Below are 121,896 nucleotides of genomic sequence, written 5' to 3' on the forward strand. Positions count from 1 at the left end.
ACCAGACCTGGGTATGTTGGCAATTGTTTTGAAAGCCCTCCACTTGTTGACTATTTTCCAGACAGTGGAATGACTGATTTAAAAATCTTTTTAAACTCCCTTACCAGACTCATAAGCTGCTACAATTTTCTTTCTGAAGGCCTCAGACTGCTCATTTGCTCTCACCATAGTGCTCACTCTCACTTCAACAGTCAGGAGCACCCAAACTAAATATCTGAGGTTTAAATAGAGCAAGCCTCATGCAAAATGCTGAGTAACAATCTTCTAATCATGTGCACCTGGTGTGATACACCTGTGTGATTTGAGCCATTTTAAGTGGGAATAAATGTGGGGGTGTCCTAACTTTTTCCTCAGTTAGAATATACATTTTTGTAGAATTACATTTACAGAAGATTTTGATGTTTCACAAATACACAGGCTTTCATAGGATGTCCTAACTTTTTCACATGACTGTATAGTATACGATATGCACATATACACCAGTCCAAAACCAGTTAGTAATAGACAACTCTGTTGTATCATGTGACTGTCAAGTTTTTAACTCAAAGAGAGAAGAAATAAGTTACTTAGTTAGCCACCATGGCTTATCACATCACTTGTTGCAGTTATTAAATAGAAAACAAGACCATTCACTGCCAGTCAGTAGTGGAACTCTTAAGAAAGCCAAAGAAATATATATGAATTTCTGTAAATGTATTATTCACATAATAGAAGGATATTATTGAATCATCATAGTATAATGTCTTTATTTCTTAGTGTTTTTGCAAAAATATTTGCAATTCATTTGATTTTCACCATATTTAACAAATGAGAAATTGGTTTTATTATCTTTTCTCAAATACAACTGGTTTGTAGATCTGAGTTTCCATGTTTCACATCCTGTTACTGCTCAGAAGAAATTGTGCACCACACTATAGGCTTTGAGTAAACTATAAAAGTGATGGTTAAATCTCACATTTCAATCTGATAAGAATTGGCAGAGAGTTGTGTTGACTAGCTGCCTTCCATCCAGTTTATCATTTTAAAATTAGTGACTTTGATATCACAAATAGCCATACGAATCATTGTTATTAATACAACAACAAACATTTTGTTTTCTGTAAGTATATGTTACACATGTTTTATCTGAACTAAAGCTTTGTTTTTCTGCTAGTGTTTTGATATCTATTGTTTCTCCATGACATATATTTTGCTCTACAACATGTTTTTTCTTTCTCAATTGTCTAAAAGTGAGGAATGCTTAAATTTTCATCATCTTGACATAAGCAAACCAGCTTTCACCTATTTGAACTTTTAACACTTCCAAAGTGTAATGTGATAGAAGTATACAACAATAAGTGTAAAGCTTTTGTATTAGGTTTTTGAAATACATATACAAAGTTTGGCCCTATATATTTACACTCTCACAGTTCAAAGCTTCACTGTAGTATTTCAAGTTTCACTTGACCAATAGATAAACATATAAGAGAAGTTTAATAAAATATTGTCTGTTGAAAAAAAGAGATTAACATAATATGTACAGAAAAAAACACGTATTTAACCAGCAAAGTGCATTTTTTTCCTAATGTGCATAATGCTACCAGTTTTATTGAAGAAACTATTCCCTAGCTTGTGAATAGTAGACAATGATTTATATGAGAAGTTCTAGATGCTATAGTCATTTTATTCAGTGTCATGAACAGGAGTGAGTGAATTTGCTGTACTTGAAAAACATATCCTTTCTGTAAATCAAAAATCTGTCAAACTATAACACTTGATCTACACAAGCACATACACACATAGTGTGTCTTGCTTATTGGATGATATGCCAGAACCATTGACTGTACATCCCAACTACTGAAACAGTAGGTTAGAAACATGAATATAATAAATCCCTGAAAATTATGATACCATTACATTGTCACCCATTGACAAAGAAGAAAATATCCTCTGAGAACGTGATTAAACATTTTGGGAAATACTCTGCTATATCCGTTATGACAAAAGAGCCATCTCTATTGTATCTTGTCAATAAGTACAAAGACCTATAACAGTAATAACTGGGTTTTAATACATTTCAATGTAGGTGTCACCAAGTTCATAATACTTAGAGAAAGTATTAAAAATATGTATTTATAAGCTTAAAAAATGTTATTACACCATTATCATCTGTCAAGTTTCAAACTTATTTTGCTGATGTTATACTTATGCTTGATGACATCCTATTTGGCTTGTAAATTTAGTGATGTCCAACCCATTAGTTCATCTTGTTAGTATATTGGGCAATCAGGCCCTATGCAGACATACCACTTGCACCACATTGGTACATTTCTCTGCATTTCTGTTATAATTAGGTAGAAATCAAGCAACTGAACTTTTAATTGTGTGGCAACATATAAGAAAACAACTAAAAGAACTATAAGAAAAATATCTTATTCTAAACACTTTTGACCATATTGTGGAAAAAAAAAGTGATCTTGAATTTTTTTCAATTTAATAAATTAATTGAAATGTATTAGACTGAATAATGATTCCTTAGAGCAGGTCATACCATCTTGCTACTTGTAGGTTTGTCTCATATTTCATAGTGTGGTAGTTGTTAAAAAAAGTGATGTTAGGCTAAGCAAAAATATCTTATTTTTTACAGCAGATTTATTACAACTAGTTTTCAGGATGGCCCTAAACTTAACATAGTTTGTGATATACACTGACAAGTGTTACAGAAGTAGAATTAGATTATCAAGTGTCAGTGATAAATAGTTTACATATCAATTCATTGTGCCTCCTCATTAGTGATGAATAGTTATTAGCCACCTTTTTACCACTGGAAATTCAAAAGATCCTAGAAGAACTACTCAAGTGTTTTGATTTTTATAGACCATGTTTGTTAAACATTTTTAAAGAAAAAAACTTGAATTTCATCAGTTGATTACTTTTTTCAGGAAATTACTGAATGTTGTACAAATAAATGTTTTATTTTTAAAAAGAAAAGGTGAAATTTTTTGCTACTGAAGAATTAGTGTCAGATCGTGAAGAAAAGATTAGTAAACATTGGCCATTTCCAAAACTTAAAATGGCCATACAACTATAAATTATGGAAAGATATTTAAAGAACGTCTGTATGAAAGCACAAAACAACTTATAAAGCTCTGGTAAAACTACACATTCTGTGATGTATTATTATAGGAGACTTTCATTGAGCTACTTAATACAACCACCCCAAAAATACTTTAAGTATTCTGTCTCAGTGATGCAAAATCATTCTGATACTTTAGTAATACAGTAATTTTCATATTTAATGGCATATCATGAATAATTCATTTGAACTGTGAGAGATTATTAGACTGAAAATAAAGAATGTACTTTGAATGAAAGAAGGGATGGCACTAAGTTGTTTTTATGAATGTCCATTTGTATAGTCTTGTAATGAATAGAGCAAGGTTTCACAAACTAGTTTGTGAAAAACAAAGTTGTTCTAGTTCTTATTTTAATGGCTACTACTAGAATAATAAACATGTAGAAACTGCTATCATGTAAGCATTATTTAAAGTTATCTTTCTACCTAATTCAAATTAATTGATTACAATTTGATATATATATATATCAAATTTATATTTAAGAGCATTTTAAAAATAGCTAATAATGAATAAATAAAGTGGGAAAATCAACATAACAGTAATTCAAAAGTTATATTCCACAAGAGTTGTGTCATTTTAGCATCATGAAAAAGAATGTTTAATACAACAGAATCTCTCTATCTTGGATGATACTCAAAAGCATTACACACACCAAGGCCAAAAAAAGTATCATAATGGTCAAACTGTCAAAACTAGGACACAAATTTTAGAACCTAATAAAAGTAAATGAGGAGTAATAAGAGAAGTTGGGTGGGAATACATCATGATCTTATTTAATCTTTATATGAAAATTTTGTTTACACACAAACACAATAATTAATTATTAGAGGCAAATATGGTGTTCACTCAAACCCACAATGTTCATAACATTTTAAAGAATGTTAGTAGTTGCCATTAGGAAGGCTGTTGCTCATTTTACAGAAATGCAAGGAAGAAAATTTAGAAGGAAGATGAAAGGGGTGAATAATTTGGACCATTACACATTCCAGCTCCCATACAATAGTTACAAAATTGTATGAAGAGCATAGTAAAGCACACTGTAAGCCTATAATTAGTATTGTTAGAAATAGCTTGAAAAATATAATTTATCCTCTAAACCTGTAAAAAGAACTTTATATATCTATAACTTATACTGTTGCATCTTTTTGTTTTTTGTAAACTGTTGAAGATCAGCTTTATACTACAGGAGTATGATCAACTACATATAATCCATTAAATAAAATACAAGTTGGTACCAACAGTCAATTTTTATATATGTACAAATTAAGTTTTAGGCATTTATCTTCTCCTTTAAGTTTCTCTTTAGATGCACTGTCAACTTTCAACTAGTGCTCAATCAGTAATTGGTTGTTTTTGTAATATGAAATTTGACTAGAAAATCATGAAAGTTTATAATGTATATAATACTGTTATTGGAAAATGTAACTTATGGAGTTTATGTAGTTTTGAGAAAGGTGTACTTGTGTTATTGTCAGGCTAAAAAATTCTGTTGTCCCTGTTTCTAGGGTAATAAAACATAGTCTAATTACTTATCCCTTAAACTTCTAAGTTTTTTTAAGCCTTTCCTTAATTACTGTTTACTTTTCTCTGGAAAAAATGAATAACATTTATTTGTTGAATAACTATGAAATGTTTTTTGTTTTTTTTACCATCTCTAGAATGTGTATTGGGTGAAGATGTCACAGTTATAATTAGTTTTTAGATTAGTAATGCCATCAATAAGTTCATACTGTATATTTAAGGAAAACATAGGTAAATATGTATAAATGCTGTCTTTTGCATCACAAGTTCACTTTTATTGTACTGTCAGCTTTCTCCTACTTTTTGTCATGAAAAATATATGATTAATTTAAAAGAACACCCATTTACTGTTTTTTAGCTGGATGAATTCTGGGATGACTTTAGTAACTTGGGAACTGGAGATACTGGAGGTGACATTAACCCTCTTGAACTTGAGCCAACTCTCAATCTTCCATCAATGGTTGGTATCTAAATGTTAAGATGAAGCTATAATTAAACATCTCTGAAATGTTAGATGTTATTTTGTAAGCATTTAAAGGACAGGTAACAGTTCTAGAAAAATTCATATTTAACATTCTTGACAAAAGTTGGTTTAATCTAGGGTTTGCTGCCAAATTCTTCACAAGTTTTGGTAAACATTTATCATTTTTTTTCAATTAGGAAGTGATGAAAAAAAATGCAAATTCTTAAAATGTGAAAAGTCTTGTTCAGTATTCATTTTTTTTTTTAAAAAAAGGGCTAAAAGCACCATAAAGTAGTTTATTTTAATCAAACTTAAGAAATTTAGTTGAAATATTTCAATAGAATGAAGATATTCATATTTTAAGAAAACATTTTCAGCTTGTTTTGTGTTAATTTATTTACTGCATAAATAATTCAGTCACATTATCATTATTGTGACATTTATTTGTGTACATTTAATTTATCAACAAGTTTTAAGGTCAAATTGTTTAGTTACATTTTTATAAACTTTGATTGCTAGAAAAAAAATGAATTTTTTTGATGTATTTTACACAATTTCTATGTATTATTTATAAAGAAAACATTCATAAGATTGGCACTCAACTTCGAAATGCTTTTTTTAGGATTATTTGAGGGTGATTCACAGAAATATTTGTGTGGTTGAGATCTAAGAAGTAACTTGGGTATCTAGAGTAAGATCTGATGGCAAGGATGAGGTGTAATATTTCAGGTTCTTAAAAATATTTTCTCACTTTACACTTCAAACAAAATAAAGTAATATTTCTTTTGGAGTTTACTGCTTGCTCTTTGATAAAGGCTCCTAAATGAGAATTTACTTAGTTTCTGTCTCTGTTAGTTTGACAATAAATAAAATCTCATCCTTATTTGAAAGATTTTCTGCATTTATTCTAGAACTTAACTATGAAATGACTTTTTGTGAAATGTGTGTTTTTCAAACATGTATAATTCACAAAATATTAGAATAAGTTAACCACAGCTACCTGTTAAGTCACACTTAAACACAAAAGTAATAAACAATTAAATTTTATTTGTAAGATTTTGCATTAAAATTTCTATATTGTGTTTCCTGGTTCTGTATGTATCACAAAGACCTTAAAACTTATTTTTGACATAAATAAAAATTAGAAATATTGCTGTAATGATTTTTAGGGCTAAATATACATACACAAACATTTTTTAAACATTAGAAAGAAAAGCTAATCATACTTCCAAACATTGAATGCTTAGGACTCAATATAAAAGTTTGATATAACTGTAATTTTTTTTTTCTGCTTTTTAGAAGAAAAAAAAATCAAAACCAGTAATATAGTAGTATTAGAACTGGAATTAGCCAATCAGTGTATAATTTATAGATGCCTGGAGCTGCAAATCTTCTTGATATATTTTCTATGGGACAAGTGGAATCATCAGAATCATGCCCACCTGACTTTACATGTGTGAAAGAAGAGCCATTGTCTGTATGTGATGATCAGATCCATGCAGTGGCAAAGGATAGACAAAAGAAAGATAACCACAATATGAGTTAGTAATGTATATGTATAATAATAATCTTGCCACTTGTTTTTAATTAAAAAAAATAGAATATTCATAATGTAATAAAATTCTCTTTTGCATAATTTTTTTACATCTGCTCATGTTTCTGTGTAATTTTGAAATGGTATTTTTGCTTTTACCATTCCTTTGTTGTCAACATCAAACATATTTAATTAAAATCACTTTTTTGTGTATATAAATTTAATCATAATTTCAGGTTGAAAAGTCCAAATATGTGTGATTTTATATCAACCTTTTTTAAAATTTTATCATATTTGTACCTATTATCATTAAAAAGAAAACTATTCTTCCATAAGTTTTTTCTTCAGTAGAGATGCTTTATTTCTATCTCTACACTTTTTGTATTTTTGTACCTTTTATTTATTAAAGTTCTGTTGGGAAGGTGGTTTGAAGTATTTACTTACATACAAATTGTATCCAAATATTCAAATGAGTAAAATAATTATTCTCCAGTTTTATGTTTTGAATAAATTTAAATTATGAAGTGGTTCTCTAATATAATTTTTTCCCTCTAAAAATAATAAATGTTTCTATTTTTATGTTTGATTGATCTGAGATGTTCCAGTTTAATTTATAAAAATAATTGTTTGTGTCACTTTTATCAAGTTTGCCTTGTTTTTAAATTTTTAACTTTTGCATTTATTATGACACTAAAAATTTTGGGTTTTGTTTTCATGCACCATTGAAGGTGTTTGCATTATTTGTCTATGGAATAACAATACTAGTGTCAGTCTGTTTATTAGTGATAGTTTAATCTTGAGTGAATGTGAATAGATTTTTTTTAGCAAATACAATACAGCTATATAACTTTAAACTGGATCTTAAAGAACTGACTAGTATAATGTTGTGTTGTCACTGAACAACGAAATGTGAATATTATTTTTTAATATTTGAATCTACAGACAAGGATACCTTGTGAATCCCTTTTAGAAAAAAAAAAATCATTTTATTTTTATATGCTTGAGAGAAAAGGTTTTTAGTTTCTTAGCCAATATGATATTCTTTCTTAATATTTTTGTTGAATAGTTGAAAGACGACGAAGATTCAATATCAATGACCGGATAAAAGAACTGGGGAATCTCCTGCCAAAGAACAATGACCCGTGAGTAATCAATACTGAACTGATGTTGTATTAGTTTCTGATATGTATATAATCATACTTCTGTGGTTAGGTGAGTTTAAAACCAGGCATGTTTACTGATATGGCAGTAAGTCAGCCTCATAAGATACTCATAGTGTCAGTTTACACTGAATAAGGTTGCCTTCAGGAAGAGCATGACTGATTGTGTTACAGTTTAGTTGAAAAGCTTTCTTGTGTGTTTGTTTTTTGTGGGAAGACAAAAGCTCCTGAGATTATTTTGTAAAACTTGTAAATTGATAGCAGTGGAGGAAAACAAAACAATTTAGTGTTGTCAGGCTGTCCTGTTCTTTGCCACTCTTCAACACCGTTCACGTCTTGTAGCTCTTTCCTGTTGGCTGTGTTACACGATACTTGGGATTAAGCAGTGACAAAAACAAACATGACAGCTAAACTTCACTGAAGTTTCTTCACATTCATGAAACATTATGCTGCTCCTTCATGTGAGTTGCCAGATTCAGAAAGTGTCTCTATTACAGTAAATCAGATCAGCTTTCATATCGTTTGTAGCCTGTCAGTTCTAAATAGAATGCTTTTTTAAAGCCTATAGGTATGCTAGAAGAACATATTTGGTTCTGATTTTTTTTTAGTTTTTATCTGATAAATGCTCATTACTGAAAAAAAGCTTGTTTTTGTCTGCAATTACATTTTCTGTTGCTCATACACCACCTTCAATAAGTTAGTAAAAAAAACAACAAATGAGATTAGTGATATCGTTAACTAATATCATATCTTTACAGTATCAAATAAGCATATCAAATTATTTTATACAAAGTTATACACTAAGGGAGATTTTTCAAGAAGTAAGAAGTACCAAGCTACTTGCCATTTTAGTTTAAGCCATGTCACATTTAACACTAAACGAATAGGAGAAAACAATGTTGGACTTAGTGTTATAGCATTCATGGAAGCTTGTGACTAAGTGAATTTTATAAATTAATATTGAAGAATAACAAACTTGTAAGAGAGTGTAGTGAATAATTTGTAGGATATTGCAGTGCAAGTCTGTGATAATTGAAGTGTGAATTCTTTCATGTATGTGTATGTTGAATCATGTTCTATAGTTCTTATAAGTTAAGTATGAATTTAATATAAAATGTTAAATATATTTATGCCTTTTAAAATCATCATATGGTTTCATTATTTCAGCATGAACATTATTTTTTTAATTTTACAAGGGTTACAAAAATGATCATTTAAAGTGCTCAGTTCATTAAAGTATAAAGTCAATTTTTGAGTCATGCCAATGTGAGATAAGTGTTACCTAAAACTGGAATTACCAACATAGGTAACTATTTATGAAACTCCTATGAAAGAAACTTTTGGATTCCTTTTGTAAAATTTAAAATAATAATTTAAGTGCCAAAATTCATACTTTTATTAAGAGGTTTATAGTATTTATTGTACTGTTGTGTTTTTAAACCAATGTGTTGAATAATGACTTGAGAATTTTGTTCAATAAGATCTTTATAAATAATTGTCTTAAGATATGAAATAATTGTACAGGAACCTGCTGAGGAAGGTAACAGCAAATAACAAAAATATGTCATTATTTTTCATCAAATTACAAGATAAGTTATAGTTACGTAGTATCTTCATTTCCCTAATAGCTAATTTGGTTTGGCTTATGTGTGAATATACACATGTATTATGCTGCTTGCACTGTTTGAGTGTTTAAAGAATATTTGAGAGTTAAATAATTTAAAAGTTATTGCTTATGTCATAAAGAAAACAATAAGTAATCATTAAGAGCAGCTGAATTTGTTGCCTCAAAAAAGGCATGCTCACTGTTTATTGTTTTGAAAATTACTAACATAGGATAACATCCTTCAAAACTGGTTTCTTTTTAGAGGAGTTTTTGTTTTATTTATTGAATTTTGTACAAAGCTCTGTATGGCTTTCTACACTAGTCATCCCTAGTTTGGAATGATAGACTAGAGGAAATTCAGCTAGTTAGTACCGTATATCAATCCTTGGTGTAGTCTAATCAAATAGTGAAATTTTGCTGTCACTTTTATAATGCATCCATGGTGCTAAAGGACAGAACATTATTGTTATTTTTTGGTTGTAAAAGAGCCTTAACTACAGAAGGTAAGATCCACAGTCCACCATGCTAATCACTGGGCTTGCTCAACATCTAGAGGAGTGTACTAAGCAAAAAGAAAAGCATTTCTTTTACTACAACTTTCTGAAAAATATTAAGTTTCACAGACAACAGTTTTGTGTTGAGAGCATGCATTGAATAATTGATTTGTATTACTTTTGCTTCTACTCTCAGAACCTTTACAATATATTAAGACATTCTACATTGAAAAGAAAAGTATGCAAATAATACAACCAAGTGAAAATCTCTAATAAAGTAATAGAAATCCAAAGTAAACAAACAAAGATTTTATATTTAGTAACTCATATGTTTGACATAACAGTGGTGATGATTATTTGTTGATCCATTTTTTTTTTTTGTATTACCTTGTTATATTTTCACTTACTTGTAGCAAAATTGAACCTTTTAAACATGGAAAACCCCTTTGCAGCTATTTTGACCTAGTCCGTGACCTCCGACAAAATAAGGGAACAATACTTAAGGCCTCAGTGGACTATGTACGCTGTTTGAAAAAAGATGTTGTTAAAATCTCTCATATGGAAGAAAGACAGAGACAGTTAGAGCACCAGAACAGAAAGTTACTTCTTAGAATACAGGTGTGTTTGTAAAAAATTCTGTATAATGAATGGATTTCGCTTCTTTGTTTTCTAAGCAGTTGGCTGTAGATTTTTGAAACTTTTAGTTGAATTATTTTCTATGAAACTGAGTTATCATAGGTCTCTAATTAAACACTCATTATACTTAAAAATTCACAAAAACATTTTTCAAAGTGTGAAATACAATAATTTAGTTAAAGTAGATCCACAGACTTGTATTTTTGTTAATTCACTTAATGCTTTACCAGAATCTAGAATGCAGTCAGTTAGAAATAGTATGTAGATTCAAATAATTGTTTAAGGGAAATTTAAATCAATATGTAATTAAGTGTTTGTGCATACTGTTGTCACTTAAAGTGAACCACCAAATTGTAAGTTATATTAAAAGCCACTCTTTGTACTGTTTTCTGAAATAAAGTAAGATAAACTGTTTGTAATTTTAACATTTAAATTACAGCAATTGAATTGAATAAATGTATGTAATCTGGTAGTTTTGCTTATCTAAAATGTTGAAGCTTTACAAACATTTTTAAACAGTATTACAGATGTCCTAATAATTCGTCATTTTTCTTTCATTCATCTTGAAGGAGCTGAAGCTTCAGCTACGTTCACATGGCATTCCAGTCACTGACCATTCATGGCAATCATCACAAGAAAGTGACCCAAACAACTTTGTTAAGCAGGAACCTAACCCTTCAAATATGTTTTTAAACATTCCTAGTACAAGCAACACTTATATCAGTGGTAATACTCACTTGTCTACACTGGATTTGAACATGATTGGTTTGAAGGTAAATCAGGAGCCCCAGCCAAGTCCTTCTCTAAGCTCTAGATCTGGACTAAGCTCTACACAGAGTGAAAGCCCTGCTCGTCCTCTTGGCCAGTATGATGAAACAATGATGGAAGATGACATGCTTCCAGTTACTAGTGATCCTCTGTTGTCTTCTCACCATATAGGAGAAGAGGTACTTTCATCTGATCACATGGAGTTTCTACAGTAAATCATGAAGTAAAAAAGTTTTAGCCTGAAATATGTTATATCTGTTTCACTATTAGCCATGATGGTAACTTGGACTTCAGATTATGTGCTGTTTAATGTTTTGCACCATTTGTGTCCAGAAACTTATTTGTTATTGGTTTACCATTTGAAAATCATCATCCTCATGTGTCAGTGCCAACATAATAATAACTGAATACATTTAGTTAAGTGTACATTTTTATCAATTTACAGTAAACATCAAGGTTAATTCTTGTGGCTGTAATTTATTGTCTATAGCACTGTAGCAAGATCTCTAATGAAGAATAGTATTAGCAATGTGAAAATACTGAATCCAGTGCCTTTTCTGAATTCCCTAGAGTAACAAATTATTATAATTAACTGAAAGAAACATCAGAAAATATTGCTGATGTAAAAATGACAGTAGATCAAGGTTATAGACATTTGTATTAATACTAGAAATATTGAGGAGAATATAAGTTGCCTAGTCTAGAAGACTGAATATTGATCAAATGATCATTAGGTTTAAACTAGTATATTGCCTTATATTTTTTGTACAGGTTTCCCATAAGATGCAATGATTATTTTAATGTTTGTTATAATCATGTATATATATATATTTTTTTAGATACTTTGGAGTTCTACTATTATAAGTATTTTTGACCAGAGGTGATTGAAAATTACAGTTTTATATAGCCTTAAGTTTATTGAATGTGGTGAAAGACTGCTGAAAGATCATGTTATCTTTATTACTTTGTCATACATTTCCTTTTGCATTATCTTGTTTGTGGAAATGATAAAATGGTGTACTATTTGCTCTACAGTTATTTTGTGATCAGTGTTAAGTGTATTAGTTATAGAAATACCTGAGATTCCATACAAGAACTTTTAAAATTGTGGACTGCTGTAACTATTAGTATTTTGGTTTGACTAGATTTTCTATAACAAATGTTTTATACTTTTCAGGTGTGATGTTTTTAGTTCTGATTTTATAGTTCCTGTAGATTATATCTTTGTTAAAAACTCAGTGCAGATAAACTAAATTTATTTCTACTGATTTTGATTTTTAAATTTATGTGAAATCATGTGGGGGCAGTGACTACATTAATGTTTAATTATACTTATATTCATAACTGGTTGGTAAATTGCTTGTTATAACTGGATCACTAACAGGTGTTTATTGTTTGAAAAAAAATCATCATAATGAGAGGATACTGCACACTTACCTAAATTCTTTATGTAGAAAACTAATAAACATTTACTGTGAGGTATAATGGTTCTTGCCATTGATTTTGAAAAGAAAAAGTATCTTGTTGTAAAGCTTTGGATGGGAGAATCTGGTGTTCAAGATGTAATGCTTATGAACAAGCTCCAAACTTTCAGCTGCAGGCACATAATCAAAATGACAACTAATTATACCATTTGGTTCAGAGAGCCAAGCCACTTGTAGTGATGGGTGTTGTTGACTTCTCTCTCATAAGGAATCTGTTTAGCCATTGAGCACAAAGGTGTATATGGTGTTATACAAGCTTAAAATTACAGTTCTTAATCTAAAATATAAAAAAAAGAAGCCATAATCCCTAGTGGGTGTATTACCTACACTGCCCTATAACTAGCTGCTTGGAATTTAATGGACAAAATTATTGAACTAAGAATCTTAATTATTGGAACTATCTAAAAGTGTCACCCAAAACATTTTACTTTTATTAAAACTTTAAATATGATCTAGGTTCTGGCTCTTCTAGAGTGTTTATTTATGAGCAAAGCTGCAAACAATAAAGTTGAAATAAAACTGAACAATGTTTATATTAATGAGACAAAAACTAGGGTTAGCAATGAGTGTCATCATAAAACAATAAGAATTTTAACAATTTTTTTTTAATTCCTAGCTTGGAAATTATTATCATCATTCAAGTTTCAGAAATCAGTAATAGTTTTTTGGGTCCATTACTGTAGACTGTTTGCTACTAACAAAGTATATTTCTTTATGTGATGTTTTAATATTTCTCTTTACCAGTTTTGTTGTTATACACTCTATTTTGACTTCAACATAAAGAGAAAGTATGTATTTTACAAAGGGTTGAATAATAGGTCTCAGATGAGAAATTAGGCATTGGCATATTTGTTAGAACATTTTTCAAGTAGTTACTACCAGTTATTATCATGTCAAGAAAGAAATCTATTGTAAATGACTTCACATAATAAAAATAAATAAACTTCATAAGCTGCATATATGTATTGCCACTGTTCAACTCTACTTCATCACAAAAAAGGTTTTTTTTCAGAGTTTATTTGAAAGTGCATTTTCATCAGAAAAGTCTATTGAAGAAACATGAACAAAACATTGGGACTCAAAGCATCATCACTCTGTGTTGGTAGAATTGTAACATTTATGCTGAGAAAGATATGGATTGTTAAGTGATTAAGACTTGAAAAGGATGACAAATCACAAGTTATTTATACTAAACTTTCACACAAATCCATATATTGGCAGTATCTTAGAGGAGATACCTGATTTTAAACTTTTTTTTTTAAATCAGGGTTTATCATAAATGAATTTTGTGTTGGAAAAGTAACTGGAAGGCTGTAAAGATGGCTTTAGTAAATATAACCTCATATAAGTAGATGATATTATTATTAGTTATGTAATTTTTTTACCTAATAGCTCATTGTTTTCCTTTTTTGATTTTAACAAAAGACTGAATCTAAGATGTTGCATTAATCATTAGGAACTCTTTGATCATATTTTCTAAAAAATCAATCACATAGATCCATCACAATGTATTATTTAAAGTTTAGGCTCTTACCTTACATATAAATTTGTCAAAGAAAAAGCATTATTATACTTTGTTATAGTATCAATGGCAGAACTGGATACCTTAATGTATTATTTTACATTATATACTATTATTTTTAAGATATTTTTCCTACGTATATAAAATTAAATCCCATATTGTATATATATTTATATGTTTTTCATTTTCAATTCATATACTTTTGATTCATTATGTTCCTTAAAGAAAATACTGGTTTTTATTAGGAAATGCTACTAAATATTATTCTTAGAAGAAATTATTTGACATTAATATTTTATAGTTCTGTATATGTTGTTAAAGCTTTTGTTGAAGTAATAATGACTATTGAGATTTTTATGTTTAGTTCTTTTATGGAAGTATTATGTATTCATAATTACAAGTATTATTATTTTGTATATTGTATTTCCACATACAGGTTATGTCAAAAAGAATGCTCCATCTCTGAAAAATTACAGCATTCGTTCATTATTGAAAACTTCAAACTTAAAGTCGTTCCATGCATTTCCATTTAGCTCCTTTTCATAGTTTGGAATGTTTGTATGTTTCATGGTGTTTCATATATAGTCCATTTTGAACTTCATCCAACAAAAACTAACATACATACAACAGTATAGTTGCTTCTGTTGTAACATCTTGTACGTTTTATGTGATGAGTGACTGAATGAACTTAGTTTGTAGTATGTGAATAAAGTCAAGTGAATAACCTCGCTATAAAATCATGACCTTTTTCAAGAAATTAAAAAAATTGGCTATTAGTCTTCTCTGTGAAAACTTTGACACTAAAATGAACAAATAATATTTAACCCTAAAGAAAATTGGTAACATTACATTAACTGTTTTGTTGATTTTTTTTCTTAAGATACGTGTAATGTTTTGTTGCATAAACACAATACACGGAGATTTATTTTTGCTACAATTGTAAATTCATCAGCTTCGAGATATAGGTATAATAATTTAACTTTTGTTCATTTATGGTGGAAATGTATCAGCACAATTTTCTTGTAAATATTGAAAATATAACTTGTTTATTGTGAGTAAATTGGAAGATCCTATTATTATTATTTGGAAGAACAAAGTGAGCTACTTGACTTAATGAAATATGTTTTTGTGATACTGTTTTTTAAGCATTTTGTCATGTTTCAGTATTATTCTGAAAGTTACTCTTACAACTTTTGGAATGTAAAAAAAATTAAACATTAAAAAATCTTAAACATTTTTAAAACTTGATTTCATGTTAAAAATTTAAGAAGATATTACAATGGAATTTTTTAATTAATCCATGGCATTTTACTCATTCTAGTTTATTAAAGTTCAGACTTTCATTCTTCATGACTGGTAATGTCCAAAAATATAATTGTTATTTTTTTATGGAGAATATTACTAGAGGATAAACTGTAAGTTAACATATAATTTTTATTTACTCAAAATGTGTATTATTATTTTCATTCTGTCACAGTGGTAAGTAAGTTTGAAAGAACTGAAAATGATTTTATAGTTTTGCATTACATATGAAACCATTTCATTACATTATATTTTTTTCTCTGTTAATTAATTTGAAAAAAAAACCAATGTAAATTGTAATCATTTAATCTATTTAAATTCAACTATGTCTCATAAATAATTTTTTATCAATCCTTTTTGGCCAGGAAGCCAAGCATAGCCTTAGTGGTTAGTGTGGTGGACTGAGTTTCAGAAGCTTAATCCATGGTTTACATGCTGTCACCACCAAAAATCATGCAACACAGTGTGGGGTCATGGGTGCATTATAAGAGTGGTGGTCAAATCCCACTATTGAATTAGAATTGTGCAAGAGCTGGTGGTGGGTAGTATGGACTAGTTGTCTTCTCTCTAATGAAGTACTTCAAGATCAAAGATGGCTACTGCAGATAGTCCTTGCAAAAAGTGCACAGTTTGTATGAACTTTTACATTCTTTGGCACTAATCATGTTTTTTTTTTTTTTTTGTTTTGTTTTTGCATTTACACCACAATTATAAGATTGTATATATAAACAAACAGAGAGAGAGAGAAGGCAATTAAAGTATCAGAACATTTGAACCACAGCAGAGGTATTAGTAGGTGTTCAAATGATTCAGGGCTCAGGCACATAGGAGCAAGAATTTTTGACATTTCAGTATGATATTAGTTATAGTTTTCTGTTCTGATTTTTCAAGACACCAGTTAGGGGTTTGGGTGCCAGCACCTAGTGATACCTCTGAACTAAAATATAGTCGTCAGAAATAATTTGAGGTTTGATTCAGTGATACTCCCAGCTCAAGCTCATATTTTTTGTGTGTTACTGGAACTACTAAATTTTTCACAAATTCACATATTTTCTGCTGTGTTAGGTAATATATTTACATTAGTGGACAATGTAGGTGCCTTTCAAAGGATGCATGTTAATGTTAAAAAAACAATCGGAGTCGGTGATTGTTTATTATTTGGCTTATGAGGCATTTACTTTTAGTTGAAACTGCATAGGGTTTTATCTTGCTCTGTATGAATATGTTATATAATGGCCATTCATGAAAGTTATATTTTTTGAATGAAAAATGTTGTTGCTCAAGTGTTTTTGACTTAGTTAATCTGATACCTATTTTTGTTACGTTTTTCAGATAGTAAACACATTTTAAAATGTGTTCATTGTATGTTGTTGGTTGTTTTTTGTAAAGAATGTTGTCATGCCATGAGTTAGTTGCCTGAATATTATAGTTAACAAAAAACTTGTTTATTCTATATATTAGTGCCACATTCGTTTTTTTTTCTTTGTCATATACCTACTGGTACTTATATGTTTAAAATAATCAGTGATAAAGTACAATAAAAAAATCGAAGTTAAACAGTTGTAAAACAATGCTTTTAGATTTCGAGAATTTTTAACCATGTCAAAATAATTTAAAATGAAATTTTAAGAAGCAGAATGATAGATTTTACTAGATTCTATAGAAGAAATTGCTTAACTTTTCACAATATTTTTACTTTCACACGAATAAAGCTGAAAGGTTTTTAAGGACGAAATGAATAGATTTACAAATGTCAAATCTTGCTTATTTCTTATTGTGTCATTTTATAATTTTGTATCTCCTATATACAAATAACTACACTTTAGAAATATTACAAAAGACTATTGTCCATTAAAAATCTTACGTGAATAAACTAACGACGAGAATAACTGGTTAAAGTTTACTTCCAATCTGTAAAAGTAAACGTCGGTGTGTGTATGTCGTCCTTTATACATTTCTTGATCAATCACCGCCAAACTTCATACAAGATGACATGAGAAAGGTCGTGAAGGTTAGGAGTTGGACCCCCCCCCCTTCTAATATCAACAAAACTACCAATGCTGTATCTCCTTCACCATTAGGATGAATCTTGTTACAATGAAATGTAACCATTGTTGTAAGAATTCTTGGAAACAATGTTTTTCTTTTCGGTATTAGTACCGTTACGTATTTGCATCTATATAAATAAACGTCAATATATGTGTGGGTATATATTTGTTCATTATACGTTCCCACATTTCTTGATCAATCAGCACTAAAATTGATACAGGATTAGATGAGGAAGTTCATTGGGGTGGAGGTAGATCCTTTATTTAATTTCATATCTATATTTGGAAATACTACCAATGTTGTATATCTCTCAATATTAGAATAAACTATGTAACTACTATTGTTAGAATTCTTGGAAACAGCACGTCTTTCTATTCAGTACTGTTACTTGTATGTAATTTTATTATACTTTTAATGTTTATTATCTTAAGAAAAATAATAGAAGCACAATTTCCTCCCCTTTCTTACCAGTGGTGACGCCAGGATATTTTCGTTGGGGGGCTGAGGTAAACTATGGAATGCTTCCCAAAATGCCATCAATATGAAGTAGAGATGGTAAATTATAATAATGTAAATACCAAGGTACATTTCAGAAAAGTGTGCTATTTTGAACTGTTTTCTCAATCCAGTTTTCATTGGAAACTCATACTCTGATTAGTAATTCATTATTACAAATTAGAAATAATCTGTTTATGAAAATATGCGTGTATGTAAAAGAGGAAGCTCACCCAAGTTCCACCCAAGGTAATACATAATAATAATAAAAAAATCAAGATTAGCTCAGATTGAACATTTAATATACCATTAAGAGTAAAGCTACAAATCAAAAGAAATATAACATAAAAACATAGTTTACATAGCAGAAACGAATTATCCCCTGTGAAGTTAATGTACTAAGAGGAAAAGTAAGGTCACTATCAGACTAACTATCTTTCATCTTAATGAAGAAGTTGAGTTCTATAGATCTATGTCTCTCTGATGTTAATTGTTAAGCAACAACGAAGATTGTATTTTCCATATTTTATGAATATATGTAGGTAACAATATTGGGGGGGCTTAAGCCCCCCAAGCCCTTCCCTTGGCGCCACCACTGTTTCTTTCAAACAAATATTTATTTCACGCGTCCAATGGACAGGTACTCCAACTAGTATTCTATAAAGCTTTCAGCTCCGTTCTTAGATTTGTCTTCAAGTGCTAGATTAAAGGAAAAGAGGCAATTGTGTTGGTTCTTTTCAGTGTTTTACAACGTGGTAATAAATATAACATGTTTTGTGCCATGACAACAACTTGACGGTTATTATACTAGCCCAAGGATGACATTTGATATTCTGCTAGAACTGATACTAAGCATAAGTCAGACAAGACTGGAAATTGAGAGTTGTTTTTTAATTATTCGCATCTTCTGAAAGATTTATCACTATATAATGCAGTTTCCGAGGTTCATTAAAGGGTTTTGATTGATATTTTGCTTTTGTAAACGTAAATTATAAATAATTTACAAAGCGATGTAGATTGTGTAAAGTAGTTTTCCTCTTAAGTTCCACAATTTTTGATGTTCACTGGATCGTCAGGGTAAATACTTAGTTGATAACGTTCAATTAAAAACGTCAAAGAAGTTAACTGGGTGTAAAACAAGGCTTTCAGATTTCTAGAATTGTTAACCATTTCTGAGAGATAATACTATTTAACCACTGTAAAATACCCCCTGGCACTTGTGTGTTTAAAGTAATCAGTGATTAATACAAATTCTTAGTTGATAAAGTTTAATTTAAAAAAAAATCAAAGAAGTTAACTGGGCGTAAAACAAAGCTTTTATATCTTGAGAATTTTTAACTATATGAAAGTGATTTAAAATGAAACTTTTAAGAAACAGAATGATACCTGATACAGAAATACACACACTCATACCACTGCTACAATCACTAACTATGATGTTAGGTTTTATTGGGAGATCAGGGAAGTTTTATATACATTACAGTATATAACTTGAGTTGAAGTTGTGTACGTGTGATGTAATGTAGTTGTAATTAACAGTTTTAAAGTAATTGTACATAATGTTAGGGCCCGGCATGGCCAGGTGGTTAAGGCACTCGACTCGTTATCCGAGGGTCGCGGGTTCCAATCCTCGTCACACCAAACATGCTGGTCTTTTCAGCCGTGGGGGCGTTTATAATGCGACGGTCAATCCCACTATTCGTTGGTAAAAGAGTTGGCGGTGGGTGGTGATGACTAGCTGCCTTCCTTCTAGTCTTACACTACTAAATTAGGGACGGCTAGCCCAGATAGCCCTTGTGTAGCTTTGTGCGAAATTCCAAACAAACAAATCTTTAAAGTCGCTAATGAGTGGTTGAGTGTTGTTATTTGGCAATCATGTGATAATGTTTAGCATCATAATAAATTTTTACCACTAAGTTAATGTTACTCATTGTTTATGACTTGATTGTGGCTATCATTTGTGCGTTTCTGTAATTATTTCCATTAATGTGTATACATCTTTGTTCTCTCTTATTCCAAAGAGAGTTTAAGGCTATTCAATTTTCACAGTAGACTTAAAACTCAAATTTCTTTCCCCCTAGAGTTGTTATTCCAGATAACAAAACTGTACAACTCGTCTGTAAGCAATGCCAGCGCTTTCATCAGCTATATAAATTTCCACCGTGTAAGTTTGTATCATGGACTTGCATTATTAACATCAGATTTGTCACAATTATAACATCTTCAAGTGAACATTACGTATCCGGGGTTACTTGTTGTTACAATATAACATTGGTAAACTAAGTACCAAATTTTAATTTTGTAAACAAATGCAGTGGGCGTAAACAGAAATAAGCATTCCCACCCACATACAGCTAACGAGGAGTTTCCTCCTCCCCAAATTTCGTTGTTTCCTTCTTCAAATTATCCAACACCATTTAGAATAATTGGAATAAATTTAAATATCATGTAGACTATAAATACAAGCGAGGTTTTACGGGTTCACATCTATCAAAATTGTATTAACGTATAACATTGTAGCATTGCATTAAAATGATTCAGAAAATACGAAAAGGTTGCACACCTCTATCCAACAACTACGTTCTTTTGTACATTTGTGGTATTACTGAGGGAACCAAATTGAGCCAGCATATTTAACTTTTCCTTTCCACCAATTCTCTCACCTTTCCCAAAATTTTTACTAAGATTACTCATCATAAACATCTTCTGGAGATGCAACTGGGTCTAATGTATTAATATATCTTACAATATATCAGATTTAAGAATAAATGTCATATTTCAATGATAAGTTCTGTGAGTATCTTTCAAAAATTCAAATAGACATTTTACTCGAATTTTATAGTATCTACGTATTCAGCATTCAATTAGGGAAGGAACAAAATAAAAGCAATTTAATCAGAATTGTTTTCAAGTTACGAACTTTAGAAAAATTAACGCTTGACGACATTTTGCAGTGACACTAATAATCGTTCCCTGCTGATACAGCGATAAGTCCATAGATTTATAATGCAAAAATCAACGGTTCGGTTCGTCTCGGTAAACACAGCAGGTAACCCGCTGTGGCTTTACTATAAGAAAAACACATACCCACTAAAAGTAACATTTTTACTTTTAGAAATCTATTTTCGTAACTATACTACTTTTTATCCGAGAAAAGTAAATAAATGTGCTGTACGTACTGTAGTAACAAAGGTAAGCTTCTGTTTTAAGGCTGGGACGTGAATGGACTTTACTAGCTAATTGTTTGACTTGTGTAGTAGTATTATAGTAGTTGCCTATAAACCCTGAAAATGAGGCTTGTTTGTCAAATCTCTAGTGTGCAAAGATTACGTCAGAAATATAAAATATTCTAAAAATAAAATATAATAATGCTCACTATATATTTTAACTGCTTCATTAAAAAATAAACATTATTTGAAAATCATTTTCTATCCTTATTCGCTGGAACAAACTAAACTGTATTCATCAGCTGGCATATCTTGTATCTTTGTTTTGTTAAGAATTAAGATGTTTGCAATCCGAGATGCCCCCCGCTAGTACAGCGGTATGTCTCCGGATTTACAACGCTAAAATCAGGGGTTCGATTCCCCTCGGTGGGCTGAGCAGATAGCTCTTTGTGGCTTTGTTATAAGAAAAACACACAAAACACACGCAATCCAAGAAATATTAATTGTGTTTTATATAATAAAGTAAGACTTTTGCTTTCGTACGGGAATTTTATGGCTGAATTTATTCGGTTGAAAATACAATGGTCAAGCATATAATATTTATTCAAGGTCTACAAAGGTAGACTGAAAAAATATGACAAAAATAAAAAGGAAAAAAAATTGTTAGTGAAAATTAAACAAAAAATTACAAAGTAATAATGCGTATTTGTGCGAAAAGTTTTATTTTATATTAGAAACTATCAATCTTAGAATTTTATAATATCTGCAAGACTTATGACATTTGCAAAAAAATTTATTCTCATATAATAAAAAAACATATGGGCATTCTATAGTTAAAATTACTATTAAGCTGAAGACATAAAGAATAAAACAATAACGACAGTTACAAAAAGTACATTTACGGTAATTCTCATTTTTTCTCCATAATCATTGCAATGAGATCCGTCCATGAAAGCATCAAACACTTTGTCTAGGGCTCGTAAAGTTGAATCTTGTTCTCGACAGGATTCTGTTGAGGCGTCTTGGGTACACTCTTTGAATGTTTCATTTAAATTTCTATCACAAGAAAAAGACAATTAAAAAGTTAGCAAAAGTCATTTAGAAAATGCATCTATGCATTTGAATTTTTTTTCTTATTGGCGTTATTATATGAGAAGTTTGTGTAAAAACCTATTTCGTATTTAAAATTTAGTTTTAATAATATTTAGGAAAACAGTTACTGTCATATAAGAATTTCGAGAAGTAAGTCGAAAACCATTGTTTAACAGAATGGAAAGTTCACGTGATAATATCGCGTACAAGTATACTATTAACTCTGTGGTATCGTCAGTTTATCTCAGGAGATCTAACGAAAACTATATCATGGATTATTAGTTTGTTTCTTCCTGACTCTGACTAAGTTCCATGCAAAGAAAGAGGTGGTATAAATATACGTATATCATATTTTTTATTTAAATTCAAAGTTAAAAAACAATAAAAGCGACAAATTCTAAGTTATTAAAAGTCGAGTGTTTATTAAAGCTCCATAATCATAATGAAATTTCTTTTATTTCCTGTTGAATAAATTTTAATCTTAAATCTTTACCAAGTTATTCGAAATTTCTAGAAATGTGTATAAAAACTTTCATACAATCTTAATTATTGCAAAATCTGCCTAAAACAAAGAAAATCTAGCCAATTCACTAAAGCAAATAAGGTCGCTCTAAAATAAGAGTGTTCCAAAACAAAGCAAACTTAGTCATACATACAACACTATGTCTTTCACTATTACAGCCCCCAGTGCCACAGCGGTACGTCTGCGGTCTTATACTGCTAGAGCCTGAGTTTCGATATCCCTGGTGAGCAGAGCACAGATAGTCGATTGTGTATTTTTGTGCTTATTAACAAAAAACAATTGTAAGTACACACGCTAGCAACGTGGATGAAGGTCACTCAACAAATTGTATCAAATCTTTCAAAACTTCAACTTGTTTACAAGAGAAACGATCAGTCACTACCTGTCATTATGATGTATCACATGTTATAGTGATAGTTTCTAACGAGAAACACTTGTCTTTGGTGATTCAATCATGGAAATAACTAAAGACGAGATTCTTGGTGGCTATCTCTTGACTGACATTCTAGATTAATACTAATTAAATTATATAGAAATCTTACAAAACCAAAAATATTAAGTATTAGCTAAGGAAGCAGAAAACAAATAGTAAGTTGCTGTACCGAATTTCTTCTCCCTTTATATTCAGGCCAACCAATTAAAATTAACTTGCGCATCAACCAAGAAATTGTTTTAACTTTGTTACAACTTGCTCTCGTTTCTATAAGAACACTTGTCTAACAATAGAACTAGTCACATAATGAAACCAGCATTACATTAGCACGAAAGTTTAAAAAAAAATCCCATTTTTATGGATAATCTACCCTTCCTTAATAAGACATGAGCAAACAACAATATATCACAACATTAAATCCATTAACAATAAATGAACATGTGAAGAACAAAAATTAGACTTTTTTACATGCATATGTAAAGCATAAAGAAAAATTCTCATCGATATATATACTATAGGACAATACCCTTAATAGGGTTTAACAATAATCAAACACAACATACAAAGGCTTTTCTGAGGGTTGCGGGTTCGAATTCCAGTCACACCAAGTATGCCGTGGGGGCATTATAATCTGCGGCCAATCCCACTATTCGTTGGTAAAAGAGTAGCCCAAGAGTTGGCGGTGGGTGGTGATGACTAGCTGTCTTCCATCTAGTCTTATACTGCAAAATTATGGACGGCTAACGCAGATAGCCCTCGTGTAACTTTGCGCGAAATTCAAAAACAAACAAACAAACAACAAAAAACACGTAAAAATATGTTATAAAGATACAAGACATACTCGCCTCATAATACAAAAATAATACTAAATACAAAATAATAATAAACACCGATTGCATAACAAAATCTATTATCAACAAAAACACGGAACATTTTTACATGAATTTATTCACAACCTAAATTCAAAATTCGAAGAAAACAGATTGAAAACAAAAATCAAAACATAAAATGAAGTTCCCTTTTATTACACCCAAGCAAAACAACTCCTTTGAAATTCATAGTAATATACTGTAAAAGATTTAAATAACCTTTCATATAAAAGTACGCACAAAATTTAATTAGAGCAGATACAGAGAAAACTGTACGTGCAATAGAGAATATTTTAAACACTTATCTTAATCAAAATAAAATACAAAAAGGGAATGAGACTGATTACTGGGAGCAACTTTAAAACTCCTGGATCAGGAAGGAAGTTCTGTGGATTGATGAAACATCAGTGAATGTAGGGTAAACTGTGAAACAGCTTAGAGGCGTAACTTAACAAACTGATAATAGTATAGTTCGTTGAGACTTGTCGTAATGCCTTGTTATGATACTATACGTCATTTCAAGGATAAGTTCCATCATAAAATTGCAGGCTCGTACATAGAATGTTTGAAAGAGAGATTCTAGTCTGCATGCTAATGCTAAGGGGTGTGAGGACATGCGACTATTTCAAGTCAAAAATGCTCACGCTTCAAAAGAAGAATGTATGCTACGTAGATAACGTTAAGTATCGTAAAGGCTAAACGGTTGACAAAGTTTGAACGTGGCAGAATTGTCGAGCTGCAAAAGCAAAGTCTCTCTCAACGTGCTATCACTGGTGAGATTGGGCGTAGTAAAACTGCTATTGCAAATTTCTTAAAAGACCCTGAGGGATACGGAACGAGAATTTCAAGTGGTTGGCCTAAGAAAATTTCGCCGGCGTTGAGCAGAAGGATTCGACTGGTTGTCCGGCAAGACACCAGCCGATCGTCGAACCAGATTAGAGCCCTTACAGACGCAAAATGCAGCTCAAGAACAATAAGACGGCATCTACGAGAAAAAAAGGTTTTAAAAACCGTAAATGTCTTCAAAGGCCACGCCTCCTTCCACACCACGAAACAGTTCGGTTAAACTTTGCTGAGAAGCAACAAATATGGGACGTAGAAAAGTGAACAAAGGTTTTGTTCTCTAATGAGAAAAAATTTAATCTAGATGGTCCAGATATCCCACCGGAGACATTTTCTACACGACACAGTGGTGGAGGTACTATCATGATCTGGAGTGCTTTCTCTTTCCATGAAACAATGGAACTGCAGGTTATATAGGGGCGTCAAACAGCAGCTGACTACATTGGCATGTTGGAGAGAGCATCCTTATTAACTGAATGCCTTCGCTTGTGTGAAAATGACTGGATCTTTCAGCAGGACAACGTTGCAATCCACAATGCTTGCAGGACAAAGGACTTTTTTCATGGCGAATAACGTGATTCTTTTGGACCACCCAGCATGTTCGCTCAAACTGAACCCCATTGAAAATGTTTGGGGTGGATGGCAAGAGAAGTCTATAGAAATGGACGTTAATTCCAAACAGTGCATGATCGTCCTGGAGGTATATTCACCACTTGGAATAACATTCCAGCCAGCGTTCTGCAAGCGCTTATACCGACCATGCCAAAGCGAATGTTTGAAGTTATTTGCAATGATGGCCTGCAATTCACTTAATTCACATTAAATGCTAAAAGGTTTTTTATTTTTATTTTCCCTTTTCTTATTTTCATCTTTCGAAGCTCTATTCAAATAAGTGGTTGAGTCTAACAAAGCAAAATGCATATTTTTTCTTTATGCTCATTGGCCTTAAGATTTTGACCAGTAGTGTATCTCAGCCATTTTTTTCTTGGATATCGCATAAATAGGAGGTCAGGTCAAACCTCTTCTGCATATCTGCATGAATTGAATTTTTTTTCTTTTTTCTCACCACTTGAGTAGAAAAAATCTACTTCAATCTAACTATGATGATGATTGAATCAGGTCACAGCCTGCAAGTCTCTGTTCCTGAATCTCTTGTCTTTCAAACCTTTCTTGCTTGCAACCAGCTTTCTATCACCTAGAAGTCCAGTTCAGCAAAACATGTAAGTGTTTTTTTATTTATCTGTCAGGTTATTAGCCTGAATCGCTTAAGCTCTAGTCATATTTCCTCCATAGTTTCACTTAACATGACTTCCTGTAGTTCTTAGAGTGATTTACAACACTAATAAAACTATTCACAATTGAATATTTGAAAACAACATAGCCGATAGGATAAGAATTTAACGTCGCTTACATAGTTTATAAAAAGATCGAGGCCTCAGCAAAGAAAGTATAAACATAGGCGACCAAACGAGCGGAAATCAAGTAGAGAAAATAAACTTAATTCAATAAAACTTCGGTCAGAAAAAAAGTTAAAAACGTTAAATTAGCCAGTGTGTGAGTAATTAGTCATAATGGGTGATATTTTAAAAGAATTTTACAGTTTAATAGAGATAATGAGAATAATTTGTCTCGTGAAAAGGTGTTCTGAAGTAATTGTACTCGTTTATGTGGACTTTGACGAAAAGGAGACAATTATTTAATATTCGAGATATACCTGTGGTAATCCACAAGAGTAATGTAAGTGAATTTATCGCAGAATGTGCAGGGAGAAACAAATTAGAGACAAAATAGTGTGTCTTGTCAATTAGATTATAAAGTAATTGAATAAACCTGAGGGGGGTTTTAACAAGAAAAGGGAACTATTTAAAAATTTAGATAAAACTGTGACTTCCTATTGTGCAAAGAATTTTTTTACGTACGTTTTAAGAAACAAGTGGATTATGTACTGTCCGTTTTTCGCTGGAATTCATCACTAACAAGTCACAGACACTTACTGTATAAGCATCCTCAGCCCAAATGTACATAAAATTCTGATATTCTGCAAAGTTGGTAGACATATGTTCACAGACTAGGGATAAAAAAACTTTAGCAAACCACTGGTAATTTTACAAACAATGCCATTAAGTTTGTATATTGTTTCGAATATCTTGAATTAGCTCTGAGATTTGAAATCAATATTTTTCTTGCAAATTCTTTAGCCTCTTTCAGATTGTAATGTTGTTGCGCATTTAAAGAAACTACTTAATTAAACTGTCTTCTAATTAAATATAAGCTGGTGCTTGATATAGTTTTCGCTTTGTGCCACTATTCCTGTTGTAATAAATTAAAATTGTGCTTAAAGTTGACTATACATTCTTTAACATCGGAATTCACTGTTTTAATAAGTACAACTTTGGTTTCAAAAATAAGTGTTTTGCGTTTCTTTGTGTCACTTTTATAACGATGTGCGTTATAAATGTGAAAATATAATATGATCCATACTGGCGACCAACTGTTTTCTTGTAAAATATATGTTGTAGCCGTAATGTCTGTGTTTGTTGTCGACCTTGGGACAGTTTGGAACCAGGGCTTACCCCTAGTCATCATTGTTCTTCATTGGTTGAATTGAGAGTATTTGTGTGTGGATGTGACTGAATTAAATATAATGTTACATATTGAAATTGGAGTTCTGAAATAAGCGTATGTTACTCGAAACAAGCTTGGTTTTAAAACATAAACATTACAGTCTTAGCGAGTTCTTTAATTTTCGACAGTAAAGAAAACTATAGAAAAGTGAAATATATGGTCGTTAAAATGTAGAAATTTGTTTTGGGTTCAAGCTGAACGGCTAATAGAAAGTACGTCTAGAAGGAATAGCCAATGAAAGGCTGAAGCTCTCTTCCTCTCTTCTGAGCAAGTTCTTTCCTTTAAACGGAGAGATTATCTAAGTTCAGTATAGTTAAGCATGGGAAGCTGGTAAAACTAAGTATGAGAATATAAGAAGAGATAGAAATACTAGCTCGACCAGAAAGACTGGTCTACGAATTAAATAAGTGTCGTTCTTTGTTCAAGATATTTTTGCAGTTGATGAATAATTTAAGACATGTTCTTGTAAAAATGCTAATTCCACTGTTGGGAGTTCTGATGATCGAAGCGAAACTGGAGAAGTATAAGGTTCTTAACTGTTCATTCTCCATATCTAGTGAGATAGTTTATAAGGTCCTGTACGAAGGAGAGAAGTCTTCGTTTTAAGTTAGTATTAAAGGTATGATTATCATAAGAATTGTCTGGTTAACTTTGCTTTTGAACATCTACAGGTTCTTTCTAGAATAAATAGGAAATTATCTCAAAACAACTGTTATTCCTAACCTTGTCAAAAACTTAAACTTTTTTCTTAGATAGCATTTAAATACATCGTGTTCAGGGATGAATTGGTTTTGATAACATCTTGTTACGTTTTTTTGTAAGCAATCTTCCAGTAGCACAGCGATGTGTCTGTGGACCTACACCACCACCAACTGGATTTTGATACCCATGGTGGGCAAAGCACAGATAACTCACTGTGTAGCTTTCTGCTTAAATACAAATAAATCTACTTTTTGCATCATATATTTATTGTATTTAATTAGAAATATATGTATAAACAAATAACTATGTAAATCCAAAATGTATTTAGACTTAGATATAGGCCAGCTTACTGCTGTATAGAGGGTAAGGATATCACAAATGGAAGACGAGCAAATAACAAAATGTCTCCAGTGATATACTCTCTAACAACTGGGTTTTGTTAATTTAACTTTAGCTACACGTACCAGCGGTTACATTAACTGGCAAAACAAAGATTTCGAGGAGAAATAAGACACGCAATTTGAATATTAGTCGAAAAGAAATTATAATAAAATCCAAGATATTTTTTTCTTAATTTAAAATCTGTTATTACACTACTTACATTGAATAAGACGTTTAGTTTTTCATTTTACCTTTAATTATTAACCTACTATTGACTACATTAAATTAACGTTTTTATGATTATAACACATTTCATCAACCTAGCTTGTTAAAAAACCCATAACACTTTGAATCCTACTGTTTGATCGCTCCTTTCCTAGAGGCCCGGCATGGCCAAGCGCGTTAAGGCGTGCGACTCGTAATCTGAGGGTCGCGGGTTCGCATCCCCGTCGCGCCAAACATGTTCACCCTTTCAGCCGTGGGGGCGTTATAATGTGACGGTCAATCCCACTATTCGTTGGTAAAAGAGTAGCCCAAGAGTTGGCGGTGGGTGGTGATGACTAGCTGCCTTCCCTCTAGCCTCACACTACTAAATTAGGGACAGCTAGCACAGATAGCTCTCGAGTAGCTTTGTGCGAAATTCAAAAACTAACAAACAAACCTTTCCTAGAATCTAACCACACAACTTCGTACCCTGCCATTACAAATAAACATACATTTAAGAAGCTAAATAAACATTTAAAGTAGGTAATAAACATGCTTACCTGCATTCAGCTTTGTCTAAAGGAGTATGCAGTAGATTTCGGATATGACTCAAATTAACTTTTTCAGTGGTGCAAGCAATAAATGTATTCACATTCCAACACTGAATATTAGAAAGTAAATCTATGGAAGAAATAATACACTGCTTATTCTACCAAGGTATAAACAACATTAATTATAACATTTGTATTCTAAAGACAGCTGCTATGGGTATTAAAACCTAAACATGACCTAAGAACTGTTTTTCTTCTAATTTCGCGCAAAGCTACTCGAGGGCTATCTGCACTAGCCGTCCCTAATTTAGTAGTGTAAGACTAGAGAGAAGGCAGCTAGTCATCATCACCCACCGCCAACTCTTGGGCTACTATTTTACCAAAGAATAGTGGAATTGACCGTAACATTATAACGCCCCCACGGCTGAAAGGACTAGCATGTTTGGTGTGATTGGGATTCGAACCCGCGACCCTCGGATTATGAGTCGAACACCTTAACACACTTGGCTATGCCGGGCATGACCTAAGAAGGCCGAAACGTTATTTTGCACTTTATATTAATTAAAGTTTTAATACCCATACCAGCCGTTTTGAAAATACATTTTGACTTTAAATGGGTTTATCCTCATCATAATTATAACATTTGTTTGCAATAATATGCCACTTACTGAGCTGTAGTGTAAAAAATAAATAAATATGAAATTGAACTATTTATTCTTAATTCCCTACTGATAAAATATTATAACATCAGTTGCTTTTGTTTTAGAAAACGTGAAAAACTTTTCATTTCGTGTAAGTAAAATAATAACATAAATTGAGGAGAGACTGCTAACCTCTCAATCTGTCATTACTTCCTACGCACACAGAATCGTAGGCAGAACGCAGCGCCCTCGTCCAAGAGTCAAATACTTCTCGTCCATCTGCTAGAGAACAGTCAGTATCAATTATATCAGTAGTACATAACAGGCTGTCGTCTAGCGATCTGTGTATGAAATGAAAAATCAATTGTTATAGTACAGGAATAGAAACTGTAAAAACTGCAACATTTTCTTTCATTGTACAGGTTACATCAAGAGGCAAAATGTTCTTTCATGATAACATCTTACACTACCTTTCCACCTTCCTTACGATTAGTGTGGGGTATAGCAGTAACATTACTTCGACAATTATGACAATGATAAATCAGAATCATAGTCGAAACCAAACACGAAAAGAAAGCACATAGTTTGTTTTTATGATCAAAACCCATGACTGAAATTTATTCTACAATTACTATAGATTATTTCAACTTGCTATTAATACCTGCATAGTCACAGAAGTGAATAATGTCAGAAAGAAATCTGAATATATTCGACATGAGAAATAATTGCAAACAGGCTTAAAAATATAAATAAATTACCAAACATAAGACCTTTTGAGGCTTGCATCTTCCTGATAAGAACCGTGAGTTGGGATCTCACTGGGTCCCAGTTTTGACTTCTTCAGGCTAATGTGCCTATGTATATATTAATTATCTTTCTGGAACAACAAACATGCTTGCTCAGTAGCAAGTCCGCCATACCCCCTGAAATAGTGCTTGATATATGTAGGTATTTACATTAATATATACTTTACAAATAGTCTCATGCTAAAAATGAATTATTCAGCATCATACCTTCATCACAAGGTCTTACAGTTGGAACAATTACGGTCGAATTATGCACTTACCTTTCTTTAGACGAAATAATCTAAGACAACGCAAAGCAACTCTCATTACTCTATAAAAGTTGTAATCAGTTTTCAAGATCCTAGTCCTTATGAGTTTTACAGCATGCAAAACAAAGTTGTAACTAGTATTAAAGATCCTTGTATTTATAAGTTTTAAAGAAGCAAAATAATTACAAGTAATTTGAGGCTTGACTTATACGTATTCCAGTCATTCCAGATAACTCACATTCAGAGAGCTCGAATTACGAGAAATTTGCGAACTATTTTATTAATCGATTTTATACATTTTCTACCTCATATAAGCTGTGCTTTATGAAATTCACGTACTTTTTGTAATTTTGTGTCCATTTGAAAACCACAAATCTTCTTAAGTACTGTACAAGTTTATTTATATATATAGAGTTACTTTTGTGGGGTATGCTGGATGGGTTTTGTGTGTCTTCGATTCAAAGAGCATCAAAATAATGTTCGATACCTCACTGTATAATAGCACGATTGAAAAGAACTCATGAAATAGTAAATGACCATCAGGTTTGATACTGCTAACCTCATGACATTAACATATGAACATAAAACTGGCACGAACAATTTCTGTTATGTGTTCTTATTATATTCTGCATTATAGGTCAATTTATATTTACATCTTTAACCTAAAAAGGGGTCTTGTTTCCATACGTTTATAGATCAAGTTCTATATAATAATCTGAAAGCTAAGATCTGTTTTGTGTTTCATATAAAGGTTGTAATAATAAAATAAATGTCAAAATGTCAGCACTTTCCTTTTGATTTGCTCTACGACCTGTATTTTTTAATATCTAAACTTCTATAACATAAACTGGAATTTCTGACATTTTCAAACTTTAGAACATTAAGCTGTATTTGAGAAAAAACAATGTTCAAAGGCTTCTGATAGTGAGTTTTAATAGCTTATTTGGTATATTTCTATCTTCTGAGAGTTAGTATTGTTTAGTATACGGTACATTTTATTAATAAAGAAAACTTTGCCTCATAAACTACATTATAAATGGGCAAACACTACTAAAAATCATTTAATTGTTTATTAGTAGCTACGAGAGTTTTAGAAAAAAATCTTAACACCTAGTGTAGAGCCAGGGAGACACTTTTGTGGATATTTCTGAACAACACTTTCCGGTGCTCTCTGACTTAAAATTCTGAATACAGATTGGAACTCTACGATATCTGAAATCTGAATTGTCCACTAGTTTCTAGACTCTAAGGGAGTAAAACCGCTACCTAATATAAATTCTTACACGAAATGTGGTATTGGTCACAGATGTTGGACTATACAATATCTGGTTCTTCAACAATATGAAGCTGTTATTCCAGCAGTGTTCGCGAGTTCTGTCGATAGTGACAGCCGACAAAGGCTTAACGAAGCTTACTTGCTGCTGTAAGGTAGCTAAGCGCTGTACGTGTCTGAACAAACATTTATATTCAGTGATGTCGAGGAAACCCACTTGTAGAGAAATATATAAGCAAAAACAGGTCGTTTTTGCATATATAAACACTTATATTATTTTGTGCATAATTTTTTGGGCAGACACTATCGAGAGAGGAGTGTATTTTATTGGAGTACATTTCTTTGGTTCTAGCTTGAATATCAGAAATCATTGTGCTGTTCTGTAATCTCCCCAGTTCTCCCAAATTCAAACTGTACGTTAATAATACTATTCACTTTTGTAACAAGCCATCTACAGTGTTTAAAGACATAAGATTACACGTACTTCTGATAACATATAGAACTCCTGTATACATTGATAGTCACTGGTCGTCAAGGAGTGCAATTTTGTGCACAAGTATAGTTGGTGATCTTAAGCGCATTATAAGCACTAGTAAATCATGATCATAAAGCGTGCAGTTTCAATGCATAAAATTCATCACAAAATTATAGGGTTCTGTATAAAACTACGTTTAGTTGGAGTAACAGTTTTTAAATAATTTTATAATCATATTATTGCACCCTACTTTTTGGAAATGTTATTTTATTTTAAATTGTGTTTAATTAAAATAGAAATTTATTATATGGGTGACACCTAAAATCTGATTTCAGTATTACTGAGGCTGTGATCCAGAAAAACATTAGGCGATAGTTTCATTATTAAACGAATCTTATTCTATTAATAATTTATCAACATCATGATACTTTACATCATTCAAGAAGCCTCGTGTTTTTCCATGATTTTATCAATGCAATGAATGGCCAGTTTACTATGCCGCACAAGAATGTTTCTGAAAATCTCCATAACTACTAGATAAAGATTAATATATACTTACAAACAAAGGTCTTCGAGAGCAGCATCTGAAGTGTTACGGAAATTACTATTAGTCACATCTAAGATGATGTCTAGGTCATGCTGGACTGCCGTGAAGCACGTGTCAGCAAACCCAGGTTCACACTGCCCCCATACTTCTGAAAGCAAAGTTTTATATTCAATTAATTACTGTAATATATTTAGAAGACAACACTGACTACCGGTGCGTCTTATTTCTGTCATTCTCTCACCTGGTGGGCCTGGCATGGCCAAGCGCGTAAGGCGTGCGACTCGTAATCCGAGGGTCGCGGGTTCGCGCCCGCGTCGCGCTAAACATGCTCGCCCTCCCAGCCGTGGAGGTGTATAATGTTACGGTCAATCCCACTATTCGTTGGTAAAAGAGTAGCCCAAGAGTTGGCGGTGGGTGGTAATGACTAGCTGCCTTCCCTCTAGTCTTACACTGCTAAATTAGGGACGGCTAGTACAGATAGCCCTCGAGTAGCTTTGTGCGAAATTCCAAAACAAACAAACAAACTCTCACCTGGTTCTAATAACAATAAAAAATCCACATCATTAACGCATCAAAATAAGAATAACTTTTAAACATATTTATATCATTATTGATGTAATAAACAATTAAATAAACAGTCAGTAAAATCATGATTATAAAATTTTAGTTTTACGAATCTTGCACTTACTCATATGAAATTCATTTTAATCTAACAGTCTTCATTTCTCTAGACTTTAATAAGTTTGTGGTGTTATTAGACTGAAAAGATAGGATACCCAAAGCATAATAATAGGAGGTTCTAATACGAAATATATATTATAAAGTTAATCTGAGTTCTCTGAACCTAACTGAGTTCGAGGAAGAAAGATATTAAACTCACGAATGCAATAAGGTGCATATGTTTGGATAGTGGGCAGTGCCTTTTAGCGAAGAGCACTATATAAATGAAGTTGTTTTTTTTGTGAAAAACTTTTATCTCAAGACATCTTTATCTATGTTCCAATCTGTGAAAACATAAAATTACATGCAATAACAAATAATGCTATATTATTCCAGGGTAAAATCCTTTCGCTAAGGAAGACAAAGCTGATACCATCGGTGAATGATACAAAGCAATAGGTAACTAGAGCGAAACGAAATTATATGATTAACATTTTATGTTAAAATAATATACAATTGAATAAATGGAAATGATTGAAACATTCTGCACGAAAAGAAGGAAGTAGCAAAGTCATTGTATCATGCATACCTTAAGGTTATACACTTTTACTATTTTCCAACACAGAGGAACCCTCTTCCATTTTGCAACAACTAGCAAACATTATCTACTTTTTTAAATTTTAAGATGATTCAAGTAATTTGTATTTAATGTTTTGGAACTCATTACAATGTTGGCCTGTTTATAGATAAACCTACACTTTTATTCACACTATCTTAACTCATACAAGTTATTGCTATTCGGTTTTTTGTATTGTATTAACTATGCAAATTGAAACTGCTCCAAAATTGTGAATATCTTTACCTTTGAAATTTAACTCTGTATAACGTACAATCATGTACAATATGACAAAGGGCCAAAAGGTAAATTCCACGAAGGAAGAAGTACAGAATAAAAACTCTCAGTATTTCATATTCTGTGGTATGAAAAATGGCGACTCTTCTTACAAAATCAAACTATACTTTTGTACTCTACTTCATCGCTGCAGTCAGGGTGCAAACAGAGGTATCTGCTCTTCCTACAGAGGTTATCTCTAACTATATCAGTGTTCCATTCCTATCTGCAGTCAAATAGTTAAATAAATCAATTAACATCAAACCCTGTTTCTGTCTCTAACAGCGACACTACTGAGCTATCAGGATCAATTCCTTTGGCACCAAATTGTAAAACTACCTGTCTTACCTTTTCTCAAAGGAATTGAAGACATCTAGGGAAGACTCCATTGAGGTTTAAAGGTTTGTCATAGAGAAAGTAAAGAGAGGCAATTGTAATGTAAATCCACGTGAAGATCTCTTATTAAATCTTCATATTTTTCTAATGAAAATGGTTAAACTGTCAAGGTTCTTGCGCTAATGTAGATGAAATAAATATTTTAATTGATTCTTATCACCAACGTTCTTTAACTTTTTTTTACAAAATACATTTTTGTGTGTGTTTTCTTACAGCAAAGCCACAAAGCGCTATCTGCTCAGCCCACCGAGGGGATCGAACCCCTGATTTTAGCGTTGTAAATCCGGAGACATACCGCTGTACTAGGGGAGCATACATTTTTGAATCTTTCAAATGTCATTACCATTAAACAGTTTTCTTAATAAGAAAGGACGGGTTAGGAGACAAACGTGTTGATGATGGACATGAGATTTGAACATGTACTTCCTACATGTATATTTCACTCAATATGCCAACGAATGCTGTTTTCACACATATTTTCTTTAGATGTATGCCATACTATGCTCTCTTTACATTTCTCCAGGATAAGAAATAAATGAAACAGACCTAGATGATCTTAAGCAGCTCCCATTCCTCTTAATAATTTTCAAAGACCTGGGAGGTAGCATTATAGGTGGAGGGGTAGACCTATAAAATATTTGCTCTCTGATTAACACTAGATATCTTAAATATTTAAGTGCACCAACTCAGGTTTCCACTAACACTGACGTGTTTCTTTTATGTCTTGTTTCTTCCCCTCTTAAAAGGTGGCTAGTGGATCTAATAATATTAATAATTTTCCCATTGTTCTGACAACTGATACCATCAAATTCTCTGTGCCACAGTGAAGCATGAGATGGGTAAGCTTACTCGCAATGATCTCTCAAACTTTATTCTGACCTTGTTATATATCATCTATTAATAACTATGTAAAAACAATGAAAGATCATATAGCCCATACAGCTTTTCTTATCTCTAAAACATTTATAATGTTTTTTTTTTTTTTTTTTTAGAATCCTCGTCTATGGTGGATCTAAAACAGCTATAAATGAAACAGGCTGTGAAAAAATCTGAGGACTTCTTTCACAGTAAGGGCCTGGCATGGCCTAGCGCGTTAAGGCGTGCGCTTCGTAATCTGAGGGTCGCGGGTTCGCGCCCGAGTCGCGCCAAACATGCTCGCCCTCCCAGCCGTGGGGGCGTTATATGACGGTCATATAATGTGACGGTAAATCCCACTATTCGTTGGTAAAAGAGTAGCCCAAGAGTTGGCGGTGGTTGGTGATGACTAGCTGCCTTCCCTCTAGTCTTACACTGCTAAATTAGGGACGGCTAGCACAGATAGCCCTCGAGTAGCTTTGTGCGAAATTCCAAAAACCAAACCAAACCAATCTTTCACAGTTAACGTACTCTTGTTTATCTCATAACATTTTTGGATGATTCTAAACATGATCCAGCAGATCAAATGTCAAAGCTAAAAGAATTTTGAATCAGGTTTAGTTCCAAAATTTCCTCCACCACCGTTTCAGAAGTTTGTGTGGAATGAAAGGTAAATGGAAAATATTCATCTCTTCCCATTTCAATCTTTCTACCCATGGCCAAGAAGTGTCTGATTTACAGGAAAATACTAATGCCCTTGAAGAATGCTTTTCTCATTATTCTAACATTTCTACCTGCTGACTGCACAAATTCAATATGAGAAAGCTGTTTACATAAACGAGCTCGCAAGCAAATTTATGAACGGCAAACGAATCAAGTTTACTGAAACAAGCGCTAGGTGAGTATGTTGTAGTCATCTATTTATATCACTTTCAGATCTTAACAGGGGTGAATTACGACCCTCATAAAAAGGAGCATATTAATTAACAAACTGAGATTTAAAGTCAACAAATTCATTGCAGTTTCTAAACTGATGCTGGCCTTATAACTTAAGGTATTTCCGTCTTTTCATGACTATTCTTCTGTATCATTGGCTATCAATACAAGACCAAAAAGTACTATTTTATTTTGGTTAGAAATTATAACACACTGTCTATTCTGGTATAACTCAAGGTCTGACAATACATCCATCAAATCAGATGATGCATATCATCAGATACTGCTCCATCTTTCTCAGATAGAAGTATACAGCTTTGGGTTGTTATAAAGACAATATATTAAGAAATACAAGACATACAAAATATCTAATTTTGATTGAATCTCTTCCGATTTTTTCTTCACACTGAAAGTACTGAAACGTTATTTGATATAAAAACATACTTAGCTCTTGTGGAGTTTTTTTTTTCAAAATTCAGTAGACTGATATATCTTTATAACTTTCAATTAAATATCATATTTGGTCTACATATAAGCCATAAGTACAAAGTTATTTAACAAAAATCGCTCAAAAAGTCACGTGATATAAAAACTATCATAATATATTTTAAAGAATCTGGTTGGTTCTGCAAAGTAAAGGTCTGTTCTGAATAATAGGGTTGCGATCCTGAAGCTAATGTAAGTTACTATTGAGTGTCATTTTCTTGCTTGCTATTATTTGTTGGTGTGTGTTTACAACAACCAAATTGTGATATCTGATCAAAAACAAGTTGGTGTGAAAATAAAGGTTCAACTGAAGAAAGATTGAGCATGGGATGAAATCAAAATTGGCTGCCATATTGGCAGCTACACTTATAGTACTGGTAAGAATTTCACAGAGTTTTTGTTCCACTTGGGACATGATAGTTGGTAAAACAAAATATTTGGCCTTGCTAATTAATTAATGAATATTTGCTGTGAAATTCACTTTGATCACCAATTTTGATTTCGTTCCTTTAAGTCTCATGCTTAATCTTTTCTTGGTCTCACTTTTTTTACATCTAAAGCGTTTTTCGTCAGATCAAAAATTTACATGCAAGTACTTAACAAAAACATATGACCATATTGTACACACATTCACACAATTATTCACAAACACATGAAGGCAATGACCATGACATTATCACGAAGAAGGATAAAGTCATTTATTTAATCACACACTGAATTTGATCATGATCACTATTATTTCATGATAAAAAAAGGTAAAATCAGTTATTTACATCATGAAATAAGAGTCCGGAGTGACAATCCTAGCTGCAACTTACCTCAGTTTAACTGAGACTTAAAAAACAGGCCTTCTGAGATAGAGATGGAGTTTTGACTAGTGGCTGTTACTTGGCAAATAATATACTCGTATTTCACTCTTGGCAGAGTTTTCTTTCTTCTGGCCAGCTTGAAAAAACGCAGTTGCTTCTCCTTTTTTAACTGTGATGTGAATATGTGCATTGTATCTGCTGATCTTTACAGCTATTACACTATATAACAAATTTTTTTTCTTTTTCTTGTTCCTGGGCAGAAAGTATTATTTTACAATTGATTATGCCTAAAGTAAAAGTAAAAGACCTATTTTTTCTCTTAAAATATTGCTTTTGTGACCTGGGTAATGAAATTTTCAAATTTACCAATTTTCCAGAACATTCCAGGTAGATTCAGTGCTGAGTAGCTGATAGAGAATTTTCTCGAACTTACAAGAGCTTTCTAGAATGTTGTAGAACTTGCAAGAATTTTCTAGAATGCTGTAGAACTTACGAGAATTTTCAAGAACCTTTAGAATTTTCTAGAACTTTCCATAGTGATAGAAATACAAGTGCTTAACACTCACTACTTCAGTTTAGTTCTAGCTGCCTAAGTGAATACAGAGACCTATCTGATTTAATCAGTGATGGCATCAAGAAGCTGCAAGCATTTTCAAGGCGCATTCACTCGTCAGGATGGGCTCTGCTTTTGCCACAATGTATCTGGTCTTTGCGAGGCAATTGGAATTGCCTGTAACCCGAACGAGTGACGCCTCTTCATTGATAGCTCATTCAGAAGCCTCAAAGCTGTACTGTTTCATAACGGGAATAAATACCCATCTCTTCCCCTGGCCCATTCGGTGCCCCTCAAAGAGGAATACAACAGCGTCAAGACTTTGCTACAAGCCTTGAAGTATGATAAGTATGTCAGGGAGGTTATCGGACACTTCAAAATGGTGGCATTCCTGATGGGTCTCCAAAGAGGCTTTACCAAGCTTCTCTGTTATCTTTGCCTTTGGGACAGCATGGACACCGCAGCACACTACAACAGGAAGCACTGGCCACTATGGGTCGAGTTCTCTGTGGGGAGACACAATGTCAAGTGTGAGCCACTAGTAAACCTTCAGAAGGTGTTCTTCCCACCATTGCACATAAAATTGGGTCTTATGAAACAATTTGTCACAGCTCTTGATAAGGAGTCTGCCGCCTTTAAGTATCTTCGAAACTTCTTCCCTAAGCTCTCTGAGGAAAAGGTCAAAGCCGGCGTCTTCGTTGGACCACAAATAAAGAAATTCTGGAGTGCACAGAATTCCCCCAAGAAGCTCAGTATTAAGGAAAAAAAAGCTTAAGGCAGCTTTGTCGCAGTGATTCGGGGCTTCTTGGGCAATCACAAGGCCAAAAATTAAGTGGAACTGGTTGAGCCTCTGGTGAAGAACTACGGCAAAATGGGCAGCGGGATGTCCCTGAAATTCCATATTCTTAACGCTCATCTTGATAAATTCAAGGAAAACACTCAGGGAAGCAAGGTGAGCGCTTCCACCAAGATATACTGGACTTTGAACGCCGCTATCAAGAAGTGTATAACGAAAACATGATAGGAAACTATATTTGGGGTTTAATACGTGAAAGTGATTTACACTACAGTAGCAAATCTCGAGAAACTACTCACTTCTAAACATTTATGCTCATTTTTGTATAACTTTAGTACAAATACATGTAAATCTTTAGTCATATGTTGTTTTATTCAGACCTTATGTAAATAAAAATGTGTAAATTTGCCCATTTTTACATAGAAAATAGGTTAATTTCTAAATTTCATTATTCAGGTCACAAAAGCAAATTTTGAGGGGAATAATAGCCATTTTCTGTACTTTTACAACACAAGCAATTAAGAAATAACACATACTATTCAGGAACAAAATTTATGTTACATAGTGTTATAAATGACTGAGGTAGACGCTCAGATGTTGACCTTGGAACCTGAACTTCTTGCATAAAGTAGCTGACACATCAATACTTCATGTGCTGATACCAACAGAGTTGGATTCTCTCAGTAATTAATTGAACTTTGCATGGACTTCAGCTCCAGGAAGGTTCTTTTTGATTTGGGAATTTAATTACCTCACTGAAAATTCAGTGCCATTTAGTATCAATGGTATTTCATAATACAACGTTATCCAATAGGGAGCTTGATGACCTTTGAATGTCGTTTTGTTAAAATTCCATTGGCTTTGAGATGGGCATTTTCATCTTTGTGGTGGGTGGACTTAGTTTCACAAGCAAATTTAATTCTGCAAGCGGCTAAGTTATGGCTGAATTCCTTCTCAGTAACTTGGAAGTGTCTAAATAAACAACATTTATTGAAAGCTTTGGGACCCCTGGAGAGCAAAAAGCCAAGCTATTAGCAACACAGTCAGATAGCTTTATGTTGGATACATCACATTAAAGATGAAACTAGCATTAATAAAAATCGCAGGTAATCACAATTTACGTCATAGCTGTTTTCATGCGTACATTGCTTAATATTTATATTCTCTAAATAATCAAGTTATTCATGTTAAACAACGCTCAAGAATGAACGACTTTATGTAACATCCACATGGATGTGCAACACCACAAATACGCACACATAATACCTCTAAATGTATCACGCTCTATGCTTTTATTAATATAGCAGCTGAAGTTTGCTCATTTTATTTGAAATGCAATCTGTTTTCCTCGGCTGGTGAGTAACTTTTATTATGAATTGTTTTAATTTTTTTAGAGAGTTTCAAACTGATTATTGATCACCTGTTTACTTGTTGAAATAAACACTGTATGTGTACTGTATTCGGAGCACTTTAGTTCCGAAAATGATGTAAAACATCAGTGTTAGCGCCTGGACAGTGTAAAGCAATAATACTTTGCAGTATTTATGGTCATGTGTATAAGGCACTCGACTCGTAATCTGAGGGGCGCTGGTTCGCATCCCCGTCGCGCCAAACATGATCGCCCTTTCAGCCGTGGGGCGTTATAATCTGACGGTTAGTCCTACTATTCGTTAGTAAAAGAGTAGCCCAAGAGTTGGCGGTGGGTGGTGATGACTAGCTGCCTTCCCTCTAGTCTTACACTACTAAATTAGGGACGGCTAGCACAAATAGCCCTCGAGTAGCTTTGTGCGAAATTAAAAAAAATTATTTCTTATATAGCGTTTTTTTATTAACTTGAAGCTTTGCGAGAAGAGGTAAACAAAATAGGTAAATGCTTATTTCAAACTACTTTCAAATAATTTGAAAAGTAATTTTAAAAAAATCCAATTAGTTGTAAACAGTAAACACTGGTGATCTTATTATTATTAGATCTGTTACGATAAAGTGTAAACTCTATACTTCAAATGACCATCAGTTTCACATTATCTTACCTGAAAGCATAAGTTTTGAAATGAGAAAGCAAAATCCATAAAGAAAACTTTTTGATGACATCTCGCAGAACCTAATAAACAATGTAGTTGAACGCTCACTTACAAAGTAAATATTTTTCAACTAGGTCGAACCTACAAATCAAACTGTGTAGGAGTTCTAAAGGCAGCAGATTGTTTGGAAAGTGTCCGGCGGAAAAACGCTGTAAGAAACGAACACCGGAAGTAGTTTTGTAACACTGGACGCTTAGATGAAGTGTTTCCGTCAGTTGAAATATACTAAGTTCAGTTACAAATAGAATTAGCAGACGCTTTATTTCAAAATCTCTAGTTGTAAAACGTTAACAATAAATTTGTTTCGTGTATAATTACTCTTCTTCTTTTTTTAACATTGTAACTTTGATTTATTAATACATTCTTGATTAAATGTTTCACAATTACACTCTTGTGCAAATTAATTGAAACAAGACGGAAAATTACGATTTTTTCAATTTTTTTGCGCTTTATTTCTGAAAATATAAAAATTACTTACAAATTGATACATGATATGACCGCTTTTATTTTTCAGAAGATCATTAATCTGCTTTGGCATCGAGTCCACGAGTTGACTGCAATCTTTACTAATTTTTGGATCGTGGTACCACACCTAATTATGGCCTCAATTAGCTTATCTTTCGTAGTACAGTCTTTTTCCCGAAGTCTTTCTTTACAAATCGCCCAAAGATTTTCAATAGGATTTAAGTCCGGAGAGTTTCCAGGCCAGTCCAGCACCTTTATTTGCGTTGTAGTCATAAAATTCTTCACAAGTTTCGATGTGTGGCAAGGAGCCAGATCTTGCTAAAAAATGCCAGATCCATCTGGAAATCTCTTTTTCAATTCTGGAACGACTCTTCTCTGCAAAACTTCGATGTACTGTGGTTCTCGCATCATACCTTCTACGATATGTAAGCCTTCGACGCCATAGTAGCTGAAAAAAGCCCCAAAACATCTTCTTCAAGGGATGTTTCACGAACTGACTGATGTGAGATTCTCGAAGTTTCTCACCTGGAGATCTGCGAACATGCAGACTTCTTTGACCCTGTACGAAGACATGAGTCTCGTCACTGAATAACACCTTCCTCCATTGTTCTTGCGTCCAGTTCTTGTATTTCATACTCCATTGATACTTTTTTTTCTTCATTGAGTTGGTAAGAAGTTGTTTTTTGACTGGTCTTCTTGCCTTCTAACGCAATTTCGAATAACGTAATATTCCTCAAAATTTCGTCACATATCCTAAAAATAGATCGACCGTACTGCAAAACACAGCTAATGACGCCGTCTGTGTGAAAAAATGACTATTAAAAGAAATCAACGGGTCCAGCGAGACTACACAGTCCGCCATGCTGAAAATATTGTACAATGACAATTTGCACGAGGGTGTATCCATAAACGAGATTTGAATGAATTGTCCCCTACTAGTGCAGCGGTAAGTCTATGGATTTACAACACTAAAATCAGGGGTTCTATTTTCCTCGGTGGGCTCAGCAGATAGCCCGATGTGAAGGCCTGGCATGGCCAGGTGGATTAAAGCATGCGACTCGTAGTCTGAGTGTCGTGGGTTTGCATCCCCGTCGCACCAAACATGCTCGCCCTTTCAGCCGTGGGGGCGTTATAATGTTACGATCAATCCCACTATTCGTTGGTAAAAGAGTAGTCCAAGAGTTGGTGGTGGGTGGTGATGACTAGCTGCCTTCCCTCTAGTTTTACATCACTAAATTAGGGACGGCTAGCACAGACAGCACTTGAGTAGCTTTGTGCAAAATTAAAAAAAACAAACAACTGAATGAATTATTTCCAGTTATTTTCTTATCTCTTTCACTAACGTTTTCTCGCACGTTGTTTAGATCATAATGAATTATTAAAACTTACTGTTACGAGGATAGTCTAACAGAAGTAAGCTGTATTTGTATACTTTAACATCTTTTAAGGAAAATGTCTAATATGATTTTTGAAAGATTTTAAGGTTTGGTGAAAGCAAATTGTGATATCAGTTTTTTTTTTTACTTCAGTGGACATTTAAATTAAAGAGCTCCCAGAAAATCCACAAAGATAACGTCGAATCCGCATTATGTTATATAACATTAGATCCATTCAGTAAAAAGAGCCGAGTATGGTCCAGTTATTAGTGTGGCTTTGTTACCGAAGAAAACAGCAGTTCACATCTTCGGACCGTGTGAGCGTTATAAGCGTGATGATCATGTCCGACTTTCTGGGCAGGCATGAGTAACCCAAGAATTGGCGGTGGATGCTGTTGACCAGTTTCCTTCCAGGGTCAAATTAGGGACGACTGACTCAAATAGTTCTTGAGTAACTGTGCTCGAATATTCGAATATTCAGTGGTATCCAGTGAGTAGCAGAGAAACACACTGTAACCCTTGAAATCAAAATACATAAATCTTCTAAGTATGAATTTGCATTTAAACGGTTATTACAAGAATCTAACTATCAGTTTCTACTTTCACGCTGATGTTGGTATTTACCTTAAGAATGTAATGAGGATAATCACCAGTAACGACATTGGTAATTTTAATCCAAAGATCACCTTGTTCACAGTGAACTTGGACTATTTTAAAATGATTAATTATTTAATAATATTGAGTATAGTCTTAACATGAGCTTGTAATTAGACTAACTTTCTAGTCAAAATGGACAGCATGTCAGAAAGGACGTTTTATTACATCTATCTTGTTGCTTTTACTTGAGAAAATGAACAAGTATTGTAAATCAACAGTACAGTAAAGTTGTTGATTGTACATATCAAAATAATAAACTGCGTAGTAAAGTGCTGTTAAAATCCTTTTATATACTAAACAAAAAACTGTTTCGACTCCTGCTACACAAGATAATTAAGTATTGATTAAAACTGTTGTAAATCACATCGTCCATATGTTTACAAAAGTCTCGTATGATCACAAGTTAGAAGGCAGACCTAGCTCCATTCTTAACAAAGGGCTGGGGTGGGAATGCATTTAGGCATATAAAAGGGACAAATCTAAACTTAGATGAATAAAGGGGATTAACTTGGGGACAGCGGCATTTTTGGGTGAAATGGCTCTCGCCTTCGCTTTCCACTAGCGCCAACCCTTTAGCAAGGTGGAAGTAATTTTGCATACAATGTTTTCATTTGCCGATCATGACTGATTTATAACATATACTTTTATTTTTTCACAAGTGATAAGTATTACTGGAAGATTTGGTGTTAAAAACACGAAATGTTTTTAAAAAGTGGATTCTATAATATGTTTAGTTACGATGTTTTGGATAACAGGTGCTAATTTTTATTTCGCGTCAACACATCTTAACTGATACATCTTACACTGGATCAATACCAGACTGTGACTATAATATGCAAATATAGAATCTATAATAAGTTTTCTCTAACATGCGAGAAAATCAGGTCATACCGTTTTATTAAAGTCTATTGAACGAAACTCAAAGCCCTTCTGATGTTTCAGTTATATAGATTAGATACATTATTGTATATATTTTTTCGCTCATGGAAAGGTGTCTCGTGTTATTCTTTTGTAATAATGATTATTGTAACCTCTTACATAAGAGTTGTAGAATTGATGGTAATTATACGTTATTACGAAAAAACGTTGTATTTGTGTAGGAGAATAAACATTTTTTGTGATCTCTTTGTTATTTATTAGCAATCTTTATAAATGGTTCTTAAAAAATTCAATCAAAATTTTTTTCGTAACCAATCTGCTAGAACGGCACTGTACATATATTTCACAATAAGCAACGTTACATGTGAGAGTGGCTATAGCAACGTTTCCGTTTTAGTAATGTTGGGGTGGTTGTCGAGTGCAACCGGAAATAAATAATAACTGCGAAACTGTTTCTGAGAGAGTTCATGTTATCACAAGAATAACATTGTCTGATGCTGAATCATATAACATGATCATATACCCATCGTACTTGTATTGTTATTTGTTAGCAAAGAGAATAAGGTATGTGGTAGTTTCGTTAGACAGTCTAGTACAGACTCGACTAGTTTTAAAAATGTGGTTTCTAAAATTTAATTTTTAAATGTTAAGAAAATAATTTGATTCTGATATTTTAAACGTTAAAATGGGATTTATGAAGTTACACTGATATAAGTGATAACTTTTTTTATATCTATAATAAATCATATTCAAAGTTATTCATGTGTTTGTCAGTGGTAAAGTTTATGAACTTGCAAGGTTGAGATATGGTGTTTGATAGTCTGTGGTAGACAAATACCTCATTATGTAGTTTTACACTACGAAAACAACAACAATAAAAGTTGTAAAAAGTGTAACACTGCAGTTTTACAAAGCATTGTAGTAAGTTATAATTTTCTCCAACTTTAAGTTAAAAATTTACTGTTCTGTATTTATTGTTATCCGTGAAAATAATGTTTTGCTAATTATTTTTATCTACATGGTAATTCTTAATTATAACCTCCCTAGGCACAGTGTAAATCTTTGAACTTATACCCTAAAAATCGGGTTTACTTACTAGTGTTGGGCACAGCACCAATAACCCATTGTTTAGTTATGCGCGTAACTATGAGAAGAAAAATTCTCAATTGCATATATTAGGGTTTATTTAATTATTTAAACCTCTCCCACTATTCTATACAAAACGATATCTCATGTATAGGTTTTTCTTAATTCCACAAAAGATAACGAAAATTTCTTGAATTATCTTGAAAGCTGGTATAAGTAAGTAAAAACCGTTCAGACAATCTAAATTCATGTTTCAGAAAACTGTGTACGAAGATTTTTCTTAAGAATCCACTAATTCACATAAAAATTGCCATTTATATTTAAAGGATCGTTAAAAACAAGTATCTATGTTTAAATATTAAATCTGTTTTTACTGAGACCTCTTTACTATAAACCAATAGGCTTTAAGAGGCTTTTAGGGTTTACTTACACAAACTTACTTGAAACATCTAAATGAATGCTAAAAAGTGAGTTACATAAAATTTTTGGCAAAGTTGTTTACTACCAAGGCTACCTGGTGGTCTGACTTTGAACTACTGACTAGATACAAGGTAGCCATTCAGCAGAACTTTGGCATCCATAACTGATCCATGCTATAAGATTGACTATCATTTTTATAATGTACCTACAACTCAACATCTCTAGAATATTTTGTGGTATTGCACAGATTCGAACCTGGTTCTCAAACTTCGAAACTCAAAGCTATACCACAGGGCAAAACTTTGCCCAGAGATGAATTTGGCTCATGACTTTTACAAGGTATAGGAAGTCCCATGTTAAATATGTAGAATAACTTTTATTTTTTTGTAAGTCTGAAGTATATATTACAGAAGAGTGAAAAATGTGGTTTTTGCATACCACAACATCATTTTTCCTTATCTTAACTTATCCTCAAGCTGACATTAGTTAATATGCAAATTTAAAGGTTATAACTTGATTCAGCAAAAGTTACGAAGTATTACAGCCATTATCCAAACATGATGCAAAGAGTAGGTAATATGCTAGATGAGTCATAGTTACATTAAACGCGAATATAGTAACGGACTTCGTCTAACACATAAGTTGCTAATTAAACATATACCATTTAACAAAACAAAAATATCGTTAAAAATATTATACGATAGAAACCTTTAAAACATACAAAAAACAATCCTTTTAATTTATAGCCAAGCACATTTCTTAGAATAAAAAATGAAATATATGAAATAAAACCTTGAACAGAGCAATACAAAAACTACAAATTAGACCTAAGATAAACATTTAGATATAGATATAAAAAATTTTAGAACATACTACATAACCACAAAATGCATTAAATACTATTTTGATAAATATACAGCATCTGAAAGCCTTGACTAGCAATAACTTGATATTTCACTCCACACCTAAACAGCAAATGTATCAAAGCAATTTATATCAGATACCAGGATCATGTAAAATCGGCCCAACATGACCAGTTGGTTAAGGCGCTCGACTCATAATCCGCGGGTTCGAATTCCCGTCACACTTGCTTGCCCATTCAGCCGTGTGGACGCTATAATGTAACGATCAATCTTACTACTCGCTCCTGAAAAAGTAGCCCAAGAGTTGGCGGTGGGTGGTAATGACTAGCTGCTTTACGTGTAGTCTTATTCTGCTAAATTAGAAGCGGTTAGCGTAGATAAGCCCTTGTATAGCTTTGCACGAAATTCAAAAATCAACAACACTGTTGGAATCGTTTAATGATTTTTCATTGGTCACAAGATGCTTTCAATGAGGATTTGAAGAGTTTTGCTTATATATCATCATACTAATCTTATATTTAACAATACAATTAAATTTGCGACAGTATTTGATGCTAACACTAATGTTGGACATTAAAAGAGCAGATTTTCCCAGAATTTTACAATTTTGCATAACATTGTATTTAATCACCAGTACTGAAGTTTTATCACAATTACAGTTTTGCTTTATACGTAAAATATTAAATCTAGATGCTGTTACCAAAGTTCTGTAGGCGGATGGTCTTACTAGGTGTATTAGTATATGTCATAAAAATACATGTAAGACCATTATTTTAATGAGACGGCTGTTATAACACATTTAATGATGTACATGTGAGATCTATCATACATACTATCTTAATTTATCCATTATATGAACGAGGCGAATATTATAATTCAGTCAACAATTTACTTTACATTTACAATTTCATGTCTTGAAAGAATTTTATCATACCTAATGTTTCCTCTTTTTACAAATATTAAACTAGATAGTTACATTATTAATCTACACCCGGTTATGTTTCTTATGATTCAGTATAATTTCACTTCTATATTTAATATGCATAACATAGTTTTTACAATTATAATAATAATATTTGCACGATAACATATTAATTTAAATATGTAGAAAATGTAACGTAATTTAACATTTAAATTTACTATTTCACTTCGTACGTTTATATATATATAATGCAAATCGAAATCTCACACGTATTGAATATGCACTGTGAACAAAAATACTGCTGGTGTCGAAAAATAATTATAATACGTATGTTTGAGTCTCTGTTTCGTATATTTATGAAATAGCGTGTTTTTAGTACGATGCATTAAAATGTCTTGTGACAAGTTCAGTGTTTGTTTTCACAGGAGGATTGTATACTCTAACTGAAATAGTAATATGAGCAAAATGTACAAACGTTGTATGAAAATTAATTCATTATTTTATAAGTTAGGTTTACGTTAGTAACATAGTGTATTTTGAAGTTTTGTTAATAAAACTGCAGTATGCTTTTTAAGTTCGTGATTTTGCATTGTTGTTGTAAAGTATAATCTGTAATTATAAATACTAAATATGTTAGATTTATAAAACAGGAAGAATAATCACTTGGTTTATAATTAAAGGTATTTTTAAGATTATGATTGTTAAGAGTTCTTTGGTTATAAATTTTGTTCGTTTGTAAAAAAATACAGTTAATATTTTGGTGAGCTATTAAGATTAGAAGTTGTAGTGTAACATAATATCGCCCATCTTAGAATTGGACAATTTTAATAACCTTCAATAATAATTTATAATAAATAATTATGATTATAACCTTCAATGTTTACAAACAACACAGTTTGTATGGATTACAAAGATTAAACTGACTTTCATACAAGTTAGTGTATAGTCCTTATTATACTTCTGTATTTAACTGATATGCATCACTACATATTTACAATGTCGTAAAGTGAACCATCTATTTTAAATATAATGTAAATATATAGATAACTACAATGTGTTATAATTAACTATTATTTCAATAAAAGTTTCTGTAAATATATTCTAAATGTCAAATGTTTAAGTCGAATAAAACTTTCATTTTATTCTAAGTGTACTGAAACACTGATATATAAAGAACTGTTTGCTGCCTTTAAATGTCAGTATTTAAAGTATCATGTACATATGTAGAGTGTATTGTTACATATATTGTATATAAATATTCTATTATGGTCTGATTGGTTATACTTAGTGATCTGTAAAAGTGAATATTAATTACAGTAAAACCTGTCTAAGGCAGAATCGCATGGGACCAAGTAAAATTGCCGGCTCAGACAGTGAACATGCATTTCCTTAATTATATATAATTTTTTAGCTGAACGTTATACGTGCTTGACTCAAGGAAAGTAAGACATTTTTGAATGAAGTTATTATACTGTTCATGCTATATTTATTAGAATAAGAACAAAAATAGACATTCAAAATATACACAAGTACACAAAATCTTAATAAAATTTATTTAAAGAAAGTGTCAAATCTTAACCGTTTCATTTTTCTAATGGGTTTCTCATGCGGTTTCATTTTGTTCATCTTCTAAATCTCTCACACTGATACCATCTTGCAATTCTATTATAGATTTTAAATCAGTTTCTGCTAAAACATTCTTGTCAACGTTCACAAAACTTTCCGCATTCACAAAATCATCTGCATCAATTTTCTCAATCAGAGTTTGGATTTTACTAGAATCATCATAACAAACAACTTTTTAAATATGAGAGTATTTAGTACCTTTGTTTTAAAAATGAGGATATTAAGAAAATTTTCCATAAATTTTAAAAAATTAGGGAAAATAGGAATTAATTTTGTTCATGAGAATCATATAAAGAGTAATATTTTGCATTTAAAAGACAAACATATTTCTACGAATCATGAATCTAATTTAACTGCAAAAATAATGACAGCAGAAAAAGAACAGAATATATTTAAACACTTACTGCAACAAAACGTTGGAGAATTTATTAATATTTAAAGAAATTATTAATTAAATAAGAAATTAATATTTAATGAAAAACATTTTTCTGCCTTAGTCAGGTTATAATCATAATTGTTGATATACGAGGTAGGTGAAAGTTTTTCGTCCGTATTACCTAGGTTTCGCCATATGGAGGGCCTTTTATTAAAAAAAAAAAAAAATCTTAAGATAATGCTGCAAAATTTTGATATTTCCGGCTTGTACAGGTTTCCGCCCTGTGCAGTTTCCGTTTTAGACAGGTTTCACTGTATTGTATAAACTGGTGGTTTTTGTTGCAAACATTGAATCGTTATCAAACTTTAATCACTTGGTTCTTGGATTAGTTAACCAAATAGATTTTATCATTCTAACCTTGAGGACTGTCCCTGCCAGTAACCTTGAATATCAAACACTTTGAGACTGCCATGCTTTATTTCTTCAAACTGATGTGGTTTCATCAGACTCTGCTCTGCTTCTACATTGCAACACAGTACTTACTTCACAAACCATACAGCCTTGGTCAACTCAATACTGATCTTTGACTAAGTCATCTTTGATAAACTGTGTATTTATGACGTAAATGTTTTCAAGGTGTTGTAAAAGAAAGCTTTGCATTTTATCACGTGCACAATCATTTCTTATGTGTGAAGTAATGTTAAGCAGACATCAATTCGTTAGTCTTGTGAACGTATAATAAAAATAACATTTAGAAATTTGCATGTGTGTTTCATGATAGAGGATTTGAAAGTTCTGGTATTTTCAATCTTAGTAATCAGTATGCCATTCATTTATTATATTTAGCTGTAAGGCGATTATTGGTTATATGTGATTTGTTAAGTATTAAATGTACTACAGAACATTGAAAGAAGCTATAAACAGTTTAAAAATGTATTCCATAGTTTAAGCAAGTTTTGCGTTCATTTGAAGGTGATAAGTGTTATTTAGAAAACGGATAGATGTGGTAAGTTAATCATTTATTACTTTTATTGCAGGTAATGAACTTCAACATAATTAAATATAGTGAATTGTAGAAGTACTGTCACAGTGTATTTGTTAAAACCTTACAGTAATAATAGTGATTAAGTATATGTGAAAGACCATCATTGTAAAACATGTTTAAATTATTTTGTTGTATAAAGTCAAATTAGTAAAAGTGTTATTATATAATAAACGTTTTACTGATGATGTAAATTGTTGTATACAGTCAAAGTTTAAAATATTGTACGAGACTGCTCTTTTTAAGGCGATTTAAACGCTTAGTCATGTATTGTATGAATCAGATTAAGATATAGTCATTTTAGAACAGAAAGTGCAATAATTTAGTACTGAAAATTTTTGATGACTTGATTGATTTAATCATCCCATTCTCCATGTAAAACTAATTAATGACAAGGAAATGCAATGTCCTTTTTAGGACCAATTAATTAATTAGTCTTAAACATCCTTTTTTATGAGGATTTGATTATAAATTATTCAGTTAATAAGTTTAATTATATTCTTGTTGAGACATGCATTTTACACGTCATTGCTGTCTAGAACCACGCTCTCTACTTTGTGACACTATGATGTAATCATTCATTATAGCTACCTCTCTGGAATCAAACCATAAATTTAGCCTTCATAGATTAGTTGCGTCCTATGATAACACTTTGTTGAAATATGGCGTAATGGTCGCGTGTTATGACGCTCTAGCAACGCATCTCAGACGTCTTCATCTTTGATGACATCATTCCCTTTTTCCCTCTACCTCTGGTTTTGGTGGCATCCTTTGGACGCTAAAGTGTAGGGCTTACAACTTACATATATCGAAGGTGTGTTCATTTAAACTTTTGAACATATATTTAAAGATGTTTGTGTTGTTATAGGTATTTTAACTATAACTGACGGCTTAGGGGCTGTCACTGGTCGAAATCCAAAAGATATGACCATACACTGCTTCCACAAATCAAAATCAAGGTTAACAGCAAATACTGAGTACCTATTTCACCATGCAACTTTACTTAGTAATCTCAAAAGGTAACAGTCATAACTCTCTTTTGGCTGCTATCTTATAGGTTCCTATAACATAATCTGTTATGTAAGTTTAAATAGATTCAGTATAACTTAACTATCAGGAATTTCTTACTCCCATTCGTAGACACTGGATGGTTAACGTCAACACTTTGGACAGATTTATTATACATTTCATCAATACTTTCGCTTAATTATCATAAACGACAAATGAATGCTTAGTGTTACTTTCTTTCTCTTATACTGAAACAAAGTAATAATTAGCAGCTTCTAGTGTCTCACCCTGCTTTCTGATGAAAGTATTTATGTTAACCGTTGGTTTGAACATGCTTTATGGCAGTTATGAGAAAACCCATACACTGGAAGTATGAAATGAAAAAAAAGTGTCATTGTCCACTATTCAGTTCTTCACATTATATAGCCGCGCAAAGCAGATATGATAAATAAACCTAGTAATCAGAAAAGTTTTCACTATGATATAGGTCCAGCTTATCTCGCTTTGGTTAACTAATATTCAAGGTTACTGATGAGGAATGGAATCCTACGAAACTTGTATAACCCAATAACACACTTTGATCAAAAAAGTATAGCCTCCCCCTTGAACTTAGGCTTCGAGATTAAAAAAATTTCGGAATACTAAGTTCATGTATTATGAATACATAAAAGGTTGACCAAAACTCGCACAAGAGCAGTGGCCTACAAGAATTTGTAGGGGATATCAGTGCAATTCCATCTGACATGCTAAAAATATTTTATGATGTTCCATAATAATAATCCCAGGCTGCACCACAAACCAATGGTGAAATTCACTTTTTGTGTGAAAAACCACGCGATCCTTATTCAGACAGACGCAACTCCGACGTCAAGCTATGTTCTGTTATAAAATAGAGGCATGGTCTGGATTAACTGTTGGTGAGGTACGTAATGGAGAAGTAGCCAAAGTTAGTGATAATTCAACAACACCATATTGACAGTATACCAGAGGTCGCTAGTTTACATTCAAGCTCAGACTAACAAAGACTAGTTCATTCTACATTAACGATCACTTTTGAGAAAAAAAATGAGAAAAGTAAATTCTGACTAACAGCTGCATTAGATTATTTTGTGATATGACGGTACATGTAAGTAGTGAATTTAGTAAAAAGATAGATATTTATGGTGTATTCAATCTTTTGGTCAGAGGGAAGGCAGCCAGTCAACAGCACTGACCTATGACTCTTGACCAATTCTTTCCCAATGAACAGTGAGATTGAACATTGCATTAAACATACCCACAGCTGAAAGAGAAGTCATGTTTGATGACAGGATTGAGAATTAATAACCTGTAGATTGTAAGTCAAGCACCCTAACCATTAAATGTAAGTACAACAGTATTCTAAAAAAGAATGCAGTAAGTTTCATTAAATCCTGGCCTGGCATGGTCAGGTGGGTTTAGGCGTTCGACTCGTAATCTGAATATCGCGGGTTAGAATCCCCGTCGCGTCAAACATGCTGGCCTTTTAAGCCGTGGGGGCGTTATAATGTGACGGTCAATCCCACTATTCGTTGGTAAAAGAGTAGCCCAAGAGTTGGCGGTGGGTGATGATGACTAGCTGCCTTCCCTCTAGTCTTACACCACTAAATTAGGGACGGCTAGCACAGACAGCACTTGAGTAGCTTTGTGCAAAATTAAAAAACAAACAAACTAACTAAATGTATTATTTCCAGTTATTTTCTTATCTTTTTCACTAACGTTTTCTCGCACGTTGCTTAGATCATAATGAATTATTAAAACTTACTGTTACGAGGATAGTCTAACAGAAGTAAGCTGTATTTGTATACTTTAACATCTTTTAAGAAAAATGTCTAATTTGATTTTTGAAAGATTTTAAGGCTTGGTAAAAACAGATAGCCCTCGAGTACCTTTGCGTGATGTAAAAAAAAAAACAAACAACATTAAATCCTAATAGTTTTTCAAATCAAATATACAAGTTACAATCAACTAGCAACAAAAAACGGGTGAATTAAAAATTATGCATAAATTAAACAGATCCCCAGGTGTGGGAAAAAACATGTACCTTGGTTTTGGAGGTAATCGAAGAAGTAGGAGCCACACTGCAGATACAATAACCACTAATTAAGTGTGGACGGACCATAGCCTTATTGTCAGTCCTCTCCATTTGCCGGTCTTACAAGAATAAATTCATAGCAAAAAATCATCAAAAGAAACAGAAATTGGGAGAGCAAGATTTGGGTGCTCAAGCTCACAATGCCCCACGTTTATATCACCCTTTACTGTCTGCACAGTTGTGTGAAGGTGACTGCTCTCCAAAGAAAATACAAACAAAATAAGGTACCACTTGACGTAAGTAAAATAAACATACCTCCTGAGGTTTACATTTCAGTCCCCAGTACAGCACTATTATAGCTTAATTAGTAGTAAATAAATAAATTATACTAATACAAAGTTATGAAAACCCAACCAAGTTATCTAGACTAACGAGTATAACTCCTAACCACCACCCATAACGTCCACTGTAACTACCAATTTTCAGACTTCACACAAACCAAAATGAGATAAAATATTTGTTGATATATAAGTAGAATCCACCAGTTTAAATGACCTTATTAAACACTAAAAATACTTATCAAAAACTTCCAGGAAAAACTCCTTGGTTTTTACTTACATCTTTATATATTTATCTCAAAATATTTAAATAATTTTTTGTTCCTTTATCAAACCTGTTAAATATTAATTTTTGTATCAATATTTCATTAATAATAAAATATTTTAATTTATTACATCTTTTACAAAATCTGAATAATTGTGAAGTTATAATACTAATAATAGAAAAGTATAACATTACTATTAAAAGAGGGTGAGCTGTATATTGCAGTAAGAGAAAAACTACAGGAATATAAGTTGTAAAGGACTTTCTGTAGCATAATTGTAATTATCATAACTCACCAGAAAGACTAACAGGTAAGTTCAAAAACCACCATTAGTCACCTGAAGTTGGCCTTTCCAGTCCTGGTTTCGAGTTATTTGACATTATGGCCATTTTCTAATTTCAAATCAAACAAGATGCACTTTAATTATTAAAAGGGAATCACATTAAAAAAGGTCTAATGTATAAATTAAAAAACTTAAATAGCATTAAAGATATTAATGGCCTTTGAAAAATTAAAAACATTTCCAAAGTGGACAGTGTCACCATCGCCAATAACACTGTCTATTGTTATGAATAAACCTTGGGACAAAACACGTTTATATTGGTGACATCGTTGAGAGTCATAATGATGGAAAGAGAGTAAAGTGTGGCTTATTGTGACCTGAGTGTTACACTGGTGCATCAGTCCCAGATAAAATAAGTTAAAAAACAGTGACAATGCATAGTCTAGTTAAAACAACTTTCTCTTTCCAATCCTTACGAAAGCAAGATGGCCAAAGTTCAATAGAGTTTAATTTGAAAAAGCTTGTTTTCATCTTGCTCACTCCAAGTCGACTGCCAACTGGTACGGAGCTGAGCCCTGAATACAGGACCATAGTCGATGTATGGAACAGACATTGTAGTGACTGTGCCAGAGCAGATATATTTAGCTGCGGTGTCGGTGAGTTCATTCCCACAAACACCAACATAGCCTGGTATCCAGAAGAATTGGATAGAAGTAGATGTTAAAGAAAAATGGGCCAGTAGGTTTTGAATATCAGCAAGAACAAGGTAAGAACTAACATAAAGAGATTCCAGTGCCAGTAGAGAACTAAGCAAGTAAATATAAATAGTGCAATTTGAGTACTGCTTAGCTTCTAAGTGGTCCAGGAAAAGAGAAATAATAAATAGTAATGGAATGATAATTCAAAAGATGCTCAGCAAATAACAGATTGTATTTCCAATTGGGAATGTCTGCTTTTCTCAGATGACTTACAGATAGGTCACATTCGGGGACTGTAATAAGCCATGGTAGGATGGGCTGACCAGTGGATACAGCAGTGTTATCTACGGACGGACCCAATTCATCCAACTGCTTTTGGATACAAAAGCCAAAAGGAGCAGTGGCAGATAGTCTTTTTGGAAAATGCATGGCCCACTGGGGAAGGAAAACACAACCCTAGGTGGGATACTTTGCTAAGGAACAAAATTTTGAAGCATACAGTAAAGGCAGTTGCAAATGGCAGAGGTGCAACAAAAGAGGTTCATGGAAGTGCAGAAAGCCCCAGTGCAGAGCTGAAGTCCCTGATGATGAGCAGGGTCCAGCACCTTTAAGGCCGAGGTCTTGGCAGAGCCATAGACTAGTGATCCATAGTCTAGTTTCGGCGAATAAGAGCACGATATATCTTTAGCACAGGACATCGATCTGCTCCCTAAGTGGTGGGAGAGAGAACATGGAGGATGTTCAGTGCTCTTGTACATTTGACCCTTAGCTGCTCGATATGTGGTATAAAGGTCAGCATGCAGTAGAAAATAAGCCCCAAGAACTTTGTCTCAAAGACCATAGGTAGTGTAACTTCACTAATACGGAGTTCAGGATCTGGGTAAATACCCCATTGGTGGCAAAAGTGCATGCAAAAGGTTTTAGAGAGAAAGAAGTTAAAGCCTTTTGCAGTGGTCCACTTCAGGAAATGACTGAGGGCAGCCTGTAGCTGCTGCTCAATATATCTCACATTTGACAACTGGCATGAGTTGTGAAAGTCGTCGACATAGAGCTCATTTGCAACAGTAAGAGGGAGTTGGTTCAGGGATGGCATTAATCTTTACACTGAAAAGTGTGACACTCAAAACACAGCCCTGAGGGTCTCCAAGTTCCTGTAGAAAAGAACAAGAAAGTGTTGAACTAACACAAACTTGGAATCTCCTGTCCATTAGAAAATTTTTAATAAAAATGGGCAAATGGCCACATAACCCATATAAATGGAGGTCTTGTAAAATGCCATACCTCCATGTTGTATCATAAGCCTTCTTAAATGTCAAAGAATACTAATACAAGATGTTGTCATTTGAAAAAGGCTTCTCTGATGGACATTATATTGTCTACTGACCTTCTGAATCTCATCCCATGTAACTTTGGAACTGGCGGTAGAAGATATACTGGTTATTAACTTAATCCAAGAGTCCTTCTGGCTTTGACGTCTTACACACCGAGCACGTGCATGGACCTGCTAGAAAGTGCCTTTTTGAGCCTTCTGTGCCATGTGGCAGGCAGAAATTCACCATGGACAAGGATATCATGGAAAATGTGTCAAGGGTTTAGGAATACATTGAGCAGCTGTCTGTATAATACAGTAAGTTACTGCTACCACACAGTAGTCTATTGATGGCAGGATCAAGTTCTGCAAGAACAGTGAAAGAGGGACAATTTGCTTGATCCAGCTTCCACCGGGACATGCAGGTCAAGTGGCTTTGACCACAGCCACTCTCTCAAAATTACAAGAAAATGATCACTGCCTTGTGCATTATTGTCAACCTTCCATGAAAAGTGAGAGAATTGTAAAAGGGAGCAAACTGAGAGACCAATAGCAGTAAAGGTCTGACTAGGTGCATGAAAATTAGTATAAGAACCACTATTGAAAAGAGAAAGGTTGTGATCAGAGAGCATGTGCTCTAGAGAGCAACCCCTCACACTAATATCACCACTTTCCCAGAGGGAATGATGTTCATTAAAGTCCCCCAGGATTAAAAAGGGAGACAGCAACTGTTCAATGAGAACATCAAGGTCTGATTGATCATAGGTCTCTCCAGGAAACAGGTAGAGAGAACAAACAGTGATGGTAGGACTCAAGGAAACACAGAAGGCTACAGCCTCCAAAGTCAGGGTGGGCACAAGCTGATCAACCAACAGTGCCACCCCTCCATCACATAGCCTGTCATTTCAGCACAAAGAAAACTGCCGAAAGATGACTGTATTGGCAGGTTTCAGAAATGTTTCCTATAAGGAAAGACATACAGGATGGTAGGAAGCAATCAGTGCTTTGATGTCATTCAGATTAGAACATAAACATTGACAGTTACATTGTATCACGATGGCCATTTTTATTTACGTGTAGGCAAATTGGGTGAAGAGCCTTTTTTTTTATTGTTTTTATTTGAGAGGAGGTCTGTTGACCTCCATGAATCTTGCCCTGGGTCGATTGGGCAGGTCTTTGTTGTTAAAAGAGGATTCCAGCAACTGAGGACGTGAATGAATTATCATTTTGCATCTTGGGGTGGGAGAAGAAGATGTACCCAAGAAAATGCCCGTACCCAGAACCAAAGGAAGAGGATCTTGGAGTTTGCTGGAATGTATATTAGGGACAGAGATGGATGCTGACGTTGATTCATCAACTTTTTTAACCACGGAGGTTAAAAGATTTTTCATTTGGTTTAAAAATAATTCTTTTGGAGGCACAGAGAGATCTGTCTTCACTTCCACTGTAGTAGTGGAATGAAGTGCAGCAGCATACATCCAAGATGAAGTAGTGGACAGCAACTTTCGAGCCTCGGGGTAAGTAATGTTTTGAATCCTTTTCAAATGCTGCACCTCTTTTTCTTCCAACCATTTAGGGCAAGAACGAAAGTAGGATGGGTGAGAACCATTGCAGTTGACACAATGAGGGTCCGTTTCACACTCATAGGCATCATGGTCCTTTCCACTGCAACAAGCACACGTCGAGGAATCATGACATGATGTCTTTGACTGACCAAACCGCTGACACTGGAAACATCTAAGTGGGTTTGGAAAGTATGGCCATACCTTGCAATTAAAATAACCTGCCTTGATCGTGGCAGGTGGATGCAGTGATGTAAATGTCAAAATGAGAACATCGATTAGCATCATAATTCCATCTTTGTGAGTAGAAATATGCCTCACTGCAGAAACTCCTTGGGTGGAGAAACCAGTGAGAATCTCTGACATGGGGATGTTCTTTAAATCCTACTTAACAATAATTCCTCATGATTAATTCAAAACAGCATGAGACATAATCTCAACAGGTTTATTCCCAATCACCTTTGAATGCAAGAGGAGTTTACTGTGTTGAGATGTGGATGTTTCCACCAATATGTAACCAGAGCAAAGCTTTTTTACTGACTCTGGAGAGCCAGCAAGTCCCTATAGTCCCTTCTGAATGAAAAAGGGATACTTTTTCCCTAAACGTTTGTCTGAAAGAGCATATAGTATAAGAAAATGAGGTACAGGTGTTACAGATATTAAATATTACTGCTCAGAATCTTAAAGACATGGCCATTTAGCTATGCACTGTTTTTTCACTATTTTATTTAAGTTTCTATTTGGAGGATCCATAGTAAAAGAAGAATATTTAAGTGCCCACTGACCCCACCCCACCATGTAGTCCTACGAGGGGATGCACTACAATGCCAAACAAGGACACTACAGCCAGGGTTTCGTGAGCACTATACCCAAACATCAGCATCAGATACAGTGTCCACAACACCGGTACTTGGTTGACCACAGCCCAAGTGGACCAGCCAATTGACCCTATAGGGGTCACACCAAGGCTGTCCATCCACAGGAATTCAAGCCCAAAGTGGCGTGTTAGGGTTGGACCCCTCAACCATCAGGATCCTCTCTTCCCCTTCACGGATCACCAAGTATTGCAAACACGTGGGTGAATGTTTAGATCCCAGAGTAGGTAAACTGAAAGAACAGAACTGTCCCTGGAAGGTCCCCTCACCATGTATAGGAATCCACACTGAGGGGGTTTCTCAAAAAGCAGCTTGAAGATCTAAGAAAGACTGCAAAACAAGAAACTGTGTTCAACCACTAATACATCATTTTATAAACAAATAATATACTCATTAAAAACCTGTGATTTTAGTTTTACTAATTGAAGAACACTGTGGAAGTGGTTTATAATTAGCATTTAACAACTGCTTTGTGGAGAAAATTTCAAAATAACTGACGATGGTAAGTGTGCTACTGAAACATGTCAGCTGTAACTAATGATAAAGATTTTACTTTTCATTGTGCCAAAAAAACATATTAGTTTTATGTTTCTTACTCTTAATAACAGTTAAGAAACAAAGAAAAAAGAACAGTTTCTCATTTTCTGTTACCTTGAGGCACCTTGTTCACTGATGAATCTGATATCCTCATAACTTTTATACACCAACATACAATGTAGCTTGTGACCAGATAACTTTATTCATTCCATGATATGAGCCAACAAAGAACTCAATGAATTTTTTACAAGTCCTTCTAAATTTCTTCAGTAGAAGAAACAATATAAATACAATACTTAGCTCATTTGGCATCCTTAAATTAATTAAATACACCACGATATGCTGTTGAGAAAAAAATTTTCCAAGACCACTACAACAGTGGTAAGTAGAATGTTTCGCATTTTATTTGACTCCTAACAACACCTCTGAGATCTTTACTGTACAGTTTGGGTATAAACATCAGAAGAAGGGGAAGGTTCCAAATTGACTTGGAGTTTTTGGTGAGGCACAAATGTATGTAAAATCTTCAGACTGGAGATGGGTTCGATTAAGTGTTGGCTCTGATGTACTACGGTGGATCTTTGGAAGAGAACGAGCCAGTAACTCCAATGAAGCAAGAATCTAGAACAAATTAAGAAGAATGAAAATAAAAAATATGTTCATTCAACACTAATTATAAAAAAAAGTTTATTTTTATCACAGAAATATTTATAAATTTTGACCTACTTGTCGAAAAAGAGGTCTTTCTTCATGAGTAAACTTGACACAATCTTCTATCAGTCTTATCAGAGCTTTCGGTGTGTCAGATCGAGCATTACTTAAGTCAGGCCTTAAATAACCATGACCCACCATGAAGAGAATCTAGAAATGAAATAGTTGCATTTGTACATCCATAATATGTTTTATAATACATTACTATATACTTTATCCTGCAATCTTCAGAAAAAAACTCATTGCAGAAACTTAAGTTTGTGCAATTCTAAAAATACTAAACATCTTCTACTAAAATTACACTATGAATTAAGAAAATCAATTTACTCTCTGGAAACAGATAGGTAAATGTGCACTTTACAAGTAACATTCAAAATTTAATTACATGTCAGCAAGCTTAGCACAAAAACATAGTTACTAAATCAAATAAAAATATGTTTTAATTTCTTAATTTCAAAAGAAAATATATAAAAAAAATAATTCTCTATTTTCACTCCTATGTGTCCAATCTTCTTATTTAAAGAAATGCAAGTCAGAAAGTCAAACACATATAGCATGCCCTTCTACAATATACTGTTTTTTGAAACATTTAATTAATTCTCTCCGATTTTTGTTAATACAATATTTACAACAAATAAAGAAGATTTTTAATGATGTATATATTATGCTAGCCTATTCTCATGAGAGCTTTTAAGTTATTTGGTGTACACATTCAAAGTTGTTAGAAATCCAGTTAAATTATAAAAGTTATAGAACATTGTATGGTTGTACGTGTTTTTATGTTCTAAATGGAATATTGAAAATAACCCTAGCAAAATTAGGATTACGTTTTACTGACACTGTGATTTACAGCTGCAGATGTAGAAGAACCACATGTAAGTACTATGTTTCTTATGTATATTTTTCATTTATTGCTCTAAAAGTGACTAAAATATTAGTTAGAAACTTAATAAACCTAAATAAGAAATAATAATTAATTTTTCCACAGAGCATAAACATGAGAAGCTTCTGTATTACATAATTTAATACCAATCTGACCTATGCATTTGCTGGGTGATTTCTAGATTGTCATGTAGGTTTAGTAGTAAGACATGCTTCCAAGAGTAATGAGACATTAAATAAAATAAAAATAGATGTGCAGTACTATGAGTCTGAGGTTGTTTAGGATAAATAGCTATAATTTTCTATTGAAATCTGCAGCCATTATAGAAATGAAAAAAAAAAGGTCACCCAAACTTACTTATTTTGTGTGGTGGTTATAAAGTCAGTACATGGACTGAGCTTGTGTAATGTTAGACAAAGAAAAAAGATAAAATACAGTTTTAATGATAAAAAAGAACTTTTTATATTCATTTGGGAGGTCCAAGAAAATTTCACATGAAACTTAAAAACTGTAAGATGAAAAAATAAATCATCTTCACATGAAAATCACACTGTACTTGGACAAAAGATTTTTTTGTATACATAAGACTTATAATGTCTACTAAAATCTTGTCAAACTTAGTAAAGATACACTTTTTACATTAAAAGTTATAGTACTTATAGTTTCATGGTTACACAGTGTGTGCAAGTTTGGACAAAATTATTAAACCTGTACAGAAAGGTAACAGATAAAGTTAAAAAAAAATATACTGAGGGAAGGAGTATAACATTCAGTTATATAAAAACTTCCAGGTGTTTTGCAACATAATGTATTTCTTATTTCTGACAGCGGAATTGTACATAAGCATACAAACCTGATCTCTGTTGTTGATTCGAGCATATGGTAGTTGGCCTGCAATCAATTCATACAACACTATGCCAAAAGCATAGACATCTGACTGAAAGGAGTAGGGATGAGAATCTTTCATTCTGATAACTTCTGGAGCCTAACAAGAGAAAACAATGATTTTGTTTCCAGTAACTAAGATCACAAAAATACAATATACATTGAATAACTGACTCTTAAGAAGCTACAAACTAAACAACAATCCAGAACAATGTGACATAATACTTTCTGCTCTGTATTAAACTGTCAGCCACATAATTTCAGAATCTAAAACTATTTAATACATACTTGCAAGAAGGTTTACATTGTGTACAACAAATTTTTTTCCAAACTATGTTTAGTTCCAAACATAGGAACTAATTAGAATTAAAAACAAAACAAAAACAGTTCCAATCAGTTTTGTAATAATATAAATTTCATAATAGTTTTTAGTTATACTTTTTTGGTAATATTAATGACTCAATATAGATAACCTGGAAATCTCACCATCCAGAGTATTGATCCTGTTGGCTGATTAAACTGTTCTGACCCACTCCATCTGGTTTTCACAGTAGCAAGACCAAAGTCTCCTATTTTAACAGTCCAATCTTCATGCAGAAATATATCTAAACCAATGTTACAGAATAACACCCCAAACTGTAAGAAGGACAATGGGTAACCTGTTCTATAGTTACTTTATATTAAACCATAATAATGCTCAAATAACGCAAGACATAAGAAATTTGTCTTCACACAGTTACATTTAACTTACATTACTAAAGTATTTTTGATTCTTTCTAGAATACTACACAAATGAGACTTCTTTCTCTCAACCCATAAATGTTTGATTTTTTTTTGTTGCTAAGCACAAAACTACAAAATGCTGTGCCCACCATGAATACTGAAAGATTTTAATGATCTTAGCCCTCAAACTTACCACTGAGCCAGAGGGGGTGGGATGTACTAATGAATCTTCAAAGCAAATTTCTATAATTACAGGAATTGCTCAGCAAAAGGTGTTTCTAACCCATGTGAATTGTTTTCACAACAAACCTGCAAAGCAGCTAAGCCAACATATTATATTCTGTTTGCATATCACTAGACATATCCCTACCTTTGGTTTATTCAATTTTCTGCTAATTTATTCGATGATTAATAATAACTACTATAAGGCGATTCCGTTTGCTCATTTTCACTTGTCCAAGGGCTGATGTTCAAAGAATTAGCAAAATTTTCCAGGAATAAAACTTCAGACTAAGTTTGGTTATAACTGGTGAACTCTGCTGTTTCAGTGTATGTTATAACCAACCATTTTATGATAGTTTAAATTATTCACTATCTGCCCACTTTCATAATGTTAATTTTATGTAAAGATATACTAGATATTAGTATGTTCAAGAAAAAGATTTAATATCCTAACATATTTAAGAAAATAATCAAGTATGCAAATATCTTTGGGACCAAAAGTACAACAGCTTAAGATAATAAATAAAAAAATCACAACCTGCTTGTATATTTAAATTTTACAAACATTTGTATTTAGTTTCATTAAATCGTAAGGTGTTCTTTTTAAATAACTATGTCACAAGCAGGTTAAACTTATTTTCTAATGAACTGACTTAATCTAAAAAAGTTTCAACAGAGATGCTAAATAAAATAAAAAGTGTAAATATTTCCACATTAAACTACAGAAGAAATATTTCTATGGAATAACACAAGGATAAGAGAATAATGCAGTTACATAACAAGTTTCAAATTACTGTCACACTTTAATAAATTATTTAAAACCAGCTGACAAGGATACTGTTTGACTTGAGGTCTCTATGGATGATATTCTTAGCATGAAGATAGCTAAAAGAAAATAGAAAGTGTTCCAATTACAAATACAACAGTGAAAATATCCTATACTACTAATGACAATTATAAACTTCTAACTTATAATTACAACAACAAATAAAATATAACAGAATTAAAAGCTGAGGTGTTTTCTATATATGCCTGTTTTAAGTAAAACCTAATGAAAATATTTTTTAAATAAATCAAAAGTGACTTATACCATACTAAATGTAATAATTTTAAGTACTCTTAAGAAGTTTATAATGAGCTAGTATTAATTTCTTATTCAAGTTATACTAATTACTTCAGTCTTCAAGAATTTGAATCATAGTTTCAAGAAATAACACTTACTCCATTCCCTGAGCAGTTTGTCTGGCAATGTTGATCAGTTCAACCATTTCAAACTTGCATTCCTGGACGTATAAATGTTTATAAAGACTAGAACCTTCACACCACTGAGTAACTATTGTTAGATGAGGTTTAGACACCCAACCCATAAATAATAAAATATTCACGTGACGAGTTTTCCTAGTGAGAGGAGGAATAAAAAAGGTTAGTTCTATTAAACTGCAGGCAATTAGCAAAAACGAGTAAAACTCCTACAACATCAAGTAATGGTTTGTTTTATTCCACAGAAACACATGACATATTACCTAAGCACAGCTACTTCATTCTTAAAAGCTTGAAGCTGAACAGCAGTAGGATCAGTAACATTCAATTTTTTTAAAGCTACTGGACCTGTAGAAAAGATAAGAAACAGATACAAGTTACACTTTCAGAATACCTCCTGCTTCTATTGTTTTTCATGCATTTAATTATAAGTAAGTATTTATTATGAATCTTTGGTTTAAGTATAACAAGTCTTTTGTTTTAAACCACTTTAAAAGAGAAAGAAACTATCAACAAAATATTATACTAAAGATGGAATACAAAAAGGTGATTGGATATTGCACTATGTGATAAAACCTGATTTGATCAGACAATAATTTTGTAATGATATATATAATCAGATAGCATCTTCATCAAAAGATAACCTCACAATATTATTACACAGACATGATACTACTTGAACACATATCACACATAACAGACATTGTGTCATTACCTACTGGTGATTTCTATGAGCTTCTGAGCATAGGACCATTTTCTCTGGTAGTAAAACAGATAAATAAACACTGTGTCCACCTGAATGCATCTCAGAACAGCTGGTATAGGTATTAACACTTATTAGTAAAGCAGAGAACAACGTTTTGATCTAAAAAAGGTCAAGTGGGTTTATCGTCATCACAAACTGTGTCCACCTGTTGTATTTTACAGATTAGTAGCACTAACCCCAATGGCAAAACAACAGTCTCAGAAAGGTATTTGGGGCATAAAACACTTCCTCACACCACCATTAAAGAGCCTGAAATAGCTGTTCACTCATGCTAAACTGGACATCCTTGTCAAATTTTTAAAAACAATGACAGAGTAAATAGTTTAATATTGTACTATAATGAAGTGGTATCTCACAACAGTCATGCTTTTTTCAATATGGTCACATCTACTAACAAATTCAAATATTTCCATATGCATATAAGATGTTGGTACCCAAATTCTGACCAAAAATACTATTTGTCCTTTCCCTACATTATATGTATTTTTTTTATTTTATTTTAAAATCACTGTTTCTGGAAGTGGTAATTTGATCCAGAAGAAGAAGCACAAATGATGTATTAGTTTTTGTTATCTAGCAAGAGTTTCGTCTTTTCTTGTAATACAGTTTACAGGTCAGAGCACTTTTGTATCAAATATCAGATCAACAGCCAAATACAGTTATGTCACTAACGTACATAAAACACATGCAAAAACAAAGACTTGTTTAGCAGGATTGCACATCTTTAAACAAGAGTTAGATGCTGTTTTACAGTTGTATACTTTTTGCAAAGGTTGAGTAAAATTTCGAGTTATTATCATATCTTAAAGAAATGTACCCCAGTTTATGGTTTTTGACACACTAAGAAAAACTGTTCCTGGTGTAGAATAACAATACAGCCAAATGACCAAATAGTTTGTATGTTTCTCCAACAGAACCAATGTTATGATGTATTGAGATAAACCTAATAAAAGATTATTTATTCAGGACAAGTAATAGCATAACAATGTATTCTTACACACTGGGAATGTCTTGGCTTCTCTGAATTTTACTTTTTAACACAGTGCTACAAAAAAGCCATTATTGCAATTCATCTCTAAAAATGAAATACTTGGTATTTTGCAACTGAATGTTATGTTTAATACTGTAATATATTTTCAACTTTCAAAAAACTACTAACCATGCCAATGAGCCCTGTACACAGTTCCAAATGATCCAGAACCTATTCGAGGACCAGTAAGAATTTCATTAGCTGGGATCTCCCAGTCTTCTATAGATTCCCTGGTTGTTCGCTGCTATAAATATAAACATTTCATTGGTTAATTTAGTCAAATTAGCTGATACATAACAAAACTAGACATACGGAGACAAGTATCTATCAAAAACCTTATAATTTAATTTGGTGTTATAAATATTCAAAAAACCTTACAAAAACCATAAATAATTCTACCCAAGCACTCTTTTTAATTGTGCTTATTTGCCAAATCTTTAGAAATCTTGATTTCAGTTCAAAACAAAACTCATACAGAAATTTTCTCTATCAGTTTTATTAGTAACTGATGCAAGAACACTATTTTTTGAAACATGTTGACAAAGTCTCAGATAAAAAGTAAAGAAAAATTAACTATACTGGTCTGCCAAAAATAAATGGAAATTTTAATGCAGTTTCTATTGTGTACCTACATGAATAACATGTACATCTAATCTTGTGTCACAGTTTAAACAAAACATGTTGTACACAAATAGCTTGGGTAATATATCAACTGTTTTAATGTGATAAATCATTTGAAGATGAACACAGTTGTTAATCATAACAAAATTTTGAAGTAAGCAAGCAAGTAATGGAATTTACACAAAGTAAGGTGCTTTAAATAACTTCCTAATTTTCTTTAGCATTTGTGGAACAAATAACTTGAAAGCACATGCACGAAAAGTTGAAAATGCCAGATGGGATTTATCTAAGCAAATAGATAATACTTTTGTTGGCTTAATGGTTTTCAACTTTAAATGGTAGTACTTAATATTTAATTATGTTAATGACTACTTCATTACTAATGTAATACAATTATCAAAACTACTTACTACTTTTTTAGAACTTTCATCAGCAGATCTTGCTCGGGGTCTCCATGGTTTATGGATGTTGGTTGGGGAACCCTGTGCACTTTGTGTTCTAGTTGGACTGGAACTTGGACTGTGATTAGTGGAAGCAGATCTCTGTTGATAAGGAAGAGCAAGTGATCCAGGACCTACACGTAATTTAGAAATATTGTTAGATTAGTACGACCAAAAAATTGACTTGCACATAAACTAATTTAGTTTTGAATTTAAAATTTTACCAAGGTAACAGATACAAGTCAATGAAAAGATAGTAATACATGTATGTATATATAATTTTTTGTTAGTAGAATTACAATTTGAAAACAAGGTGCAGAAAAAAATTTGTATAAGAAACAATTACTTTAAAAAAAATCATCATAATACTATGTCAAAATGGAACACCATACAAAGGTTAAAAAAGTACTTATAATTCACTTAGTTGACTGCAGAGTTTACTGTTACTTCAAATAGCAAGCTGATCAAAATAAACTTTTGACAAAAAAATAATTTAACTACTTTATATTTCAAAAGTGTGGTAAAACATTTCATTTATAGTCAATATTACCTCCCAGTTTGAATGACTCTTGCATTAATAAAATCTACACAAGTTGGAACAAGGTGGCACTTACTGCCTCCGGGACATGGTAACTCAAGCTGTCGGCGCTTGGGCACCGGAGAATGGGTTGGACTGCCTTTGTGTGTGTGAAAGCGAGAGAAAATCTCATGCCGAGGGGTCAAGGGAGAAGACACTAGAGCATGCAGGGAAATGGAAAGAGAAAAGATTTGAGCATGCAGGTTTATCTTTTATTTAAGTGGAGGAGCGTGCAGGTTAGTAAAACTAAATTACTATCACTCTCTCCTTGGGATCTCTACTCAAGACTATGCAAAATTACCTCTCTATTATTATTTTAAAAACTACAATTGGTTTAATACACCTCCACTCTTTCTATTTTGGGATAATTCATAACAATACCATGCCTATAATTGAAAATAAAGTTTTAAATTCACTTTAGTTTTCTAATCCAATTAGTATCATAAACAGTCTTATTATTTTTTTGGTTTTGTTAGAATATTAATGGGATAATAAGACACATTTAGAATCCCTTTTGATCATTAAATATTAAAAACAGCTTCATTTTTATTTTCAGTTTTATTATGAAATTCATGTGATAAGGAAACAAAATAGAGAAGCTCCCTTAATCAATTAGAATTATATGTACTCTTATTCTAGTTTTTTTATTCTGTTATGAGATTGATAAGATAAATGACACACATTTAGGATACTCTTAATAAACTGCATGTAACTGGCATTTTTCTTTATTATCCTTCAGATTATCACAAGTGTTTCACAGTTATCATTGTCTGATGATGTTATATGTGAAGGACACCCTTTGATTATTGAGTCACAAATGATTAGGGAGATCACACGACTGCCAAAGTTCTTCAATATTTCAAGTTACTGACACTGCTTAATTAACCATTAAGTTACTAAAGGCATTACAACAGCTATGAAAATACTTGTTTTTGAACAGAAATAAGGTTAGTTCATTACTTCTTAGCTATGAAAAATTTTTGAATATATTATTTAAATTACACAAACTAAATATACATTGACAAGCTAAAAGTATGATAAAAGTATTAATTGTCTTCTCAGTTCTCAGTGCTATTAGAACATGAGATGCTTTCACACTATAAGAGAACCTGTAAGTAACATGTTTACATTAATTTTAAAGAGTGGTAATCTTTCATGCTGTTAAAATCATAAGTTAAAGCAGAACTGGATTAAAACTGTGTCAAAAAGACTATAAATAAAATGGTCTAAGTAGCAGGAGAGTTTGTTGAATTTTATTTTGTTTCATTCTTAACCAAGCTCTTTACGACAAATTCAAAACTCAATAGATCAAGGAACTAATATCAGTGAACTATGAACCCCCTCATTCCAATAACACCATCAACCAACATTTCAACATAGATTTCTCTTTCCAAACAATTTTCATTGCTTTTTCAATCCACTTTTGACTTAATCCTTTAAGCACAGATTCAGTCCCTGGGACTGACCTCTCAACCACTTTGTGCTTGTTATAGTTTTCATGCTATTGATTTTAAATTAGTATGCATATGTTCACAAAATTTGGTAGATCATCAATAAAAATTGCAATGCTCTTGCACATAAAATATATATACTTTTTAAATTATGTCTCAAGGTTTGTTAAGGAATATTTCTCTCATGCTTTTTTCTTTTTGTACATTGCCTATCCAGCTGCAAAATAATTTTCATTTTAAGATTATATATACTTATATGCATCAGAATATTTTCAAATTTCACATGCAAAATCCTTATACTGTCCAGACAATTTTATCAAATGTTTCTCACAAAAAAAAATTATATTTTAGATTATTTTCACTAACTAATCTTGTACAAGATTGATTGATTTGACCTATCTCATAACCACTATAAAAATAGGAAATAAATATAAATTATGCCTTTTCCATTCTAGAATGACTAGAGATAACACTAAAAAATAAATGTTTAGATTTAAATAGCTTAAATTTCATAACGTTATAAGTTTATATATATTTATTATTTTTTATTACATTGACATTTCAGCTGTGCCTGGCTGATGATACAGAAGTTACAATAACAAGGCACAATTCCAGTCAGGTTAATGTATCCAATAATCTAAAATTGACCTATTTTGGATATGTTTTAGCAGACTTGTATTTTGTAAAATACATTTACATTTCAAATATGTCACTGATATCAACTTCTGCTCTGCTGCATAAATTACAGTCAAATTTCAAATCACTTAATTTCCTTTAATCAATCTTGGCTACTTTCCTCTTTTTCGAGACAAGGGTTTCCAGTGCTCTCTTCCGAGCTTTTTTTCTCTCCTTCTCTGAATGGGCGGCTCTCTGTGCCTCTGCGGCTTTCTGGACTTTTTCTTTAGCCAAGGTGGCTGGGCCAGATTTCACAGAACCATAGGCCTCAAGCCTTTCTGCCCTTTTCTTCTGATTCTCCCTCAGCTTTGAGGTATACTTTGAAGCTGCTGATCTAATGTCCTTACACATTCTCTTGTCTACAGGATCAAAATGAACATCTTTCCTTTTAAACATTTCAATCGCTGTTGTTTCTTTGGAGCGTAGAGAATATTTTATCGTCTGGTATGCACACGATACCAGACCACGAGACCTGAAACGAGACTGCCCCCAAGATGGCGGTCAGATTTCTTTTTTTCTGCAATAAACATTGAAAAAATACGATTTCTCCTCAAAAACCACCTACCCGCCCCCAAATCGCTCATATTTTCTCCTCGAATTTACACGAATCTCGTGGGTGAACGTTGGCCGTTTGAAAACCGCGGAAATCCGAGTTTCAGCGGAAGAATGGCACGCATGTATACAACATTATGAGACTTAAGCTACTTAGACTATACATTTGTATTTCTGTCTCATAATATGTAGTCATTCTAGCATGAGAAAACAATTTATACTTATTTCCTAATTTTGTTTTTATGATGGTTACATGGTTGGTCAAGTGACAGACCCCACAAATGTATTTAGGATGTTTTAGAGATTAATGGAAATATCTGTGATTTTTGGGATGAAGAATAGTTTTTTAATCATAACATGAAATCACTTTGTACTCCATTTTCACAAAAATCCTTAGTAAAAATATTTCATTAAAAAAAATTGATTTTTTTTATACAAAATACTTGTAATTTTTACAAAAAGTCTACCAAATTTTGTGAAGGTACATATTGTATCAAAAGTTTTCGTACAAGTACTCAACTTATGCAAATGTGCTAATAAATATATCGTGTATATTATACTGAGCCCATAGCAAAAGGGTTAAATCAGCTGTTTGTGTTTTATATGTGACTTATGCCATGTTTCATAACCAGTGTAAATGTGTCAAAAGGTGGTATAAAAATTCCAAATTTCTACCATTATTAAACTAAAACAGCATAACGTATTATTAAAAGTTCAAAACACAAATGCTCAAACTTAATAACAATAATATACCTTTTGCAACAAGACCAGCATTGGCTACTATTGACACAAATACTTTAAAACATTATCAAACTTGCTACTTTTTAACATTTAAGAATTTCTCCTTTAATTAGTATATTATGATAATTTTTTTAAAATAATTACAGAGTATGCACTCATTAAATGAGTATGCTATTACATTTTACAGTCCTCAATAAAAATATATATTAGTTCAAGTATTATTTCTTTTTATATTTTCATACCATTGATGAATAACATGTGATCTTTCTTCATACACTAAAACATTAAAAAATAAGATCATGGAACATGAAGTGATAAAACGTTTGTTAAAACCAGCTATTAATGATTTTTTACTTCACTTCCTTAAAAAATGGTTGTCACTAATACTTGGTAATTTGATGCCAATATCTACTATACAACTTACAATAGCTCAAAAAAACAACAACAACACTACTGAGTTCAAATCATGGTCCTAAAATATACTATAATGCAGTAAAAATAATTTTTCTCAACATTTGACTTTCTTATAATGTCATAATCAACTTCAGTTCAGTACCATAGCTTTCAGTCATGTGGTTTGTTCTTGAAAACTTGGCATATGTATACATCATGCTACTCACTACTTGTACTAGACAGTAACACTAAATAAAAAATAAACCCAATTTTAGCATTTATCTGAACAAGTTGATGTACAAAATATTATCTGAAAGTATAAAAATTAGACTTACCACCTGATACATTCTGCGATTGTAGCCTTAAAGCAAACTCCTGCCAAATAGAATTATTCAAATTATAACTATTATAAATGTAATAAGTATCACAATTTTGTGCTAATTTAAAACATCTGCAACCTACATACAGTCTTAATCATGAAGTAATGAGGCAGTTATTTAGCTGTTACATACAGTTATCTCATAAAAATTAACCTACCAAGAGAACTGTGTATTTTAATAGTACTACTTATATAATTTGTAATATTCCCTACACTTTAATATTAAAATACAAAGGGTAACATACATCCTCCTCACTGCTATACTACCATTTTTTTATATAATTGTTATATTGATTTTTAAAAATTTCTACATTTTATACATTTATGAAGTGTTCTATAAAAAAATGTTTTGAAGTCTTTTTAGTATCAGTAACTTTAAAAAGAACTATGACTGAATATAATAAATTGAATATCAAAAATAAAATATGATAGTTTAGAAATTAAAACAACCAGTGGTGGTTGTATCTGCAGTTACATATCTAAATTCTGAGATGCTCATGAAACTGTCATTAACTATCACCTGAGTATTTATTTGTTATAATGAGACATTGCAGAAGCTTTATCATGATACAAATGATATTCAGATTTATATACAAGAAACTCATGTCCAAACCATATACTGAAATTACATCTATACTAAATTTTATTTCCTTACTTCCAAAGTCATGTCATGATTAACTGTGTTATAACAGACATTAGGAGCAGATGTTGAGCGCTCTCTCTGGCCCAGTGGTGGTGGATGAGACTTAGGCACATTTTTCGGTGGTGATGTAACCACAGGCTGTCGTTGGTATTGATAGTTTGAGGCATATGGAGAAAATGAATCTCCAGTTGTCTGAAGCATGTTACTTGCAGTGTTGTTCATTGCTAGAAGTCTAATGAACAAAATATATACATCAAACCAGTACACTAAGATTATTAATTATGAAACATGAACATATTCAAATAAAATGTAAATTCAATTCAAACTAACAAATTAAAGTTCTATTACAATTTAAAGGCAGAATATTTCTAAATAATTATTATTAAGAAAATTTTAATACCCAAAATGTATATTTCATAAAAAAGTGATAAATATTTTATGAAATAAAGTCATTAATAGAACTTAATAAGAAAATCCTTTGAAAAGAAAGTTTACATACATTTGTATATCAAATAAATCATTTTGAAAAAAAACTACAATGAAGCTAAACTATCTTTTAACAGTGTACCTATAACTGGGAAAAAAAACACTATTAACATTTTGTTAATAACAGCAGCTGTAGCTACTTGTAGAAAACAACCAACTATTAGAATGATGTACAAACTTCATGAATCCAATTAATGGGAATACTAACAAGACTATTTTTTCAGAAAATCACATTATCAAGTAAGTTTCAATGCTGTTTATTATCTTTCTGTTAGTTATAACTTGAAATAATATGTAAACAGATATTGTTATTTTAACTAATATAGTCAAACAAAGTTGAAAATTTTTCAACTGTCATTCATCAAATATTTGCAAATAAGTATTACTGTTTATAAATGTGATCCACTCGGAGGGGTTGACACAGTGTTGGCACATCAGCAGCACATCGTTGATGGAACCTATATCCACACGTCTGGCAACGGAATCCATGAAACAGAATACCTCGACAGCATTCACAGAAGGCTAATGAGAAAAATGTTTTTCTAGCCTAAGAAAAAAAAAAGCATAGAACTCAATATAAACACTGCAAACCTGAAATAAAGTGAATTTTACATTATGTAATAATAAAGCACATCTGAGAAGACAGTTTGCAAAAAAAAATGAATCTTTATGCAAATTTGATGATGTTTGAGCTCAGTACACACAATGGTTATAATTACACACAATTCTTTATTACATTTTTATGTTTATGCCTACATAATGAACTTATAATAGCTATCATTCTATAATATAATTTCTTCATTGTCACAAAATTAGAATGCCATATGCCTCTTTATAAAAAAAGTGTGCAGTATTTTTCAATTCATACTGTACAGATGAAAGGCACAATCCTCACAATATTTATATCAAAGATTCTTACAAGTTTCCCACTACTACTGAACTAATTCTTACATGGTTTTTCATTTTATAATAATTGCAGTCATATGCTAGTAACAGCCATATCTTAGTTTTTTCACACTTCAGATATTCAAATAAGATAAAAAAAACTAACTATCTGCACATATCATCCTTAATTTTGAACTGATAAATTAGAGACAAGGCAGCTAGCAACTAGAAAAAAATACACACCACCAACTTTTGAGCTACTCTACTCAAATAGATTCAACCACCACTCATATAACAAGTCCATAACCCTGAAGTGCAGAGCACTTTTTTTCTTTTTTATGAAAGCAAGGAGGCTATGACTCAACACACTAATCACTTATCCATTCCCAGCCTGTAATTATATGAGTAGATATATAAATAATGATTAGGTGAATGTGTTTGTGTGTAGATGACTGGAGGAAAATAATGTTATTTAAGTTTTCATAAATGAAGGAGAATGGCTGGCCGGATAATAGTTAAAATAGTTTGTGCGCTAGTAAACATTAAAAATCTTGTATAAATAGATGAACAGATGGCTGAATATATTTTATGCAAATTATATAATAAGTAGATATATGGCATTACTTAGATGACAGAGTGTGGGTAAGAGGAGAATTAACAGGTAAGTGATTAGTACCAGTTTGATACACTTTAAATGGATATTCAGAGAGACACCGAAATAGGTTAGCATGCAGAAGAATGAATGACGTGATTTAGGGTAAGAAAGTAACTGGAGGTAAGTTTTGACCACCTATTATATGTTATGCTCACAGCCACAAAATTCAGAGCATGATGTTCAGGCAACAAAGAATAAATCATGTATTCTTATATTGGCAGGCTATATATACTCGAACCACTTAGTAAATTGAACAATGCAACCTTAATTCATCACAGTGTTAAATCACTACTAAATTTCTATAATGTTAAAACAAGCAAACATTATTAGAACTAACATTATTTTCACAGTGACGATTAGTTCAAAAGACTGAATAATTTTCTTAAATATTTCTCATATTGGCAAAATATATATTTTTCAAAATAAAATGTACTGTTTTGCTTAACTTTTAATTTTGGAAATATATTGTTCTATTATATTTATATTTGAACTTCTTAAGGCAGTGTAATTTATTTTTTTGTATTGATTTATGTATATAAAAAATCTATCTTTGGGAAATTAAGAGTGCACACATTTTCTTTTAGTTACACAACTGTAATTCACATGATGAAGAAAGATACTTCAGACAATCTTTTTAACTTTCTGGAATAGAAATTCCCTATATCAATTGCATAATCCTTACAAGATTTTATTTAAACAAAATAATGGCATTTTTAATACATCAACTAATATTGTTGATGCAATATACAAGAAACAAACAAACTGCAAATCCTACCACAAATGCACTTTTTTCATGTCTATAGCATACAATATTTTAATATATTTTTGGAAGTTTTGTATCATAATAGCAAAAGAATATTAAGTAAAGTATACAAGCACATGTACTGAGATTACATAAATAATTAATAGCAGCTATGTAACAAACAACTTCCAGTAACCTACATGATGCCAAATAAACAAGCACAAACACAACTCCAAGGACATACAAGATGATCCCTATACATAAAGAGTTCTTGGTTTGTATATACAACTACTGCACTTTAATACTCAGATGCTCTTTACAATCAAACACACTAATCAATGTAAGTTATTGGGTTCTTAAAATGTTTTCTTAGTGTAGTTTTTTACCCTACACTTTCAAAATTAATCATGTAGTGGCATATTCATTTAAAGTCAGTTACTGCAAATTCACATTGTGCAAGGCTTGAAGTTAAGAATTACAGGAAGAATCGTACACTAAAAATGTAAAAAAAAAAAAAAAGTTAGGAAGCATATGATAAAGTAACTTTAATATTACTGTAAATGTCAAGTTCTACATTTTGAAAATAAGTGTTCTATAATTTGTATAGACCTTAAGTAGCATAGAAATATGACTTGGCATCACCATTGTGGCAACTTGCATGTCATGACAATGTTGCAACATGCCAACTAAAACTATTTCTGGGTTTACACAGGATAACGTGCTATAAAGAAACTGTACATTCCATTGCACTTGTAATAAATGTTTTAAATGTAAGAGTTTTTGGATAAAATAGGGTTAGCTTTTTAGTAAAACTGCAAAAAATCATGTTTTTCATTTTTCTTTGACAATGAATAAATAATCTTAATACTCAAATAACAGCTCAGTATAATAATTTGAAAATAACTGCCTCTGAAAAGAAGTTATAGTTGAAATATGAAGTCAGATCACTTTTTAAACACTCGATATAATGTCCACAATTACAGATGTAAACCCAGACTGTACAATTAGTAGTTCTGTTGTTAGTTTATGGGTCTGTATAGTTAATCTCAGATGAAATATCATTTGTGTTTGGGACAGCTATCTCACAATAAAATATCAACTGAATTTCAAAGTTTATTATTATATGATGCATAGCTTAAGCACCTTATGTTACTATTACCAAAGATTCATTATGTACAGTTATGACAAAGTGTTCTTACCCCTGCGTCGTGAGTAGTTTTTTCTTCATAACTTAAAAAGTATCACAATTAGGATAATGAAAGTAGAGTATATTATAAATATTATACTAACACACAGCTAAATGTCATATTTTTATGAAATACTGGATATGATTTGCAGACTCTACAAAGCACCCTTGCAGAGCTCTGGAGGTCCTGCAGGTCCCAGTTTTGAGAATTGCTGACCTAGAACATTGCTAATTATGCTGCTTTGGTGTAATGCATTTTTCTCTCTCTCATTAATGTCTTATTCTTCTGACTAGGGTGACATATACAGTTACAACAGAAAGTCTTCATACCCTTGCGTCCCAAGTGATTTTTTGCTCATAACTTAAAAAGTATCACGGGTAAGGTAATAGAAGTATAGTATATTATAAATATTATACTAACACACATCTACATAAATTTGTATGTAAATTGAATGACAAATAAACTGTTTATAAACAAATAACCAAACATAGGAGGGGAAGAAAGTGTTTGTACGTCTACTTTAATGGTCAGTTGTGTAGCCTTTCAAGTTAATTACTTGGCAAAATCTCTCCTCATAGCCCTCCATAATCATTTGACAGTACTCGACTGATATTTTCTTCCATTCTTTCTCACAGACGGCCTCCAACTCTTGCAAGTTTTTCGGATGACGCTAATAAACCCTGGTCTTTAACTCATGCCAAACGTTTTCAATTGGATCGAGATCGGGTGATTGCGATGGCCACTCCAGAACGCTTATATGGTTTCTCTGCAACCAAGATTGCACATATTTCAATGTGTGCTTACGGTCATAGTCGTGCTGGATGATCCAATGATGCCCAAGCCGCAAGTTCCGAGCATCGTTCTTGATATAAGTGCCTAATATATCAACATACTCTTCTTTTTTCATGATTCCATTAATGCGGTGAAGGCTGCCTACACCAGAAGAGCTGAAGGAACCCCATAGCATAATTAAGCCACCTCCGTGTTTAACTGTAGGGACAGTGTTCTTTGGAAGATTTCGTTACCCCTTCTTACGGAAAATATTGCAAACATCATTGTGGCCGAAAAGCTCGCTTTTAGTCTTGTCTGACCAAAGAATACTCTTCCAATAGGTAAAGAGTTTATCTACATGCTTTCTTGCATACTTCAATTGTGCTTCTAAATGAACAGGCTTTAAATATGGAGTTCTACTAGGATGACATGCTTTGAAACCAGAAGAGCTTACTTCAACCCCAGTTTCCCTTACCAGTTTCTGTATGTCATTGCGTGTTAAACAAGGGTTCCTACTAACTTCTCCGAGAACCTTCCTCTTGGTTCTCTCTGGAATTTTGGTGGGGCGTCCAAAACGAGGAAGGTTAGCAGTTGAATCTGTAAGCTTAAACTTGGCAATTATGCTTTAAACAGTAGATTTTAGCACATTAAGTTGTGTAGCAATACCAGAAAGAGACACACGAGACTTGTATTTTACAATAATTCGTATCACTGGACAGTTGTTTCCTGTTACCAGATAATGACGAGACAAATTGCGGAACTAAATTTTTGTAAATTCCAATAATTATGAACCCAGTGTCTAGTTCTAGAATGGTATAATGTAGTTTATTTGCCAATCTAAACAAAATTTTTACGGGAATATCAGTTTTTCACACATTCTGAAATGTACAAACACTTTCTGCTCCTCCTATTTTTGGTTATTTGTTAATAAGCAGTCTATTGGTCATTTAATTTACATACAAATTTATGTAGATGTGTGTTAGTATAATATTTATAATATACCATACTTTTATTAGCCTAATTATTATACTTTTTAAGTTATGAGCAAAAAAAACCACTCAGGATGCAGAGGACGAACACTTTCTGTCGTAAATGTACAATAATAGTGACCTAACTGGTACAATATGCATACCACTTTGTATGTTCATGTGCATTAACTTTGCTATAAGAAATGGTAAAATCAGTGAAGAGATAAAGTAACCTATTAGACTCAGAAACTTGGTATCATAATTTACAAAGTTCTACTCAACTTCTCCATTTCAATCTTGGAAGTAGATTACAAACCAATTAACTTCACCATATGAACCAAAATTAAGCAAAGTTTGAAATAAAAATAGACTTACAAAATTATGAGAAATACTTGTTGTGATGGGAAATCTTTCTCGAATTTCAACAGTAATTTCTTCACCTTCTAAACTTGTTATATCTGTATCCCATTCTATTCGAACCCTGATGAAAATCAACAATTACATGTGATTAATGAAGACTTACTTAATTATTCAATTACAATCTTATTGACATAATGCAAATTATGCATCATAATACTGGAATTATGTAATAAAGAAAATTATAAAAAAAAAGTCTTCACTGATGCAAAATTATAACTGCCATTAAATAAACAACAAATGTACTACATTATGAAAACAGTAAATAAATTATTCAGGTTACCAAAATGTCAAGTGATAATTTAATATATGCAACCTTAGTCAACAAACTGCTTTATTAACACAATAAACCTGCAACTGTTATCTGTATGGACTCCAAAACCCAAACCATTGACAAACAATTCAGTTGTCTAGTGAATCTTTCTATTTGTGAAATGCAGTTTGACCTAAATGTTGCAGCTTCAATTTTGTGTGAATTATTATAACATTGTGTTTCTTTATTTAAAAACATATTTGTTACCAGTTTTTACCAAATCTGCTATTACATCTTCTTATGTAGTGAATGGAGGGAAGTGTATAAAACTTTTATTTATAAAATTTGACTCTTAATATTTTACAACTCAGTAACTTTTAAAGCAAAGATATGATTAAAGTTAAAGATTCCTTGTTTAGTCCCAAGCTGGCATTCATTTAATGTGTCCAATATTTAAGGTCATGGACATTTGTTGGTATAAAAATGGAAACAAAGTTATTCACGAATCCAAATTAGAATTGCATGAGCTTTTTTTTCAAAAACATTAGTATTCTCTGTCTATCACACACACATACACAATCTACCTATATATATTATAACCATAATTTTTTAAAAGCCAAAACAAAACACATTAACATTTTTTATATATTTTTTTTTATTTTAATGTGTTTCGTTTTGGCTTTTAAAAAATTATGATTATAATTATTCAGAGGTTGAGATTTGCTATTTCTTATATAATCCTTCCTCATGATTTTATTTACATATTTAACTTCATTTAAATGTATTTATTTAACTAAAATTACTTCTAATGCTGAAAAGAAATTGCCATTGCTACTTCCTGTCATTATTTTTAACTCATAATGGAAAATGTCCATGGTCATAACACCCAAAGGTATTGGAGAAATTCCATCTATCAGACATGATACAACTAGTTAGCTCTTACAGAAGATCAAAAAGGAATAACTGAAAAACTGTGAGTTAGACAGTGTTTTTTAAATACAATGTACATTCTTAGATGCTTAAGAATACAAGTGTAAAATTTCAGTATTTAATGGTTTGACCACTACAATTTGGACAAACATACATGCAGAGACAATAAAGTGGAATTTCCTAAAGAATCAAAATGCATCACATCAAACCTCCTTAAGGCACCATTTTAGCTTGCCTAAAATCATCTTATATAGTTACCAATCCATAACTACACTTATCAATCTTACCCAACAACAATATAGCTTAAGAGTAATAATACTAGTAATCATCGACATAAATTTCAACAATCTTACCTTGGATTACATCTGTACACTACACACATATGTGGAGTAAGATGCCTTCTCTCCATAGCTTTAGATAAAGCTTCTTGAATTGTCTGACCAGGTCGTACTTGAACCTACAGAAACAAAAATCAATAGCCTGTTACTTATACTAGAACTACGTACTTTAAATAGTTTACAAAGTACTCATGAATCTACCGTAATGTTAGATTTTCTCACATTAAACACTGAAATTAGTTCATAGCTGAAACCAATTAAACGTTAACTTTTTTTTTTAAAGATAAAAGTCAAAATTAATTATAAATCATGTACAATGGTTTCAAGACATACTGCTTACCGTTGACCTTTGTTGATAAGGAAGAAAGGCTCTGACAACTTTCAGTGGAGATTTTGGAGTCAACCTGGTTCCATCTGGCAAAGTACCTTAAAAAGATTCAAAAGTATCTTAGCTATTTCGAAGTTCCTTAAACCTAATTCTGATGTAGGTATAGCTGCCAATATCCTTATCTTTCAAATATTTTAATAAACTTGTACTACATTACTGCTTGAGAACTGAATCAATCTTATCTGTTGATATTGAGCAAATACATCTTATCCATTTATTACTTGACTAACTCTTAGTTTGGGAACTCATTATATTGTAAAATTACTTCATAGTAGAAAATGCATCTGACCTCATGATATGCTGTCAATATTAATAAATAAGCTTAAAAAAAATACCATTCTTACAACTCCTTGGCTGAAACTGCCTCTGATCTCACTGATTATTACTCAATACAGATAATATCACTGTAGCCATATTTCAAAGTATCATAATACATAACATTATTCTGTATTAAACTGCAATAAATGTTCATAGACCTTTAAACTTACTATGGAAATTGCACATTTCAAGTTTATAAATTCCTTAAAAAGTATTTGCCAAATCTACAGTATATTAAAAATTGTTACCTATACTAATTCAAAGAAAAAAAAAGAAAGAAAGAAAGAAAGTTATAACATAGAAATAACATGAACTAAATAATATACAGCAAGCCAAGTTCAAAAACTAAAGGGTGCAAAAATTTTAAAAAATCATGCCTTTTGCCAAATCCCGATGTTTTATTTTCTGTTTATTTTTTCGTACTTTAGAAAATTTTAAATTACTTTTTAATTCAAAATACAGAGTATAAAAATGATACACAGTAGAAATACACATTAAAAACCAAAAATTACTCTTGGGAAATAGAACTTTACAAGCTTTTGACATGGCAAAACTTTCCTTAATCTGTCCATATCTATTTCTGTGGCTGCTTCATTTTCTGTAAACATTATTTCTAGCCCATATAATCCTTCTTGTTTCATTGTGGAATACAAAGTATCTTTTATCAACTTTAGTTTCAAAAATGATATCTTGCCACTCACTATGCTAATGGGCAAAATTTATCAAACATGTTGAAAAGAAAACTTTCTTTGATTTGGTTTTCAGGTACATAAAATCTGACCTGAAGGTAAATTTTCTAGTATTCAATCTGATATTAATCTAGGTTTTACACACAAACTCTCAGAATAAATTCCACTTTTCCTTCACTTATTATTTTTTTTAAAAACTTTTATAATTTTTGTGCCCCTAAAATTGTGTGGTAGGTTTCTTGGGCCCTTCAAACCTGCTTTGAGCTGATACTGTGCACAGTAAACAATCTATGCAAAAGAATGTCATGTAACAGTGACTGTACTTAATACCATTAATTATCATAAACAACCCAATTCTAAAATGTTATTAAAAACTGACAAACATTATATGTGATTTAAACTCACCTGTGCTGCAACTAGATAAACTTGCTTGGCTACTGTTAGAAGTTAAAGTTTCTCGTGGAGTTGCTATTTCTGGATACATTCGACTTTCATCATAGTCAGGATCTGACTGTTCAGGAGAATCTCTTCCATTACTACCATTACTAAGCTGATCCACAAGTCTCTGTTCTTGGAGTTGAAACTCATTTAGTTTGGAATTCAAATCTTCAAATTCCTAAATAACATATAAAATAAGATGAAAGGTGTAATATACTAATTATAATTATAGATTAAAACACAAAATCCTATGATAAAATAACATCCAGGTTGTGATACTTAACAAAAAATGTTAATCAAAATATTGAATAAAACAAATGATACTCCTCTCATGTAAGAGGAATAAAACACATAATATCCTAAAAAAAGTGATGTCATAAAATATACATCCTGTTTAGCATACAGTGAATAACTTAAATAATAATATTAAGATGCTTAATGTATTAATAAAGATCATCTTTTCCAAAGTGTTTGTTTTGTTATTAAGCACAAAACTACACAAAAAGCTATCTGTGTTCTGATCACCATGGGTATTGAAACCCTGTTTCTAGCAATACAAGTCCACAGACATACTACTGCATCACTGGGAGGCCATCCTTTTCAATACAGTAAAATAAAACAAAAAATATCAGAGTATAATGAAGAGGTATAACACACTTTCCTTACTGTTTGAGATAATTATGCAAGAAATAATATTCTACTCAAAAAGTGAAGTAAACCCATCATCTTCACACTTAATATCAAAGTATGAAATATAGTATCTGAATCATGAGGTAATTTGATCAAGAACAAAAACCAAGCACCTTTTTTATATTCTAATGTCACAAAAATATTTTTTTGAGATTTTGCAAATGAAAGTATTATAAATACATAAACAGATATTTCAAGAAAGCAGCTATGACTTATCATTAGGGCCCATTGCAGTCATACCATTAAGAAAATTGACTTTCCAAGAATGATGCCATGATCACAAAATGCCTATTGCATGTGTATACCAATAAATAAAATCCAAATAATTAAATACATTAATTAGACCATAGTTTTGTGTATTTATTCTATCTTTATATCAAAATGTATAACATACTACAAATAATATTAATGAAAATTGCAAATGCAAGCAAAATTATTTAGTCCAATGTTCAGCATGTTTAAGAGAAAATATTCAGTCCCCTCCAGGTTTTTAATTGATTGACATGAAACTCAATAAAAGTCATTAGGATTGAAACACTATTTCCTCACAAAAATGTTAACCCTCTCTTTGCATTTTCAAAAGTGTTTTAAGTTACACTGCATTTATTTGTTATTTAAAGTAATTAAGATGTGTTAATTTATCTAATACACAGGAAAAGCCATTTTTTCTGTACCTGAACATTAACTACACAAACATTCTAATGTGATCTCGATTCAGACAATATGTAAAAAAATTGTTTCAGTATTATAAATAATTATTAAAACCTACTTGATTCAAAGAAAGTAATAATTCAAGCAGCCTCTGATACACAATAATAATAACAGAACATATACGTGTATATAAATACACTACTGGTTTAATAAATGTGGTGACACTTACTCTTCATAACAATAATTCAATTTATAATGAGAAAAATAATTAGATTATTTGTAGAACATACATAGTTGGCCAAGTTTCTTTTCAGTTGATAAACGTTTTTACAATTGAAAAAGGTTTGTTCAAAGCCAGTAATTTTGTAAATGCTTTTGAATAGCTTACATATATTTTAGGGGCATAAAAACAGAGAGAAGAGGCTAAGATTCTGAAGCTGTCATATTACTACTAAAATACAACATATGAGGACAATACTGTGCCTTCTATAAACAAAACTTCCTACAACTCTTACTTGTGAATTATAAACACTAAACATCAGCCCCAAAGTTGGATGAATATGTTTATCTCTACCTCAAGCAAAAACTATCAACGCTAACTGTGCTTAAGGTGTACAATACCTTATACAACACATAATGAGTCATTACAGAATGTAATTTAAGTTTCATTTGAAGTGTAATACAATATCACACATATATGACTAGCAAAAAATGTACTTAAAAAGTAAGTATTATGATAAAAAGAACATAATATTGTCATTTTAAGAAAAATGTTTGTGTATGGACTGCATATATGTTAACCTATATTTTCTATTCAATAACTACATATTCACGTAAATTTTCTTTTAAAATAGGAACAGTAACCTACAATTCACGACAACAATTTTCAATTGTTTATAATTTACTTAACCACTTTTTAATATGCCAAGCAATTTAATTTGTATGGACTCAAATTATTTTTCTTTGACAGCTTAACTCATGTTATCATCCAAAATACAAGTACAAAAGACTGGAGTCCTTACAAATCAATCTCATTCCACTTGTTTAAAACATTTTCTCACCATTTTAGGCTCTATGATCCTTGATGTATATGTGTAAAGTTTTAATTGCTGTAATTAACTAAAGTCTTATAAAACATGGATATGACAATAAGACTGTAGTAACAGTTAAAGTTTAAACACTTCAGATACATAAATTAAGATTATACATACTCAAGTATCTATAAACTCAGATAAATCTCTAATTCTAAAAAATTACATGCAAGGATTATTTGAAATCAAAATATATAACAAGCATTAATTATTTATTTTTTTTAAACTAGGAGTAGAAGCCTTCCTTCCAATAAACTACATCCATGTATAAAAAAAATCAACTTGTGTATTCTTAAATGAATGTGCAAGCAGAACTATGTTTAGGGGTAAACAAAGACACTACAAAATTCCCCAAAATATAATTCATTACTGATACACACTCAATCAGTTGTAATGATTCAACCCAGCCTCCTTTTATACATGTAATCCACACTGTTTGAACAGTCAGTAACTTACTTTCATTTTTTGCATTTGTACCTATAATAATAAATAAGTTATTACTTTCTGACAAACCCTGTTGATATACCACATTATTCTAGTTATTTTTTATAACTGAAATATGCTTTGCAGAAATATAAACAACTTATATTTTACTACTTATATAAATTGCCTTGTAGCACCTGCTCTGGCTAACATCAAAGAAAAATTCCAACTTGGAAAGAACTGCTGGGGTATTAGATTACAGCAGGTAGACAGCTACTCATGTTTATAATCAACTTAGGAGCAAGTGTGTGTAATGATAGGAGTCTATTTTTAACCTGGGTTCATTAATATTTACTGACAGTAGGCTATCTAAGGCAGAATGTCTAAAACTCAAATCTATTTATAGCTAGTCTGTCTCTCAGAATACATGGAGTAAAAATAGGCTTCTTCCAAAGTAGCTAACACACATTGATCACTGAACATAGTCAAAATGAACCTCTGCGTCACTAACCTCAACCTGTAAACGTCGTCCTTCTAGTCACATCTAGTGAATGAGGAGAGGGATGAAGGGGTTACGTGCGTGCTCTAAAAGCGGCATTTGGCATTCTACGGCAAAACAAAAGGTAGACAGGGACCTTAAAACACACAGCTAATGAGATTTGGCCTTGAAATTACACTAACGCAACAGATCTCTTTAAACCCACTCTTAACTTCTTGTTCTCTGTGATAAACATTAATTAAAACCGCTAGACTAACCGTTACTTTGGATTTACTTTCTATCTTTACCAGACAGCTGGCACTTGCTGCTGTATATTATAATAATACCTGGACTTCCGACACATGAAGTTCTAAATGTAGTCGTGACGCACGTACTGGCTATCAGAAGCACGCACTTCGAACTTTTAACGTAGACTGATGTAATATACGTTACAAAACTTTTTATCGTTCTTCAATCTTGCAGACAGCTGATGAATACATAACACAAAAACAGTTTTAAAATTGTAAAAAACGCTCATACAAGTACTAAATTTTAGCAAAGTACTGTGAGATGTCTTTAAAACACATACACCTCAACTGTCCCTGTAGACTACAAAACATTGCCGAAAAGTCAACACAGACCAAGTTAGTTTTCGATAAGAAAAAATATTTTAATACTCAATTCCCGGTTGTCAAATAAACACAGAATATGTACAGGTCACCTCCAAGCGTTTGAACTACTTACATATATTGTTCTTTGCTACTTAAAACGAAAATGCAACTTTCACAAAACAAGAGTCAGAAAACACACCAATCTTATCAGGAACTGTATTGTAATCATATTCAACTCTCATATTTTTTATTTTTAAGATATAAATCATTTTGATATCCAAAAGGTACGGTTCAAAGCGTTTATCTTTAGAGGCCATGTAAAATAATTTAGACATTTTTAACGTATACAATTTTCATTGCGAAAGGTTGTGTGTGTGGGTACGTGCGCAATAACCTATATGCGATATGGTGTCTGAAACGAAACATCTGATTTCTTCCAATTTTCCCAAATTATTAAAACTTAGCAATATTAAAAAATAAAATTTATGGAGGTCAAAGTTCCATTAAGGTACTATATTAACGTTAAAGTTAGACAATTCAAACTACTTCCGGGAAAGTATTTATTGTTATAGCTACACATACAATATTTCCTCCTTGGTTAAAGAACTAATTTACAAACATTAACACTCACAGTTTTAGGAACACGTTACTTTAAAATAATATCCTATCTTCAGTTGAAATTCATGGGTTAAACTTCTTGTAGCTCTTGCTTGTATGTTTCTACAACAAAATTACACCCTTTCTACGAACAAAGAGGCTAGGCCTATAAAATGGCGGTAAGCCAATACTATAACAAAACCACACAATTTTCAAAATTAAACCAAAAAAGCATATAAGTATAAAAAAAATTACCTTTTCTAACGACATATCATTCTATGCTGTAGGTATTGTGGTTACATCCGAGTACGTAAACAGGTAAGCACAAAGTCAAATATACCCAACTTTTCATTCATCATAGTAAGTGATAAAAATTTAAACCACACCTACAGTACTTTGTAAAAGTGTTATGAGAAGAGAATATTGTCATTTTTTCCCCATTTTATGGGGCTAATTCTTCTATGCCATTACAATTACAGAATGTAAATTTTTCACTGATCCCTGTTGACAATTGAAAAAGCCAGAGTAAGTCTGCTTATTATTTAGAATTCCAAAATATTTGTTAACAAAGGCATATCATAAGAGTTCTGCTTAAATGAACATACTGATCAAATGTATGGTTTGAAATAACTGTCATGATATCCCATGAATTGTCTTAACTATATGGGAAAAAGCCCCCCCCCCAAATAAACATAATTAAAAATAGTGTTTAAGTTTTATTTTTTTAAGTATTTTGCTGTTATGATATGGCCAAAAAGCATAGAGAATTGTCAACAGAGCAGAGAGTTCACATAAAAGTTCTATGTGATGCAGATTGGACTCTCCAATAAATTTCTGCATAGTTAAAATCATCCCTAAACACTGTTAAGTAACCCTTAGATCCTGATACTGAGACAGGTAAATTTGAAAATAGGAAAGGAAGAGGTAGAACACTTAAATTCACTGATATTGATAAGTATCTTTATTTATGCAGCTTTCAGCATAGAAGGAAGACTTGCTTGAGATCAATAACCATGCACCAAATGACAGAAAAATGTTCAGATTTACAGTAACATGAAGACATAACAAAAGTGGAATATTTTGTCGTATAGCAGTTAAAAAGAACTTTACTTCAATCTCCAAGTATTGACAAAAGACTGAAATTTGCTAAAAACTGGACTGTTACTGATTGGAAAACTGTTTTATGGATGGATGAATCCAAGTTTGACACACTTGATTCAAAGTGTAGATTGTACATCCTTGGAAGAAAGGTGAAAGATACCTACCATGAAGCATGGGGAAGGCAGTGTGATGGTTTGGGAGTTTTTTTCTGCTGGCATGACAGGAAACATTTGCAAAATATATGGAATTATGGACCAGCACACATTCCATCAGATACTGATCCATCATGGTTTGTGTATTATTGGTAAAACGTTCTAGTACCAAGAAGATAATAACCCCAAACACTTATTCAACCTATGCAGAAACTACTAAGCTAAAAAAGAAGTTGCTGGAGTCATTCAAATGATGCAATGATCCACAAAGAGCCCTGATCTCAACCCAATTAAGGAGATCCGAGATTTGAAAAATCAAAAGATACTTTCAGAGAAAACTTAATGGAATATATTAGACATCTGGAGTAAAAATCTGAAAGGACACTTTGATTAAATATGTTGCAACAATGCCTGAGAGACTTTCTGCAGTTATTAAAGCAAATGGGGGACACACAAAATATTAATTGTTTGCTCAACTCAAGCACTTCCACTACACTTCTGTTGTACTAAATATGAAGATTAATAAACTTCTGAAGTTACACTTGTGATTTACCTTCCATTATTCTTTAAAAGTAGACTAAAATCTAATTTTAACTTTGTCCTAACACTTTTGCACAGTACTTTATATTATAGTGCTTAATTATACCTTGTTTTCAGAAATTTATTTTATATTGTTTATCTGATAATCAACAGTAAACTGTAAAATTATTAATGTTTCACAATTTTTTTTCAAAATCTTTCAGATCTAATTACCCATAAAAGAAGTACACTTGCCACAAAGTTCACCTGTACTGCATTTTATTCTATTACCCAGTTTCCCTTTTAAGCACAAAACCCTATCTTCTACATTGGTTATCTCTTCTTCTATCAATAAAACTTTAAATTGGATGCATAGAAAACATATTTTAGGGAAGTTAAAATTCATACTGTAACAAAGCATTAATAAGCAGAAAAGAATATAACTAATAGAAACCCAAGATAACCTTAATTAGAAAAGTGAATAAAACTATTATACAGTGTGTAATCAATATCTGTGTTTGAACTTCTTCAGATATTACATCTTAATTTTATATCTAAAAGAAGAGAAATATATTTACATGCACACAAACACACAAATTCTTCAGCATGGCTGAATGACAGAAATTATTGTGTGGTCTTGAAGAGAATGAGTTTTAGTTTTAAAAAAAGGCTTATTAATTAGCAGGCTGACCATGTAACTTACCTAAACAACTTTGATAAGTTGTAGTATAAAACAAAAATTAATAATCTGTGAAAGATGTGTTATGTTTGATACTTGCAGTGTATATAATTTACTGTTAAACTTAGTAAACTAACTATGAATTATCTATTTTTTTCTACTGACAGTGAACAAATAAAATATAACAATTACTGCATTATTTAGCATACAAAAGACATGTTGATGATCCTTTTGTAGTACTTAAGAAACCAAGTCACATTAATTAGTTTTTTGCTTATTATTTAACAATCAACAAACATTCAGGTATCAACTTCCATTCTGGAATACTAAAGTTAAAAACAGCAGGGTCATCGTTTGTAATTAATACTTTGCTTTCATTGGACTTCATGTTCATTACAATACTTTTCATAACCTTCTACTTCAAAATGAAGTGATTTTACAGTTTAATTCACTGTTCTTACAAAACTTCCAATACATTCAGTCATTTTCACTCTAAGCAATAAGGAATTAAGCTGTATATTCAAAACACTATCTTTCCCAATAGTCCAGTATATAAATAATTTATCAGTAGTTTAAAAATTAACACTTCTTCCAAACAAATGAGAGAATCAAACTGTTCCATTTTCCTTAACCTCCCATTTTTTTCATAATAAAGTTAAAAGTATTAAGAATAAATTACTGAAACGTTTTGAAATGCTCATGTCCATAAACTTGGCTCAGACTTATTTTAAAACCATAACAAAGATTATAACTATTAACAGAAAGAATAAGATACCATCACTCCAGTATCCATATATCCATGTCAAAACTCTTATCCTCAATGATTTTGTTATAAAATCACTGAATACATCATTAGCAGTGCCAACAAACATACACATTAAGAATTGGAGAATCTGAAGATCTTATTCATTAAGCAATGTTAACAAGATCTTAAATCAGGACCAGTTGCAACGTCCACTCTTACTGAGATAGTATGTTGCTAACTATTGCAACTATACTACCTGTCAGTGAACAAACTACAAATAATTGACATGATTAACTGAAAAAAAAAGAACAAAGAAAACTGCATGTTGTAATAACAACAAAAGTAAATCAACATCCTACAACACTAACAAGACAATATACTATTGACCCCATAACTGTTATTGGACAAAAATGAATTAGATCATCTTCTTAATAAGTATAAAGTTCTATGTCTTCTGGAAACATACAGTGAATGTCAAATCACAATAAACCAATCTAAACGAAAAATATTGTAATCTCCACAATTACATTCATTGCATAAAATACTCTTCTAATACTTACTGTTATGTACATTGAAGGAGGATGCTGGTACTGAGCAAACTTTGCATTCAAAGCCTCAAGATTTCCTCGGGTCAGCCTGATCATACTTCGAATGTTCTGCAGCTAGAAGATACAAGTACTTGCACTTAATTATTTAATCAGTCATTACACACCATGAAACAGAAATAAGTAGAGTACAAAAATATCCAACCCAAAGCTACATCAGAGAATTGTATTTGGGTACTGCAAAAATATTTCTTGAAGAACTACAAATTTAAGTAGTTTGGTAAACTATGTTAAGATAATTACAGCCTGTATTCCATTAATGATTTTGAATGATAATATTTCTCTAAAATAGCTGTGCTGTTTAAGATACATTTCCTTTAAGAAAAGCTGAATTACATTTGTCTGCAAGTTATTTTAGAGTCGAGTTTTATGTGAGAACAAACAATCTTAGACCCCCTACATGTAGTGTTTTGGGAAACAGTTTAGCAATTAAATAAAATTTTCAACATTCCTACTGGAAATTTTCACTTTTTCTAACTTGCATTATGCAAAGATAGCAATCAAAACTGCATGTGAGTAACAATCCATTATCAAATATTACAGTACAGTCAAGAAATAAAATGTAAATCTATAATGGAAAACATTTCCAATAAAATACATGCATAATATCATAACATGATTGTAACATCTAAATATTAAATATCAGAATATTTCATATATCATTACACTACTGATAATAACATAAAACCTTATATTTCATCAAGTAGTACCTCCACCAAGGAGGTTTATATCTAGATTTTAGATATAAAAAAAACTAGGTTAACACAAAAATATGTAACACGAATAAGTCATGTATTAAGACTAAACTCAGCAAAGATGGCTAGGCACTAATTAGTATGCATTCCTGCATAACAATAATTATGAACCTTCTGAGTTATTGATTTAATTACAAAAATGGTACTTGTTTATTGCTAAATAATTCTACAGATTTGGAAAGAAAAAAGGATTAAGTCTGTGTCAGTGATGAGAAGCTAACTTCTAACTGTTTTAAGAAGAGAAAATCTGATTTGCTATATAAAACAGTATAGTCAAACCTTCAACAAAATTAATTAGTTTAACAAATTTAATAAGTATGTCTAATGGGGTAGAGAAGCCCTAATACTGTTATTGAATTTTATTTCATAAATACAATCAATTAAAAAGAAGTTATTTTGATATAACACTTACTGAATCACTTTAAAATATTGTTGGTGAGAAAACAATTCTTATTCATTGTATCTAGCTTAAAATTACTGAAATTTGGTGTGTGTGCATTTTATTTTTCTTATAGCAAAGTCACATCAGGCTATTTGCTGTGTCCATTTAGGGGAGTCAAATCCCCGATTTTAGCATTGTAAATCCAGAAACACTATTTGTCACAGCAGGGGACTACTAAAATTTCTCAGCCTTGGTTTGTTTCTTGAGTATTGGTGCAACAAACTTATTGAAAGCAAGGCTCAGGGCTGAAGAGCATCCTGCTAGCTTGAAGCTTCATAGAAGTGACTTGAAATGCTTTTTTGCAATTTTACACACAACTGATGAAACATCTGATTAAGTGTCTCAAAAGGAGAAATACAGGACTGCTAACAACCTCCTAAGATTATTATTCCAATCATAAGCTAAAAACTTTGTTATTATAGGCTAAACTATTCCAGAAATACATTTTCAAAACCAAGTAACAAGACTGTATGACTAGTTGCATAAAGTTACTTTTAGTGTCTTCAGATTAAAAGAGCTTTCATGAACAGGTGTTTACTTCTTAAAATTCCTATAATATAGGACAATTGTATTGAAATCATAATTACCGATTACAGAGAAGTACATACATTAATGTAAATACTCACATGTTGCTGTCGTTATTATGCTAATTGTACAAGTTACTTTCCACAGTTTCAGACAATAATTAATTCAAGTAATGTGTATATATATAGGGTTTTGGATTATCAGGCCTTCCTTAAGTATAGAATTTTTTCTTAAACAGAAGGCTTCAAAAGGAATATGTATAATAATTTCATCTACAGACATCTTTTGCAGTATTCCAAGTTTAAAAATATAACGTAAGTTTGTGAGCAGAATTTGCATAAATTTGGAATTTATCTGGTCAGTAAAAACGAAGCTGTTTTCTTATTTGCTATGAGAACCGCACATTAAAAGTAGGTCACAGCTGAAAAGTAAATTATAGATTTAAGCTAATGATCAGTGATGTAGAGAATTAACTGTTCTTAATCTGACCTGATAGTGGTACACAAACACTGAGAATATGCTGGATCAGAATTCACTTAGTAACAAAAACTAAACCATGCACGAATTAGTAAGAATATTTACATAAAAATAATACATTTATCAACTGTAAACAAATCAATGTATGGTTAGTATATTAAATGGATGTAGGCAATATAAACAATCCACTATACTAATTATGGAATGTCAATCACAATTAGTAACAATAATTTATTTTTATAGCCTTCTGGATTTTTAATATTAGTAGGAAATGCATGAACTAACGTGTCAGAATTACAAAATGAGAGAGACGTTCCAGCTTATTTCATGACTTCCAAATGTAAACAGCCATACCTCCTCCACTGATGGGGAACACACCGTCAAAGTCATGTTGTTGGTCCCAGCAGTCTGCATTCGAACTTCGATAAGTACGCAAGAGACAGAGTTTACGGCTATAGCTTTCGCCCACCTGAAACCATCACTGCTGTTTGGGGCGCTAGTTGCTCGAGCTAGGCGAGCTTACACAATAGTCAGGCAGCTGTGCACATGTCTTTGCGCCTCATTGGTGGGCCCGGGTAACAGGGGCCGGTGCAGCTGACGCACCAGGCCCGTGACGATGAGGTAATAACCGCCATTCAACGCCCTTAATGCAGGGGTTGGGGGCTTTACCCTGCAGTTGTGTACCCAACTTTTACGATGCTTCACTGAAGTAGCAGCCGCCGAACAGAACTGCGAAAAACCAACTTATGTCAAAACAAAACAGCGTGCTTCACTTTTACGATAAACAGTTTGTTCAGTTTTGCAGCCTGCTTTCTACATGAAAATATCGTACATGTAGGGACGAGATGACGTATTTTAAGTACAATTTAGCTTTCACCAAATAACAGAATAAAAAAGTTTTTAAAGTTAAGCATACTTTACACGCGTTTTTCTGTTCCTCACAACCTTCGGAAATTGTCTCTTAAGTGCATGTCTGTTACCAAGGTTTACCAAATTAGACTGTATATAAAATATACACAGTACATTTTCTCAGACTGTTCAAGCTTTTACATCAAGTACAATTTCATGATACAACGTTAAATAAAATAACTCTACAAATAAGATGGTATAATTGTGGAAAAACGTTGTATAGAATAACGAGTTGAAAGATTTGTGAAAAAAAAACAAAACATTTTAGTGATAAATACCGCAAAATGATAATAAAACATGATGTACGAATTACAAAAGAAAGTATAACAAAATAAGTCAACCCAAGGCTTCAACAGTACACATGCAATACGCAATCAAATGTTTCAACTTCTCAATACATAACCACACAAAGTTCAATATTTCGTTTGGTTTTCTTTCGCCCACTACAACACCCTTTTGCTAAATATGTTTAAGATTGCCTCTAATATCGAATAACACAAAAAGGTAAACTATATTTTTAATTAATGCAGTAGTAATTTAAAGAAGTCAACAAAAGCACAGGAAAAAAAGGGTTTTGAGAAATATAAGTCCTAAAATTGCCAACTTTATCTACGTTGAACATGTAAATATGGTAAAACAAGATTAGCACCTGCTCGCAGTTTTAGTTAAACATTTTGAGACGAATTTTACTGTTAAAATTTAGCATACTATGTAAACAAAATACAACCCAAATCTTGTAAAACTATATCATATCTGGAGATAAAAATGGCATTTATATTAATATGAACCATATTAAATAATTACAAAGAGCAAAACCAATCACTTTCCCAAATAAAGAAGGCGAACGTTCAAGTTTTCTTCCCTCTGCATATATGATACAAATAAGTCAGAACAGTAACAATAGTTCGTAATTTTACACACTAAGGCTTCAAAGTAACGTTCAAATTAACAATGTACCGAGATAACAGTTTCATCACCACAAAAATAAGATTTTTTTCCTATTTGTTCTTTGCCCTCCAGAAAACGATGTGTAGACAAGCCACGAAAATTCAGCAGCATAATGGTAAATAAAAAGCATGTTTATTTTCAGGTAATCGTAACAGCCCACATGCCATGAATAATAATACGCGGAGTTATTTACGGTTTTTTATTGAAAAATATTTCCATGCATGCCACAAACTACAAGTGGCATGATTTTTATCCACACAGACAATGGTAAAATTTAAATAATGTGTATATTTTCAGGTAACCAGACAACTAGACATCTAAAAAAAAAAAAAAAAAAAAGAGGAAATAGGGCATTCAGACACCTAATAAATTTAGAGTGATATTAAAACCTTTAAAACTTCGCAACATACTTAAAATACATATAAGGTGATTATACATGTATAATGAAGTAAATTAAAACTGGTGATGTAATAGGCCTAGTTATATACGAATTATACAATGTAGAAAATTTAGTCATATAGTATGCCTAGATCTATATACAGGGTAGCCCGTAAGTCCCAACCCATCCATATATCTTATGTATCTGTGTGCTGTCCCTCATTCTCGCTGCATAACATTATGCGACGCCATGTTCTGTGAGACATTTTCCTCAACATAGCAGGGGTTATTGTTCTAAATGCCATGGTAACAGCTGCCTTCAACTCATCATTAGTATTATTGAATATAACATAATAACATATGGATGGGTAGGGACTTACGGGCCACCCTGTAGTTCATATAATGGAATAAAGGACAGATTTGAATTCATGTGGTCAGTTTTCTAACAAGTTGCATGAACGCCATTTATGACCAGATAAACAAGATCCCAGAAAATTAAACTGAAAACGTATTACACTTAGATATATACGGGTCTTTTATATACAGGGTGTTCGGAAAGTCACTGTGCACTTATACATTCATTAACAGACATGTTTCAATACAGAATACAGGAGGTAAATATGAATGACAATTATAAACAATGTTGAAAGTGACCCCCGTTGGCATCAATATAGGCCTGGATCCTTCTTATTTTGTTTCTAAACACCGCTATCAGTTGCTGGCTTGAAATAGACTGAATAAAATATGATTACAAAATTGCACAGTGACTTTCTGAACACCATGTACTTATATAATGTTGTGTATGAAACATAACTGTTGCAGTTGTTTTACTTTATAATAAACAAGCGGTGTTTAAATGCCCTAATTCGTCATTGTTTTAGATATCTAGTTATCCGATGTATAATTGTTTTGAATTTATATTTTCAATATTCATATACCCCTTTCTCCATTTTGAATGGACTATGCATGTTTTATTGCAAGTTTATGCACTCGTTCAAATAAGATGAAATTTAATTGTTATTACACACAAGTAGAAAAAAACCAAAGCCGAGACTGGATTAATTTGGACAGGTAAGATTTAACAATGTTAAAATCCGACTTCTGGATTTTATAGTGTATTTTCTGTTCTATTACAGCAATTATGCCAACAAATTGTGAAAAAATATCTACTACATAAAGATTATAAGTCGTCCATCACGCCGATATTTCACCCGTTAGGAGCACCGATCGACAAGCATCGTGCACAAAATGATGGCGCTTTTAAAAATTATTTCATCCATATATATTTAAAAATGACGATGCACTACTTTGGACGTATAATTAAAATGGAAGGTAGGCTGGTAGAGATCTTGATGAGTAATAAAATCAAAACAAGTATACGCATACCCCACTCTTGTTGACACACAAAAATAATTGTCATTGGTGGAAATATTTCCCCGTTGGTTGTCAAGAGACACAATAACGCAATATTAAATTTTGTCCAATTGGAACCCTCGTCTAGAATTCTTACAATAATCGAAGTGTTTTATCCGCGGCACATTTCAAATTTGAAAATGCCCAAATTAAAGAGAAGACCCTGAAATTCATAACAACAACATTCACTACTTTTACCAACATCATTAATACTTTGCAGGGTCATAGTTGACCAAGTAGGAATATGTCTCTGTGAACCAGTTTTCATGCGTTTGGATCTATAAGGATTTATCAAGAACATTTGAACATAACTTGTAAATCAAAATAATAATCAAGCAATACATAAATGAGATAATCAAATATACACAAAAAATGTTTTCGTTAAATACTAGAAACAGGGTAGTTATTCTCCATAAATATAGTTTTACTAAATTATAATTAATTTTTAGAAAACAACTTATTTGCCTATAATTTGAGAAGAAATTAATCATTGTTTCCCGTCATATGACGGGCACTTAGCTTCTAGTTTAATACGGATTAATGACGCGATGCGTAACATGATCAAGATTCACCCGGTTAAACTTTTCGGTTTTATAAATCATTCAACTTAAATACTAAATTCACTACAATGCCGATTACCTGGTAAATACTGAGAACATATTTATTTTACTGGAGATCAATTTGTTTCAAGCTTTTAAAAACTTGTTGTTTAAATTTCCACCTATCGTTTAAAATTACCAATTTTACTGTCAGCTATGAAACACCTTGCATGCAACAAGTATTTGCAACTTTTATTCTTGAAAGGTTCTTGGAGGTAATCTAATTTATATTGCATAGTACATATCGATTATCAGCTTATGTATGTGCAAAACATTTTTTCTTAAGAACACAAGACTGAAAACAAAAGAGGAATGTTGGGTCAACCACACCATATCTGTTATATCCAGTTCTGACGAGGTCTTTCCACCAATACCAGAGCTTATAATACCGGCTGGGATACGACAAACACAGTAGTAGAAAAGGCGCTTATGATTAAACAGTTTGTGTATAAAATATTTATTGATTCTTCAGTTGCACCATATTTTTAACTTTCATTAAAATGTGTCTTTAAAAGATAATTTAACAATTTACTTGTTTTGCTATGCAACATGAGATAATATATTAAATAAAGTTTAGTTAAATATGACCGGCATTAGACTTTCTTGGAATTTTATATCTCACTAAAAAGAAAGAAAGAAAATATTTTAAATTTATTTCTGGATGTTTCAAAAGCTAAATTCATTATTACTTGGACTTTGACCTTATGAAAACCTTAAAAACTGAAATTCTTTCCGTTTCTTTGCATGCTATAGTTATATGCAGTCAATACAATTAAAATACGGTATACACTTATATGTCTTAACCCTAAAATTACCGAATTTTTCTTTTGTTTGTTTCAGAATTATTATGCATTGCTACACATGGACTTATTTATACACATCCCTGTTTAAATTCGAGCTGATAAACTACAGTGTAGACAACTAGTCAGAGACACCCATCACAACCTTACAAGCTATTCCTCTGATCGAACAGTGCACCTACGGGCACAAAGTGTAGACAGCGTTTTCACAGAAAACCATAAACCCACGGATTTGCAATCCAGGCTTGAAAAAACTCAATATTGTAGATAATGTAAAATTTAAGCTAGAGAGCATCTATACTAATAATAGAAACATCGTTATTTTCGTAAAGCTAATTTTGTCACATTTATAACACATAAACTTAATGTTTCAGAATTCGTATTATTACATCTTTACACAACAAACATGATCAGTTTTGTTGTTTAATTTAACCTATATAAACACGATTACATTTAAAATCCTACACTGTAATAATAAAAAAACGATTAATTTGGTTGCATTATAAATTCAATAAACGTGTAAACGAAAAATATTATTTTTTGTTTACTTTGTATATTTCTCAACTATTGCAATCAAATGCAAAATTAAAATGTAAACCAAAATGCGGTTCGTTCAGTTACTTCGACAAATTATTTTCTACATGTATAATATCACTAATCTAATATTGTACATAAAAAAAAAAAACGTAGAGGGCACTGGATGTTAAAACGCTTGAAAAAAATACTTGCAGGAATTTCAACATATTCAACCATAATATACTAATTTGGAAAATACGGAAGAAACTCGCATATATTGATAGATATATTAAGTAAGCATTGTGATTTTAAAATAGGAAGCTAAGTCTCATATTGACAAAACTGTCTTTAATTTCTGTATATAAGACATATCTAAATATTGCCATAAATTAGGGGCTAGTGTGTGTAATATTTGCATATGTTTGTTTGTTTGTTTTTGAATTTTGCGCAAAGCTACACGAGGGCTATCTGCACTAGTCGTCCCTAATTTAGCAGTGTAAGACCAGAGAGAAGGCAGCTAGTCATAACCCGCGACCCTCAGATTAGGAGTCGAGCACCTTAACCACCTGGCCATGCCAGGCCAATATTTGCATATGTATATCACAAAATATTTTACTTTTCCAACCATTTGAGTCCATTTTAATTTTCAATGACACTATTTTGAAAATAAACAGAATTTTAATTTTTCATGATCATATATTTTGTATTTCCTTCAATTATTCTTCACCGACACTTCTTAAATAGTTTATTTTACCCTGGCTTATAAAACAGTTACGAGATGCTTTTGAATAGACGGAGTAGCTGATAAATGTGCATATTTGGAAACATAGGTTTGCAAGTATATCATTTTATATCGATTAAAATAACTTGGCAGTTTCCTATCCTGCTCTACTTGAAACTGTCGTCCCAAAAAGTTATTTCTTAACCCTCTCACAGACAACCCCCGATCTCTTTTCATGGAAAAAATAAAAAACAAATTCTCGTACCCACACCATTACTTCATTTTAAATTAAGAATGATGACTTGCTAACCTATATTAATCAGTATTAAAACAACGTGGTTTCATTCCCTGTCTATGCCTTCTTTAAAGTCTCATGCTTGAGTAAAGACTGTTGACAAAACTTCGTGACGTATAATTTTACTACTTGTATATTTAGTATAAATATTTGTTATTCAAAAACACTACTGCGTAACACAGACCACAAATAATTGTAAGGTGCATGCTCTGGTTCTTTTAACACTTTATAACAAAGTTTATTAACTATACGAAGAACAGTAGTTTCTAAAATACGACAATAGGACAAATGAGTTATCAAAGAAGTGCATTTTCCATCAATTTTCGGGAAAATATTTGTAAGGACAAACTACTGGAAGATGGTGAGAATATATTTACAAAAAATTACTTTTCTATCTTGTATATACTATTTTAATATACACAATTATCGAGAACTTTGTACTACTCCACGTTAAGTAATTTCTGGTCAAAGTCTATTTCCTTACAAGTTATTACTAGGTAGCATACAGGCAGAATATTTAATTATACACATTGAGAATTGGAAATAACTATGAAAACTGGAAAGAAAAAAATGTATTAAAGGCAAATACTATAGGAATGAAACTCATTTATAGATTGTAAATGAACTACACCATATAAAGTACAGATAATTTAGACGATGAATGGTTGCCATTCGACCAACCAGAAAGTGCCACACCAATGTAAAACCTATAAAAGTATGCCCATTAGTAACAGTAGCATCAAACAAGTCGCGACTCCTCGGACTAATGTACCACGTGACACGCATGTAAAACCCAAACTTCTGGCTGTTCAATGACACTTCAAGTTTCTATTTGAAGCCCACATATAAATGTAAACATTGAAAATGTCAAAAGGTGACAAAACAATTTGGCTGAATTGTAAGGAGTAATTTAAGGGTATGTGGAATAATATTCCACTACCTTACACCGATAAACTTTGTGTCAGCATGAAAACAAAGTGTAATGCTCTATGTAAGCTATGGTGGCTCACAAAATATTAATACTTTAGCCGCGACCCACAAAACATTTGTGGTAGTTTTCATCCCTTCGCTTGAATTTTCCTTATTATATCATTTTCACACAAGCCATTTAAGCTACGTTTTCTTGCAAATATTATACATCAGATCAATAAATCCTGATCTATTTGAAAAAAAAAAAAAAGCGCTCAGACAAACTTATAGAGACGTAAATACATTTAATAATAATAAAGTATGGTAATAAAGAATGAAATGTAAAGAAAGTAGTAGTTCAAAGGTGTTTATAGCAGTCTTAAGTTATTGTAAATTGTTTTTCTTACAGCAAAGCCACATCGGGCTATCTGCTGTGTCCATCTAGGGGAATCGAACTCCTGATTTTAGCGTTGTAAATCCGTAGACTTATCGCTGTCCAAGCGGGCGACTTATTGTAAGGCAAATGTAAAGTTGTAATGCAGGTAAACTTAGCTGAATATACACAAACGTCTGAATACGTATTTACAAAGTAATAAGCATATAGTTTAGAATAAACTGTGCATACGTATTTTAGAACCTCAATAAGTCGAGAAAGTCCATCGCCATTGCTTTTACTGCATTTTTAATTTTTTTTTTTAGTAAATTACACGCGGGTTAAGAGCTGTTTGTGTGAAATATTTTGTAACTAAAAGGTCCAAGTTGTAATCGAAGCCATTTGCCACGTGATGACAATGACCATGCGACATCGTGTAGCATACTTGTTGCATTACAAAGTTTGACTAAGCAAAAACGCAGTTAAGATGATTCTGAACGGAAAAGCCAATATTCCACCTAGATGCCTCGACAAAACCCTATGACGCAAATGATATTTCTAATGTTTGATCGTGAAATTTGTAAAGCTTCAGACAGACAAACGCAAGCATATTATTTATATGCATAAGTTATTCATCTTATTTTTCCTCCTCTGGTACAGCGGTAAGTCTACGGATTTACAACGCTAAAATCAGGGTTTCGATTCTCCTCGGTACTCAGCATATAGCCCGATGCGGTTTTGCTATAAGAACATACATACATCTTATTTTGTATTTTTGATGATGTTTTGTATCATTAACAAATCACTATACTTTACGTACGTGTATCACTCGTGCATTTCAAAAAATATGTATATGTATATAACTGCAATACAATTTATTAGTGATTTGAGGAAAATAAATATGTAACAATCTTTACAGTCTTCAGGAAGTAACCTTTGTGCCTCAGGTATTCAAGTAAATTTATAAATATTAATGTTTTGTTTGTTTGTTTTGGAATTTCACACAAAGCTACTCGAGGGCTATCTGTGCTAGCCGTCCCTAATTTAGCAGTGTAAGACTAGTCATCACCACCCACCGCCAACTCTTGGGCTACTCTTTTACCCAACGAATAGTGGGATTGACCGACACATTATAACGCCCCCACGGCTGGGAGGGCGAGCATATTTGGCGCGACTCGGGCGCGAACCCGCGACCCTCAGAATACGAAGCGCACGCCTTAACGCGCTAGGCCATGCCAGGCCCCAAATATTAATGTGGTCAATGAATAATTAAATGGAATTCTAAGATATTTTACTGCATTAAAACCTAACCGTATTTATACCCATGACAAGAAACACGGTGGTTTTTATTATGCATGATACGTTTTCTAACTTGTATTATTTGCATGTGTATATGAATCTTTGTCAGAATTAAAAATCCATCATTTATACTTTAAGCATATTGTATCAAACGTAATGAAAAATCCTAGTATACTTGTGTATCAACAGTTAAACATCGTTATGTGAATTGTTCTCAAGTTATCATCCATTCAAACAAAAAAAACCCATAATTCCCTGTATTAAGCTGTCAGATTATTAACTGCAGTGAGAAACACCAAAACTTTTCGATGCAAATAAGTACCGTTTTTTATGCTATTATACTTCATTTCCTGACATAATAATATATTTTATTATTCAAGTTTACTCTTACAGTTTTTGTGTGAACATAATATTTACTGCTTTTAAATAAACTAGATGCAAGATTTTGTAAACACGTAAATGGTAAAAACTTGCTTGTTTACAAAAAAAAAAGTATCGATGACGTGTTAAAATACGTTCAAAGAGCAGTACACGCTGTTACGCTAATATCGATTCCATGAAGGGTCGCCTAGAATAAACGACGTAAACACATTGTGGTCTTATTGTATGTAGCGCCTCAACTTTGTGAAAAGCATGTGTATAACAAACACGCTTTAGTGTTTTCAGTTCTGAAAAGCAGACGTCAGAAGTCGCAAGCACGAGGCGAAGCAATACACTGCCGATACAGACGTCACATGGTTATAAAACTGTTTGTAAAAGAAAGTCGGCCTTCACCAAGCACTTCGTGGATTTAAGAACCTGTGTATGGTAAAACGAAGTTAGCGCACGCATTTCATCCTTGACTTTTCTCTTGACTACATGGTTATTTTCTATGGTACTCGCAATCTCTGAACTAAATTAAAACATAAAAGTTAGGTGGTGCAACACGTAGGTTGGGTAATTGTGATGGAGACTTGCTAATACAGACAAACTAACGTCTTTATGCGAAGGCAGACGCGGAACCAATACATCCTTATACATAATACATTAACTGGTTTCGGTCAAAGTCACGTGTATGTACTGAGAACTTAAAGAAAAATGCCACCAGGAAGTGTTTACCAGTGACCGTTAGTGAGAAAATGCGTGAAAGTACACAATACAGCACGTCAATACAACTCACTCACAAAACAAAAATGGAATGAAACAGACAACTACAGAGCTGGCAACCCTAACAACTATCAAGTGTAATATTTTCACCTTAGAATTTAACACAATATTCTAATTTATTCGTTGATTTTCGCTCAGACATTGAAAAAGCGAAACTACTAAAATAAGCAAAGCACACACGCTACTTAAGAATACGTGTTTAATAACCAAAGATTTTGATTGTACGATGCAAAATAATATTGTTAAATCAAACTACAGCTAACTTCAATCAATCAAAATATGTCAAAAACGCAAAATTCGGTAACAAGTAATACCTTTAACAGTTGTGTGTATCTTAAAATCGACATCAAGGGTGATAAATGATATTCTAGTCATATGTTAATTAACACTGTTTACGTTCTTTCTAAGGAAAACGTTTTTGTTTGTAATTAAACAGTCCGTTTTATTTTTGACTTCTTAATCCTCAACGTTAATAAAAATTGTTTAACACTTTTATGAGGTTAGATTACCCAAAATGCACATATGATGTACATGTTTAGTTGTTTTTCTCTCTCATTTTCAGCACAAATGAAATGTTAAGCACCGTATGTAAACAGTTTAAGTGCAAAAAAATAAACTGTTATTAATAATTAACGTAATTATGCAAAAGATAAACATACACTAACATAGAGCTATTATACTAATGTACAATATGGTTAACCTAAAAACATCTGGTCATTGCGTATAACTTTTAGTGTTATGTATATTGTTTGCTCGTTAAACAAATATACATCAGGCCTGTATACGTGTAACTTTGAATTGTCAGTTTGTAGGGGGATATTTATAAACAATGAATATCATAAAATCAAGTGCTTGAAAACACTAATTGTGATATTGCACTTTGTCAACTATTTGTATTTTCTTCCAGCTTTTCATAATTTTCTAAACAGTGTTAATTACTTCAACTATGCAAGTGTATTAGTTGAGTGCCACTAAGAGAACAAGGTATGTCATACATCCCATAATGTCAAAGTTGATTATCAGATGAAACTAACAGGAAAAATGATAAGTGAGTTATTTCACACAAAATCCACAAAAGCTAATTACAAATTTTTGTATTTATTGTCAAGAGTTTTCTTTTCTTTTTTGAATTTCACCTGCTCTTTTTTACCATGTACTTTTAATTTTATTTTCCTTCATTAAATTGTGTATTTTGAGAAATCATATATATATACATATTTCATAGAGAAATATAACATAAAAATAACAAAATACAAAATAACAAATATTATGTCAAATGGGCCAATATATAAGTGAAACTATGCCAAACTTAAAAAAGTAATAAAGTATCTAAGAAAATGATCATCTAAACATAAATATAATATAAACAAATGTTGCAATCAGATGAAATGTTATAAAACTACTGAAAACCTTTGAAATAACATACCTTTAATATTAAAAAGAAAGTATCAAAGTGAAAGTTTATTAAACCCTGCCAAACAAAGGCCACATTTGGACAAATACTAAAAAACAATCCAAAGTGTAACACAACGTTGCATTTAACTGTTTTTACTTTTTAAACAAAACTTTTGAATCAACAAATCTTGTCAATAATGCTAAGAAAAGTGTTTTGATAAAAAATAACCATATGGGAGGGAAATATTACCAAAATTATTAATTTTAAACAAGTTACTTAAAACATTCTTCTGACTGCTGAATGAACAATGCTTGTTTGGGTGCTTTCTAGGCTTAGTAGATTATTGTTTGTATCTGCCTGGCAGTTTTTTTCAAAAGTGATAAAATTGCAATGTGAAACACTGATCATCTTTAAAATTACATCAACAGTAATAACAATACATGTCTAAATCAAACATTCTTTAAAAATAATTATTGCACTAACAAAAGTTGTAACATGAAAAATTTTTCCTGAATGTTCAGCTATTAGACAAGTTATTGAGTTAAAAGTAAGTTAAACTGACAACTAAAATAATTTTAGTGCAGATCAAATGTGAAGAAATAATGTTTATTACTTTTCACTTTGAAAACTGTTTCTGGGCTAATCTTTTATGTTTCTCAGTTATAGATTCTTCAATAACATCAAGGTTATTAGTTACAAAAATATTACATCTCATTTGAAGTGGAAAATATATTTGTCTTTCAAACTCAGGGTTCCACCTTCTCTAATAGATTATTCATATTAAAGACCTGAGTGTCAACATAATTCATAATGAATTTTCAGACCTACTGACTAAACTTAAAAAAAAAATACTGATGATATTCAATATTTTAAACAAATAGTTTCATCATTAAAAATATCAAAAAAGTCATTCTACAGTGATTGATTCATAATATTAGTGCAAACTTTCCATTGAAAATATGTAAAATATATCAATATGTTATACTGATATGATATATAACATATATCAATGTTATATTTTACATTAAAGATATGTTATTTCTTACTTGAAAAAGTTAACTTGTAAACTGTTATTCTTAAGAAACTTTCTATTTTCAGCAAATTCAAATTTGTAATAAATCTAATTGTGCTTTAGAAACGTTATCCTACCATTAAACACACAAAATTAATGAATAACAATATAAGATGCATTTTTCTAGACAAGGAGCTGAATTTTTAAGAGTGAACAAGTCTGTACATTAACAATGCTTATAAAGTTATGAAATAAGCTTATAATGAAAGAGGAACATGTTGAAAACAACACTGCCTAGAAACACCTACAGCTTGAATAATCTAACTTGGATAGAGTTAAGTTTAATTTTTTTTCATATTTTTCTATCAAATTCAAACAAGCAACAAATTAGGAATTGAAAATTAGCACAAATAAAAATACTCTTATTTTCATAGTTACAACTGAAATTATCATTCAGTTGGGAACAAGAACTTTGTTTTTTATATTACAACAAAGGTGAAGTTCAGCTAGCAAACTGTATTTTTTGACACACTTCTATGTATTATATTAAAAAAAAAAGAACTAGACAAAGCTTCTGTATAAGAAATCATGGATCAGAAAGGAATGCTAAGAAAAACATAAACTGTGTTATACATTTTCTTCCAATAAGTTCAGTACTTCACAAGAACAATCTAATGCAAAAACTGCATCAAACCATCAACAGGAGTATTCACACTTAATAATAAAAAACACACATCACCTTACTAAGAAAAATACTCCACAAATTCACAATTCTTAGAATAGTGTAATTCCATTTTTGTGAAAAAGAAAGACTAGAACTAAGTAGTAGCTGTTTTCAGTATACAAATTATTATAAACCTTGTTAGATTAAATATCAAAACATCCATAAATCTTATGCACAAATATGGAAAATAAATTATATTATTGGGAAAAATTAAATAAAATTCATTTAAAAAGCTTATGTGGAAGGGAATTTTTTTCATGTGGGAAGAATCTTGGTGCAGAAGAAAATATACAACTTATGTGTAACATTGAAAAACTACAAACAAGATGATCCACCAGAATATAAGAAATGTGAGCTTTAACAAGAGGCTTAAGTCTTGGCCTTACTTTACCAAGGCATACAAGGACTTAAGATTGATTTAAGTGTTTAAAGTTTTGAATGATTTTGACAACCTTCATATATATCTAAATGATGTAATAAAAAAGCTAAAGATATTAACTTAATTTTAACAGAAACACTCTAGCTTATTTGTTAAGAAAATTATTGCTTAATTAGTGGAATAGTTTACCTGATGAGAAATTATCTTAAAATTTTGTTGAACAGATATAGTGTACAGATGTGAAGGGCTAAATTTAGCCTATTTCTGATTTTTTTTCAGCTCTTTGGCTTTTGTGATCTTGGTAGCTTTGATAGTCTTCTGGAAAAGTACTTTATTTCTAGTATTTTGTTCAAAATATTTTGATGAAGTTTCAGTCAAATTTAAACGGGTACATAAATTCTTTTTTTAAACTTATGTTTGGATTAAACTTGTAGCAGCTATTTAAGCTGTTTTTTTTAACAGTACAAATTTCATAAATCAGAAAAATACCACAAAACCTAGTTCTTCAACAAAGAAGCCAAAGCTACACATAGTATTCTAAATGAAGTCTGAGCAGTCTTGTACTAAAAGACAATATTCCTTTACAGTTTCATAATAAAAGAACTCCATGGAAAAATTGTTCTAGTCACTACAATAATACATTCCGCTAAAACTTTATAAGCAAAATCTGTTTATGTTCCAACACTATGATTACAGTTAACATAATTTCCAGTAAAAGGACATTTTGTGCATTTAAGTATATAACAATCATTCTGGAAATACTAGAAATTTCATAGTGCATTTTGGTTTCTTGTTTATTTGGATATTGTTATTATTAAACTAGTCACTTGAAAATAATGTTGTTTTTTCTTGTGCATCAATTTATTTACAAAATATTTTCTGGTTAAGTGTATTAAATATTACAGAAAATTACGTATAGTTTTCTTTAAACAAATACATCAATTAGATTCTCTTTCTCAAATAATTATGGCTCCTGGGTCTCAAAAAATACGATATAATTTATCAGTAAAGCACACTTTTTATTAAATTTATTATTTAGGAAGAAATGCAGAAACTAATACAAAACATTAGAGAAGGCAGTTAGAGAGTTAAACAATAGAAATGACAATTTTTGAAAATTATGATTGTAAAAGAAAAAAAGGTAAGGTGAGGTTTACTGAGGTATGCAAATTCCTAATTTGTACAAAACTATATACTTGGTATTTTGACATCATAAACATCTAATTTTAAACAGTGCTTCATTCAACATACCATGCAACTCACTAAAATCTATATTTAGGTACCTTTTTTTAATAGTTACCTTTATACTGAGAAATAAATTCATATATAACATTAAAGTTTGAATTATAATTTAGAATTTGATTCAGACTTATTGGCATAAATTCATAAAATACTATTTCAATAAACCTTTGAATGCAAGTCAACAAACACGATGACATGTTCTTTGACCCATGATCCATCGTGAAAGGGTTAATAGAAGTTCTAATTTTGGAACTGATTTCACTATTCATACAGGCCATATATATTTCTTGAGCAATATTAAACAGTTGAATCTTGTGATAAAAGTCTTCAGTCCTCTCTTCATGGTTCATATTTTCTGAATTAGATCTCATGGTGGTTAGTAGTTCATTTATGTACACTTTTCCTATATATGAACATCCTTCCTATAAGACAGACGGACTACATACAGTGCTCTAAGTCTCATCTCTAGCTGTACTAAAAATTTTAGGATCATTACATATTAAATATCCTCATGCAAAGTATATGTAGTATATATGGGTTACCCTACCTTGTTAATGACTATATAAAAAAAATAGAGTTTAAAGAAGTAACAAGTGAGTCATTTAAAAATATGTTTAGCCCCCAGTATAAATAGCCATTTACTACTTTATGATGTCAACATAACAGATTTGTAAAAATCATGTTTAACTGCTTGGTAACCATCATTACCGAGTTAAAGCTACTGACAGCATCTTTCCACTCTTCAGTGATCACCTATGCCATCTAGTGTTTCACTTCAGTAGCGAATTGATAAACATAATCAGCAAGTTAAACAGCTTCTACAGACGTGTTCCTTAAATAATCTTTTGTGAGATGTAAGCATACCAACTACCTGTTGAATGCAAATATTTCAACTTGGTTACCTTCATTAACAAATAAATTCATATTCAATAATGTAAAAATCACAAGCATATGAATTTCTGTAAATGCATGTAGATATCTTGTCATGATAGTAAAACTGTTCATTACAATGGCTAAGTACTTATAAGCTTCATGCTGTTTTGACTATTTTAACTGAAAATTACTGCTTTAGACTATAAAATGGCATAATAAAAAAAACCCTTTCATTAACACACTCAAGTTATAACTTACATATTATTTTAATTAATCAAAACACAATAATTAATTTCTTTTTATTTTGTGTGAGGGCGAGTATCTTATACTATGCTTATTTTGAAGTGAGATTAGCTGTTTTGTCTTACAGTCTACCTAGTGTATATTGCAGTTTGACCAAATTTTATTTTAGTATGTAGCAAAATCACAAGCTAATAGACTGTTTACATAACACATTTGTGTAGAATTATAACAATGATCGATGCAAACATTGTAATGTATATGAGTGTATATTTGTTTTGTATTTAAATAGTTGAGGCAAACTAACATTTTAAAACATATTTTCACAAAATAACAATAGAACAAGGTTTTTAAATTTCTGTAAAATATTTTGGCTATATATTGAGCAAATCTGCTTAAAATATTTTATAGCAAGCATCAATCAAGTCAACATCTACTGGTCTATCATACTCCACATGGACATGTTATCCAAACTACTAATGATTTTGAACAATTAAAATAGGTTACTTCTAGTTCTTCAATGGCCATGGAAATAAATTAATATCTTTGCTTTTTCTTAGCTTAAATACTTCAAACCAGAAGTCATATTTAATAAGTACCTCTGAACATTGCAAAATAAATTATCTTTTCTACAATATGTGGGCCATAATTGAACACAATTCTCCATATGAAGCTTTACTAAGTTTTCTTCAAAATTATGATAACCTCACTTCTCCTAAACTCAATTTCTATAAATAGAACCTAGAACTTTATTTTCTCTTTTCACCACTTCCAAACATTCAAAGTTTTGAGGCTTTTATCAATCACATTTAAATCCTTCTCACTCTTCACAGAAATAAGAAAAAAGTGTTTAAAAATATTGCAACCACACAGGAATTATACCTAACCAAAGTACAGTTTCTGAGGCAATTATTAAATACTTTAGTTTTTGAGTAAAAAATTAAACAAAATATGCAGGTCCTCGAGTTCCTCTTGGTCGTTCTGCTGTTTCCGTGATGTTTTACAACTGACGTAATAGTTGCCAAACATGCTTCGTTGCGCATCGACCATTTTGTTCCTTTCAGTGCTGGTGTTTTATGTAAATTTATCTACACCTTGCACAAACATATGGAATATGTCATATAAATTATACATTTATGGTAAATATTAAATTAACTATTCAGACTGCTACATCTAGTTTGATTTTATAGACAGAATTATGACGTATAATTGAAATTCATTTTGTTACGAGTCATAAATACCCAGTACAACGATTGTGGAAGGGCTGAGTTTTAGTTACCATAGTAACAAATAAAACCCAGTCTGTGATACCAATAATTTTTAACACCAGAAAGGTTTTGAGATGCTTAAAATTGCACGTGAAATAATACAGACCATATTTGTTCTCATGACTTAGACTTACCATTCTTCCACTGGAGGTATGACTGACTCACAACCAGCCTGGGCGCTATCAGTGTCACTCACAGTTCCGCTACTCTCGCTCGTGGAACTGCCTTCGTCACTAGAACTTGTCAGATCTGTGTCAAAAGTAATTGTTCTAGGTTCGTTCAGAGTAGGTTCGAATTGATACGACACTACACGACACTGTTCAGAACACAAAGTCAAAACAAACTCTGCCTCTGTTTCTCCGTATGCACTGGCCATGTTTATTTACATTCAAAGAGCTGGTGTTGGCAGTTTGTTTGGAAACAATTACGTCACAGTACTTTTCCTAGCAGCAAACGTAAAAACTAATACGTTCAAATTGCCACTTGGAAAGGGCTCTTTCTGCATCAAGTTCTATGTTTCATTTATTAGCACATATTTTTTATAAAAAACATGAACCTGCAAAATTAATCAGTATGAGTAGTTCTTTTGACTGCAAAGTTTTCTTTTTTCTGTAAAATTCACCTTTAACATCTTCTGCAAGTTTAAAACCCCACTGCTTATACAGTAACCCATAGCACTGATAAGAATAATAAAGAATCACAAGAGGGACCCCACAAGTTACATTTTTCTAGATCAAAATTTTGTCCATTTATCACAAGCTTCTGTTTTCTATCTTCAAACCCTTTATTCTTCCTTCTTTGAGTTCTGTGAAATTTCATAATAAGTATCTTCGTAATAAATCTATAGGATCTTTACCAAAACCTTTCAAAAATTTATATACAGATATTAAAAAAAAAAAAGAGTTGTAAAAATGATAACTGACCACCTAAAGTACAGTATTAACTCTATAATTAGATCTTTTGTCTATCTAAACAAACACCAGTTTTCATAATATGATGCAATTAAATATTTTTGAGTAAGTTATAATGACAATTTACATCAATTTCTAATATTTAACATGCAATAGTAGATTCTATCTAGAAAAAAAATCATCCATTCACATTTGTTTTAACTTACTTGAAATTGCATTAGGTTGACAACCCAAAACATAAGATATACTAAAATGCTAAACATGAAAAGAGGATTAATAAATATAAGGAACCACTGGTAGATTATGTTAAATTTCCATAAAGTGTTATATTATTTCTAATGTAAAAATACTGCATTTTTAATTTCAAAAGCATATACAAGCCTTCAACTGAAATTACTATTAAGTTTATAAAGCATTTTATTCAACAAAATAGTTTTACTATGCATTACTTAAACATTCTTTTATTATTGACCTATATATATTTTTCACATATGAATTTTGTGTCAATTGCTAAGCTATAATGTATAGCCAGAAAGACCAATTCAGCAGTCCCTCCTCATTTACAGAATTCCTAAGACAGGACTAACCATTCCTTGTCAGCAATACTAATTAGTAACATGCAGCCAATTATCATCAAGTACTTAGTCTGTTCAAACAAATCCTGATCTGCCTGATTGTTAATTTCAAGACCTAACAGAATTGTTACACATCTGTAATGTTTAATATACCCTTTTAATTTAGACATAGGAAAAGGTGTATTATCAATATTTACTTTCAGAACTGAAGTTCATCATCACATTGTTCCATAAGTTTTTCCATCTAACCTGAGAATGTACTGCAGCAACAGGAAGAAAATTGCAACTTTCCACTATATTCTTTATACCAAACCTTGATTTATCTATATACAGGGCATGGACAAAAAAAAAAAAGACTCCCTTGAAAATTTTACTTTGTTGCATCTTTTATTAGCTAACAAAAAATATATAAAACTATATGTTTATAGAAAGAACTTAACAAGATGTGTTCAAATATGATCTCAGATCCTACTTTTAATATTGGCTTTTATAAATACCTGACCTTTTCTTATTTTAGTTACATTTTCTCATAAAAAGTGCTGTGCACCTGCTGTAGTTTCTTTGATTTTCTTATTCCAACTAGACTACAAAATAATCAAACTTCTTTGGAATTGTGAAGTCATTAAAAGTTTTCTTAGAAATGAGAGAAATGATGTTATTCAACTGCCAGGTCAATCACCTGATATCAATCCAATTGAAAACTTATGAGTTAACACTCCTACGAAAAGACGTTTCTAGTCCTGATTTCTCCAAGCCCGTTCCCCTGGCTGTGGTTTCGCTAGATAGTAGATAGGGACAGTGGGAATCTCGTTAATCCATTCATTAATGGATTTAAATGGCAAGTTCATTTAAATACAAAATTATTAGCCTAATATTAATAACCTTTCAAGTTGCTCTGGTGCTTATTAGGCCCCATTTTTCGTAGGAGTGTTAAACCAATTAATGATAGATCACAAGCCAAACATGGAAGATGAATTTCTTAAATTACTCAAACAAGGATGGTAGTCAATCACTCAGATATATCTGCAGAAACTCAATGAAAGTATGCCACATCAATGTAAAGCAGTACTAAATCAAGGAAATGTGTTATTTTGAGTTTCGTTTTTACATTTAATTATTGTAGAGAAACTTGTTTAATTTGTAGGCTAATTGTAATAAGAAGATCCAAGGAACTACAGCAGGTGCACAACACTTTTTACAACATATTGTAGCTAAAATCATTAAAAGTTATAAATATATAGTTTCACACATTGTTCTGTTATCTAATAAAAGATACAAAAATTAATAATATTTTCAAGAAGAACCACCTCCTGTATATTATCCAAAAATGGCACTGATACATTCAATCAAAAGTATTCTTCTCTTGTTATTAAAACATTTTCTCTGCAATTTTGTCTTCCTAAAATTTGAGGTTCTTTAAATTCTGAATCAATATTTTTGTGCTGATCTTTATGTTCTTGATACCATTTAGTAAATATTTACTGTATGCTATCTATTTAATTAAATTTCTCTATTTTACTATCAAACATTGTTTGTGCCACGTAAATATCTAGATTTATTTGTTGTACCCTTAGTAAAAAAAAGTAGTTTCACAACTACAAATGCATTTTTTGATAAACAAAAGGTGACAAAGTTCTGATAATTTGTACAAATTACAAGTGTTAGTACAAGATAACTTCAACCATAACTGTAATATACTTGAACAGTTCATCAAAGGTTTCAAAACAAGTTTGTCATTCAATCCATGTAGCTTTTTGCAAATTTTCAGCTTTAATATCTATGATGCAGACTCAGAGATACCTAACACCTTTCAGGTAATCTCTATTGCTTGAGTGAAAGATAGAAAATAACTTATTTTAGAACAGTGATAATATGATGAATAGCTGGTATTTTACAAGCACTGACAGTATTGAGATTAAAAATGTGATTTAAGCAGTGAATAAAAAAAGCGTTTGAGCAAAGTCTTTTAATCTTTGTTTGTAAACTATGTTTGTTTGTTTTTTTACTGAAATGGTTATAGCAGTTTTATCACCAACTGTACATTCTAAATGAAAACAAAACAATAAATGCTTCTTTGATTGTATAAAGAATCTAATAAGACACATATCTCACACAAATAGCAAACCTGTTGATTTGAATACTTAACTCTCAACTCTTCAGCAATTCACTGAGAAAAAGTCATCCTTTAATCATGCAGTGATTTTATCATGAATGTGATAATATATACATATTTTCATTTTGTTGTATTCAGATATCTTTAAATTAACTCATTATAGTAGGTAACTAAATCCAAAATAGCAATAAAGATTCCTTTATTGGATTATTGTAGAATTGCCTCTGTAACCTCGTAATTACAAGTTTTGCTTTCCACAAAGTAATATACGTTTCAACATGCATTCCAGAATATATTTTTATATCATATTTTTAATGGGTCTAACATATCTGGTGTCATACAGTTTGCTCTGAGTTTTCAATATTGCATGTAAATATGGCATGCTGCAGAGCATCCTTATGATACCTTAAACTACGTTGTGTCTTTAGAACTTTTTTTTTTTTTATGAGTTTCTGTAATGATACTGCAACAAGAACAAAAGGCTGAACTCATCTGTTTTGGGGTTGAAATAATACACAATATTTAGACAGTCAACCTTGCACACCATCAGATTATATATGTATACAGATTATTAAAAATGAAGGTTAACACTATTGTTATGTCTTTTCCACCATTCTACACATTTTGTTTTAACAAATTTGACTAACTACAAAACAAGACAAAATGTTCTTCAGAAAATCTTAGCTTGTCTTCATTAAACATTGATTCTACTTTTATTTCACCAGTTAGAATATTTGTTATGTGATATAGATATGTATATTAGAAATTGCATACTAGAAGAATCAGACTGTAATAGTGTTATGGCTGCTTTTTTTAAGTGTGTTCAGTTATCACATGGTTTCATTTGGGAAATATCTTACCTTACTAACTTTTTGACATTTTATGATCAACGTACTACTTGCATGGATGAGTGAAGGGTATATATCAGAATTTTCAGAAAGCATTTGACAAGATCCACATAAAAAAAATTCCCTGAAGGTCTTGGGGTATTTTACAAGCACTAGCAGTACTGATATAAAACATGTATTCTAAGCTCAAAAATATTTTATGATGGGAAATTTTAATTTCAGGGGTATTAACTGTGAACATTTTAAGTCAAACAGTGAGGGGGAATAGATTTTTGGAAATTGTTCAGGATACTTATACACTTACCAGTGATGAAACCTACAAGACAGGAAACTATATTAGAGTGGAAGGAAAAGTAGCAAGATGGAAAAAAGCAAGTGTTGTTATAAATGAAGTCTGGTCAAACTGGATTAATGTCACAAGTGGGGTACTTGAGGGCTCAGTGTTAGGACTTTGCCTGGCCAATTAGTTACTTAAATTTGGTGATGATAATTAACACATGGTATGTTGCTATCTGTGAAAAAGATTCTGTCACTTTACAAATGAAGTCAGATCACTTGATGTATTGAGCACATAAACGACAGATGCTTTTAATCATAACAAATGTAAAGTAATGCATATGGGTTGTCATTTGAATCATATGTATAATGTTAATGGGAATAACCTTAATAATTTTATGTACAAAAATGATCTTTGTGTTCTGGTTGATCAATGTTTTAAATTATACAAGCAGTGTGCTGTTCCTAGTGGTAAGGCAAGTAGGATATTAGGTTGCACCTAAAGAAATACTGAATACGAGTCTGAAGATATTGTAGCTTTATTGGTAGAACATGTGATACTTGAAGGTGCTAGTGACAATGCTGTTTTTGTAGTATGTTGAAGCTAATGACATAAAGAAAGATGGAACTGAGTAGTTTATTGATAAGTACAAAACACTCATAAATGCATTTAAGGTAACAGCTTGATTTTGTCAGAGATACTGCCAACAATAAATTTTGAGGATGAGATACTAAGTGGGTCACTAGGAATGAATGCTGGGATTAGACAAATATGTAGGGATGAGAAAACAGGCTGGTTGAATTTTGTGGAATAATTTTAATGGGAAGGTTCATCTGTTTTAAATGGATGGCTTACACTTAAACAAGGAAGGGGCTAGCATGTTAACAAGGGCTAATAACTCACACATAGAATGTAGAAATTAATGAGCAATTATAATGAGATCAGAATGATAGCTGAAAAAAAAAGATGTTATTACAAAATATATTAATTTCAGGAATATTGATTGGAAAAATTTTGAGTCCGAGAGTCATGGTGATAGGTTTTTGGAAACTGTTCACAATAATTTCGTACACCAACTGGTGAAACCAACAAGAAAGGAAGCTATATTAGATTTAATGCTAGCATCTGATGTGAATGAGATAAAGTTATGGTTGGTAATTATTTAAGTATAAGTGACCAATGCACTGTTGGATGTAGGATTTTACTACATGCAGAACTGAAGAAGAATAGCACTTTGATTCCAAATTTCAGGAAGGTTAGTTCTGATTGAATGAAACATCATCTGGCTTCTGTAGATTGGACTAAACAGTTGGGAGAGGATCTTGAAACAAATATAGAAGTATTTAAGGAACAGTATTACAGAACATACATATTCTGTAAGCCAATGGAATAGAATAAGCCAGTACAATTTAATAGAGGTTTAAGAGGTTATATTATGGATAAAATGTAACAAATACAAGAAATTTACTTACTGAAATAATAAGAATTTGGCAGACTATAGGAAATTAAGAGAGCCGATTTAAAAAAGAAGATAAAAGGACCAAAACTGTAAAATAAAGAGAATTGGCTGAAAGTGTTAAACAAGCAATAAGGAATTCTTTAGGTATACGATGGATAAGCAAAATTTTAGAATGGAGATTGGGCCTCTCAAATATCATAGTAGGGGGCTGCTCTTGGAAGATTATAAGATGTTAAACTTATTATATTATACATTCTTTTCAATTTGTACAAAGGAAAATACAAGTATTATGCCACAACCAGAGTACCTAATGTATGGGAAAATACCATTTTAATTTCTGAAGTTGTATGTTGTAAACCAATAAAATTGATACATCATCTAGACCAAGCAATGTTTATTCTAGAGGTTTAAAGGAACTTACAGATTTTATTTGTGAACTGCCAGGTAATATTTTGTTTATAGGTTACTGAGTATAGTGAAAGAGTATTAGAAGATTGGAAGTTGGATAATGTTAGTCCAATATTTAAAGGAGGTGATAAATACTGTCCAGGTGATTATAGGCCAGTTAGTCTTACAACAGTGGTTGGAAAGGTTTTGGAGAGTGTGATTAAAGATCTATTGCAGAGTCATGTACACCAGAGGTTTGGTATAGTGTCAAAGAGAGCCAGCATGGTTTCACTAAGTGAAAGTCTTGTTTAACAAATCTTCTGACAATCTTTGAGGATGTTACTGTAAGAGTTGATAAAGGAAATATTGTGGCTTTAGCTTACCTTCATTCCTACAAAGCATTTTACAAGTTACCTTAAAAAAACTTGTTACAAACATTAAATCTTTGGGTGTTGGGGAAACATTATGAACTGAATAGAAAATTGGCTCAAGAGTGGTAATAACTGAATCACAATTACAAGCAGTGTGCCTCAGAACTCTGTGCTAGGTCCTCTGCTATTTGTAATTTATATTAATATCTACTCTGGCATGACTAGTAAAACTGTAAAGTTTGCAGAGAACATTAGATTTTTGGGATGAGTTACTGTGTCAAAGACACTGCATACTTACACTGAGATTTAAATTATTTGATGCACTGGGGCAATATGTGGCAGATGGTGTTTAACTATTCAAAATGTAAGGTTATTATACATGTAGGTTTTCACAATTCAAATTATTGTTAACATTTAAATGTGAATACATTAAATCCTGTGGTTGAAAAAAAAATCTTGGTGTTGTAATCGAAAATTCAATTTAGTCATCTAAACAGAGTAATGTAGGTACCAATGGGGCTAATAAGGGTTATGGATAACATCTATAAAAATATGGAATACAAGACGAGGAATATTATTGTTTTACTGTATACATCACTCATAAGGCCTCATTTACAGTACTCTGTACAGTTTTGAGCTCCAGTTTTTCCTTAAGAAGGACATTGAATTGTTGGAGAAGGTTCAGAGAAGAGTCACTAGGATAATACCTGGGATGGTGGGATTGTCCTGTAAAGATAGACTAAAACCTCTAAACATATTTTAATTAGGGATATTGGTAATATAGATCTTTCAAACTTTTTGTGTTTAGCAGTAAAAACAGCAGGACAAGGGATCATAAGTTCAAATTCTGGCAGCATAGGAGTCATCTTCAGTTTAGACAGTATTAAATATTAAACAGGATAACTGTCTTTTTAGAATGAGCTGTCTTCATGTGTGGTGGAGGAATATATGAGTAGTAAGGGGTAGTAGAGTTAGAAGCTGGAAGAGACATCCTTGATGGGCTAATGATCTTTTTTTTAATCCCTTAAAAATTTTATTAAATTTATACGTGATTGTTAGGCCACATTTGGAGTAATGTATTCAGTCTTGGGCTCTTACCTCTGGAAGGACATTGAAATGATGGAACGGGTTTACAGGAGAACTATGAGAATGATACTCGAGATCAAAAGGATGCCAGAAAAAGAAGAAAATTAAGATGTCTAAAGTTGTTTGCTCTTTAAAAAAGAAAATAGTTAAAGTGGATCAGTTTCAGATGTTTAAAATCTGTGAAACTGAACTGTCAATGCATCTTTTTTTCATACTTTACGGTAAAAACAGTAGGGTCAGGAGACCTATATATCAATTTTGATAAGATAGAAGTCACCTTTAGCTAAGACCATTTCATTTTTCTAATAGAACAGTTGACCTTCAAAATGGGTTATTTCAGATGTAGTAAGTTTAAGAATTTAAGGGAAAGTTTGATAAATATCTGAACTACAAGATCTGACTCTGAGGCTACTGTTTGTTTTTATAGTTTAATACATGTAACAGCCAAGATTGACCAATGGGCCCCTTGTTGTCCTTAAATGATAAATTATGACTTAACATTACCTTGTTTATTATTAACTTTAGAATTTCCTACATAAAGCTATAAAATTAAATGTAAAAAAATGTTTTTCAACAAAAAGACCACTTTCTAATGTCATTTTATGCAAGGAATGCATATTTTAAAGTAACTTTAATACTATTTTATATATGCATTTTATTAAATTAAGTTAAACTTGTCATCTAAACAGATAGAAATATGTATGGTGAATTTCACACAGTTATAAGTATACCTTTTTTACAAATAACACCTTAAAAGTATTATTGTATCCTACTCTACTAGTAACATCTTGGTTTCTCTGGAAACAAATAGACCTTTTTATAACATGATTATTAAGCATTTCATCTGATCAAAATATTAAAGTTTTCATGTAATAACATGTTGATATAGATCAGCAGTGAAGGTTATATGGAACTTAAAGCCATCTTATCACTGGCTCACTTAGTACTGTTACTCTTAACATATGCACCTTTTAGATTGTATTACATGTAAGTATTGTAAGAGACTTACATTAGATAGTGTAAGCTTGCAACTTTATAGCTATACATTACATAGTCTATATTATTTCTAAATATTAGCCGTATTTATTCAAACCCACATGCTTACTGGCATCAACATAGATCTATCAGTAGTACTAGTATAAAGTCATATTTATAAAAACATGAAGTAATGCTGATTTGTAGGTTGACTATTAAATGAATTTATTTACATGGACATCTGAAGGGGAGTGGGGCACCTTCTTCTCCCTTGCTGGAAAATGATAAAAATAATTCTTTATTTATTTATTCAGCATAGGTATACAATTTTTTATTCAATCCACAGTTTCACACTACTGTCCTTTCTGAATTTCACCATTCTTCTCATACTGTTATCTGATACACAATATGATGTTGCATGATGTATTATGAACATATACACTTTAACCATTTTGTGAACTTGAAAAACAGTTGTTAAACTTGTGTTATTCCCTACTTAGTTTAATTTTCAAAATGCATCTCACAAGGTCAAATACTTAAGTTTTAAAGTTTTTATAAGTTTTATTACAACAACAATCTGTACATTTTCTTTTAATTTTGCCTTATAGTTTTATAAATCACAGTAAATTACAAATATAGCAAATCTTTCCTAGCTCTTTTGAAGTTATTAATAAGATTCTTTATTTCTTAAAGATAAGTTTTATTTCAGTTTTGATCTATTCAAATGTTTGTAACTAGATAAAAATCTGTTAACAGTTATGTTTGTCAAGCTAATTTTTGAACCTTGCAGTACCTAACAGTGATATTAATTCATATTAAATTATTATTACTAAAGCACCAGTCGCTACTACTGCATGTTACAATAGTATTTCTATCATCCAAGAATTGTCATGGTACGATCTACGGTATTGGTTATCCAACAATTTTAATACATATATTTAACTCAATACAGAGCTCTATAATATATATATTAATATTATACAAACATTAATGGCAATCGATTATTCACTGATTCAGTGAGAAAAGACATATGGTCAGAGCCTTAATTGGTTTTACAACAGGATCATACTTCAAATTTACACATTTCAATTGCAATTTATATTTCACTTTTCAGGTTTACACGTTTTATCTTCAAAGTAATTCTAAATATTTCAACCCAGTTTAAGTTACCCGCAAATGACTTAAGTGTAAAACACTCTTGACTTCGAGTTTCCAATTCGACTCTGAAATTGAAAACGAAACGAAATTATGAGCATTGTCTTATACTACAAAATGAATATCGATAAATTGTTTAAGCATCTTTAAAAATACTTGACCAAATATAACTTACAAGTTATAACAAAAAAAAAAAGTTATAACTTCTAAGTTATTATTGGTCAAGTGATTTTTAATGATGCTTAAATAATTTATCCATATTCATCTTGTCTGCTACTATATTCTTGCTTATTTTAAGCATATGTAGTTACTATTACTCACCTCGTCATGAATCGTTCCATTTTCCTCGTGATCCAATGATTTTTCAGGAGATTCACTTGGAGAATCAAGATTGAATCTCGGTACAGCAACCGCCATCTTGACCACCTAAGTACATCTAATCACGTGACCACTTGTGCTTGGTCGAAGCAATTCTCAAAGAACTGTCGTTATACTCTAAATACTATGTACAATCATGCAAGTAAACACTTAACGAAAATCATTTCGAATTCATCTTATGTATAAAGTTTCATATAAACATGGATATATCTTCGAAGACATACAGCATAGTAAGAAGCCTATACACACACTAAAATAAATATAAAAAACGTGTATGATGCCTAACATGTATTGTTACACAGTTCATGTTTTACGTACATGGTATTTA

General features: G+C 31.8%; 3 protein-coding genes across 14 annotated transcripts in view; 1 reads left to right on the forward strand and 2 right to left on the reverse strand.

Moving 5' to 3' along the window:
• Positions 1-17,163, forward strand: part of LOC143240833 (microphthalmia-associated transcription factor-like) — a 64,331-nt gene extending 47,168 nt beyond the window's left edge. Inside the window, exons 4-8 of one of the 2 annotated variants that reach the window (XM_076483988.1) lie at positions 4,996-5,097; positions 6,473-6,641; positions 7,701-7,776; positions 10,308-10,512; positions 11,100-17,163. In XM_076483988.1, coding sequence (XP_076340103.1) covers positions 4,996-5,097; positions 6,473-6,641; positions 7,701-7,776; positions 10,308-10,512; positions 11,100-11,513 — 966 coding nt within the window. In that variant the 3' untranslated portion in view covers positions 11,514-17,163. The remainder of the gene's footprint in view (positions 1-4,995; positions 5,098-6,472; positions 6,642-7,700; positions 7,777-10,307; positions 10,513-11,099) is intronic. The other variant, XM_076483989.1, reaches the window with a different exon arrangement.
• Positions 17,164-21,852: 4,689 nt separating this feature from the next.
• Positions 21,853-42,127, reverse strand: LOC143238055 (uncharacterized). 2 transcript variants are annotated; one of them, XM_076477962.1, is made up of 5 exons: positions 41,944-42,127; positions 33,543-33,678; positions 30,374-30,522; positions 29,550-29,670; positions 21,853-22,373 (listed from the first exon to the last, which is right to left on the reverse strand). In XM_076477962.1, the coding sequence occupies exons 1-5, from the start codon at positions 42,002-42,004 to the stop codon at positions 22,163-22,165; spliced, it is 678 nt and encodes a 225-aa protein (XP_076334077.1). In that variant the 5' UTR covers positions 42,005-42,127; the 3' UTR covers positions 21,853-22,162. The 2 variants fall into 2 exon arrangements, with proteins under 2 accessions (XP_076334077.1, XP_076334078.1); XM_076477963.1 differs by having other exon boundaries at positions 33,543-33,675; positions 41,944-42,121.
• An 18,691-nt stretch (positions 42,128-60,818) lies between these two features.
• Positions 60,819-121,669, reverse strand: LOC143240835 (serine/threonine-protein kinase B-raf-like). 10 transcript variants are annotated; one of them, XM_076483991.1, is made up of 19 exons: positions 121,512-121,669; positions 91,350-91,451; positions 83,020-83,230; positions 81,560-81,645; positions 81,235-81,338; positions 79,657-79,762; positions 74,460-74,620; positions 73,600-73,819; positions 72,901-72,940; positions 68,791-68,910; positions 68,147-68,310; positions 67,245-67,359; positions 65,583-65,667; positions 65,281-65,457; positions 64,898-64,944; positions 63,601-63,719; positions 63,083-63,214; positions 61,362-61,496; positions 60,819-61,256 (listed from the first exon to the last, which is right to left on the reverse strand). In XM_076483991.1, the coding sequence occupies exons 1-19, from the start codon at positions 121,605-121,607 to the stop codon at positions 61,095-61,097; spliced, it is 2,382 nt and encodes a 793-aa protein (XP_076340106.1). In that variant the 5' UTR covers positions 121,608-121,669; the 3' UTR covers positions 60,819-61,094. The 10 variants fall into 10 exon arrangements, with proteins under 10 accessions (XP_076340106.1, XP_076340108.1, XP_076340107.1 ...); XM_076483993.1 differs by lacking the exon at positions 121,512-121,669 and adding an exon at positions 111,168-111,292; XM_076483992.1 differs by lacking the exon at positions 121,512-121,669 and adding an exon at positions 93,948-94,125.
• Between the last annotated feature and the right edge of the window lie 227 nt (positions 121,670-121,896).

The sequence above is a fragment of the Tachypleus tridentatus genome, chromosome 13 (genome assembly GCF_004210375.1).
Source record: "Tachypleus tridentatus isolate NWPU-2018 chromosome 13, ASM421037v1, whole genome shotgun sequence".
Classification (NCBI taxonomy): Eukaryota; Metazoa; Arthropoda; class Merostomata; order Xiphosura; family Limulidae; genus Tachypleus; species Tachypleus tridentatus.

What these genes read in the sequence shown, in the direction of transcription:
- LOC143238055 (XM_076477962.1), bottom strand. Translation starts at nt 42,004, where the DNA reads ATGTCATCAAAAAGTTTTCTTTATGGATTTTGCTTTCTCATTTCAAAA. An exon ending in TTCAAAACTTATGCTTTCAG is followed by an intron (nt 33,679 to 41,943) that starts GTAAGATAATGT and finishes CTTTGCTTTCAG; the next exon opens with AAGTATGGGGGCAGTGTGAA. An exon ending in GCTCTCGAAGACCTTTGTTT is followed by an intron (nt 30,523 to 33,542) that starts GTAAGTATATAT and finishes TTTCATACACAG; the next exon opens with ATCGCTAGACGACAGCCTGT.
- LOC143240835 (XM_076483991.1), bottom strand. Translation starts at nt 121,607, where the DNA reads ATGGCGGTTGCTGTACCGAGATTCAATCTTGATTCTCCAAGTGAATCT. An exon ending in ATCATGACATGACTTTGGAA is followed by an intron (nt 72,941 to 73,599) that starts GTAAGGAAATAA and finishes TCTATTTGGCAG; the next exon opens with GAGTTTGCTTTAAGGCTACA. An exon ending in GTACAGGGCTCATTGGCATG is followed by an intron (nt 65,668 to 67,244) that starts GTTAGTAGTTTT and finishes TCTTTTCTACAG; the next exon opens with GTCCAGTAGCTTTAAAAAAA.